The 143,603-nt window shown below is 40.7% G+C and overlaps 2 protein-coding genes across 8 annotated transcripts; one reads left to right on the forward strand and one right to left on the reverse strand.

Annotated features, from left to right (window-relative positions):
• The first annotated feature begins 623 nt into the window (after positions 1–623).
• On the forward strand, positions 624–55,320 carry PHYHIPL (phytanoyl-CoA 2-hydroxylase interacting protein like). 3 transcript variants are annotated; one of them, XM_036386022.2, is made up of 5 exons: positions 624–744; positions 44,261–44,457; positions 49,306–49,480; positions 50,385–50,502; positions 54,069–55,320. In XM_036386022.2, exons 2-5 carry the CDS (start codon positions 44,293–44,295, stop codon positions 54,601–54,603), a joined length of 993 nt encoding a protein of 330 aa, XP_036241915.1. In that variant the 5' UTR covers positions 624–744; positions 44,261–44,292; the 3' UTR covers positions 54,604–55,320. The 3 variants fall into 3 exon arrangements, with proteins under 3 accessions (XP_036241915.1, XP_054371637.1, XP_036241913.1); XM_054515662.1 differs by having other exon boundaries at positions 676–789; XM_036386020.2 differs by lacking the exon at positions 624–744 and adding an exon at positions 23,906–24,158.
• Positions 55,116–102,891, reverse strand: FAM13C (family with sequence similarity 13 member C). Of its 5 annotated transcripts, none has more exons than XM_036386016.2 (16): positions 102,761–102,891; positions 97,850–97,906; positions 96,027–96,225; positions 91,340–91,461; positions 83,558–83,621; positions 77,814–77,964; positions 77,370–77,435; positions 71,938–72,148; positions 70,834–70,972; positions 69,409–69,490; positions 67,369–67,580; positions 62,675–62,758; positions 60,309–60,404; positions 58,892–59,088; positions 57,825–57,926; positions 55,116–57,058 (listed from the first exon to the last, which is right to left on the reverse strand). In XM_036386016.2, exons 1-16 carry the CDS (start codon positions 102,820–102,822, stop codon positions 56,935–56,937), a joined length of 1,968 nt encoding a protein of 655 aa, XP_036241909.1. In that variant the 5' UTR covers positions 102,823–102,891; the 3' UTR covers positions 55,116–56,934. The 5 variants fall into 5 exon arrangements, with proteins under 5 accessions (XP_036241909.1, XP_036241908.1, XP_036241912.1 ...); XM_036386015.2 differs by having other exon boundaries at positions 58,892–59,091; XM_036386019.2 differs by lacking the exon at positions 77,370–77,435.
• Positions 102,892–143,603: the final 40,712 nt, after the last annotated feature.

A 143,603-nucleotide genomic window follows, 5' to 3' on the forward strand; every position in this document is an offset into this window, starting at 1 on the left:
AACATCATGCTGTCCTATTTCTCTCATACCAGCAAATTTCCACATTCCTACAAGAGACAGGGTATTAGGATAAGGACAGTAGCTGCTGTACAGAAAGCCCAGCTTCTCTGGCCTATTTGACACTGGGCAATCATGGATTTCCTCCAGAGCTGTTGAGAGCACTGTGGACAAGCCTGTGTTTATACTCCTGCAGTACAATGTGAGCAGTGGCACAGAAATGCTGCTGGGCTCCAGCCAAAGGGCCACACAAAGGCAGCCAGATCATCTCCCTGCAATGCAAATGGGATGACAGTGGCAGCAGGGGAAGCCTGGCTGTGCAGCCACCTCCTCCTGTCCCCTGCTCAGCCTCCCCAGCTCTGGTACCGGGAGGTTACCAGGAGCACTGGCTGCACAAGGATTTTGGTAGGAACTGTGCTTTCAGAGCTCACAGCTCATGCCCATCTGACTTTGGGACAGGAACAGTAATATCCCAGATCCTTACTGACCCTTGCCTTCAGGTGTCTGTGGAGTCTGGCAGGTGGCCAGAGTGGGCAGGACCATTCCCTCATGAGGCCCCAACACAAGTTTGAACAAAACCTCTCTTCTCTGAGTCCGAACGAGGGGACTGGCAGGAGCTGGGGGAGGAGCAGCAGCAGGGCAGTGCGGAGCCCTCGGTGACGGGAAGGGCCCAGGAGAAGTTTCCATCTCCTGCAGGAGTGACAGCAGCTCTCCCAGCCAGGATCCTACAGGCACCCTGGGCACGAGGTACAGCTCTGCTGGGGCACAGGGAGGAGAGGGACTGGGAGACAGGTGAGCAGCTGAGAAAGGTAGGGGCTAAAGAGAGCAGGGAAACTGGGATGGAGGGGCTTGGATCCACTGCCTGAAGGGAAAATAAGATTCAACAGGATGCTCAGATATGAGGAAACTAGGGAGTGGTGATGCTATGGGGAGGAGAAGGAGAATTTACTGTACAATTAAGGGCTTGATGCAATCCTGAGTATGTAGTGACTGAGGGAGTTGAGTGGGAATATCCATGTTATGAAGACAACTACAGTATGTATTTTTCTTCAGATACGTGACTTACATTTATTTTGTCTGATTCCCACTAATCTCCAGAATTTATCAACATACAATTGTATTTTCTACATTATTGATCTTGTCCCAAGCCATGAAGTCAGAAAGCTCTCTAAAACCAATTTTCAAAATCAGAAATATCTCCCTGAAATCAGCAAATAAGGGATTCACTGCATCCCAGTCCATCAGGTTTCCCATCTGTTTAAAAGAATTTGGTGGTTTCCATGAAATGAATACTTTTCAAAATTTATTTTTGGAAGAGGGAAGAACATGTATGCGATTTGGAAATAAGATGTAGGAGATGGTGCCCTTTCCTGAAGGGATGGTTAGACCTGCTCTTTGGTATTTGTACAAAGCTCAAATATGGTTTGTTTTCTTGGACTTTAATGTCTTTGGATCACAGATGCTCTAGGATAAAGATTTGCTTGTTTGTTTGTTTGTTCCTTGCTTTCTGAGTGGAATTTTATACATTCATTTATATATGTGCAAAATGCTCTACTCTACAGGATGGGATGCCAGACTGTTTATTTTGAAACCTATTTTAAGAAATAGGTGCTTTTACTCTGCAGCTGAAGTGGTTTTGCTTCAAGTTCCCTTAACATTCTAAACCCCACCAGAGCAGGGATTGACTTGAAAACAAATAGTACTTGGCTTTATAAATTTCATAAATATAACCTTCCATTTTCATGTATCTCACATGGGTCAGCATGCTTGGATTTACTGGGGTTTTTTTCCTTCATTTTAATTCTTATTGGAAAATTAGTTATGTAGAGTATTAAGTCCCAGCTGTCTTTATTTTGATACAAGATTATTTACTGTTGATTAAGAATCTTTTCCAAAGTAGCACTGTCTGTGCTGTGAGTACTGTCATGGCACAGTACTCTCCATGCAAAATGCAGTTATACAGTATTTCCCCAGTGGTATTTGTCCCAAGTCTTGTTTGGTGTTTGGAAGGCAGGCTGAGGACAGCTGGCCAGCACAGCCATGGCTGCAGCCTTATCTTGTCATTATCAAACACACAAACCACGCAGCAGCATCCACAGGACAGATCTCCACCCAGGGACTGGCTGCAAGCCAGGCCTAACTCAGCAGGTAGGATCTGCTCAAAAAGAGCTTTCTGAGCTGGAAGCAGCAGCCACAGGGATGGATCTCAGCCCCCTCTGATCAAAGTGTGAGTGCACAAATTCCTGCTCTCCTTGGGGCACTGGAACACCACAGGACACAGCAAGTATGAGATTCACCCCTCAGTTTCAGTGCTGTCCCACCAGTCTAGTGATGGCAGCATGAGGCTGCTCTTCCACCTCTTTGGTAAATACAAATGAGGCAGCAACACAATACAGCCTTGCTCTTCCACTGTAAGAGAAGTGGTGACTTTGCAGAGTGCTCAGGTTCCCCACTCCTCTGTCCTTCCTGGGGAAGATCCACACCCATTCCCCTGAGCTCCTCACTCCTGTGTGATGGGCTGACCCCATGCTGGCAGGAAAAAATTATACCCACCTCTGCCTTAGCCTTTCTTGGCCACCTGCTGCTAAAATCAGCCTGCTGATGTCTCACTTTCCAGAGCAACATTCCAGGATCTTCATTTCCATTCAGAAGGTGCTATTTTATGCTTGGGTTTTGCTGTGAGACAGTGTTGCTGTTTGATATCTTTCCACAGCTATAAATTTCAAGTTTTTAGGGTGGAAAAAGTATCTTCCCTTTTTGTGTGTTTATGCCAATAACTGTGGATGTAAATAGCTGCATTAATGAGGCTTGTTGAAAGTCTTTTATTAGGAAATGTGAAAGTCATTAGCTTTTTAGTAAGAAAGTGTAAATGACCCTTCTTATATTTGCATGTGAAACTATAAAACTTAATTTCCTATGCATAAAAGAACATTTTTGTCCATCAGAGTACCCAAAGCACTTTAGTAAGGCATTTTGTCATTTTAGTTTGAAGGAGCACTGTCATTTAATACTGTCTTTTTTCCTACACCACCTTACATTCCCAAATCCTTTCATAAAAGACAGTCTATGCTTATGCCAATGTAAAAACAAATGCATGGGTGATGTTCTGTGGGTAGAATCCTCATTTTGTTGGCTGGTTGAAAAGTGAATAAGCATCATTAAAACTGAATGGAAAATTTTCTCTACCTGTGTAGCCAGTTGATTTTACAAGTGGTTTGGTTGGACAGTTTGTTACATAGTATATATTTTGAATTTTCTACAGGTCTGTTTGTTTTACTTGCATCTATAAATCAAGATTTTTGAGGCTTCACAGACAAAAATCCTTTAAAATCTCAGTGGGTTTGACTCTTCAGAATGATGATGTCTCAGTTGTTGATGTCAAGATAAATTTTTATTATAGAGAATTTTCTTGTGAGGGAATGGGGCTGTGGGATTTATTCAGAATTAATAGTTGTGTAGGGATGACAGAAGAGTAGCAGTGGTGGACAGAGGCAGGGAAAGAAGGCTTTTGAAGAGGTGGAGAAAGGACACACTCCTCACAGAGAGAAATGTCATGGCAAAATGAAAACAAAACATGATTAGAGGACAGAACCCTAACACCAGATTTTTTTCCCCTATTAAAAGAATTTAGTGAATCATTGTGTAAGTGTTGTAGAAAATCCACAGGAGGAAACCTCATGGCAAGAAATATCTATAGAAAAATACCCCAAAAAGATCTAGTGCCATTTTTATCTACGGTATAATTTTTGCTGTTTAGCTCCAATAGTTACAAGTTCATGTGTAACAGAAACAATTTCCTTGGTCCTAAAATAATAATTTTAATTTCCTTCTTATTTCTAACAGGAAAAAAAAAAAAGAAAAAAGCTGGAAATAACTTAAGTGCCTTTGTGGATGCACAAATACATAATACAGAATCCAAGTCACTTAGTAACAAAAATAGTCACATGCACTGGACAACAGGCCTGTGTATTTTTCCTTAAGGCCTGAACCAGTTGAGAAAAAGTGCCATGTTGAGCATTACACTGTTTTTCTCCAGATAATTCAATGTATGAATTATTACATTATTATTTCACTGCTTCCCTACACGCTACATTTCAAGAAAGCAATTTTATGTGTACAATATTTGAGCACACATGAAGGCCTGCTGAGATTTGTTAGGATTACACTTAAAATCCTGCCACAGATACAGAGAATACTCAGCTTCTTCCTCCAAAAGGCTAGTCACATCTTCACATATGGGGAGATATTTATTGAGTGCAACGTTAACAGCTACCATATTGCTGTACTCCCACGTTGACACAAATGTTGGCAAAAGCTACTGTGCCAGCTGCCCACTTTACACACTCTAGTGGCACCTTTTCTCCTCCTCGAATCCATAAATTGCCATTATCATCCAATTAATGCTCAAACAGTGATATTTTTGCTGCCTCACATATTTCTTAGAATATAAAGATGGATACGCAGGAGTCTGTACACCAGAACAAACCCAGCAGCTAGGACTTGTTTGTTGCCAGAAAATACCCTGGAGTCCTCTGTGGGAATATTATTATAGAGAACCAAGGATTAGTGTAGAGATTGAGGAGATTAAAGCAAATTAAAATGAGCACTTTTACACAGAACATATAGCAGACAGCTATTGTTTTAGTTGTAGTGGAACAGGTCTTCCTGCAGCTGCCCAGCTCATCCCTCCCATCCTGCCCAAGGGGATGGGTTCCTGCAGTGGCTGCTGGAGGACACATTGTTTAGTGTTTAGGGCACTACAGAGACATGCAGCTACAGAAGGCTCCTCCAGCCATGGGGCTGCTTTGCAACAAGATAAGGTGACTTCCATAACCACCATTTGTACCTAAACTGCACACAAGGTTTTTGCCCTTCCGTTCATGGACTGTGCTGCTCCAGCGCAGGATGGTCTGTTCCCTAACAAGACTGCATGGGAACTGCATTTCCCTCCTGAGTGCACAGAACTGGAGGTGATGATCATTTCTAATATGTTTTCATCTCTAGAAGTATTTATTTCAGATCTAAGATAGTCTCTGCCTGCTTGCTTCCAAAATATGCTGCAAGGGTATATTCAAAACTTAAATTTGTGTTCCTTTTTACTCCTAAGGATGTTGACACAATTTTCTAATGGAGTTATATTTCTCACATTTAAAAACCAAATAAATCAACCCAATTTGGAGTATACCATTTCTGTGATTGCATAGTAATTTTTTCCTGTTCCTAAGGGATTTTATGTTCCTCAGACTTGTGATGAATAGGAAGCATGTAAAGATCATACTGTGGTTTACTAATCATCAAAATGTGAGGAAAAAAGCTCCAGTTTTTTATGTGCATACTTTCAGAACTTAATGGTCATTTCAAATACTTAGAAATAGAAGCAAAGAATACAAAAATACATCTAAATCATGTATCAGCATCTTTCCAAAATGCCACCAGTACCATTCTTATGTGGAGTTTATGTACAGTGTCAAGAGGGGTTCTTCAGGAGTGTCACTCTTTGAATGCTTTCAGAACTCCTGATGTTGTAATCTACAGTTATCCAGTATTTTATTACTCTCAGTAGGACATTTACTGGAGAGATGAAACCTGAGTAGGGCACAATTAATCCTTTCAGCAGCTCCCATTGGGTACTCATGGCTGCGTGGAACTATTTTCTCTTAAGTGGAGGCCTGGAGGATCTCTGTGTTGTGATGGTGTTTGCCAACATTTCCTTCTGCCCTAATCTGTGTTTTGGTGTCATATTATTTTAGGGACATTTTTTAGCTTAGAAGAAATGTATAGAAACAGACATCAACATGTGCATCTCTTAAAGCAGAAGGGCTTCTGCTGCTCAGACTCTCTCATAACTTCATTCCTTGAGTTTATTCTGGGTTTGCTGCACTAAAAGCATTCATCCAGATAATCACCAAATTATTTGTTTATAGCTTCAGGGTATATTATTTTTTAATTACTTGAGGTGGTGTCATAACAGGTATAAAGTAGTATTTGTTGTTGTTATTATTATTAGTATCATCATTATTGTTGAAATACAGTGCCATCAAATTCCAGATCTATTTGTAGAATGTTTTCCTGTGAAAATCCTTTTTTTGCTTATCCACTGAGTGTATTTGAGCTGAATCTCTCTGTTTCATCTCTTGTGTTGAACTCAGTGAACTTCCTTCGTGCTGTCACTCTGGGAAGAAAGAACATAATCTCTGTCTTAGGTGACTTCATAGGAGAATCATCTTTATGGTTTTCCTTACCCTCTGTTACTTGGAAAATATTTAGGTGTTATATATAAATAAAGAATAATTATATTGTGTATGCTATGTTGTTAGATGAATTAATTCAAAAGGCAACTTGGCAAAAGAAGGTTGAGAGGAGAAGTAGAACTATGACCTCAGTGCAAAAGGAAAAGCAAAAACTTTGCAGAACCAGAGAAAAAAAATCTTCCTTCAGAATCTTAGCAAGCACTATTAGCAACTTTTAAAATAATAGTGTATGCTGGGGTATGTACATAGGAGCACTAAGAAAGCTCAGCTATCTGGTGACCACCAAATGACACTGCTCTGCAGCCACTGCCTCCAACACAAACAGCTCAGCTCCATCTGAGGAGCCCTCCTGGAGCAATCAACCACATCCAGAACACAGCAGTTATAAATAAGGTCTGCAGTTGATATACATTCAGTGGTTTTTGCAACTAAGCTGTATTTGTGTCCAAAACAAATATTTGGATGACTGAATGTCTCCCTCCTAGGAGTGCAGGGGAAAAGAGTGCACGTTGTCAGCACAGGTCAAGAAATAAGTGAAACTCAGAGTTGTGTGCCTGGATGCATTTTGTCTTCTGAATCAAAGCATTGCCACCCTGCACAACCTTTTGAGAGCTGTTGGTGCCTTAGGCTTAAGTACCTAATGTCACAATGAATGAAGAGAGCCAGACAGCCACCTTACTGCTTAGGATGGAAAACAACACAGCAACTGGAAGGAAGAGGCGCACCAGAAGAACATTATGAAAATTACAGGGATAGTTTATAGAAAATTGTTAATAAGAAAGATAGATATGAGAAAAAAGTTAGCTTCTTGAAATTCCCCTGGCTCTGTGTTTTTGTGTGATGAGAGCAAAATAGTTTTAAAACATTGGGGGTTTTGGCTTTGGTTTTGTTTTTGCTATCATTGTCTGCCTCACAAAGAACACTTCTTTTAGAAATTCCAGATAAGCATGTTACGCTATGATTTAGTTACCAGCTCTCCAAAACTATCTTGAGGAGTCTGTTAAAGAATGATGAACTTGGATGCCAGTGTAGCACCTGTGAGAGACATGAGCAGTTTCACTTGGTGGGCACAGGCCAGCAAAGCAGACTTGCAGCACTGATGTGTGCAGTGACAGCACAGAGCAGCAGGGACAGAGCCCAGTGGGGCTCGTCCACCAGCCACAGTGCTCACAGGGCTGCTCTCATTTACTGCTCTCATTCAGTAACAACCACAGGAAACTCTCATTTTTTAAACTGAGTGGATCTAGAGATTATCAATGGGTCATTACTTTGTTTCCACCATGAAACAAGAACATGCAATAGATTTTCCCCTGGTCTGGAGTTTTTTTCTTCCTTATTCTCTCTCTTTTTGGGCTTTCTCTCTACAAGAGCCATTCTGCAGAGTATGAGAAGATGTCTGCATCTATGGTGTTTGGATTTTTTATGTCTGTGTTTTTTTATTGTGAAGTCAATGTTAGGAGCTTTAACAATTTTTTCCTAGAGTTCAGTCTTCATCTTACTGGCAAGAAAATGTAACCCAACCAAGATTTTGCATTTTAAGGAAAAAAAAACCACAAATAGGAAAGAAAAATGAAAAGTTTTTGATAAAATATGCATGCTTAGGCTGTGTTTTCCATTTGAGAGACTGATCAGGTCCAGCAGGAAAAACATTTTAATATTAAACAATTTCAGAATTACAGCTTTTAGAATAGGAGAAAAACCTCTCTGGATAAGGCCTTTTGTTTATATCGAGTGCATCAACAGGGAAGAGGTGAAATTTCATTAGTTGCCTCTGTCTTTTAGAAATCCACTCTTAACCAATGCCTTATTCCAAATCCTTCACTGAATAATCTGCATAATGATTGCACTGGATATGAGTCTCATCACCAGCATATTTGTTCATTAGAATGTATATGAAGGACAAACAGAGCTAAACTGAATTCATTAAAAAGTTTGAGCAAATGCTGGTGGAGGGTTTTTCCAGTATTTCCTCAGCTCTCTCAAGAACTCATACAACTCTCATCTAAAAGCAATGAAAAACTTCCATCTCCTCCTGATTTCTGTAAATCTGTGAGCCCTCTATCCCTCATGCTCAGAAGACAGGACAGACCCTCTCCTGATCATGACCTTTTTTCTGTAGACATGAAATTTCTCACATTATGCAAACAGCCCTGACCCGTGCCCATTGTTCATCTCTTTGGTATTTTCAGGTCTTGCGTGTGTTGGCTCTTTGCCATTGTATCTGAGCACAGTGTTCTAAAGCTTGCAGTATGACACATGATACAGCAAAGGAAGATAAAGAAAGGAACAGAGCAGACAGTAATCGATAGGAATGAAAAGGACAAAAGAGCCTCTCAGCATTTTCCACCCATTCTGCTACTTTCACTTTTTTTTCATTCTCTTTATCTTGTTTTGGTTTTTTACATTCCTCACTCTCTGCCACCAAGATTTAAAACATTTTAAGCCAGTCCCTCTGTCTTTACTACAAGCATAAATTATGAGGAATGAGCAAAAGGAGCTACAAGCAACACACAGCAGGAGCTGCTGATGCTGCACATGAGGAGACCAAATGGAATACCATGGCTTGAAACCATAGATCAGCATGCAAAAAGTCTCAAAATGTGTGTTTCACCATGAGGTAGCTGGTTAGGAAGAGCAACGTGTTTTTCTCCAACCTAAACCTAGGAACAACCCATTCACAATCTCTAAGCTCCAGTTTTTGAAACTTTTTGTTCTGTTTTTATTAATTTTTACTTAGATTAGAACTGACTTGCTTAATTACCTCCCATATTATTCACTGAACATCTGATTAGTAAGTACCACATAGTGGAGTAGCACACAAGATTCTATGGTGAGGTGCAGCTCTTATTTAAGTTTCTTATATATGTAAGAGGGTGAACTTTATTTCTACTGGCTTTTTATTAGTTTGGAATAGTCAGAAAATATTTTCAAGATGTTAAGCTCCAGATCCACTGCTGTTTTGGTGTTCAAATTCTGCACTTCACATATTTTCTTTCTCAGTCCTTACATAAGAAGATTACACAAGAGAAGACTGTAATCTCCAAAATCATTTACCATATTAAACAGCAGCTACCACCAGTGGATCTTTATCAGCAGCCTGGAGCAGAAAGGAAACACGTGGCTGTACATATGGAAACTGGTCATTTACAGCACTCATCAATGTGTGCTGCCAGTCCTGGGCAGATGTCATCAACAGTCATTACACAGCTCTGAAAATAGAACCAAACTTGACCTGGACAGGTCCTCAAATAATTGATAAACTGCCTCTGAACAATGGAAATATGTAGAATCCAGTCTCCCCACCAGCCTCTTGCTGTTCAGTGATCCTGCAGACCCAGTGCTGTGGCAGCATGGGGAGGGGACACTCAGTCAGGATGTACATGGTGAGAAGATGTCTCCTGACTCCTCAGAGTTAGAGTTTCTCTGTATGTCCCTGGTCAGGGAGAGGAGAGCAGCATCACTACCATGTCCTGGCTGGTGTCTGGAAATGGCAAGTTTTATTTGCCCATTGGGGTTTTTCCTTTTCCTTTCTTTTTCCTGAGAACCACTGGTGAACCTAGTGAGTAGGAGAAAGCACTCTGGGGAAAAAAAGGGCAGAGTGATTTTAAGAGTGGGGATAGCTCCTGTGCAGAGCCAGGAGCTGGACTTGATGATCCTTGTGAATCCCTGCCAGCTCAGCATTTTCTGTGACTCTGTGAGAGCACCTCTGCCCTGTGTTTACATCTTGTGCTGTGCCCTAGGAAGGGAAGGAACAGCATCAGGATGCAGAGGGGTTCCTGTGCCTCCACCTTGCCCACTTTCCCAGACTGTGTGAACTCTGCATGGAGAGCTGGTGCCATGGCCCTGACAGCACTCCCTCAATTGCTGTGTTGTGTGGAAAGGGACAACCTGCCATGGTCTCACATTCACACACTTTCCTAAACCTGGCTTCCTCTACAGCTCCCACAACAGGATAAAGAGCATGGGGGGAGTTCCTTCCCCTCCCTTCCCTGCCCTCAGCCAAGGCTTGAGAGGAACACTGGCTTCTGGTTTCCTTGGAGCAGGGCTGGTGAGCACAGGCTGTTACAGAGCACACACTCAGTCCTTGGCAGCACAAGTGGTCAGCTGCTCCCGTGCTCCTTTTGCTTGCTGGCATGTGGCAGAGGGCACGAGAGAGAGGAAAGCAGTGCTACACTTCTGAAATGAGCTCTAGCAAGTGCTGTGTGCCTGCAGCTCCAGCCAGCCTGCCAGGGCTTGTCTGCTTGTTAGTTAGCAGGTAGAACATTACAAGTGACTTGCACTTAGCTGCTCCCCTGTGCCAGCCCCTCTGATCTCCAGCAGGACTGGAAGACATGATTGAAGGCACTAAGAAATGTGTTGCTTAGCCTTTGTGGAAGTGCACAGCCAGTGTTTGTGTGATAATGTTATCTTTGAAACACAAAAGTGCTTTGTAAAGGCTACCAATACTGCTACGTGTAATGACAGCAAAAAATAATTTTTAAGGTGTCTCTGGCAGAATGAAAATCTGATTGTCAGAAATAGCCACCAGCCCTCCCCCAATAAAGCAGGAGGAGCATCTCTTTGCTCCTCCTTTAATCTCTAGAAGGGTGTGTGCAGAGGGGCTTTTATGTTTGTCTATGTCCCAAAACAAAGAGGACACCACAGCAATAATCTTTTGGTGACAGAAATGACTGAATCAAACTTTTTTATGAGCTATACAGCAGAACATGTTATGCTCTATCTGTGCAGGGAGTGATCTCTTTAATTAGCAGAAGTTGCAGCAACAAATTTTTCTGACTATGGGTTTTGTTTTTATGCTTTTCCAAGCGTTTTTCCTTTTGATTGTTCTTGAAGTTGTGATATGAGATCAGGAAAGCTTAAGAGCTTAAGTGACTTCTTAGAGTACCATCATTTCAAGATGAATAAGCATTCATGAAGACAGCCTGTGGGAAGTGAATTGATGTAGTATTTGAATGCCCTGACTTTATAATTCATACAAAACTCTCTCTGCAGGAGTGTGCCCAGTGCTGAAAACTTTGCCTTAGGGTTCAGCTGGATCAAGCAGTAATAAGACTCCACCAGTAGTTGAGGGGGAGGAAGAGGGGAAAACAACTTTAAAGCAGTGAAAGAAGATACCCATGATCACTGTTGTAGCAAAGCTTTTGCTCCCACAGTCTGTGGAAGCACCACATAATAGGCTGGAGAACTGACCCTGCTCTCACTGCCTGCCTTGCAGCTGCATGTGGTATTGCAGCCTTGGTTTGGGAATAGCTGGCTCAGGCAAAGGCAGCTAGCTGCTCTGCTCAGCTGGGTTTTGAGATGAGCTGTTTTCTGTTGAGGTCAGTGGGAGTTTGACAGTATAAGGAGTTCAGACCACCCTCCCTTGAGAGGGTGGAGAAATCTAAAATGAGAAAATAGGGATAAGATTTACACGTTCTCTCTAAAGCTGGTTGCATGATCTACTTCAGCCTGAAAAGTGCTTTGGGTCAGCAAGACACAGGAAGGAGATTTTACTCCAGGATGAATTCACCATTTGCATAATATTTCCATTTAGACAGTGCTGTCAGGCAGTCATTTTAATGAGTGCTCAAACCCCCAAAGTGACTGTAGTCTGACCCCACCGCTTATTCCTGTTTCTTTATTGACACTCCTCTCAACTCCCAGTATTTGCCTCCTGCAGCCAAACAGCCACATTTGGAATGAGCATCTTTGTCCAGACTGACTGTGAGTTCATAATGCTTCCTGACAGCAACTGTTCCCAAAAGGGCTGCATGGCACCATCTCAACTGCAGAAGCTCTGCACCAAAACAGAGCCAAGACCCAGAGAGCTTGGGTCTCCCCACCTTAGCCATCATGATCACTGCACACTTTTAAATCATTTCCTACAAGTGTTAATTATAAAGGCAATTTTGAACTCTCTGGGGAGAGGAGTGGGGGGGACCAACCTCTGCTTTGACATCTAGGCTTCCCAATTTTTGTCTTATTTATCACTGAGCATCCCTCATGCCTCCTAAGCATGGGAGGAGGCCCTGAAGACATTATGGAGTACTTTTCTGTCTTTTGTCTCTGAATTATTTGCTGCCACATTTTTGTCAGACATCACTGCTCCTGTGCTGGGACTGGAAAGGTATGTTTGCAGTTCAAGTAGAGGCCAGTCATGTGCATTTTCAGGGTTGTGATATCTCTGTAATTAACTCCTGAGGGCATAAGACTTAGTGGTCAGTTTATAGACAGCCTATGGATCTGATAGCTGCTAATCTCATTAATCCTTGAATTTAGCTTGATTTATACCTCATTTGTCTCCCCTAGTTTATAGTGATATATTACTCAACTTCAAGAAAGAACAATAAGAAAGTGATAATGAAGATTTTTTTCTCAGGCCTCAAACTGTCTGCAGAGAATGGAGGATTTGGCACTCATTTCTATTGCACTATTAGACAAATGAAAATAGTCATTGGTTAGTGATAAAATATTTCTATTTTCAATCTCTCCTTAGGCTAACTCTGTGTCATATCTTTCTTTTCTGAACAGCTTTGCTTCATAAATTTTATGAATGCAAACACATATGTAGTAATACGTTTCTACAGACTTTAATATACGTGAAAATTTGGCTCTCCTCCAAAAACCCATACAGGGTTCAGTACTGCCTTAATACCAGGTCTAATTCATTCCTGGCAGGAGCAGTTTGATGGTACACAGAAATTAAGGGGGAAGGCTGTTCTTAGATTTGGTGAACTGTAGCTATATCACTGTAGGGGTGTGTGTAATTAAGCTGGTGCAACCTCTAAATTAATTTGATGGAGCCATGGCATTAAAATATGTTTAAAAATATAATGACTGTTTTCAAAATGTAAGAAATTAAATTGCAGTAGTCTAGCTATTGCCCACACAAAATAGTAGGGCTAATCTAGATTGGTATTTAAGGTACAAAACTGTATAGCTCCACCTCATACCCTTACTTCTGTTGCTGTGCTCAATATGGTATTGGAAAACTTTACTGTCACTTATGTGTACAAATTAATACTTCCACAGCATGACAGGCAATATGTTATAAGATTGATAAAATCCACACAGACAACTTTCTTGTTGTCAACTGTAAGTAGCTTGCTAAGGACAAGAGACCAGAAAATTTATGTGGTGGGTTGACCCAGGCTGGGTACCAGGTGCCCACCAAAGCTGCTCTGTCACTGCCCTTCTCAGCTGGGTAAGGGAGAGAAAATATAATGAAAGGCTTGTGTGTCAAAATCAGGGCAGGGAGAGATCACTCAGCAATTACTGTTATGGGCAAAATGCACTCAGCTAGGGGAAATTAGCTTAATATATTACCAATCAAACCAGAGTAGGATAACAGGAAATAAAAACTAAATCTTAAAACACCTTCCCCCCCTCCTCTCCTTTCTTCCCCACCTTCACTCCTGATTTTCTCTATCTCCTCCCCAATCAGTGGCACAGGGGGATGGGGAATTTGGGGTTTGGTTGGTTTATCGCACATTTTCTCTGCTGCCCCTTCCTTCTCAAGGGAGAACTGCTCACACTCTTCCCTTGCTCCAGCATGGGGTCTGTCCCATGGAAGTCAGTTCCTTTAGAACTCATCCAACATGAGTCCTTCCCACTGGCTGCAGGGGAATCTCAGCTCCAGAGCTTGGAGCACCTCCTCCCCTTCCTTTTCCACTGACCTTGGTGTCTGCTGCATTGTTTCTCTCACATATTCCTCCCTTCTGATTGCTCTTGCACAGTCTTTTCCCTCTTCTTACATCTGTTATCCCAGAGGTGCTGCCCCCAATGTGGATGGGTCCACCTTGGACCTAGCTGGAATGGGCTCCATCAGACCTGGGGGAAACTTCAGCAGCTTCTCCCTGTAGCAACCAAAACTTTGCCATGCAAACCAAGTAAAATTTAATTTCATTAATTAAAATCAAATGCTTCAATGCAGAAAGCAACTTATTTTGCTACTTTTTACCTAATTTTCCCTCCTCATCCCAGAAATAACCAGGTGGATGTCATGTGACAACCCCAAAAATGTACTGTCGATGGCTAAATTGAATTTCTGTGGAGATACATTAATCAGAAGCTGGCTCTCAGACAGATGGGAGTAGGGGAGTTTAGACTGAAAATGGGTAAAATAAGAACAGAGAGAATCAAGAAGAAAAATACTGGCATTAAAAAGAAAAAATAGATAAATAACCCTAGTAAATGTGATTTTAAAAACTAATGCAAGATATTGGGTTAGCAGTTAACATGGAAGAAATAGAGGAAATTAGAGGAAAAGAATTTCCAAATGATGAGCATTTGATGTGAGTTCAGCAGGTCTCAGATAAGCAGTGATCAGACAAGTCTGAACACAGACCCACATTCCATCACACAGGAGCCACCGTTGGACTTCTGTCATCAGGCAGCAGCTGTGCCTGGATAAATGAACACTTGTTCTGCTTTGCAGGCAGCCCTGTCCCTATCAGCCTGTGGAGATTAAGCCCCCTGAACCTTGGAGAAGGAGCTGAAGAGCTTGTGTTAGCCCTGGAGAGAGAGTTTTGCCAAATTTGTCTGCTGCTCTCATTTCTCACTCCAGAATACAGTGCAGGTTATCAAAGATGGCTCTTGCAAACACACATAGGAACAATTTAGAGGGCATTCACAAAAGCTAAATTTAGCCTCAGAAGGTTTTTCTCCCCCTGTTTCCTGTAGAATCAAGAGGAAGCATTTCCTCTGGAGCAACTCTGAGCACCCACAATGAACTCCCTTTGAGACACAGAAGAGGATTTTTCTACTCTCCACTGACTGCAGAAAGATCCTAAGGCAAATAAACTCCTTAGGCTAAAGATGGCCTTTGCAGTTATCCTCCTGTGCAGCCTGGTTTAAGAAGCAGGAGCAGTGAATCAGTCACTAACAGATTTTGAGTCAGTTCTAGGATTTTCAAGGCTCACAGAAAGCCACAGCTCCTCCACTGACTTTAAACACTCCAGGGCACCGTGTATGTACAGCAACTGGAAATCTGTAAGGATTGCTACACTACCAATAAATAACATACTGCAGGGCTGACATATATTCAGAACACAAGTAACAGCAGTAGGACATAATTCAGGGCACAACATGGTTTAATTAAAATGCTTGTGGATGCTGTTAAAGAAACAGTGCTACAGACAAATGCTCATTTTATTGTTTATTTCCTTACCCTACTTTCTTTATCTAATCTGCCTGTATATTGGTGCAAAGTTGACACGCATTCCTACCAGAGCAAACCCATGGAAAATACAGCTCTTCATTGATGTTTTTAATGTGAAATTATTTCTTGTGAAATTTTGTGACATTTTAATTTTGGATCGCAATTTAAAGTGATATTTACAGTTTAATTGTGGATATTGCATTGGGTCTGTGTAGCAAGCTTCTGGTAGCCAGGAGGGGACAGGAGTGGCTTAAGAGAGCAGCTGCTGGAAGCCTCCCCCATGTTCAACAGAGCCAAAGTCAGCCAACTCCAAGTCAGACCCACTGCTGGCCAAGGCCAGGCCAACCAGAAAGTGCAGTAATGCGTCTGTGATAACATATTTAAGAAGGGAAAAAAAAGTTACTGTGCAGAAATAATTGCAGATAGAGAAGGGAGGACTGAGAATATGTGAGAGAAACACTCTGCAGACACCAAGGTCAGTGCAGGAGGAGGGGCAGGAGGCGCTGCAGGTGCCAAAGCAGATTCGCCTACAGCTCGTAGTGCAGACCATGGCAAGGCAGATTGTCCCTCAGAAGCCCAAGAAAATCCTCAGGGAAGAAGAGACCAGCCTGCAGCTCATGGAGAGCCATGCCAGAGCACAGGGATGCCCTAAAGAACACTGTGAATCCGTGGAAAGCCCATGCTGGAGCAGGTTCCTGGGAGGCACTTGCAGACCTGTGGAGAGAGGAGCCCACGCTGGAGGAGGTTTGTTGGCAGGGATTGTGACCCCATGGGGACCCAGGCCGGAGCAGACTGGTCCTGAGGGACTGCATGGGACAGTGCCCACTCTGGAGCAGTTCATGGAGATCTGTAGCCTGTGGGAAGGACTCACACTGGGGAAGTCTGTGGGTCTGTGGAGAAGTCTGTGTCTCCTGTGACAGGAACGCCATTGCTGGAGCAGGGGAAGGACTCTTCTCCCTGAGCAGCAGCAGAAGCAATCTGTGATGAACTGCCCATATCCCCATTCCTGATCTCCCTACACCACTGGTTGGGGAGGGGGTGCAGCCCAAAATTAGGGTAGGGTGGGGTGGGGGAAGGCGTTTTTAAGATTTGTTTTGCTTCTCATTATCTCACTCTGATTTTGGTTGGTAGTAAATTCAATTCCTTTCTATAAGTCAGTTCCATTTTGCCCATGACACTCACTGCTGAGTGATCTCTCCCTGCCCTTAGATCTAGCCACAAGCTTTTCTGTACATTTTCTCTCCCCTGTCCAGCTGAGGAGAGCAGTGACAGAGCAGTGTTGGTGGGCACAGGGCATCCAGGCTGGGTCAATGCAAAACATGCATATAAATAATCATGGACCTGAAAAACAGTATGAGAGCTTCTAGTAAGTGACTGAATCAAATGAAAGAAATTTAAGATTAGTCTCACTACTCATCCAGTCTCTGAGCTAAGGAGTGCGAATGCCTTGGTGTTCCTGCTCTCACTGATTTAACACAACCTTCCTGGTGTTTCCTTAGTGGTTAACTGACTGTGTTCATGGTAGCAGTGGGAGATGATGCAATGGTGTCAGTCCTGTGTTGCCACATCACCTCAGTCACAGCAGATTGTGGTGGTACAAAAGCAGTGACATCAACCTAGATCCCATCTTCTGTGCTAATGCAAAATGCTTATAGCTCTACAGTTATAGGAAAATGAGATCATGAGGTGACACTGAGGAACTAATTACTTAGACTTTCTTCATTATCTTTATTAATGTTCATTCTTCTTGGCCAGCTGAAGAGTTTTGGTTATCCAGTGAAAGGGTGTAGTATTATGAGGAAAATCTCATTCACAGGATCAGTTGAGAGAGTTCCAGAAAAGGCTTTGTGGAAAGGGGAAGGGCAGTAGGGGGAACATGAGAGGATAGTGTAATGAAAAGCCAGCAGAAATGTGTCTTGTTCCAATGAAAATGGGAAACACTGAAGAGAGAATGGGTCACTGTGGGCTATTTAAACAAGTAAAACTAAAATGTGAACTGTGCTAGAAACAGAAAACTGGAGGGTCACCAAAACAGGGTTTTACATTCCAAGTTTAGTACACAGGAGAAAAAAAGGGACAGCATGAGGATACACTGAAACAGCTGCCAAGAGGTTAAAAATAATAGGGAAAGACTGTGTTATAAGTCTTGAAGGCACAATAACACGAAATTACTTGACTAAGAAAATATTAATTGTAATTAATTTGCAATAAGAAGATAAATTTTGAGACCAGTTCTTATTCTCCCTAAGACTAATTGGACTTTTGCCATGAAGTTTATTGGGAAGGAGATTAAACTTTAAATAATGGCTTGCTTAAGAAATCATTGATGTAATTATGAACTGCTGGGAAAAAGTAACTAAGAAATACATAATGAAATATCATCACTTGAACAAATGCATCTGAGGTGTCCCTTCAGATACTTAAAGAACTGATGGAACAGCTAGTTGCTAAAAAACCCCACAGAGAATTGAGGAAATATCAGGAGACTAATAAAGTGTCAGCATGCCAGAAGTCTTTAAAAACTGAATTAAGAGTAACTATGGAAACTATTGTCCTATGGGCATGGCTCCAAATTGAAACAAATACTATAAATAGTGAAGCTGAAGGGGGCAATGTATTTACATGGAGGTGAATAGTGTAATGAGACCCTGCTATGGCCCAGGTGTACTGCAGCAAACCAAGGCAGGCCAATTAGAATATTTATCCTCCACATCTTTTACAATGAAGCCAGAAGATAAGCAGAGGACAGAACAGCATCAAGAATTTACAAAGACATTTGATGCTGTGCCACATAATGTCTTAAGGAAATTACTGAAACAAGTCAGCTGGGGCTAACATTCACTTAAAGGTATCAAAGCTGGCCACTGAACTGCAGACAGAAACTAAATCTGAATAGCAGTCAGCATGGTCAAGGATAAGCAGACAGTAGTATCCTTTAAAGGTCAAGATATGGTCCAATGTCTGGAGGATAAGGCATTAATTAAACGTGAAAGTGGTTACAAAAGTTGGAAGACTGATTTACAGCACAGAGGAGAGATGTTCAGATTGTTCTCTAAGGTTACTCTGGATCTCATAAAGGGAGGCTAAACTTAAAATGAAATTAATAAGTAATAATGCTAAGCATTAACAGCACTTTGTGCCCATTAAGGGACAAATAAATTTTATGAACTACAAATACTTTTTTTTTGCTTATGAAAGAATTTGTTTTTCTTAGATGCTTATTCAGACTGTATAATCAGAAAACTCAAATTCAGAAAGCAGCATTAATAAAATGATAATTTGCTTGATATCTTTCTTGTTCAGAGAGGAACATTCCCTTTAGATTGTTTGTATTGCTTAGATTAGGTTGAGATTTGCACACCCAGCTGGTACCATCAGAGGGCTCCATACTCTGAAGTTTTCCTCATGAATGAGGACGGTGTGGCAGTAGTAGGTGGTAAGGAATGAAGGGTTGCATAGCAGGGCAGTTCTGTGATTGTCCTGGGTCAGACCCAGGACTTAGCCAGGATACTGCAGTCCCTTTAGCAGTGGCTGAAAATGGGTATTTACAGAAGATGAAAGGCATGACAAGCACGTATTACAGTCTTCAGTAACTCTTCCCTGGACTCTATTGGTTTTCAGCTTAGGGCTCAGTCACTTGTGGTTGTAGTAACTCTAAATGATTCCTTTTGCATGAACTTTTCCAGCCTTCCCTTGAATGAACAAAAATTTCTAGCACTGGCACTGTCCTTTAGTCTTACAACCATAACATTCATTGCAGGAAGTACCACATCCTTTTGTTTGCTCTGAAGCTGCTGCTATTAACTGCAATTGACACCCTCTATCTCCTGTATTGGGAGACTTGGCAGAGTCAGACTCTGGCCATCCCATTTGTGCCACTTGTGCTTTGGTAAATTTCTATCTTATATGCCCTTGGTTGTCTTTTTCATGGACTGATTATCTTTTTCTGCAAATTGTAGACTGGTTTTGCCTACACTGAAGCCATTTTTCCAGATTCATGAGTAGGTTCCCTGGGACCAGAAGTCACAAGATTGCCTCAGCGTTGTATCTTTGATGTTTCAAAGTATGCTTTATGGCCTTGCAAGAGAAGCCTGAATGCATGAACTGAATTCAGTTGCTGCAATGAAGCCCTCTGAACAGGGAAGGAGACATGTATGAGCCACTGCATGCACCTCACTGTAGAGTTCCCAGAAGCTGTGGGGTTTCCCAGCATCTCAAACAATGCTGAAGCAGAAAACAGCAGGCAGAGACATTTCCAGGAGAGCTGGAGCCTCACTGCTGGACTTGGTGTCAGGGTGCCTGGCTGTGCTGCTACCTTTGCAGAAAGAGGGAGAGAGACTCACTCTGGAGCTAAGAACAAATGCTGCTCCTATGCCTTGGATTTTCCTGGAGTATAAAAGGGACCTCTGCCATCATCCTCCTTGTTTCAGCACTTGTGGAGGTTCTTGCTTTGTTATCTGAGAAAAAACAAAGAGGTTCCTGGTTAGATACTGTACCCAGTGCTCTAAATTGTCATACACGAATGTCTGTCTGAGCAGGATGAGGTGTCACACTGCACATTAACTCTATGGAGTCATGGCTTTCACTTAGGGTCTTCAGTTTTGGGGTGGGTGTTTTGTCTTTCTGTCACCAGTCTGTGGATTTTACTTCAGTTCTATGGTGGTTCAATAATATTTTGCACACAAAATATCCTTTTTCACGTGTGTGCCTTTGCACACTTGAAACAGTTGATATGTCTATTAAAGACAGAGAATGACTGTGAAATGGCAAAGAATTTATTTCCATGAAACTTCAGGGATTAGTTCCTAAGTTTAGCCAATGCATCTTTTAGGACTGATCCTTAATACTGATTTTCATCCTTCTTTCTATTTGTCCTTTATTATTTTGCTTTTCTTATCAAAAGTGACATATAATTAGGAGGAAAATAATCTCAAAATGCTGTCTTCAATTCCTCCCTGTTTCTTCTTTCCTGAAAACCATGTCTGTAGCCTTTTTGCCTTCTGCTTGCACAGTCCACTGAGCAATAACACAAGTCATTTTTTATTCCCAAGTGGGAAGGCAGAGCTGGAACTCTGAGTCTTGCTGAGGTCTGAGAAAGGGGGTTTCTTTTATAACTTGCAGATAAAAACCTGCTACAATGAAATACAAAAGAGTTTTCAAATAGTGAGAATGGGGTTGCCCAGCTCTGTGCTGTGCTCTGCTGCTAATGCACAGCAATTTTCCCAAAACAGAGTGCAACACAGGTGGGGCTGAACTTTGTAATTGTGTAGGGGGGGGAGGAAAGGAATACACAGGAATCCCTTTTCCCCTTGTTTTTATGGCATGAATGAGGTTGTGCCTTTTAGGAAAGAAGCCACACACCTCTCCAGCTGGCTGGCAGCCTCTCTGCCTTTCTGCTGTAGAGTGTAGCCCTGCAGCAAGATCTTGCTGACCTACCTGGGGCACTGTGAATGCCAGGCTGAGGCAGGAGAGCTGAGATTGTTGGACCTTGCCAGGCAAGAGCTGTGTGTCACAGCTCACGTTTCTGGGTGTGTGCATCACGCTAGAAAACGCTGCTTTGCTCTCCTTGTGTGAGGTTACTGTAATAACAGACAGTTGTTGTTGAGCTACAGAAGTTGGTAAGATTCTGTTTATCTAAAGGTTGGAAGTCTGAGAGGTTGCTGTTGTGGTAAATTCTTTGCAAGCTTTTGCAGTTCTAAGCACACGAACCTCTGCTGTCGCTAACGTTGTGCTGCCATTGGCAGACTTTCCATTACATAATGTTGACCCATATTTGTGATATGTGACATTTTTTGCTAAACACTGTCAGGGATAATCTGTCACAGAATAAACTTTCTGATTATATGCTGAGACTGTCATCCTTTAGCACAAACATAACTTGTGCCTCAGACAATGATATTCCTTGTTAAGGTAAGCAGAGTATAGTTCTCTCAGGTGAAAAAAACACCATGAGAGCATTGTGTGCTCTGAGACTGAAATACCTGGGACTCAATTCATTGCCAAGTGATTGCATGGAATCACATCTGGGAGGAATTTGAGCTTTAAAAAATGTTGATCCCTTGCCCAGGTGATGGGAGTGGTGATAGGCTGAAGGAAGCATGCAGCCTGAAGTGTGACTCTGCAAAATACTGTCTCAGGCAAGTCTAGCTTTAGAATAGCAGAGCTATGGGAAAGGTTTCTCTGCTCTACACTTACACTGAGGTCTGCTGCTAGTTGGAGAGTTAATCAGTCTTTTCTTAAAAAAAAATTGTAATGGTGTGGAGAAAGAAATAGATAAAGCCTAGACAGGGGTTATTGCTACAAGGTAGCTGAGAAATGAGAGGCCTCTGGGGAATGGGAACACCCCCAAAGCTGTCTGCTTTCAAAGAGCTATGCAAAATCCATCCATTCTTAAAACCCTGATTTCAGTTGCATAGAATAAGAAGTAGAGGAGAGAAAGGTGTATAAAATAGAGGCAGAGAGAATAAATTGGGAATTCTCTCAGTATTCAAGAGCAGTGTCTGTTTCAAATGGACTTTATATAATGTTATAGCAAAGTAACAAGATTGTGTGAGCTGCTGAAGTGTCTGCCACATTGTGGAAGGGAATGAATGTGGAACATAAGGCTGAGAGACTAAATACACCATCTTCAGGGAAAGAAATCTTCCAGCCTTACGTAGGAGATGCCTGTGTGCTAAGAACAGTTGCAACATCAAGGAGAAAGGTTTTGATTCAGCACAGGGAATTAATGCTTGTCAGAGACAAAATTAAAACCTGATGAATGCAGTCTCGCCCACTTTAATTTTTTCTCTTTCTGATTCTAAATTTGTCCTCATTCTGTCTGTGCATTCATTCATATATTCCTCTCCCTTCCCACCTCCCCATTGACTCACACTCTCCCTTCCTGTTATTACTTCCTTTTCATTTTCTCTTCCTTTAGGTTCCCTTCCCACTCATTCCATTTCTCCTCTGCCTGACCCCTCTGCACACATTTTACATCATGATGAAAAACATCAGAGAAATAAAGAGCAGGGAGAAAAAAAAAAAAAAGATGAACAAGAAAGAATGGAGGGTGGGGGGCTGTAAAGAGTACATGGTCCCTGAAGGGTGCTCAGCATTGCTCTTTCTCCCCAGGATGTACTACAGATTTTTGAAGGTGTTAGAGGAATCCAGGCTCCTAAAAACTATTTCTTGCTTCTAGGCTACAGCACTTGGTTTTGTGAAAGGCAACAGCAGAGTTAATTTTCTGAGATTAGTGTCCCTGGAAACCATCATAAAGAATGGAAGGATCCCGAAGTCCAGTGTTAGGGGGATGACAGACATCCAGCTGTGCATGGGTCTTGCTACTGTGCCAGATCAGTGAGGGAGGACACTGGGTGGTCTTGGGACTGCAAAAAGGGAAATGGGAGCTTTAGGGACTCTCTGGACTTGCTGTCATGCAATGCTGACCAAGAAACATCACAGCCTCAGTCTTGGTGGGAGCCTGCATGAAATGAACTGCTGTTTCTCAAAGCAACCAGTGTTGATATCTCATGATCAATGGCTAAACAGTGTCAGTTTCATTTTGGTGAAACAACAAACCAGTGCCAGGAATGCTTGTTGTAATGCGTGGTAGGAAATGGGCTCAAACCACTTTGTCTAGAAACTGGTGATCCCACCCCAGCATGCTGAGCTTGATCCCAAAGTCAGTCCATAACCTGGAGAAAGCAGTGCACTGCTGCAGCCTGGGGCCCAGAGGCTGCTCCTTTGCCCAGCCTGCAGGCCTGTGGTGGGGAGGGAGCTGAGCTGTCACACCTGATGATGGCTCAGTGCTACACAAGTTGAATTTATTATCCTATTCCTTTTTAAATTTTCTCTTTTTCTGGCCCCATTCTTGTTTGAAAGTGGAAACTGATAAATAAGTACTTTTCAAAAAGGCCTTGATAGGAATGGCACCAATACCATGTGGACTATTTCTCCTTCCCACAAAAAGGGCAGGTAGGAAGTGTGCAGGGCAGATAGCAAGAAATGGCTCATTCCCATACCCTCTCTTGTAATCAATAACCTTCTGCCAGCTTTTCTAGGTTTTAGATTGATAAACATTTCTTTCTCACATTTAGAAAGGCTAATATTTATTTCTGCAAATTCTTACATAATCAGGAAGGATCAGAGTGGACGGCAGACCCTTGCAGTTGGGTATGATTGCACAGCGCGGTCATGGTGAGCTGTGCGCTTAGGGAACGGGAAGTCGCTAACTGTGGCTTGGGGATGGTTTTGCCTTGGGGACTCTGTCGGGTTATGGAGTAACCTCGAAACAAGCCACGCCGCGGCGGTGGGCAGGTGGGCCTGCTGGAAGCCGGACCGGCCGTTCGCAGGGCCTGACCCGGAGGTGTTGGACTCGCCGGGAGCTTCCCGTGGAAGCGCGGCTGCGGTTACATAAGGAGCGGAGGGGGAAGGGACGGCTCCGAGGCGGCGGCCGCGGCCCCTTTAAACGCGGATCCCGGGGCGCGCCGGCCGCCCGCCTCGCTGCTGCCCCCTCCCCGGCTCGCTGCGGTGACAAATCCGCTCCTCGCCCGCCTCCTCCGCCGAGCGCTCGCAGCCGAGCCGGGCGGCGCCGGGAAGCGCTGCCGCGCGGCTCTGCACCGGAGCCGGCCAGCCCCAGCCCCAGCCCCCGGCCAAGCCACAGCAGGCAGCGGCGAGGGGCGCGATGGAGGCTCCGCGCCTGGCGCACACCATGAGCAGCCCCACGAGCCCCTGCGAGGAGGTGATCAAGAACCTCAGCCTGGAGGCGATTCAGCTCTGCGATAGGGACGGTAAGCCCGGGCTCGGCGCGGCTAATCCCTGCAGACGTAAGATGCTGCTGCCCTCATGGATGCTAATGCAAATTAATCCGCGCGTCGTATGGTCCTTTGTTATCCCCCATGAATTTGTAGGTGCAAGTGTTCCCCACCCCTCCCGCCGCTGCCGCCACCCTCCTGCCATTGAGAACAAAAGAAGAGGAGAAGGTTGCACCTTGCTGGAGGGAAGGGAGGGAAAACCACCGCTCCCTAAACCGTGCCTGGCGTTGCGGCGCGATTACCCCGGGCAAGCCTGATGCACAGCCCTGCCCCTGCCAGGAATGGACGCTGGGGCTTGTTCTGGGAGAGGCAGCAACGGGAGCCAGAGCCCGAGCTGCGGAGAGTCCGGAGCTAGGATGGGGTAGCGGCCCTGGAGGGGTTTTATTGCCCGGGGTCTCCAAAGTCCTTTGTATTCCAGGGCAATTCCCGTGCTTCAGGTAGACGGGCGGATATGCCGGCTGCCGTGGGCAAGCGGCCAGACTTGTTGCCGGTCCCTCGTGAGAGCCATGAGGCGGCGAGCGGACCGAGCCTGGGGCTCGCAAGATGGGGCACGGGGGGAGACCGAGCGGGAGGCGGTTCAGCACCGCGGACAGCACCACGCCGACCGGCCCGGGCGCGCCGAGCCCTGAGCCCCGAGCCTGAGCCTTGAGCCGAGCCCCGAGCCCTGAGCCCCGAGACCCGAGCCCTGAACCCCGAGACCCGAGCCCTGATCCCCGAACCCTGAACCCCGAGCCGAGCCGCGCTCCCGCCGCGCCGCGCCTGCCGCCCGCACCGCCGCGGGAGACCGCAGTGCCCTGGGGACAGCGGCTGTCAGTCCGGCCGCCCGTCTGTTCCCCGGCAGGCAGGCGAAGTTTGGTTCCACAGTAGCAGGGGCGGATGTTAAAGGTTGTCTGTGTTGAAGCAAGCAGATAAATGTCAGGTGGTGACGGGGGACAGCCAAAACAAGTGTACGTGCTCGAAGCGACGCTGACGGCTGACTAGGGGAGAAGAGAGACATGTCGTTTGTACCCAACTGTGACTGACAAAACTAAACACACTCACTGGCTGTCAAACAATGAACTATATTTTTTCGTAGAGTGGCATATCATTTTTTCTCATGTATGAGATAATTTCTATCTTGTCTTTTCACATCGAATTATTAAAAATAACTTCTCATTCTTGGATGCAAAATGTGCTTTGGGTGTGGAATTTGTTACCTAGTAAATGTACCAAGGAATGGGGATACTGTATCAGTGACTGGTAGGGCTGAATTAATGAAACTATTTCCTTGTGGTGAGCGTATTTTTGGAGGATAACTGTTAAAGCTGATGGCTATAGAGGGAGTCAGGCCAGTTTTCTCTGTTATTTTTTACAAATTGGGATTAAATACTTCACTTTTTTGACCTAGGTAGACTCTACCATTTAAGAACCTGAATATTTGTAAGCTCTTATTTTTTCTTGTAATACTGGGGGGGGGGGGGGGGGGGGAAGATAAGGCATTGAAAAGTCTCAGAGACTATTTTATCAGTATCAGTTTTTTATCAGTATTATTTTTATAGTTACATTAGAAATTCTTTGATTTTTTTCTTTTAATGTTGGAATTAAGATATGTGCACTTCCATCCATTCATGCCTTACTCACTGCCACAGGAAATTGAACTATGTTTATAGTAGTGGAGATTACACTGGGTTTTTCATTAAAACACTTTTTCACATATGTTCCTTTTAATTAATAGTAGCTATAATTAGAAATAGATAAATTATGCAATCTTTCATATCTGTGTACCCTAAGTAATTGTAGTGAAGTAGTCCTTGTTAATCATGACAAACTCTATTTGGATCAACACACAATAGAAAAGGATTGCTTGATTCCTATGGATTAATGTCATACAGACCAGCAAATGGAAAAATGTAGTAGTTTTGTTTCAGTTCTTTTTGGTTAGACTTCACTGGAAAACAACAACTTTGCTGTAGATGTGGCTTTACAAACTAACCTTCATCGAGCAAGCTGCCATCATGCAGGGCTGTTCCTCAATGCATGTCTGAATTTCCACAGGAGGTGCCTGTATTGGGGATGGCAGGGAGACAACTCAGTGCCTCAGTTGGCACAAGGCTGCTCTTGAGCATACTCCAATATTTCCTACAGGTGGCACTTATGCATCAAAAAGCTTGTTTTAATGGAAACACTAAACAAGGAAGCAAAGGTTAGAGCTTTCATCTTTGAGATTAGTGTACAAATGTACACACCATACATTTAGATCCCTGCACATGGGTACATTTGTATTGTAAATACTTTCACTTTATTTTAGAGTATCTTTGTTGAAAAGGGTGATGTTCTTAAGGTGATTGGCTTCATTGAGGTCCAACAAAGTCTTGTGATAAATAGCAATGTATTACACATAGTAAATTATAATTATGCTAGATTTTCCCATTCTGAAAATGTCCTTGGTCTTTAAGCTGTACTAACTGGAAACACAGCCAGTGAAACCATAACATTATACATCCAACTATGACAAATTCTGCAATGCACTTAGTTGGAATTGCAAGCACTGCTGCAGTAGAAACATAAGCAGTAATGGAAAATTTATGTAGCTAGCAAAATATTTTTCTTATTTTCTAAGACAAGAGGATTAATATTGAGATGTTTTATGTTCAGCAAACTGGGTTATACCTTCTGTGAAGGTTTATACAGGAGCCATGAATCTAGAAATTGGAGTAAGCAATTAATAATATCATGGCAGTTCATCTTTTTTTGGATTTTTTTCTGGGTTTCTTTCAGTGTTGTTTTTTCAGGCATTGTCATCTTTCTCAACAAATCAAAGCAATTTAAAAACTTGCAAATGTTAAATAAGAGATAAGAAATATATGCACTTAGGATGTTTTTTTAGGTAAAAACTCCTGATAAGATTTGGTTCAAAGTGAATGCAACATTATAAAGCCAGTTATGAGCTTTTATTTTCAAAGGCATCTTGCATTATTTGCTCTTGTTCTTTTACATGGGTCCAATAGCACAGCTCAGTCTGATGCACAGTCTAACCTGTAGCTCCTCAGAACTCTTGAACTCGTTCTGTGTATAGGAAAAAGTGTAGCATTTGTTATTTTTCTTTGAACATTATTTGAACATTGTAGCCATACTTCTATAATCTTAGGCTAGGAATGAATGTTTAATCAGTGCTGAACATTCTGGTGACCTTTTTATAAAATTTGTATTAGCCTTACGCGGAGATTAAACCTTGAGTAGATGAAGGGATATCTTTTGTGTCATGAGCATGCCAATGCTATAGAAATATAGCTGATGTCAGAAAGTCTTGGGGAAAAGCAAGCTTGGATGTCAGCAGCTGAATGTCCCGAAGCTCCTCTGTGGCTGTGCTCCCCCTGCAGACCATGCACCGTGCCTGTGGGTCCCACCGGGCCGACAGCGGCGACACCATCATCCACTGCCCTGCCCTTCCTTGGCACATACAGAGGGAAAGCAGGAGACACCGACCCAAATGACACCTGTCAGAATGCAGAAAGGAGAGGAGCACAGAAACAAACCTTCAAACAGAACGCTGGAACTTGGGGCACACAGATGAGGGAGTGAGGCAAGAAAACTGGCCCCAGAGGTGCTAACAGACAGCAGTGGCTGGTCAAGGGTGGAAGAACAGGAAAGACTTGCAAGATGGAGATCAGGTTAAATGGGAATTGAGCAAAATAACCCAGAATGGGAGTGGGAAGTGAGGGATGTTCACTCAGATTAATTTGGAGAATGAGGAAGTAGAAGACAGGGTTACTGGGCAGTTTGAACCACGGAGCTCAGGAGTAAAAGAATGGAACTAGGACTTGCTGAGCAGAGACACTGGGACTGAAAGGACAGCCTTAGGAATGAAGAATAAGACTTTTGAAGTGGGACTGGGAAAGAAGAAGGAAGAGGGGCAGGAAGAAGTTCAAGGGACAGGGCAGAAGAGGCCATGCTTTGGTGTGACTGCCAGAGAAAGGTCAATGTGTATCAGCACATGACATCTTCCAAAGCCACACACGACCCCAAGATGACAAATTCTCCTTGTGCATTTGCCAACAGAGAGGGATGCCATGGAGTACTCAGAGTCAATGGCTGCTGCTCACTTCTGTGAGAGTAGGACTTTAAAAAAAAGGCTTTGAAGAGAACATCAAGCATGTTAAGTAATTTTCCTGTGCCTTAGTTTTCCGTGTGTAAAATGGAAGCATACTGCTGCCTCCCCTCACAGCAATGTTTTCAAAATAAACTGATGAATGTTTGTTAATCAGACAGACGCTGTAGTAGCCTGGAAAACCCATGAGGTGCATGGAAAAACCCATGATGAAATTCATAATTTTGTCTTCAGAGAAGAATATGAATAATGTGTAGCAAATAAGTCCTGGGACTACATATTGAACAAAAGCAACTAGCTGTTACAAGAAAAATAGTTCATTATGAATGCACTATTCATTATGTATGCTGAATGAATCAGAATTTATGTGGAAAAATTAGTACATAATCATGCAGTTAAAGGCTATATCATAATCTAAACAAAGTGTCCAATGTAAGGTTATTCAAGTATGCTTTATTCTGGTAATTTCTAAGCATTGATGGCTTGAGCTATACAATCTCACTAATGTGCTTTTCACTTTGCTTTCATATATTTGAAGATAGTATTTAGGCATCAGGATCAGAGCTGGAACTGGTGTCTTGGCCAGTTTCAATCAATTTCATCACCTTCCAAACACTTGGCACCATCACAACTGTTTAGTCTACCAGGCTTGTATAAAAACATTACATCATATAAACTAAGATGTCATTTCTGGTTTATATAAACAGCTTGCATCTTTGGCTCCTCATGTTATTTGAGCATGTCTCGTGTTTTCTAATTTATTTCAGGAGTTTATTACCACGCTGGATTTATTGGAGGACTCAGAAATATTTTTCTGGAGTTCATTAATTGTGGTTTACATTGCCATATTGTGTACACATTCACCTTTCAAACAGAAGGGATAAAGTGACATCATCCAGTCTCTGGATGAAATCTTCAAATCCCCTTTTTGGCATTATGGAGCAGTGTCACTGCTATTTCTGAAATGTCATCATGTATGTCTGAGAGATGGGAAAAAATCAAATATCTAGGTAGACTCCCACGTGAGGGACAACGGAGAGATCCAGATTTCACAGTAATTCTTAGTGTCCTGAATCTTTGTTGTTGAATAGTTTTGTTGCATTTTTTTTTTACTATGACAGTTCTGAGCACAGTTCGTATGTTCTATATCCAGAATAATAGAGAAGTGCTTGTACTTGTGATGTTTTGATAGGACACAAAATTCATGGTTATGCTTATTGTTGTTTTGTTCCTCTCCTTGGCTGCAAATTTGGAGATTTAAATTCACTGATATATTTCTTCCATAAAATGACGTCTAACCTGGCTGAACTTGAACATTGTGGGTTTTTTTTTGTTTTGGTTTGTTTTTTTGTTTTTTTGGGTTTTTTTTTGGTGACAAATGATAATTCTGCTTCAGGTAGGAGTTAAAATCTAGTGTATCACTTCAAAAGCTCTCTTGCTGCAACGAAAAATGCTAATTAATGTTTTAGCTTTACATTCTTGCTAGAGACTAAGATTTCATATATTCCTCATCGTTAGAACAGAAAAATACTAAATGGAGCTGAGCAACAAGTCTCCATGAATGATCTTTAGAGTTGTGGAAGAGAAGATGACTAATGATTTGCCTATGTTTTCCACTTCAAGTATTTCACCCTGTCTTGGTTTATATCATAAGTAATGATGTCACTAAGTAGCAAGGCTTTGCTGGAAACTGGCTATTCAACATCCTGGTGTCAAGAAATGTAGTCATCCAAATTCTTCCTTTATATTCATGAATTTTGAAGGTTATTTTCCTTCCTTCTTCCTTATCTTCTTTTAGAGCTTTATGATGCCCAAACCTACATTATTGATTATGAGTTATTTTGTCTGGCAATGACCAAATTATATATATAAGCTGTTTATGTTTTGCCTGCCATTCTATTTCATCTCCTTTTCATTCAATTATTCTTTACTGCAACTCTACGAGATCCTTTATAAAGCTTCTGAAATGCTTGATGTGTAATTATGCTAGATTCACCTACAAAATCACTGTTCTTTCCTAGTGCTGATATGGCTGGGTTGAAATTCAAACATATAATATAGCTTTTGTAGTTAATTTCTAGTCAATTTTATACTTAAAGCATTTTAATCATCACTGTCTCCTGTGTATGTTCCTTCTTCTTTGTGTTTGTTTCAGATTAGAGATCCCAGATGCATTATTTTATTTACTCTGTAACAGAATCCACTGTAGCACTTCCTGCCTATGCTTGTGAGCCATCTTGTGCTTGCAGCTTCTTCTGTTTAATGTTGTCCTCAGTACAAAAATGTGATCTCTCTTTAGATCACTCACAAAAACACAAAGCCTGGAACCAGCCACAGGCTCTATGGTAGCCCAGTGGGCACATGAGCTCCTTACCTGTTTTTCCATATGTCAGTCTCACTTCTGCCAGCCCTGCTTCAGCCCTGCAGATCAGCAGCTCTCAGTGAGTACAATGGCAGGAGGAATCATTTAGGGGAGAGAAATTCTAACCCTTCAGCATCTGAGAAGCAGTCCCCTAGAAGAAGAAGCTGACCCCACCCCTCACTTAAAATTTCATATATCTTCTGCAAATCTCAAAGACTGAGCTGTTTTTATTGAGGAAGAGTTAAGCCATTACTATCTAATTCATCTCTTTCATCTTTCATCTTAAACTAGATTTTTCTATTCTACTAGCAATTTTCTTCTCAGCCTACTAATCTGGTGGCTCTACCACCTCTTGTGAGAAATGTTCTGAGCTCATGTTTCCAAATTCCTGCCATTCTGCCTGTATGATCTGGGTCAGAGTACACCCAGAAGGCCAATTCAGTCTTTCCAACAGCTTCCCAGTGAGGTTCCTGGTCCCAGAACCATGGTTTCTAGAACAGGCAGAGAATCCCTTCTGTCATGTGAGGTGTGTTGAGGAAAGACTCTATCATATTCTTATTTAGATGTCTCTACTATTTCATCATTGATTTTTGAATGAGTTCTGGTCAGGCATTGTTGTGTTCTGTTGTCTCCAAAGCCTTGCTGAAGCCTGTCTTCCTGACCTTGCTTTTTCATTCTGGGACTTCTCTGCCTGATTATTTTTCCATTTTTCCCCTAGAATCTAGAAAGATCTCCTTGTTTACCCATTCCTTGTAATTTCCTGCATCTTTTATTATTCGTGGCTTCTAAACAGCAGGTTTGAAGGCTCTGCCTTTTCTGAATAAGGTAGTTTTCAGTCCCCTTGTGCTGCTGAAGTAGTCGTGTTATCTTCCACCCTGACTGAGGAGGTAATCTTTAAAAATCCTCCCAGTCTGAGTTTTTCTTAGACCACTCAGGACAGTAGGTACATCTTCTGTTCTGCCAGCATGCACGGCCTTTCGTGCTTTTTGTGACCTGAAGGCTATATTTAATTCTGGCTGAACACAGGCTTAAACTATGTCTTCTGTTCTCTTTTGACAGAATTTTTCAGCATTTTTCTTGCAGACCACTTTCTTCAAAAATTTGTAAACATAACCGGAGAAACAATACTAACGCTTCCAGTACAGGATATGTGTATAAAATATGTCGCTGCTATAGAAAAGTACAAAGACAGTGTTTAGGCAGTTGGAACTAAAGAAAACTCTGCTCCAGGATCACTTTTTGTGATTTCTTCACTAGGGTTTGTTCCACAGCGGAGCATTCTTTATTTGACCTTGAAATGTTTTCCTTCTGCACAGAAGATTTGCTTAGAATTCATTGTAGCATTTGTAACCAAATCAGTTTTCACAGTGGTGTTTGTAGCTGAATCATTAGTCAGTTTTGTTTTATTGTTCTCAGAGTGTTCTTGTTTGATTTCTGCTTGAATGAACAAGGTGTTTTGCATGGATGTTTCCAAAAGCAATGATTAGCTGTACTGTTTTCATAACCTAACAAGTGTTCCTCTGAGTCTTGACAGGTGTAGCTGCTGCCAAGAATGGGAGGCCTTAAAATTAGTTTGGTGTTGCTCTTTCATTCCTGCAGAGTGACAGAAAGTATTATCAGGGTTGCACTCTTAGTTTCACGTGGAGTGGAGTCTGGAGTTCATTTCTTTGATATGGGACAAAGTCATTCCCAGCTGGCAGCTCTAGGAGAAGCACAGTTGAAGGAATTGCAGTATTAACCTTTGTATATCCAAGCACTCTTCTTAGGAGAATTCTTTGGTTTGCAATGATCTGAAACATCCCATAAATTTATTTCCTGAGCTATTCCGTTGGCTTCAGTAAGACTTCGTGTAAAAACCAATTTGCATTCATAATGTGGCATGATTAAGATCTTACAAGTGCTGTATTTTCCAAGTCTTTGGTGTGTGTGCTCTAGCTTATTTCATGCAGATAGGCATCTCATTTGGAGTTTGTCACTATAGGTTACAGTTTGTCTGAATTTACTCTGTCTTTTTTAATAAGATAGATTTATATACTTGTTTATATATTTAACCTGTATTTATAATCTGCATTTAACTTCTGGCTAGAAATAACATTTTTTAAAGATTATTTTGAGCATTTTTTTACAGTTCACTTCTATGTGTACTCATAGTCAAAAACATTTGGACTTCAAAATAAGCAGGATAAAAAGATGTTAAAAGGCTCTTTCAGTCTTGGCCAGCTGGAAGTTCTAGTGTACAAGTATCTGTGGAGTGACTCATGCTGTGTTGTTCTTTTTAATGCAACTTATGTAAAGGGAAATTATATGTGGGTTTATATAAAGGAAGGGATAAAATTAAAACCAGGACGTGCAGCAGATTGTATTTTCTAATGCTACTAAGGAACATCTTCCATGTGACAACATAAGGTAAATACTATGTACTTACACTTTTGTGATGAACTTTATGCTGGTAGCTTAATATAGATGTTGAGTAGAAAGCATGTGATTTTCAGAATGCTGTTTCTGATGAACTTCTAGCCTTTACACTTCCAGTGTAATTCCAAGACATATCTCTAAATATGGAATATGTTCCATATTTCACAGTAACTGAAAATCCTCTCAGGCTGCTGATTGATTCCAGTAGATCACAGGGAATTTATGTCCCTCTTGTGTGGAACATATTGGAATTTTAGGCAGTGTTACCTGTGCTGTGATGACACAGCTACCACCTTACTCCTCCTGAAAGGACAGGTTTGGGCAGTAAGATTTCTCATGGCATTTATTGTGATTGTCTCATCTCTGCCCATGTGTAGAGGTTGCTTTCTTTCCCCCATAGATGGAGTTACCTGAATCTCTGAGTACAATTCTTTGTTTGCTCTGTCTGTGAACAGCTCTGTGCCATGCTTTGGGACCCTGACACAAAGAATATGTCACTTCTGTACTTCTCTTTGTCACTGTTTAGGTACCATGGAGTTCTTAAATCATACTTGATATCCAGGGATCTGAGTAGAGCAGCCTTTCTAGAGCATGAGAGTTTAATTTCAGATTTTGTGGCACATCAGGTAGCCAGGTGGCCCAGCATGGCTTGTGTGGTAGGAACATATCTAGTACTCTGCTTTCTCATAACTGGACAAGTGCAGGGAAGACAGAACCATGATCTCCATGTATAGTGATTCTCCTTTTTCTATTTTTGTGTATTCTGTAATGCTCAGCTGGTTTCTGTGTTGCTTCCTCAAGCAGACCATCAGGGAGCCCCCCCAGGCTGCCTGGTGGGGCTGTCAGCCCCGGTGCAAGCATGCAGTGCTGGAGATGGAAGCCAGAGAGGGAAACTAAATACTTCAGTGTATCTCAGTATGCTTATTAGATTAGCTCATATAGTAGGGAGTGGGAACTGGAAAGCATTCCTTGAGATGCTTTTAAATGCTCTAAATCCAAAAGATGAAAAACTGATCTAAATATGAATTCTTTTTAAGTACTGTACCCAAGGGAACTTGTTTGGCATTGTGAATTTGTAGAAGGTTGTGCAGCTATTCCTCTATAGCTAATCAATTTTTGTATTGTCTTGATCATGATTAGTGCCATTGTTGCAGTCCAATGGCTGTTGATAGCCTGCATAATAAGACTACAGAAAAGTTTATAATGGGAACTATTGTAGGTATCCAACTGAGCTGTGCTTTTTTTAAAGAGCAATTTCAGAGTTATTGAGGACCATGGATTGGAATCTGATGTTTTTAGAATTGTTGTAGGTTTCTTTTAACTTAATTACATCAAAACTTCGCTTTGAGTTTTCTCCTCTCCATTAGACAATTTTCATTAGATAACCTACTGGAGAGTTCTGTCACAAATGCCATCAGGACAGGAAGCTGATGAGCTACAGCTGGGACTTTTAATAAATATGCACGGTCAGTATGCTATACTGTGTCTGAGTGAGGGGTGAATTCCAGTGTGGTGAAGACTCTGCTGAAAGATTTCATTTGGCTACAATATTCATAACTGTGTCATCTTCATATTCTAGTTATAGTGAAAAGCTTGACCTCATTGTAGCCTTCTTCTTGATAAGGAGTGTTTAGCAGGATCCTCTCATTTCTGCATGCTTGCCTGCCTTAAAGAAACTGGCAGCAACCTAAGTTATCTCTGAGCTCTCTGCTCTTGACAGAGGTTCAAAAGTTAGAAACAGTCAACCAGTGGCAGACCTACATCTAAATGCCTTGGCAATGTTTAGTTTCCCTAGGAAACCAGCTAAAAATGAAACAGAACAACTCCTGCCAAAAAAAAAGGACTCAAAACCCCTATATCCTTTTTTTGTTAGGGCCTGAAAGTCTGAAACAGGCATACAATTCTGAAACGTGCATACAATTTAAATGTAAAATAGAACAGTACAAGTTACAGAGTAGAATTTCCTGAACTATTGTGAATATGTAACACATTTCAAATCACAGCTAAAAAGCACAAACTAGTGGAAACCAGAGCCAAATCCCATTCCTTACAAGAGATGTGTGTGAAAAGCACCCAGCAATTGCCAGTGCACTGAAGTAAAGAAATGCTCATTCATGCTGCAGACTGCCAGGGTACCCAGAGAGTTACAAAAGCCCACTCATGCTGAGCACCCTACTTTCCCAAGGAAAATGCTTAGTAAAACTGTGTTCCCCAGCCTTGAGTTCTCTCTGCTGCCCTTCAAGTGGCAAGTTTTGCCTTTCTGTCTGGGCTTCCCTTTGGTGAAAGGAAGTGGACTTTAAATGAAAAAATCCTTTTGTGATCAAGGCACTTGCAGTTTCAGGGAAGCTGGCAGGTCACATTTAAGCTCATGTGAATACAAGGCTGCCTCATCTTGCTAGATTTGAACTCACATGACTCAACTTGAAGTAGAGAACACTTTTTTGGTTTAGATGAAGACACAGCTGCAATAAATGGCACAAGTTGTTGCCAGCCAAAGAATGAGGTAAACCAATGTGAATGAGGTTCACAGTAATAAGCTAAAATGGAACTGTTTGTCTCTCTCCTTTGTTTAGTGACATGTGGAAGCACAAATCATGAAAGGCCAGTCACTTCTCTAATACACAGTTAATATTAAAAGCAACAGAAAACTGAGGGCAGTGCTTTGCCTCAATTTCACTGTTAGCTGAAGAGCACTGGAGCAATTAGGCCAGTGACCCAGAGCAGTGTCACTTGGATCGGAATCTGGCCCCAAGCAACTTGTCTGGGGTCACACAGTCAGAGCCTTCATCTGAGATCTGTTTTCCTTTGTTGTTAGTCCTGGAGACATAGGCAGTCCCACAGTCTCAGACACAGCTGTACATTTTATTCACCAGAAGAGACAAACCTCATACCATTAAAAGCTTTGTATCCCTCCTGCTCCAAAATCTGCCCCTTTAGGAATCAACAGGGTGGGAGTATGCTGAAAAATTTTTATTCCCATTTTCAGCAGAACAGCACTGAGATAGCATCCTTACAAAAATGCACCACAAAATGGGCCTGCAGTCTGAAGTGTGGTCAGAATTTCACACTGGCTAGATAATAATAGAGATCTGAACGAAGTGCATATGATAGGATGATCTGGGAGAGATTTTGTAGTAGTTTCCGACATACTTACTTTCCAAGTCTGGAATTTTGTATGACTGATGGTATGCATTAAACTCAAATACTAGTTGTGTGTGTAAGGACTGTAAAGTTAATTTTAATTTTTAAATGGCATTTAAATTAAGTAAAATCGTGGTTTAGAGCCTTTTACATCCCTTGTTACCTTCTTTCTCTTTCAGCAACTGAGAAATGCACATTTTAATTAAAATTTGTTTTTCAAATGTATCTTGTAGCCAACACATGCTGAGAAGAGCCACTTACCACCCATGTACTGCAGGCTTGCTGTGCTGAACAAAATGGGAGTATTTAATTAGGAGGAAATACTGTGGTGGCTGAGTGTTTGTGGCCTGCAATAATGATGTCCTTTTTGGTTTCAAGAAGACAAAATTGCCCTTGCCCGGCTCTGGTGGCAGAGCCATGAAAACCAATGGTTTGCCAGTAGGAGATTTTTTTTTTTTTTTGCATACTGCAACTCTCCTTTCACAGAAGGCCATAGAGAAGTTTGTTTAGCTTTACATGACAAGGTACAGTAAAAAATGAAGCCATGTTTAGTAAAAGCAGGCTGAGAAAGTTAGAGGGAACTGGGTATAAATTGTTTTGCATACAAGAGTCACTCGGCAGCCAGGATGAGGAGCAAGGTGCTGATGGATGTTGGTGACATTTGCACTCAGTCTCAGCTTGTCTGGCCAATTCAGTTTGTTTGGTTTTGGAATTCATGGGTTATAAATGGAGATCCCAGCACTTCTCAGCTCTCCACCCAGGGATTTGGTCAGTCCTTAGAGCATGGTAGGGCCAAAGGATCTCAATAGATCTCCATATCTTGGATACAGGGGAGAGTACTCATGATAGCATGGATGGCAGTTTAATCTTCTAGCCCAAGTGGTTTTTCAGTCTTACAGATTTCCTAGTGCTTAGTGAAGAAAAATGTACCTACAGGATTATTTACAACCTTTCAGTTGCGCATTTCCATCTGAAAATTAAAGTCCTCCTTTTTTATATTTTCTCCATTTATTTTTGACACAGTGAAAACTAAATTTTGTATGAAGTTGTGTGTATTTAGCTTAGCATATTACTCCTCAACTTATTTGTAATAAAATTGGAAAAAGAAAAGAGGAAAAATTCTATAATAAAGGCCCAACCTTGTGGGACATAAAGTACTTTATAAAGGCATAGAGACCTCCAGTTTTTTTACAAATACTCTTCAAAAAATATCTAATTGGAGTAAGGGGAACTCTAAAAAAGGTAATTATATCAACAGAGACTTCATCTATTTCCATTTCAGTACTCAGTCTAGGGGTTTGGCTGCTGTCAACATTCTGAAAATGTGGTTTAGTTTTGAATGAGTCAAGTATAAATATTAAATACTTCCAAGTTGTCAAATAACTTCAGGATATCAAATAACAATTAAATTTTAGGGAAAGAATAAGGGCAGCCTTGCCAATTCAGCCATTGATCTGATTTGCAATTAGGGTTTGGGTTTGTGGAGTTTGTGTGCATCATTGCAATCATGTTTTCAGAAGTTCTTGAGTAACTCAGCTTAGATTCCATTGATTTCAATAACACTTTTGCAAATAATTTAGCTATTTCTGAAGATGTTACTAATCATTACTTAAATTTTTGGTCTAAGTAAGGATAGGTCAAAAATCAAAGGAAGAATTGTTGCTGATTTAGACCATTTGGCTGATAGCATCAGACGACAATGTATGGTGTTATATCTGAATTTTCTCTATGGTAATAGCAAGAGAGGAAACAATTATTTTGAGGAATTAGTTTAATGATGCAATTAAATGCACTATTTATTTAAAATAAATTACAGTTATTAAATAATTTGTCTATAATTGAAGTTAGCAAGCTATAAATTCATCCATATTCAAGCTTAAATGGTCCTGAGATATTTGATCCTATCAGTGCTTTCAGAAAAAAATATTGTGGGGATAAATGATGTATTTGACACAGAAATTCAGAAAAATTATTCTTGAAAAATTTATCCCTTTTAAAGTATTAGTCAAAGGATATTTCTGAGTCAGTGACACATAGATTTCTTTGCTAAGGAGTTCAGAAATTGGCTACAGTGTAAAACATATTATTTATCCCCATTATTTTTCTTTTTTCTCTGGCAGAAATCTTGCAAATTGCTGTTGCATCATGACAATCAGTCAAATTCACAAGTGTAATTTAGGAAATTATTATAAAGGGTAACTTCAACTAGTTCTTAGCTTCTGTGACCTCCCTCTCTACTCTCTGAAAAGAATTGGATTCCTCCAGGGCCAATTTAAATGAGAGCTACCTGTAGGTACTCAGATTAGCCCATCTAGGAAACTGTCTCTCTTCACTGGATGCAAAGTGAGCCTGAGGAGCCTTATGTAAAAATTCATGTATATATTTTATGTACATCATATGAAAATTGTACCTAAACATCATTGCAAGTCATAGGCATAAAATCTTTTGGAGATTTGCCTTTGCTTTTGGATTAATTGATGCATATTTTGTATCAAAGTTATTCCAGGTGTAATTCGAGATATCTATGGTCTTGTCACAGGAGTGAATATTGTTGGTTCTTTTCTTGTTACTGTTTCTGCTCTCATATTTAAGAAATATTTAGGTTTTATTATTGACTTAGAAGGAATACATATGGCCCAACAAATCCACTATTGAGAATCTAGTATCTATGCCAAAATATGTATTCCACAGAAATCTTATAATGTGACTATTTAATTTCTGCTTACTAATTATAGTAACCTTCTCAGTACAGATACTCTTAATTTCCTATTGAACATAATGTTGTATTCAGTGCCTGCTGAGAGAATGAGCTGTAAACCAAAGCCCTTCAGTTCTGATAGCATAACCACATCCCAAATCTGCCAGGGTACCTCTGCTGGCTGCTGCTAGCTGTCAGGTTTGCCACTCGTGCTTTTGTATTCCCAGTGGTGTTGGTGGAACACACAGGTTTGAGGAAATGAAGCCCCTGAAGTCCCATCTGCTTTTGTGCAGGGGCATTTTGCTCAAATGAGCACCTGGGCTGGGTGGGTGTTGGAGCACGGGGCTCACAGCCCATGGTTTCCCATGGACACACGTGGTCCCCCCGCTGCTGTGCTGCACCTCCAGCCTGCAGAGCAGGGCTGCCGGCCCCTGGTGACAGCAGGCACTGGGAAACCAGGCTTGGAGAGAGCAGGAGCTGGGAGCCTGCACATCCCTGGCTGGCAGTGGCAGGAGTGAGGGATTGGGCTGCTGCTGCTGTGAATCACGGCGCCACTTGTAGAGTGCATTCATCCTCCGTGTGAGAAGGAGGAAGAATCGAGTCCTTTGTAAGGGGCTGAGACAAAATTTTCAGCACAGAAACCAGGCACTCCAGAGATTGCTCAGTGCTTTGTTTATGTGGGCACTGTTTGGGGGGCATTCTCAGCTGAAGAAGATGCCTGTACTGAAGGCACATTTGTACTCGCAGAGTCCAGTTGTGTTCTCTTTGGTTTGTGTGTGGAATATTCCTGCTGAAGTCAATGTCCTAGATTAGCAGGAAACAGATAAATTAAGCTGTTAAAACCATGTAATAAGAATCTCAATGTATATGCACGTTTCAAAACCACTCAGTATAGATACACATATTAATTAAGTAATGCTTTATTCTTGGAACTATTTTTAAAATATTTTGGACACAGTGCACATTTCATACTAGAAAATGCACAGCAGTAGTATCAGACAATGGGGAGGAAATGAGGAGAAGGTTTAGAGGGGTTTATCTCTCTAACAGGATTTCTAGGGTCAGGCATTCTCTCTTTATCTAATTTAGGAATTAGTTTTACAAGGATACTTATTTAGAAAATATTCCTAAATATGCTTATATAAGTATAAAAATCTCTATTGGGAGGTCATTTACCAGGATTCTGGGGGAGAGAAGAGAGAGATACTTAAGAGTCTGAGACTCTTCACTCATTTTTTTTTTGTACAGGAAAAGAGGCACAACCAAAACATCAACATTACTTCTGTGGTTATGGATAAAAAATTGAGCTTTGAAATAGAGTAACTATCCTAGAGAAATGAACTTACATAGCCTAACAAATAACAGCCTTGATTTAATATTTTTTGAATGTTGTTGCATTTGTATTTCCCCTGTGTAATTTCACTGTCTCTCTTGAACAAGGTGTTGCTGTGAACATTGAAATGTTGGTATTCAGGTTAATTATTTGTTTGGTGGGGACATATTGTCCTGGCTCTGTAAAATAATTCTGTACAGCCAGCAGTTGGACTGGGAGCCATTCATTCCTCAGCACAGGAGGAAAATATGAGACTGTATTTTGCTTAGTTAAATTTAAAGTAGCAGCTAATATGTAATTTCCTGGCACATCCCTGTCATTTTGATGGTTATACAGAATGAAGTTTTCTCCCTTCTGTTGAATTTTTGAGGAAATTAAATACCTTCTCAGTAAACTGGAGAATTCACTCTCAATTACAGCACTTAAATGTTGTCAGTCTATATCAGATTTCTGTAATTACAATATTTTATCTCTATAGATCTGATATATAACCTATCAATTGAATTATCAAGACAAGAAAATGTAGAAACTTTTGTATTTCAGGAGGAATAAGGATTTCTCTGCTCATGTTATGGGAGTTCCTGTTTGTAAATGAGTTGTTCTCAGTTGTTAGCATCCACGTCTATAAGAGGATTTCTTATGTCATGGTACCTAAGACGTGTGTGCTCTTAGACATTGATCCCCTCTCATCAAACATTTCTTCTTCAAAATACTATAGTTAATATCTCTCATTGTATTGAAAATGTTACCTTGAGAAAGCCACAGTCTGATTTCCCCAGTGCATGCATTTAAAATGAGGTGAGATTTCTTTTTAAAAATGTGATTCATAATATAAAATTCTATTTCGCCTTTTATGTGTTTATTACATGTGCTGTTGGTATCTATCTATCTCTCTATCTATCTATAGATATATACATAAAAACCTAGTCTTTCAGGGTCTCAAAATTGCTTCTCATCCTCATCTACACATATTTTGATTTTCAGATATCTTCCCAGAATGCATTAAGAATCTAGTATTAGCTTTTAATTTTGTATTTTGTGAGTACAGTCTCGCTTATTCCTGGCTCATGACCCTGAGTCACATTTCCCTCATCACATTGCTGGGTTTTCATGGAGCTGAGAGCTCACAGAAGTAGCTGCAGGAGTTAATGTCTTGTGTGTATTCCCAGACACTACACCCAGCACTTGGTGCACCCTCTCCTGCATGACAGCAGCCCCAGTGAGTGAAATTACATCAGTGTAGGGGAATATTGTGGTGGCACACAGGATATTGTGGTCACCACGGTTCCACTGACTTCCCTCCCAGTCACTGCTTGTGGGGTATCACCAGGGCTTTCCTGTGCTTTTGTCTTTCCCAATTCATTCAGTGGCTTCTGGGTGTCTCACACACCATAAAAAATTGCAGCAACCTAGAAGTTGCTTTGAGGTGCTTGAGTGCAGACAGACATGGTTTGGGTGAACAGAGCAATCATCACTGAATCTGGGCTTTCTTTTTTGTAGCAAATTTTCAGTCCTGGGGAAAAGGCCAGTGTTAGAGATGGAGGTTCTTCAGGAGCTTGGCATGTTAGGTGTGCTTAGATTTCTTTATTGTCTTCCCTAAAATATGTGTGTTGTATCACCTAGGTTTTCTGTCTAAGCGCCACTCTACCCTTAACCCAGCACCATGGGATTCCAGATCTCAAAGATGTAGGAGCAGCAATGTTGGGGCCCTGCTGGAATAGCCTTGGTGTGCCTTGAACCCCAGTCTTCCTGAAACTGTAGGCTCTTCGACTCTTTCAACCCTAACCCCTACCCTAACCCTAAAAACTACCTGGAGATTTTCTGCTTGACATTTACTTACAGCTATTTATTCACTTCAAAAGCAAAGAAATTAAAAGGAATGGGAGTGCAGATATCTGAAGATGTGTGCCAGATATTAATACCAAGAACCACAAAGAAAATGATATCTATTTCCCAGGAGCACTTTTGCTGTTTGCCACTGGTGTTCTCCAAAATGTTTCTTTCTCTCTGTTACTTTTTGTCAATGGTCATTACTGCTTTGCATGTGTCCTGAGGCTGAAACCACCTTGGCTGTTTGTAACACAGCTCAGGCCCTGGGTATGGAATACAGAAACTCATTTTTAGGCTAATAATTTGCGCATTGAGCTATTGTGGATTTATGGCTTGGATTTCCTGGCTGCATGTCTGTTCAGGGTGCTACACAGTGTTCAGTGTCTCAGTCTGTCCAGCTCTCCAGCTCTGAGAACCTCAGCATCCACACTCCATCTTCTACTTAAACACAGAGCTCTGCTCTTGGAAGAGCCAATCATATGAAGCCTTTTCAGTGTACCTGGCAGAGCTTTCAGTCATCTTTCAAATACAAATTGCTTGCAAAAGAAAGCAGTGCACTTTTCTCCCTGCTGGCTTTCTGAAATGTCATGTTGGGAAAAGCACTTACCATGTCTTTCATATGAAGAGAAAGCTTTCAGTAATGACTGGTATTTCTGAGTGTGTTGCAGCCAGTGCAGCTGTTGAAAATGTCACTGTGTATGGCACAAATCAGGGGCATTTTGAGCAAAACCATGCACTAACTGATTTTGGTATTAGTTGAAAAAGAAAAAAAAATGCAATAGAATGTTTGAATAGACAACCTTTTGAATGTAAATGCATCAAATAAGACAAAAATTGAAAAATAGTTTTAATAGTTCTTGAAGTCATCAGTAAAAATACATTATTCACAATACTAGCTGGAGATCTATGAACTTTGCAGAGTCTGTGATTGAATTTCACATATCTATGAGCAGAATTTTGAACAATCAGGCCAACAGTAATATTCCTGCATTGAAGTGCTGAAATAATTCTTTGGCAGAGTATGATGAGAGACTGAAATGTTCCTAATGTTTTCCAAGTAAAGTTGTTACTTTTATTACTGCCCAAACACCTCTGAGTTCAGTTTTTTATCATTTTTTATCAGTTATGATGAAAGTATAAATACTATCTTTTTCTATAATTAGATGTTACTATGAATAATTCTGACAATGCATTGCCTCACATCCCTGCATGAGTTTCCCATCTTCATCATTTGGGAGCTTTCCTGAGTTTCTTATTGAGACACTAGCTTTGGTTCTATCTGTCCTTATCTATATTCAATTTTCATTTTTTTCTGTTCTGTTTCTTTACTTCTTCTCTTACATCATATCGATTTTTTCATTTTTTATCCAGTATTTTTTCTCATCTTACTGGGTTGGTTTTTTTTTTCATTTGTTCACTTTTGACTTGAGTGTTATGTAAGTGCAAGGACACCTAACATTTCTGGATTCTAATGTTCACAGAATGTTGAACTGTAAAATTGCCTTGGGAACTAAGGGGAGACCTAAATTTAGAATCAGTGATTCTTTTTGGGGTCAATGGTCATTTGTTCATCTCCCTTATGTACTTAGAAAAGAACTTCCCAAGAAAATTACAGGGTCTCAGCTGGGAAAATGGGAAGAATAAAGAACAGAAAATGAAGTTTGCTTGTGTGTTCCTTTTGCTGTGGCTCATCAAAGTGTTAATTGTTTCATTTCAAAGGAGTTGCTGTTTTAAATATGTGAACTCATATGTGTATATGAATCCACCATCTATAAACCTTGCAGAGATTGCCTGTGTTTTGTGCTTGGAAGGTGGCTTAAGGATGGATATGATTTCTGCTTGTGTTTAAGTGGCTGACAGATATGAATGGTGCCATTATGTTAACTGTGGGCATTGCTGGCTTCTTAACTGAACCTTGGAGCACTTGATAGCTTCAGGTGCTTTGTCCTGTCAGCCTGCAAGCACACACAGTGGTGATGCCAGCCACTCTGTGCACCGTGTTATTAGTGCTTATTCACCTGAGGAATTTCATCCCTTTCCAGTGCTTTCCATCACTGACACCCAGATTTGTGTAACTGTACCCCAGTGGCTGCTGGGGACCCCCTGTGAGCCTTTGTGAAAGGCTGTTCAGGGATGTGCTGGTACTGAATGCACACAAAACACTGATCAAATGGGTCCTTCACTGAACAAATCATGCTTATTTTCCATGCAGGGAATAAATCACAAGATAGTGGGATTGCAGAGATGGAGGAGCTTCCAGTCCCACACAACATCAAAATAAGTAACATCACGTGTGACTCCTTCAAGATTTCTTGGGACATGGATTCTAAATCCAAGGATCGCATTACTCATTACTTCATCGATCTCAACAAGAAAGAAAACAAGAATTCCAACAAATTCAAACACAAGGTAATTTTCATTTAAAAATCAAGGCACAAATGCTTGATTTTAAACAGATGAATCTCTGTGTTTTATTAACCTTTCAAAGCCATGGGAAACAGGAATTGGATATCAAACAAAGGTGGGTTTTGATTAATCTGATGGAATTTTTGTTTACTCAGAGTACCTCCTCTGTCTCCAGCCTGTGTGCATGTACACACAAATACATTTGTTTCACAGAGAACTGCACATTACCTTTTCTGTTTCATTTGAAAGCATTTTTGGTACCTCTACAATGTAATGCAAGACTGCCATTTTTATTCCTGACTGGTTCTTTATCATTATTTACAAAATGTGTGTGTATTCTCTGCCTGTTCGGTGACAGACTCCTGAGAGCAACACATATCATTTCAACAGAAGAGCCACAAATTCTAATGCACTTCAGGAAGGCTTCCAGCAATTTTAGTTTGCAGCATTCAGCACTGTGACCTGAATATTCATCTGGCCTCTTTCCTCAAGCCTCTGGTGCAGGAACATATTGAAGGCATTGCAGGATCTGCAAATGCCTTACTTACCAAATCCAGCAAAATTTGCTTTGACCTCAGAACAATTGACATACTGAGATGCCTAGAGAAACATTGAGATAGAACATTCTTCAAATTTAAAAATAATGTTGGCATTGTCTAAAAGATAAGGTTTGCCAAGGCACAAATAACTGTCCAAACAAATGTAAAGGCTGTAATTTTCTCAGCACCTAAATAACTGTTGGTTTATAAGCCAGTGAGATAAACAGAAGATATTCCCACCGATTTCTCTGAGGCTTTTTATTGTGAGAGTATTTTTCATGAGATTTCTGTTAATGGCAGGTGTATAATTTTCTTGTTTGACCTTTGTTGTTGTTGTTGTTTTTGGTTGGAAGTAACATATGCAGTAAGAGTAACGAAAAATCACTTACTATTTCTTGAAATTGAGAATTTTACATGTTTGGCCAGGTTGTTGCAGTTGCTAGGGACCAGTGTGTGAAACACTACTAAACCTAATGTTATAATAGGCACATATTATTCCCCATTTTTAATTGTAATAGCAAATAAAGTAGGGTACTTTTGCTTTTTTCTTACTAATTTTGGACTGACTGCCTTTGAATTGAAATTCTCTTTTTATACTGCAGGAATTAATATACTCTCTAAAGTGGGATGGATTCTTTCTAATTTAATTTATTTTATTATTCTATATCTTTTTTCACTCATATGCTAACTGGTGTATACTTGGAACATTTATTTTTGTGAAAAGTAGAGCCATCCTAGTAGAGCAAACACCACATACACTTCAGAATCTTTATCACAGCAATGAGACTAGACTTACAATGGAAGGGGGGAAAGGATATTGGTAGTAAAATAAAGAAAAGCTATTAGATTTATTTTGTGTTTCTCACCAATTCCCTAGTTTTTTATTGTGCAGTAGTGTTTAGTCAAAGGACAAAGGTAATTGGTTTAAGAACAGGAGACTAAAATCTATCAATTAAAATGATGAATATTTTGGATGCCTTGTCAGAATTAAGTAAAAATTGATTGCTCTTAATTTTGTTAGTGACTTGTTAAGATTTTTTGCTGTGATTTTTTTATGGTTTTGTTCCCAAGCTTGAATGACAGAGATCCAGAGAGTAGAGAGAGGGTGGACAATAGTAGAGCACTGCTTGAATAGTCCAGCTCTGTGCCAGAGCATTTGGGTGTTCTCTTTCATGCATCTTTAGTACTAAGCAATATTTAGCACAACTTCTAGAATGAACTTTGGTTGATAATTGAAGTGCTCAGATTCCAAATGTGCAAGCCAGGTGTGGTTCAAGACAAACATCCTTCCTCCCTCTAAGGTTGGCCATAGGAGTTTCCCAGCTGAAGCTCAGCCACAGGAGCTGATAGCCCAGCCCTGAATCCTCACAGCAGGGAACTGTTTTCAGTCCCCACCCATCCCCTGACTTCCTAACAAAGCTTTTGCATAAAGGAGGGGGATAGCACTGTCCTTTCTCCTAGCAGAGCTTTTTTAGAGAGAAAACAATGAGCCCTACTGCCTCGATACAAACCAGAGCATTGGGATTTACTCCTAGGAACCATCCAGCAGCCTGGCCTGTGCAAGAAGAATCCATCCTTACCTAGCTTATAGGTAGGGTAAAGCACTGCAAGTGCCCCTCTCTCTCATGGGTCTTAATGCAAGAGACCAGCTCGTTTTCTAACTTATACAGAATTAACATTAAGTATCAGTGTGCTCAGGTGGCTGTAAGTTACTTGGGATATAGACTTCACCTGATAGATCCATGCTGTACCTCAGGAAAGGGAGCTCTTTGTTTTCTTGTGTACCTGGGAATGATTCAACCTTCCAATACTGTTTTGTTGGCAAATATATAAAGCATATTCAGCATACTTAGGGTGCATATATTTTTATTATTTTTGACTATCATCATCATCTCTCTGAAGGAGAAGGTTTGTATTGGTAGTGGTGTGCAAAGACTAGAATTGCAATGAGATTTTGTCTTCTTTTCAATTAATTTTGCATACCTCCTCTCTTTTAAATATGAAAATATGATTACTCCCATGTAATAAGAAAAATACTCAAATATTTAACAAACCTGGGACCAGAATCTGGGTGTGCTGAGTTCCCACAATGTGTTCCACGAGATGACCTGGCAAAGGGAAGGGTAACATGAAATGGGAGAAAGTTGAAGACTGCAAGCTGCCTCTTTTCCGAAAAAGGAGAGTAGAGAGACTCATACACCTTGCTGCTTAGTTATTCAAAGCTCACAGGCTGTTCTTAGAAATTATTGCCATCTAGGTACCTTTGGAGCTGTCTGGTGGGTGCTGGTAGTGGAGCAGCCATCTGCCACTCTAGAATCCTGGCTCTCCTTGAGCTGGCACAGTACCTGCTTTGCCCTTCTTTGGTGGCTCAGCCAGGAATGAGAGCTGAGCAGAAGATGAAAGGGAGAAGTGGAGAATCCCCAGAGGATCCTCAATGTGAACATTTGAATATTTCTTCTCTATTGTGGCCTTTAAAAAAACGTGGTGTTTGCTTAGGAAAAAACCAGCAGATTAGAGTTGTGAGAAGCATCACATCTGCCCCTCCTCTCCAGCTGTGCAAGGTCTGTGGTGGACTGCCCCTTTCTTTTTACCCTTTTTGTTTTGGCAGTCTCTCCCTTTTTTGGTATGGTAAAAAGAGGTAGCTGATGCACAGCTGGAGGGTAAAGCTTTGACACCAGGGGCAACAAGGCTTTTAATGTTACATGAAAACTGACAAAATTGATGGGGAAAAAGCCACCACTGGGGTGTGAGCACAGAGATCTGACTCAGGTGGGAGCTCTTTTACAATAACCCAAGAAGAGGTGACAGGAAGACCAATGATGTTAACTGTGGCACCTGCTGGCTGCATTAGCAGTAGCAGACTCAGTCCAGTGGGATGCCTTTTGGGGTGGTAGCTTTAAATCTCATTTGGTGTTTGGTTTTTTTTCTTTGTAATTTTTCTCTACATATTATGAATTGTTCCATGCACAGCTCTCTCCTTTTCAGATAAAGTTTTCATCCAACTATTATTTGATTTAAATGATAATTAGCAAAAGAGAAATCATAACAACAAAATTTTACCCTGGATTATCACTCAATTACATCAGTTCTTGTAATATCCCAAGCTGCTAATTTTAGTTTCTTAATACAGAAACTGAAGATAATTTTTTGTTGATAGGAAAACAAAAGGAGAAAGATCTTTTTTCATAATAGAAGACAAGGGGGAAAAAATCCTTCAGATCTTGTTTAGTGATTATGACCAGGAAATATCCCTCTTCTATTCCTTTTTTCCTTTAAAGACTACTATGCTATAGAACTACTACAGTAGTCCATCTACCTATAGTCCTTGTATAGTACTGCTATATATAGGTAGATGATTGTGGACTAGGATTTATAGGTGGACAGTTAAGGATGCCATTTACCACATGGCAGCTGTCTTACTATTCTGTTATTACTGGTGAATATTCAATCATAAATATTTCTCATTCTATTGCAGCTCCTCAGGTATACTACAGAGAATCATTGAACTCCATTGTGAGTCCTTTCCTCCACAGTTCTTGCATAATATGTCCTGTTCTTCCATTTTTTCTGTCCTTTGGTGGTCTGTACCAAAGTCTGTGGTACTGTAGAAATCAAGTATTTCAACTACAGCAAGCAGCTATTTTTCTTGGTTGTACCCTGGGGCTGTGATATACTGGAAGAGCAAAACAGAGGCTCTGAAGGGGCAGTGGAGGGGAAAGCAGGAGGTTCAGTGGTAGGCTCAAGCTGTTTGCTTCTTCTGGGCATTGCTGTACAGAAGGGTATTTTGAAAGATGCGAACCAGCCATAGTTACTCTGCAATGTGTTTCATTTTCTCTGTTGAAATTTAGTTTGGAAGGTCGCAGCAACAGTGTAGCTGGACTGATTGACAGCAGGAGGAATTTTGTTTGATAACATTGGCCAAAGGAAAACAGTGAGAGCACAAGAATCTCTTAAATTAGGATACCTTTGTTCTCAGTAGCATGTCTTTCTTTGTTTGCATATATAAGCATAAATGACCCTAGAGAGAATTACATATTTGGGCTATATATAATAGTATTGCTCTACAGTCACTTGGAACAAATAATTAATTCATCCATGCAAGTTATCCCCATGTCTCTTAGAACAGGCCTTACACCACAATCCTCTGTCATTGCTCACCTTGCTGCACCAACAAACTGTGGGAAATAACTCGATTTTGCAGATGAGAGCCATCTCAGGGTTGGGGACTACTGCAAAAGCAGTGAAGGAAAGGGTGGCAGATTGGTTTGGTTTCACTGCTGACTGTGTGTCCTTTGGTGTTTTGTTTGTGCAGGATGTGCCCACCAAGCTGGTGGCCAAGGCCGTTCCCCTGCCCATGACGGTGCGCGGGCACTGGTTCCTGAGCCCCAGGACAGAGTACACGGTGGCGGTGCAGACGGCCTCCAAGCAGGTCGATGGCGACTACGTCGTGTCCGAGTGGAGCGAAATCATCGAGTTCTGCACCGCAGGTAACAGCTGAGGGATCCTGTTCCACAGGCTGCAGTCAATGAGTGCTGCCTCTGCTGCCACACTGGGCTGGGCACCTGCCAGTGCCAGCTGTGCTGGTGCCCTTCAATAGTCACCCCTGGAAACTGGAATTCACACTTTAGGCTTTGTATGTGCCAAGGTTTGGCCCGTTACGCAGAGGCAGCTGGACTACCCTTTGCTTGTGCCATAGCTTAGCTCTCCCAAAGTGCTGTGCCTGGCACCACTGCTTGTCCCAGGCTAGGAAAGGGCCACCTGTGTGCGTGTCACTGGCTACCAGCACCTGTGGGGTAAAGGTAGAAGGGCAGCTCCCTGACAGCTTAAGACATTCTGCTGCTCTGCCTTCTCTGAATGCTGCAAAACCTCAGCACCATCAACACCCCATCACGAGGGTCACTTTGGCCTATCTTTGATTTATAAGGTTTCCTTTGAATGTTCATGACCTGCTGTCACTGTGCATGCCTGTGTGAAAGCTGAGGATTTAAGGTGGGTCCTAAGCAAGCTTTGTTAGTACTGTCATTGGTTACTGGCTCACAACCAGGTATACTGTAGCAAATAGTTTATCAACTGATATGAGCCAGAGAGGGCAGTCCTGAGCTCCTCTGCAGTCCTGAGCTGCACTGCAGTCCCAAATACAGGGAAACCAGCTCTAACATAGGAAATCCTGAGCTGAAAGTTGCTGCCAGCTTGCAGAGTCTTCATGAGGAAGGAGTGGGGAGAATCACAAACACCTGCTCCTGCCATCTGATTTGCTTGTTGCCACTGTTGAAAACTGGGGCATGATGTGATGTATATTACCTAGTTTTCAGTCTTCATGTGTCTGTGGCTTTTGGAGAGTGTTGTGGATTTTCCTGCCCCCTGTACTAGCAGTTTGTCTTTCCTTTCCAGATTATTCAAAAGTTCACCTAACACAGCTATTGGAAAAAGCTGAAGTGATTGCAGGCCGTATGCTTAAACTGTCTGTTTTTTATCGGAATCAGCACAAAGAATACTTTGATTATATCAGGTAAGAAACTAAACATATTCAAAGTCCTTTGGCACATTAAAGGAGTAATGAAAATAAGTAAATAGAGACAGCTGTGCTGAAGCTAGAGCAGAATGCCTGAATGCTTTATAGCCCATTCAGAGGAAGGCAAAGAATAAAACACAACTTGTTTCTTTCTCCTTGCTTAACTCAGCACCTCCATTAGGCAATAAAAGTCTGTTTTGAAGCAGAAACTGAGGTACTCACACGGGCTCCAACCTCATAAAAGCATCTGTAACCATAATGGAGAGTTTAGTAGCCAAATATTTCCATTGTACTGAGAAATTAAGAGTGAGGTGACTGACAGTAGGAGTGTACAACCATATGCACAGGCGTTTGCCTGCATGTAAGAGTTCCATCTCAAATATTTGCTCTCCCATGTACAACCATCCTATTTCCATGCCCAAATGCAGTTATACAGACTCTGCAATCTGAATGTTAATTTAGATCATGTGGGGAGGGAAGGGCATTATGTTTAGACAGTGTTAAACCACCATGCTTCAGCTGGAATGACAAAACAGGAGAGCTGGATGTAGGTTCCCTGTTCTGGTGGAGACCCAGTGTGCCCTCCACACAAGGTGGGAAACATCAGGATAAGAGAAAAGCAGACTTTTTGATAGAAGGAGTCAAAGCTCGTGCTGCATGAGCAGGAACAGCCACACAGAGTAACCTTCTCCTGTTAGAAGAACATGGATGAGAGGTAAGCAGTGTGTTGGAAGGCTGCACCACTGACTGCACTTCTTTAATATTCATCAGGAGATAGGGCTCCTGCTGGGCCTCATAATTTCAGTTCTATGTGAGTGTCCCACTAGTACCTGCCTAGAATGGAATGTTTTTAAGACAACTCAAGGCAATCCAGCTTCAAAGAACAGACTCTACTATATTTGGAAACATTCCCACTTTGTAGTCTTGGGTATCTAATTTATTCCTAGAGTGTGTTGGATATTGCAGAGCATGGACTTGCTCTTCCCTTTCTGTGTTTTGGAAGGATTATTTCATTGCTCATAGGGACACAGCTGCAAAACTCAGTAGAGGTAGAGAATAAATTGAGGTTCTTCGATAACCATAACCACTGCTGCCATCCTGGGCTGGATACCACAGAAGGGAAATGCCTGTGCTGTTCTGATCCTCACATTGCTTTGTTTTCAGCTATATAATCATAGTGCATCTGCCTTTGTGTCCATTAGTGCTGAAAATTGCCACTGAGGTGCATTTATAGCTGTGGGTTTGGACTTGTTCTGCCAAACGTGACTCCAATTGATTGCACTCTATCTGTTCCTCTTCTTCCTGCTAAGTTCTTTCTTGGTTTGACACCAATAGAGATGGGTTTGTTTTCCCTCTGTTAGTGAGCTGGAGACAAAAAGCTGTTTTACCAGGCCAGTGGGAAGCCAAACTACCAGAACTGGCTGATGGTCACGTCTTGTGATCAGAAACAGACTAACATAGTCACAAGGGCTAATCCTTCCCCAGTACACCTGTCTGTATGTTATGTTAAAAGCCCTAACCACATGCTTCCTATTAGGGAAAATTCCTTGTCATTCCATGCCTGCATGGTCTCTGGTGTCATCACACAGCCTGGAAAAGCTCTGGTAGCATTGGCATACTGGCAGCTGCTCCTAGTGCTAAAGCAGCAGCCCCTAATGGAGGGGCTGAGGTGAGCTCAGAAGGGTGTTTGTGTCACTGCAGCTTGCCAGGGTTGGGAGCACCAAAAGCAGCTCAGATCCCCCAAAAAGGCAACCTATAATTAGCCTAATTGGCCACTGGATGTCAGTATCTTGCCACAGAAATGGAACCTACTTTCTCAGAATGAAGCCTGACTTTTCAGGTTGCAGAGGTTTCAGGTGGTTATTTAAGCTTATTCAGCCTTTTTTTTTTTCTCTTTTTTCCCTCCCTATTAACCTCTTCAGTCATAAAATACTAATTATACTCCCCCACTCTAATCAATGTCTTATGAAATTGGGCTTGAGACAATAAGTAGGTAGTATTTGAATGGCTCAGAAAACTTCTGAAATGTATCTTAGAGTAAAATAAAGATGTGCTGCTGAGGAGATTACAAATAATGAAAAACTAATCACATCTGGAGCTATTACTGAGTTGATTCAGAGCTGATTTGTAATGTATACACTGAGTTTGTTTGCTTTGACTGCTACCTCCCACTTTAACCAAGCAAAACCTTCTCCCACACAGCACCATTTTACACAGACCTCTTGCAAGTTAGAAGCAGAGAGAGAACAGTCTTTCTTGGCTATTTTTCCCTTTCCTGAAAGAAGGAAAGAAGGGAAGAAGAAACCAAAAAAAGTAAAAGTAAAGCAAGAGGGGAATATAAAAATCATAAGAATCTCCAGCCCCTCATGCATTTTTAGTCTGTCATGTCAGTGAGTATAAAGACATTGTTCTAAGGGTACCTGTACCTAGCAGATATGGTGTTTTTCAGGACTTCCTTAGGGGGATGGTTCCCTTTCAGGTATTATGTGGTTGCAGGTGCAGAGGGAGCCAAAGCTGCCACTGGAGCACGTCCAGAGTTGGGTGGGACACAAATACTGGGAATGCCCTGCTATACCTAAAGTCTCAGGTGCTAAGGAGGGTTAGAGGGGGTGTTTTGGAGTATTCTCCTAAATTTTGCAGCCTAATGCTGCTGAATGCAATTTGGGACTTGGGATTTTAAAAATTCACTTGTGCATTCTATATTTCTTTTCACTGGATAAAATTGAGCTAAGTTAAAAAAAAAAAAAAAAAGTTAGTCTTTTTTTCCCCTTAGGACTAGTGACTGCAGAAGCTGGATACCAACCAAAATGGAAACGAACCAAATTGCCTAATTCTCTGTGCCCAGCTCTGCACTGATTGAAGTCAGCAGTAGACCAATTAGACTTGAAATTATCATCTGGGGACAAAAAATACTGGCAGACAGTACATTCTTTCCTATAACCTCTCTAAAAAGCATCCTTCAGAAATAACTTTCACTGGCAGTGTTCTACATGAACTATATACTGCCTATGCTAAAAATACATATTAACAAACAGTATATTCAGCATATGGAGACTGACTTGCAATAGTCAACATGTGTTTATTGTTAGAAATGTAGTGTAAGTCTGAACAAATCAGCTAATTAAAGATACTTGTGACTGGGGGCTTTTTTGTTTGTGCTTTTTTTTGCCCGCTTTTGATACACAGACCGCTGACAGAGAAAGCAGGCTGGAAAAGCAGATTTTCCCCTTAAACAGGAATTATTCTAGCTCTTCCCAAGTCTGATGGCAATTGATTTTCTTGGTCCTAAGACCCTGACACTAAATCTTCCAAATCATGCCATTACATATTAGATAAATGCAAACATGGTTGGTACATAATAGGCTTTATAAAATCAAAATCTTCTTACCAAGATAAAAAACAGTTTATACTATGTGGTCAACACAAAAAAGACCCTGTCTTCCAGTTTAATGGTTTTCCTTTGTGTCCCTTCAGTCCTGTTTCTAAACAGCATGATGTCCTAACTTTCCACTTTTTCTTTACTATGTGTTACAAAATAAACAATACCAGTGCTTCATTTGTAGAGAGCATCATGGGAATGCTATGCAGCCCTCTGTTAAGGATAACAGTGGCAGCCATGGCTCTCCGATCAGTGGGAAGCTGGAAGGCATCTTCTTTAGCTGCAACACTGAGTTTAACACTGGCAAGCCACCCCAAGATTCACCCTATGGAAGATACAGGTATGAGATTGCAGCTGAAAAACTCTTCAACCCAAATACTAACTTGTACTTTGGAGACTTCTACTGCATGTACACAGCCTACCACTACGTCATCCTCGTGATCGCCCCGGTGGGGTCACCGGGAGATGAGTTCTGTAAGCAGCGCCTTCCCCAGCTGAACATCAAAGATAACAAATTTCTGACCTGCGACGAAGAAGACGGGGTCATGGTTTACCATCATGCCCAGGATGTTATTTTGGAAGTAATTTACACTGATCCTGTGGATCTCTCCCTTGGCACAGTTGCTGAAATTACTGGTCACCAACTAATGAGCTTGTCTACTGCAAATGCAAAGAAAGATCCCAGCTGCAAGACCTGCAATATCAGTGTTGGACGTTAAAACTGCCCTCGTTCCTTAGGAGCCTTCAAACCTCTGTTGCCCATTTCCATAGTCAGACAGTTCTGTCGGAAGCATGCACATGCCGCTGTCACCAAAAGCAACTACCGGTCTTCAAAACCTCCAATAGCCTTCTTAGGATCTCTTCTCTCCCTCTTTCCCTTCTGTTCTCCCGATGCTTTAAATGATTAGAAGTCCTGGATTTCTTTCTGGCAACCATTTATACCTAGATGCTGCAAAAATTGTTTCTGTTTCTTGCCAAACATAACAAAATCCTATATAAACTGCTTTAGCAAAATAAAAATAACGGCTTATAAATGGTGTTTAAATATGCATTCATTTTAACTACTGAACAAGTACTGGGATAACTGAACAGCATGAAAGGTTGTAATTGCAGCATGATTTGAATTTCAGAGCCTAGAAATGTCAGCACTTCCAACGTGTTGTTTGACAGTGTTATTTATGTTATTTATATTAGCTAACTGAAAACAGAAACTGTGTCTCGACATAATAAATATAATAGAAAAATATTTTATTTGTACTGTTGTATAAAATATTATACAATCATATAGAATATATAGATTACATTTTAATATCAATTGTATACATGTCATTAAATCATTTTCCCTTATCAAAGATGTAGTTTGTAAACTTCAAATAGCTCTGTATCTGTTCCTGTTGCTCTAGATGACTTTAATTAAAACAGATTTATGAAGACCATTTCTGATTCATAAAAGTTAAGTTATAAATTATTAAATCAGTACACTGAAACAACAAACGGCTGAAAAATAAAAAATTCCTTTTTTTAGTGTTCATATTTTTTCCTCCCTAGTACTTGAAGATGTGTACATCTTCCAAATCATGCCATTACATACTAGATAAATACAAACATGGTTGGTACATAATAGGCTTTATAAAATCAAAATCTTCTTCTTCTTACCAAGATAAAAAAACAGGTTGCTTATACTATGTGGTCAATACGAAATGACAGGTAAAGCAAAACACTAAACATGATTCAACTGGTTCCAGTCCCTTATTTTTTCTTTAAGTAATTCTTTCCTCCTTTCTGTCTGGGGTAGGAATTTCCCAGACTCCCTGCTTTTCATTGCTAGTACAAAACCTGCTGATAATCTTTCTCTTACTAGTCCCACTTTTCACACCAATGGCCTACCATAAACGGTGACAATTCTCCTTAGTATTACAAAGTGTGGTGCTCTGAAAGTTAAGAAAGATGCATAACTCCAATGGAAAAATAACATTTTCTAACCTTATTTTCAGTAAACAAGAAGTCTAGCAGTCCTCATCAGATAACTGTGACACTCACTTATATACCATGTACTTTATCTATCCAAAATATCTTAGCATAATGCAGTAATCTAGTCCTGTTTTATATATATATATGTGGCAATTTATAACACAAGAAGTACTTCAACATTTTACAAAGTGCATGCGTTTAAACGAGCTTTGGTAGTTAGAGAAGCAAATGTTATAGTGTCAGGCAAACCAAAGTGCAAAGGTTAATAGAGAAATCAAAATTAGCATGTAGCTGATCTATTTACTGACTTCTAAATTCTGTGAGCCATGTCCTGTGAACTAGTGAAAAGGACAGCAGCCAGTACATTTGTTCCATCTTCTCTCAGCAACTTGCAGCTGTTTCATTTTGCCAAGCACTTTCTCTTATTCCTGTAACACCACTAGTTCTGTCTGGCAGTCTCGTTCTGGCCTTTTGCTGCATAAGCAGCATCACTGCTCTGCTCCCATCCCTGGCACTGCTTCTTCCTATGCACCTTTCTTTGAAGCCACTGGAATTGAATGGCAGCTCTTTCTTGACAGCTAGAGTATGTTCTAAGTGTTTCCTTCACTCACTCAAATTCATTTCTTTCAATGTAGTGAATCAGCACCCTAATAGCCAACGTTACTAATTAATTATAACACATGTTAATTCTGGAAACAAACGTGTGGCACTTTAGCATGTACTAAGATGTACTAAAAACCTCCAGAACATTTCCTCACACTTTTAGAGCAGGTCAAACTGAGAATCTACATTACTTCAGCATCCTTTTAATTTCTTAACATTCTCACAGTGCACTTCAAGGCTTTTTCAAAAGGAAAAATATATACTATATTCCACTCACCCGTGCTTAATATTCTTGCATATTGCTGTCCTCTCTCATCACAGCTATTATAATTGGTAAAGTGCATCAAAAATCTCAGTGTGTCAAATAATCGTGCAGCAGACCAAGACCTGTAAAATTACTTTCTCTTTTTCATTACTTGTTTGTTTGCTTGGATATTTTTTTCCCTAGAGAACGGTACCACAGCATTGCATTCACTTCAAATTGTTTTGGAAATATCATGCTTACTGATGAGAACCTCCAGGAGCCTGATTTTGGCTTTTGTGTGCTTGTATTCAGAGTATTCCTCAGCCATTGGTACCCGATCTTCTTTCTGAGGACTCCTATGAAAAACAAATAAAAGCACCATCACTTTTTATGAGTAAGAAGAGAACAATCTTAAAAATTAATTCCGCAACAACTAATGAGGATTGGGTTTTTTTACTGACTGTAAATGACTGAGATAATTTGACAGGACCAAAAAGCTCTAATATACAGAAATAAAGAATTCTTTAAAACACTGAATTTTCATATAATAGGCAACTTTCTTGACAGCTGTGGAAGCATAATTACTTAATTCTCAAATATGTGGAGAAGTCATAATAATGCTTTGAAATGGTTACCAGTTACCACTGTTAACAGTGCCCATATATGAAACCAACATGGTTTTCAACAAAAATGTTTGCTAAAAGAAGAGGAGGAAAAACAGAGTGAAAAATATCCAGTATTCTGGGTAAAAAAACAGTGGCTTCTGGCTTTAAAATCTGGATGTTTAAAAATGGCCCAACTGCCAAGTCTATTCCCTGCAGACTGACATCCTCAGAAAGAGACTTTTAGCAGCCTCCCTTTCAGCTCAGGGAATATCCTGCTGAGGTATAAACCCATTGCAGGCATGTCCTGGAAGATCCCCAAATCCTGGCTTTTCTCATGGATGACCACATTTTGAAGGAGCTAAGCAGAGAGACAGATGGACATCTCCAGAGACCAGACATCTCCAGGTTTTTTGCTGCCCGTAGGTGCAGCCCCTTTGGCCTGCTCACCCCAGAGTGTCCACCCTCACAGAGACAAACAGGAGCCAAAGGGGACAAGGAGAGGGCTCTGCTGAGTTACCTTCCTGTCTGTTTGTAGAACTGCTCCTCAAACTCTCGGAGAGCCTTGCGAAGTCTCTTCTTATCAGCTCTTGTTTCTCTGAGATGTTCGAGCAGAACTGGCCTGTGGAACAGAGACAGGAACATGAACCCCCCTTGTGCTTGGGAGGGTTGTAAAGCCCTGGATTTGACCTTCTGCTCTGGGCCCTTGGCAGGCACTGACCAGAGCCCCAAGACATTCCATCACACTCCATACTCAGTTCTCCTTCCCCTTTACTGGTGTTCCAGCTAATAAAGGAAGGCAGAGACTCTGGTCGATGGAAGAGGGGAAGCATTCAGGACTGAGCCTTGCCACTGGCCTAAATTCCCTGTGGAATTCATGGAGTTGACAGGGCTCAGTATCTCACAGGAGGAAATGCTGCAACTGAATTACAGTCAACATGCAAGCCCTGCTCCTATTTGCAGCTGCTCCCAATCATTACTGTGATGCACTTGAAATGCTAGTGGTACCCAGAGGCATAATTTTTGGAGGCCATGTTTTAGCTAGTGTTCAGAGAATAAGGGTTTAATCAGAGAGAGAATTCTGTTATGACATTTGCTCCTGGTAATTTTTTAGTTTTTTTTTTTTTTTTTTTTGCATAGTGACAAAATACACAGAAATATCTTCCCAGCATTTATGAGCAAACTATTGAGGACATAATTGAGTTACATAGAAATCTAAGTAATTTTTGATTTCTATAGTGTTAGAGTCTAGTTAGTTTCATTTATGCATCTAAGACCTTTCAATCAAAGGTAAGATACCATCCCCTAAGGTATGAGAACATATCTGTTCCTGGAAGACACAAGTTACCTTTCTCTTCAAAAAGTTGTTTGAATAAACAACTCAAACCACCAGTGTACTGCCCAAACAATGAATCTCCTCTGCCTCCTCTCTCCCATGACAAAGCACTAGATCATTCCTTTGTATAGAATGTACCTTTGCAACAAGTATGGCTCATATTTCTTTAAAGGCTCATATTTCACTTACAAAGTCTACAAGAAATGTTTTAAAACATGTCGGGGGGCGGGGGGGGGGAAGAGAGAACTTACATTGTTGCCTCATGTAAATTGGACATTGACAAGGCTGTTTGCCTGTAAACTTTCTTTTCATCCAGAGGTGAAATATGTGCAGGCTCACTCTCCTCCTGTGAGTAACACAGGTGCTCTTCAACAGGGAAGCAAGACATTGGGCCAGATGATAACTCATGGCTGCTTTGAGAATGGTCTTCATCTGAGTCTTCTTCCTCCTGCTTGGGAAATGCAAAACATTATCCAATTAATTGTTTACATTACAATACTTCCAGTAATAGGCTGACAGTGTAAAGAATTAGGATCTGACTTCCTGGATGTATTAAAAACAGAACACACATATTGAAAGGTTTACCAGGTCTGCCTGAGGTTGTTCATGAAAGCACTCATGGGGTCACTGGGTGGCATTGCCTACCAGGAGTGCAAAGGACAGAAGCTGGCCCTGCTCCTAAGTATCTCTAGCCAGCAATTTATTTCTGTCTGCCCAAAAGCCTTTACATGTAGCAAAGATTTAACTAACATTCTGTATTTATGTAAACAATGCAGTCTGGCTGGAACTTCTACTCCTCTTATATTCACATCTCCTGTGTGTATATTATATCCAGATGCTTTGCCTGTAGAAAGAGTTGGAGGAAGAGATTCCACAGTTTTATAGCCACTAGTGTTAACTACTGGAGTAGACTGATATTGGTGTCTTGCTCACATTCCTCCACCCTCAGAAAAAAATGCTGAGCTATTGAAACTAGGGCTTAAACATAAAAACTCCATAGGGCAAAGGTCCTAACAAGTACCACTTAGGGGGAATTTCAGTGAAATTTTTCAATGAAATACCCATGTGCAAGCATGCCAAGCTTTGCACTGTGGTTTTTCAAAGAAATGTAAAGTTACACTGTCATCTAACAAGACAATAATAATTTTTTTAATTGACCTAGCCCCAATTAGTATTAGACTAGTATTTTTGGTAGACATGCTTATTAACTTCCACTGTCTTCACTCACTATGAGACCAGTACTGTTCCATTGCTCCAATATAATATTAAAGTACTACAAATTTCATATATGTGCTACATGATTGATAAAAGCATTGTTGATAAGATATAAAAGTAAGATATAGTGACAGCAGGGTCATTCATGGAAAGAGAGTGGTTTCCTTCTGTGTTGCAGATGCTTTCCACAATGGAAAACTAATGCCAGCCTTCAATGTCTTACCCAGCCCACTGAAGCTCTTGCCTCAGAAACTGCTGCTGTACATTGGAATCTCTAGCATGCATAGAAGTTGAATTTTACAGAGCATTTTGAAGTATCAACACCCTGTATTAACCAATGAGCAGGATTTTTGGTATCAGTAGTTCTATGGTTGCTAAATGGACATACAGGTAGAAATCAAACCCAGCATTTAGTATGTTTCCTTGACATTGGATGAATTCTTTCCAACTTACAATTGTCGTGATCAAAGATGGAGCAGCCAGAAGTTTCTTGATAATTCTGTATCTGTCGTAAAGAGGTTTCATGAGACTCTTTTCTTGCTTAGTGACCTAAGGAGAAATCATAACAAAACATAGCCCTCAAAAATTAAAATAAAAAGGTACATTTAAAAGATTCTCATTTTCTCCTGTAAAGCTGAGAAAGGTATTAGAAGAGTATGAGCAGATATGTATTTTGCTTCAATAGATATTCCATGGGAAGTGTAATTTAATCAATGCAATTTCTGAAAAGGAAAATGACAATCTATTCTCTAATGGAGAATACCCAGTATAGTTTCTCACTTTCTTGAGCCACACTGCCCAGGCAGAGGGTAAATTATTCTCTCTCTGAGGCTGCTGCTAGAGCAAGAGGAGTTCAGGTGTGCTGCTGCTGTGCCTTGCATTGCCAGCTCACCTCCTGAGCTGTGATGACAGTGGCAGGAATGGCACAGCCTGCCTGGGACAAGGCTCTGCAGGCTGCACATGGAGCTGCCTCTATGCAGGATTGCTGTCTGCATTCCTCACCTGAGCTGCCTTCCACAATGGGCATTTACCATCTGTTCATTTACTTTGTTCTTGGCCTTTCATGAGCACTTGGAGCATTGATTTGGAAGGGAATATGATTTTAAATCAGGTGCTAAGTGCCTGATCCAGCCACAAATGTTCACAAATACAAAAATATGCCTTAAGGAAGCTAGCTGTGCACTTGATTGACTTACTGCACTAAGAAGAAAAAAAAAAGCAGCAAGTAAATTCCACAAGGGGGAAGAAAACCCAAAAACAAGACAAATCACCTCCCCCCCCCGCCAGCCAACTAACCACACCATGCCACCACACCCCTACACCCCCAAAATAACAATTTTCTCAGTGGTAAAGTGTCCAAACAGGGTCATTTGCTCCCTAGTCCACCATCAGCCTCTGCCCATCAGCTCCCACACCTATGAGCACCCCCTGGGTGTAATTTCACTGATTTTTGGCACTACAGAGAGGCCCAGGTGCACCCAGCTCTGATGAGTGAACACATGGCAGGTCTGAAGAGACACAGAGTGGCTGATGGCACAGACAGTAGTCCAGAGCTGCTCAGACAGACAAATGCCTGGTCAGCAGGAGCAAGGGGGACAGTAGACAATCACAGGCTGGGGACTCTGCACACATCTGGCTGATGGAGTGCTTGGGGACTGCTTCTAGAGCCACCCTTCACTGTGCAATGTCAGGGCTTGTTTATCCCACTTCTCTTCCCCAGGCATCATGTTCCATTTATCTACAACGCGTAAGAGCTCCAGGGAATGCCAAACAAGCCAGAAGAGGTAATTTGTTTTGCTTTAAACCTGCTCAGTGGTCTCTGTGTCTGACCTTGTCAGGTAATTCTGGATAAAGATGCTGCTGAGCCATACCAGGTGTCACAGGGCAAACATCAGCCCCAGCACACTGCACTGTGTTTCAAGGCTGCTGTAACAGAGCTGCTTCAGTCCTCAGAACACACTCTCTGAACCCTCTGCTGCAAAGGCACCCTGTTATTCTCTTTCCTATTTCTGAATCAAGTCTCTTTTATCTCTACATGGCACTAATAATTTATTTTTTCTGTTTTCCTTCTTAGGAAATATAATTTCTTCATACCCTTCTTGCATACTCACTCCATCCCTCAGCTCTCATTCCAAGCCCAAAGAAGATAAGCAAAAAGGAGGTCAGAAACAGATCATAATTTTAACAGCTGGCATAATTTTCAACAAACAGTGGTGCAAGTTCCATTTTCCTCTACCACAACAACTACTAGCCAGAAACAGACATTCACAAGAATACAGACATTGATATCAAAAAGAAATTCCTCAGCTGTGGAATTCTCAAATCATCATCTCACCAATTTTGGCATTTTTTTCTTTGCACCTACATTCAGCAATGAAGTCCCTTGAAGAGATTTTAAGAAATAGTTTAAGTCCTACTGTGTAGTAAAGGCAAACATATACAACAGGTCATGTAATTTTGTAGGTCATATCTCAGATGGTGCCCTGTATAAAACCTTCCTCAGCTGATAAGCATTTTAATCATACATGATAACAGAGCCAAATCTCCTGTGAATATATAATCTTCCAATTAAATCCTCAAACCTTGCATTTTCCAATCATGGAGAGATACAGAGCCACTTTTTATTTTATTTTAATTTCTAACATATAAACCAAATTCATCAGTATCAGGAAACAACACTTCTACCAGAAAATTAGTTTCAAATAACTAAAATTATGTTAATTGTGTAAAATTCATCTAAATATATTTAATATACCAAAAATATTGGTGAGAGAAGTTAGATAATTTTTAATTTATCTGTCTTTCCATGGCATACTTACAGGTTGTCCATGAATACTCTCAAAATATAGTAGACATTTCTGAAGATTGATTTTTTCCAAAGCCATTTGCTTTTTTGTCATATCCTATTTAAAAAAGTTATTTATAAGGTTATGAGTCAGGATTTCATGACAAGGGTACAGGTACATATCTGTTTAATAATCTCTTCTTCCCAAATAAACATTAATAATGAATTCTATTTCTGTCTGCACTGAGGTCAATGGGGACTTGGCATTAACTTAGCAAGAACAGAGTCCAAAATTACATGACATATATATTAAGTATGTTTTGTTGTAAAAATGAGAACAACCACCATTCTAGACAAAATACTCAGAAAGCTGAAAAAATTCATAGAGAGCATTCCTCAAATTTTTAATTATTCATCAAGAAAGAGAAATAGATTTGCCTTGGCTGGTAGGAGATGTAGAACATAAAGATCTAATAATGCAAACCCAACCTGTAATGGCAAACAGCTTATTTCTCTTCAAAGATTGCAGTGTGAATCACTGGTACCAAAAGAACACTGATTTCTCAGTGCTGGTGAATATCAGTATCTGTCCAGGTGTGTGCTGTGGGGAGCACACAGTGTAACAGGTATTTGTCTCCTCCTTTCCCCAGCTAGACCTGCTCCTGACAGTTGCTTATTTTCACCTGGGCCAGAACACCAAGGCACACAGGAAGAGAATGGCACTTCCCAGAGTCTCTGCCAGGTCACAACAGAGCCACATGAGCTAGGGCCAGGTGTTCCCAGGTTTGGGGGAGATGAAGTCATGTGAAGAACCATGGACTTGGGGCACACACACAGGGGGCCTTTCTGCAGAGAGCTGATGACAAGGGGGCTTGTAGTGACAACTAAAAAGTGACTACCAATTAGATCCTACCTTTAAAAATAAATCAGCCTTGAAGTGACACTCTTCTAATATCAGAGCACCTTGCTATTAACTTCAACAGGAGCAAAACCTTTTTTCTTTGATGCTCAAATGCAAAAACAGCACAGAGCCATTAATCAGAACTACTAATCACATTTTCCTAAAAGGTCTGCATGAGTTAATCACTCTAAAATCGTCTGTCATTCATGTTAAGAAATGAGCTGCTAACTAGAATGCAGGAATATTATAAATCAGCCAATTTGTTTATTTATAGCTAGTTCTGCAATTAATACAAGGTTAATTCTTTCAAAAACTATTAAGCCTGGAGCAGCTGAGTGGTTGGGAAGAAATGGGGTGATCATTAATATTGATTTTACACAAGAGAAAGAATCTCAAGAGGGCTTAGCATTTGAGCCTATTTCAAAAGCTCATTTTATTAGCAATCTCAAGACAGGTTGGTATTCAGCTAAGTTGGAAATAGTTGATAATTTCAAAATGAGAGAAGGCAGCTGGAGTCACAAACTACAGAATTGTCTGAGACATCTTAGGACTGTAGGCTACATACAGCAGCAGGAGATTCAATGCTAATTAAATAGAAACACTGCTTCATAGCCAAGGAGAATATGAACTGAAGTGGGTCAATGATGAGAAGACAGATACATAGAGGAGCCAGTCTGAGAAAAGCCTTGGGGGACAGGCTGCAAACATTCATACAGCAGGCAAAAGTTACTTGTGATATATAAAGAAAGAAAAGGAGGACTTCTCCTAAAGATAAGATAGTAGTTTGGTTTTCATAACTTGGAACAGAGGCACACAAAATGCTGTGTACAGTTATCTTCCTTACTAGTCTGTTCTGTTCCCTGCATGCTTATGCCTTGAAGCTCACTATTGTTTTTCCAGACAGAAAATACAAACTGGGGACAGAAGGACAGACAGTCCAGTGAGAGCTGGGCCTTCCCAGAGCCTGTCAAAGGCAGTGCTTTGTTTCCATGCAAGCACAGAGTCAGGTTCCCAGGGCCTTGGTCTGCCACTTAGGGATGTGTGGTGCTCATTACAAAGCAGCATTTAACACAAACTTAGAAACAAAAAGTATAAAGAAAGGCAACGAGTGACATGACACCTCCATAGAGCAGTGCCAGCTCCCATCAGGCCAGCTCCAGCCCTGCTCCTCTGGGAAAGGCTGTGAGCCAGAGCTGAGCAGCACAGAGCTGCTGCTGCCCCGGGGCACTGAGGCACAGTCACAGCCACCCAACACTCACACTGGATTCCAAGCTGGGAGCTGGGTCTTGGATTTGTTTTTTGGGGGATTTGGTGCAGTATTACTTTATTACTATTTAATATTATTTATTTTTGGGGGATTTTCAGCAGTATTACTAAAGTTGTGTTTTTTGCCTTTTATCTCTTGAACTCTTACATTTGTACTCTTAACCTATTTTTTTTTTCCTAAAGCCTTGTAGCTAAACCCAAGATGAGCTATTACATAAAATACCATCTCCCAGTAATATACTGGGAGGTGGTAATTTATGTGATACAAACAATAACAGGTGGCCACCCCTTTGTGGGGTACTGAGCCACGCACAGGCCAACCCAAATTTTCTCTTCGCCTTCTCATTCAATGACTTTACTCACAGGCTTTTTGCAGGAGGGGTGTTTGGTTCTGGAAACCATATTCTGCTGTTTCCTATTCAGGTCTTGTGCTCTGTACTCTTTAGATATACTGGGATCTTACTCTGCACTTTTCTAAGGACACACGTGCTCCCACTTGTATTTCAGCTGGGTTTTAGAGGTTTTCCACAGGGAACTTCAGGGGAGAACTTGGCAGGCTTTCATGGAAATGCTATCTTTGGCCAAAATAACTAAATATCAAAAAAAAAAAAAAGTTTAGCTGCTGCTTAGTTTACTATTAATCTAGCTCAGATTCTAGTGCAGGATCTAAATGTTATATAGAAAACAAAATCTTGCACATAAAATACATCTACAGTAACACCAAAGTTGTTTGTAGCTGAAATGAAGCCTTTGATCTTTGCTGTTACCACAGACATCCTTGATTCATTTCACATCATTGGTGCCACAAACCTCATTCTCCCCCAAAAGTCCAGGATGACTCATAATCAAAATCCAATCTTTTTTGATGTTATGCTTAGGGAGCTACTAAAATATATCATTTTGGAATAGATCAATTTGATTTCATGTTATTCCTGCTCAAGCCTCTGTTCCCCAGCAGTTTTGATAACTATTACCAAGCACCTTTGCTAACAGATAGTTTTTAAAACACAAGTTCTCTCCATAAGAAAACAAAAAGAAAATAAGATTTGTTCTAAAAAAATGAAAATATTGTAATGTGCAAACATCTAATTTATATTGCTTCCTTGTTTGTGAGAATATTCCAAGCCTGTATTGCCATTTCTTAAATTTAGAAGGTTCTCTTGGAAAATTCGGGGAAGTTCAAAAAAATTGAAAAATGAGTGGGACAGATACCCACTTATTTTTATAAGAAAGTTTTTTGAACTGGATTTTGTCAGAGACATTTGTTTTGGTGTCATCTGATCTCACCCCATTAATAAAAAAAATTAATGACTGAAAATATTATCCTACAGTCTGTGCTGTTAGGATGTTAGAGCTATCTACAGAATCGCATGGTTTTGTTGCTTTTTTGTTTGTTTTCTGGTTATGAAACACATTTTCCATTTCATTTCTCTTTCTAAAGAATTAGCACAGAAAAAGAAACAATTAAAAAATCAGTCATGTATGCAGTGCCCAAGATCTGAGAAGCATGGCATTGTTATGCATAGTCCTGGTTTTATATAGCAATTACTTGTTTGAGAACCAAGAATAGAAACAAAACAAAAATTAAAAATTATCTCTGCTGGGTACTCTCTGCTACTGAAATCCACCCAGAATAATTTCTTAGTTCTCACATAGTTTAGCATTTAGTTCTTCACCCTCTCACCCCTTCACCTTTCTAATTCACCAGTCAAAGTCTAAATGTTACTGTCAACACTTAGACTTTAGGTACCTTTGAGGGCAGAATTTATTGTCCTGCTTGGTGGTAATAGCATCAGAACAGCAACATCCTCTGCAGCAAAAACAGCCCCCAGAAGAGTGGGGGTTTGGGTGGTACCTATTGTTTTAGAGAACCCCATATTGTGCCAGGAATGTGAAGGCACAGCAAAAATTTAATGTATGTTCTGGTTTTAAAACAAAAAAAACTGATTTCCCAGCCAAGCAATCATGTTCCATGGAATATTGCTCCTTCATTCAGAAGAGTAATTGAGAACATGGGAAGGAAGTCAGGATCAGCACAAATGCACAAGGTCAGGAGAGCAAAGCTGTCTGAGCAGTTGTGCTGTCCCTGTCACCTCAGTGCACGCTACTGACTCTGCAGAGGCCTTCAGCATTTCTCAGCTGAGAGGGGATCTTTATCATCAAATACCTTCAGGAATGTTTTTAGCCACACAGTTTCTGTGGACTCAAGGTGCTTGTGCTGCCACCACTTTCAGAACACCAGATATGCAGTTCTGGGCACACAGCCTCAAGTCAGCAGGTTCCTGCAGTGCCTGGCAAACAGTTTCACATGAGCAGAAACATGCTCAGTTTTTTGAGCAGAAAATGCTTAGCACTGCTTGAAAAAGCCTTCTGCACCTCAGCAATTCTTCTCAGAAGAGTCACTTCTGGAAACTGCACTAGAGTTGCCACCTCACTAGAGAGAAAATGCACTGCAGTGCCAGCAGACAGAGGATGTGCGCTCCCTGGCACACCCTGAGCCAGCCACACTAACATCTGCCTCAGGGGAGAATTCTGAGGGAACAGCCATGCTCCTTAAATACCTTAATAGTCTCAGGAAGGTTGAAGTGTTGTCTTTTCTCCTTTAGTCGTCTCAACACACTGTCCATGGTTTCTTCCACAGAGGGAGCTGGTTCCATGCTGGTGGCCTCCTGTGTGCCAGCCTCTTTAGAGGTGCCACTGCCTTCACACTGCTCATTTCTTTGGGACACTGTGGACGTACAGTTTTGCTCTTCTGACATTCTGAGTTTCAGCTCTGAAAGGCAAATTGCATGGCAAGTAAATAGATGAGAAGTATTTGCAAAGGAGTTTTCTGTGACACTACTAGGGAAAAAAACCTGAAACTTCCCTACTCCTTGCTAACAATTATTATCGTACCACAGGCATGTAGGAAAGTAATTATACTTCACTTTAATGTGTAACATCTTTTGCTTCCTAGAGCAATTTAAACTGTCCCTCTGCCTTCCAGAGGTCACCCTGCCATGCCAACCCAGATGCTCAAGTGGTCCTCACAAGGAGAAGCCACCCCTTTCTTAAATGACTTCCCTTGGCAGAAGAGCACCTGAGCACCCCAGCTGAAGACAGAAGCTTCCCAGTCAGCAGCCTGCCTGGATGTGATAAAGCATGTGTGACTCTATTAACTTGACACCAAGCCAAAGCCCCTGGAGCTCCAGGGACCTGCACAGAGCAACAAGGAAATTGAATTAAAATCTGAATTAGCTCCCATAAAACCAGATTATGTTCCAAGCAAATGCCTGTCTGGTGAAGGACCTTGGGCAAGGCAGGAGATTGATGTCTCCAACTGTGTTAAATTTGTTGAAATCCATGCAGAAACAGTAGCATAATTTTTTATTTGTGACAGTCTGAGGATATAGGTCAGATTTGTGGGGAAAACCAGTAATTTTTAGTAAACCCATAGAGTTAGAAAGGATAGACAAGCCTTGCAAATTTAAAGAAGGATCTACAAACATTTGAGTGTTTTCCATTTCAGTTGTACTTGGCATGTGAACCTCATGAATCTGGCTTCATTTAAAAGCAGTACCATTATCCAGGATAATAACAATCAAGGGTTGTCACAGGATTGAGGCATTTGGGGTGTGAAGGTGAGGCTGATCTATGAAACCTAGACCCACTGGACAGGAGATTGAGTGGTTGAATCAGAGATACAATCTTCAGAAAAGTAACCATGCAGATTGGCCATTTCTTTGCATTTGCCCTTCCTGTATTTGCAACACAGAGTTCAGGGGAAATAATAATAGTAATCATCATCATCATCATCTAGTATTCATACAGGATGGTACTCAAGGGGGAATTTCCAGAAGAAATTTACTGAAAGACGAGTTTCTACTTCTTCATTTACCACAATCACATCCTCTATATCTACATTATTAACTACATCCAGAACAGAGATGAAAGATAATACTACAATTTATTTAGTAGTGAGAATCCATTTATAACAGGGCAAAAAAAAAAAAAAAAAAGATTTAGTGAATTATAAATAGCCTTCAAAAAAAAAAAATCAATCAGTCTTCTTGGCTACAGACTCTCCAAGGGAAAGCATCTGATACACCCACAGACATTAATGGAGTGGTATGCAGACAGTCAAGGACAAAACCTGACCCTCAAGGCCAAATTTATTATCAAGGAAAGATCTGTTTTTATGATCAAAATAAATTGAATCCTTAGTGATGTGTGTCCTCTGTCATAAAGAAACAGTTGCACCTACATTTGTGCTATTACAAGGAAACTTTTAACTTCTGTGTTTTAGACCCTCATGAAAGTGCTCAGAACAACACTGCCTTCTGCATGAATGTTTTTAGTGATGAGGGAGAGATGATGGCTTTTCCCCCTTCCCCTTTCCAGCCTTGGTACGGAGGCTGAACTGGCTCACTTTAATCCCTGCTTTCAGGAATCAAGACAAGGCATATCACATAATATCTTTCTTGCCATTGGGAGACTTACTGCCACACATTGTGAAAAATAAGCAGAGCAGTGAGGTTAGAAAACTGACTTGAAAAGGTTCCAGGTACACTCCCCTTTCCAAAAGGCTCAGCAGCAAAGGGACAGAACACTCTATTACGTACCTTTGAGCTGCTTCCGACCTTTGGCCAGAGCATTCATCCACTTCAGAACCTCAGGATTGGAAGTCTTGTCACCATGAGAAGGCTGAATGCAAAGGAAAATGTAAAGAATGTAAAGAAAGAGAAGGAACTGACAGTTAAAGGATCAAACAGATAAAACCCTCCCCACCCCCAGTGTGCTACAAAATGTCTGTACTTCTGACTGCACTCTATCAGAGCCATGCAGAGCATCTGGCTTGATCATGGCATTAATTTGTCATGGCTTATCTCTCCCCATTGTGACACAGTGCCACAAGGATCTGAGTGTTATGTCTCTGATCCCAAAAAGGACAGCACTGAATGTTTCAGTCTCTGACTAATTGGATAAATAACCTCGGTGACTTCAAAAGGATTGATCAAATACCTAATTTTAGTCAAGTTCCTAAGTGATTTCCAGGATGGTAACTGAAGCTCTCTGTCCTTTGCAGGAATAAACTCTTACTATAAGACTAGGATGCTCTTGGGAAGCAGCATTTTCAGAACTTCAACTGATCTGCTTAATTAATCAAATGAAAAATACTGTGCAAGAGTGATTTCAAAAGAAACAAACAACAAAGGCTTTGTAGATCAGGGGTTATTTTGCATTTAGAAATTGCCTGCAAATTAAAGAGAATTTACACTGAATCTTCAAAACTCAGGTATATAAAATTGCAAAACAGTTTCACAAAATCCACCTTCTGAAATAATTCCTTTTCTGACCATATTGTGAGAGTTGTTTAGGTATGAAATTGTCCTCCTAGGAGCTTATGATGCCCACAGAGCCAAACAGTGCACAAGTTTAAGGTTTTGGCCATTAACAGGATTAAAAGGTAATATATAATTTGCTTAATTTTACAGTCAGAAAATGTCACAAACTTCCCTGATTTGTGTTGTACACCTCCTTAGCATCAGGTATGTTTTAATATTCTTATACTGCACAATTCCCAGCACAGCACTCACCACTGACCTCAAACAACCCCCACAAGTTTTATTTCTCTGATTTTTACCATCAGCTTGTACAGAGCCCCAGGCTTTGGAGGTTCATAGGAGCCTGCCTGAATGAAGGGATCTGCACAGCAGAACAAGTTTCCAGGCAAATGACTCCTACAAAGCAAATAAGTAGCTTTCCACCTTTTGCACCATTTTGTTTCACAAGCCTGTCAGCGGTGTTTCACCGATTCACACTTCTCAAAGATGGATATTTTGCAATAAAGGTAATCCAAAGAAAATTAAAAGTCTCAGAACTACTGCATACACTGAAAGATGCTGAAAAGCTATTCATTGAAGTTTTTCCTATTTCATTTTACCAGAAATACCCTATCTCACATTGCTTTGAATAAATAATTGTTTAAATACACTGGGATTCTTGCCTCCATCTTGGAGTACTTACCTTTTCAGTTATTGTCTTACCAGGTATTTTTTTTCTTGCTCAAACTTTTCTTCATACTTCCTAATTTTTCTCTTGAGGCTCTGAAGATGCTTGGTAAGTTGTGTTACTGTCTGTGGTTCTTTGCAGTCTTCACAGCTACACCTGGAAGAACTTCTTGGCCTGCAAAAGCCAAAAGCAGATTTGTGGGATCCAAGAGCTGGCTATAATGGACCCTGCCTTGTTTTCAGGCACACTTCACACTTAGCATTCCAGAATTCATGGCTATTCTACTCTTTCACTGGATAGAGACTACTTAGTTTTATAAAGTAAGCATAAAATAATTGCTTTTGCTTGAAGGTACCCCTAGAGTATTCTAATGGGTTCACCATCTGTCTTTCATTCTCTCTTTTTTTTTTTTTAATTAATCGTGGGATTTCTGAATATATTTCAAAAAATTAATCTAGTAGGCAAAAGCTTGATCCAGTATTTACATTTAACACCCACACCTTTATTCACAAATCTTTCAAGTATAACACGAGATTATGGTGACATGATTTGTAAAAGTAAGCTCAGGGAGTTTTTCATTACTGGAAATGAACATTATCATTTGGAAGACAGTTTAGTTTCTGATTATTTACAGTTACAAGTCAATAGAGCTGATTCTTATCCATATGCAGCTGAAGCTAAAGCTCTGCATATCAGCTTTTAAGAAAGTTAATTTATCTCTGAAACTCACAGCTTGGTTTCAGGAAATCCCATAGAAGGACTGTTCATATGCTTTATGCACTGTCACCTCTCATCAGTGACTCAAGCTACAGCTCAATTACAGCTGAATTTTTTAGTATTATACCTAGAGAGCCCTCTCTATCTTGTGCTCACTCGTCATTCTAATTACTAACATTTAAAACTGTCCTTGCTAACTGTAATTAACAAAGACTTCAAAAAAATATTGTACACTGTTATGACTGAGGAAACACTAGTTCCTATTTCTGGTGTTGCAAATCATCCACTTCAAAATACACCACAATAAAAACATTTCCTTTTTATTACATAGCAACAACGGAAAAAAACCCACGAAGAGTCAAAGGTTGTGAATTGCAGAAAAAGTCTTAAAAATGCATAAGGATTAAAATAGATTTTCTTACATCATGAAAGGTTGAGCACTTGGTGGAGAAGGGGCAGACTCTGTGTCTAGATTAAATCTCTGGCTTTGGCTAAAGATAGAGCAGCGTGGTGACAAGAGAGGATTGTCTCCATCTGTGATGTGATACAGCAGCCGGCTGGTCCCTAGGGAGTGATGCTCCTGTGGGCTGCTCTCCATGTCATTCTGCCAGTCCCTGTGGGCTGGCACAGGCTCTAGAAAGAGAGTAGAAATCACTGTGGACTGAGGGGCACTCACATGGGGTACAGCTACCTAGGTCAATAAAAATTTGTCTTTACAGAAGTATTCCAAGCATAAGTATTCAAAGTGAGCAGCAAACAGATCAGCAAAGTGTTGCATGCAGGGTGGACACAGCACTGAGGATGAGAAAATAGAAGTACTGCCACTGGCTTCACATAAATCCCTTCTGAGTTCCACAGGAGGAGGTGGATGGGTGTATTTATAAACTATGAAGTAAAGATGGAGAGTTTCCCAGAATAGAAGCATTACTTGTATTTTCATAGATCTGTTTGCTTTTGAAAGCCACTTTCCTGAAGAAGATGATGACTGCCCACAATAAGTTTTATTTTGTGCTTTTTCATTTAGTCCCTTGGTGAAGAGAAAGAAAGGTCAAAAATATAATATGTCCTGGTGATAAGAACCTCCAGGGCTGCTTGCAGCATCCTGCAGGATTTTGTTGGATAACAATAACATATCCTTGGCTGAAAGAACACAAGCATATGAAAATAACAACCACAACCAAGAACATTCAATTTATTTACTCAAGGTCATGGGCAGTGGCTGCTTCTTGGAGGAGTTTTGCTTGTGGTACATGTGTTAACAATGTCTTGGACTTTAAATGCAAACCTCAACACAGATGCCTTAAAAGGTAAAATTTGTTTTCTAGTGATGGTCAAGCTAGAAAAAGTAGGAATTGATGAACCTCATCACACAGGTTCTGCTTATGGGTAGTATGAGAAATAATGGCACATTACAGGGCCTACCTAGGGAACATCAGGGGTTCATCTTCCTGTACTCTAACTGAGTCCATTGAAGGGAATATTCAATATTCAATACTGAATCTTCTTCCTCACCCTCAGTAGGTGAAATGCATGATGATGATCAAACTTAATCAATATTTTTGCTATCAGATTATTGGGATTTAATGCAGATTATACTTTCTAGGGAAAAACTCCACAATCTCATAAAAGTTCTTGCTCAAATTTTTTTCTCTCTTGCTTTGCTAAAGCAAAGTTTGTGCCCTGACTCAGGTTCTCCTACAGCAGTTTCCACAGTACATTATATTTTGCACCAGCTACATTATTTTCTTTTTTTTCTAAGCACATTCATATATACAGCTTTTTAATTAATATCTATTATTTTGCATTTCCAGGCAGCATGTGTCAATTCTAATCAGTAATATATTTGCCATATATCATGCATTCTAATACATTTCACAGAATCTTTTTATTCAATGGAAGTCTAAAATTGCCCTGAGAAACAACTGTACATGAGTTTACTCACAGAAGAACTGGTAGGTGTAGGTAAATTCTTTTACCTTCACTTTTGATTTTCTGCTTTGCACATGGGACATCACATTCCCACGCTGAGTGAGTATTTTTTCCAGGATTTGAATGAACCTCTGTAGTACATTTTATTTGCCCTCTTTCCAACAAATACCAAAACTGCAAATCCCTATTGCTACACTGTGACAGTGGTGAAAAACCAGGTCTGAATGACACCCTTCAAAAAAAAAAAGCCACAAAAAAACCCCCTATATTTCTCTGAAAAATAGAAAATACAATGGCTTAAATATAATTTTATTGGACACTATCAAACTGCTCTTGCTTTACAAACAACAAAATTCCTATTGTATATTGTATAATCACAGTTTAGTCTGTCAAGCAAAAGATACACGACTCTTGTATTTACAAGCTCATCTATTCTTACCAGCATCATCAATTATAATTATGTTAAGCATTTTCAGATTGAGACAATGTAATTGATTGTTAATTCTAACCTTGCATCCTTCCTCTAAGTACTTCACACTCTGTAGGTCAAATTCAGCTCTCCAAGATACCAGAGCAACACCCAGATCTCCCAAACCTTGTATGAGATTCAAATCCTCCCACAGAGAGACCCCAGGAAGGCACCTGGGAGAGGCAGGGGTGGAGCACTGAGGTGTCCTGGGCAATCATGACACTGACAACAGGCAGTGACAATGGCTGGAATAATTGCTGTCCTGCAACAAAAGTGTTCCCTCTTTCCTCATCCTGTAAAATTTTAAAAATTAATACCTTTGGGTTTTGATCTGTTGTTGCTGCTGGGTTGTTTTTTTCTGAAGAACAGTATTGTCAGTGAGAAGAACCTGACTTCCCTTGCTTTAATTTCACCATCTTTTAACTCCAAGAAACACATAATCACTGGGAAATTGGTTGACTAAGAACAATTGCACAGTTTTTCATGTTCTGTTATTACAAGGAATAAGTATTAAGTATTAAGTATTAAGTAGCAGTGCCCTCATTGTGAAAGGAAAATGATGTGATAAAAAGATCAGCTAGTGACGTGATAAAAAGATCAGCCAGTCTGTGTTTGATAAGTGAAGGAAATAACTTTCCAACATTTGAACTCTGACTTCCTATGGACCTAAAAATGTCCTTCATGCAGGAGACAGCCTGTACCACTGCTAAACCATATGGTGACAGACATTGCTGCTCCTCACATCTACAGCCAGACCATTTCATAGGCCCAGCCCAGGATCAGAAATGGAAGAAATGCACACATTCAGGACTTAGCACTCCTGGAAGATTAATACACAGGAAAGGGAGGGGCTGATGCAGCTCCAGTGTAAAACCCACACATAAAGTTCAAGGAGGTTCTTTTATTCTGCTAGCAAACAAAAGAGAGACAACCCACCTGTTTATAATTTGGGAATATTTCCCAAAAGCCAAGGCACTTTCATTTCCTTGGCCTTCTGACAGCAGAGTCCACAAGGCTTGAATACTCATGTAACTTTGCTATGGCCCAAGAAAGGGTTTAGTTCCAACTCTACTAGAGGTATTAGTAGTATTAGAAGTATTAATTAGCATTAAATTACTACCAAATAGTCAGAAGTAGTCAGCAAATAATTCAGACTGATTAATTTCAGTGGCACAAGTACTAAAACATTAGGACATCTCAGAGTGATAACAAGTTCTAACCAACTCCATTTTAAATTAACACTTAAGGCCATCATCCTGATTCCAGTTCTGTGTGGAACCTAAACAAGACACTAAATATTATCCTAAGGGTAGCCCATTAACTGACCAAACTTCTACCTGTCTTCATGTATCTTGTCTAATTTTAGCCTCTATTTTTGCCAAAACTGGGAATCAAAGCCACCTCTACCCAGGCAAGTGACTTGCCCCTTAGCATCTCTTCCATCCCATCTACTCCATGCAGCTTAGCACTGACAGGAGAACACCACAGGAATTAAAGCCAAATTCTAGTGTCTGATAGTCTGCAGCATGGTTCAGCAGGTGGACTTCATATGACAAGTGCTATGGTACAAGCCTGTATTTATGCCTGTGATATTCTTCAAGTGAAGCAATAACACACAGAAATCTCTTGTATAGAAAAAATAATACTCAGATGTAATGTGTTCAGTCCTAAACACATTACACCTGTGAGTGCCTCTATCAGAATTTTTAATTTAAAAGTCATTTAGAAGTCATTTCCTGTAGTTAGGTTCAGCTGCTCATTGCTGCAGGCACTTATGTGATGCAATCTCATATCCAAAAGTTACAGAAATTGCACCCTACTTTTCTATAATTACCCCTTTAAAAAGCTAATTTAGGTACCCATCTCAACTCTTTACAGTCTCGCTTTGGCAACTCAAATTCAGCATCACATATTCAAGAGTAAACTGGAAATTGCTGACTTTGCTCAGAGATAAGTTACTGTTCATCCCCTTAAAACTGACATCCTGAAGCACCCTGTCATCTTACTAGACTGTTGTACCTTCATTCTCCATACATATGATGTATACTTTTCTAAAATTTGTTGACTGGGATGCAAATGGAAGGATTGTGTTAATTTTCCCACATCCACTAAGGAAAGGCTGATAACTAAAGATGGAACACATATGGCACATCCTCTAGAAACTCCCTTCTCAGCCTGGTACAAATCCCTGGACTTCCAGCCAAGGTGGAGCTCAAATAGCCAAGTGTGACAGCTCAATGCATCAGAAGATTTCAGCAGTAATTTAACAGACAGAATTAGGACCAGCTCTGTCTGTGCAAAATGGCAAGTTACTAAAATGCCACAAACCACAAAGCAGATGTTAACAGGAATGAGGGCACATTAAAACCCATTAAATAGATAAGCTTTAACTAAAGCACGAGTTTGAACTGCTGGAGTGGCAGAGCATGCTCTGAAACTGAGCAAGAGAAATGCTACATCATGCAACATTTCCCCATGTGGCTGCAGAGGGGAAATAGGAGTAGAGAGGGGATTGGAAGCTGCAGTCACCACCAGCATAAATAAAAAGAAAATCCAATCAAAACAGCAAAAAATTATTGAGGGGAAACAATTAAGAACCATCCTAGCAATGAACTATGAAACCACCAGAGCAAAATAATGCAGCAAACTACAAGGTCCTGTCCACCCTGACACAAAGGAAAGGAGTCAGTGCAGATTTTGGGTGAGCTGCAGAAGGTCTTTTCCTGTGCAGCACACAAATGCTGACCTGCAGACCTGTTTCTGCTTCAGATCCCTATCAAGGTTAGCCCCACTCCAGGCTCCATAGCCGTGTTCAAGAGCTATTAAAGTATTTGCCTGGCTGGACTAACACATCCTCTTTTTAAAAAGAAAACAAAACCAGGACATTTAGCATTTTTAGATTCCTTCATCTTCATAATAATTTGATTTTTACATGCATCATTCCTTGATTTTTCCAGTGCCAACCTCAAACTTTGAAATTTTTTAAGTGGAACACTATCATTTGTGTAACGCTATAATATTTTTTTGTAAATAACTAAATGTTATTTCTTGCTGAAAATGCTGAGCAAGCAGCTCCTAAAATTATTTCTTCTTAACCCAGATTTTTTTTTTATATGAAACAACAATTGCAAAGGGATTACTGACCTACCTGCCTTAATTTGAACCGTACATGGTGCACGACTTAGGTATTTGTGTATTCATGTCACTTGTCTGTGAGATGTATTAGTCATACTGCCTTTGACCTATTTTTCACGAGCAGTGACTCCTCTTCTATTGAGCATCACGACTCTGCCAGCCCTGTGACTACAAGCCATGAATTGACAAAAACAGTGCTGAGCCTTAGGGCTATTTATTTCTCTATTGAGGAAAGAGGGAGAGATAACACACCACAGTTTGCCCAGCTGGGTAATAATACAGGATCATGAATGATTAAAATCCACATGCTGTAAAACTCACCTTCGCTATCTCTCTGCTGATGCATTAAATTAAAATCAATAATAGGAGAAATGAAGTGATATTGCTCTGACAAAAAGAATGACAAAAATAGAATTACATGATATGGCAGGTGATCTCACACAATACAGACATAGGAAGTAAAGAGAGTAAATTTACTTGGGGAAAAACAACAGATTAAAACTAAAAAATAAAATAATTGGGATTCTTAAAACCTCTCTGAAAAGGAAAATTCCCTCTCAGAAAACTGGAGAGTTACAGCTGTTAATTTCCATTCTTTTACCAGGTATCACCCCTTTTTACGTTACACAGCCTTTGCAGGAGGAAATGGTGCTTTGCATTAGCTCTGCACTGTTTCCCAGAGGGCTGCAAGCCTGATTTTAAAGTGCAAGTCACAAGGCTTTCTTATAATTGCAAATGAGAGCACATCATGGCACGCTGGCTTACCTCCACAACTGGCCCCATCAGCTTGCACACTGCTGTGGGCTGGAGAAGGGGCTGTGTCCTTGGGTGCCGGCAGCTGGGGAGTTTCCTCCTGGGCTGGCAGAAACGCAGAGCACAGATCAGTTTCCAGGGCTTGCAGCTTCAACAAAGAATTCTGCAGACAAAAGCAGAACATTGGGCTGGGTAGAGAACAACGGGGATCAGCAATGCTCTTCAACTCCCGGAGCCCATCGGCAGCGCCTGCAAAGGGGTGTTCCACTGCCAGCTCCGGGAGGACGTGGGGAGAGCAAACGTGCACTATTCCATGAGTTTCTTGACTCCTGGTTATTTAAGTCCCAATTTACATGGATTATTCATGGCACGTGGGAAAGATGACTTTGTCAGCAAGAGGCGATTTATTCCAGGCAGCCAAGCTGAGATGGTGTCCCTCCTCTTGGGCTTGAAGCAATACATTAAGGAAGTATTTCATTCATTGGGCTGACATCACGATCTGATGACATTATGTCCCTCCCCATCTACCATTCATAAAAAATCAAATCTCCCTCTCCAGCCTGTGAGTGCAGTGCACAGCAGTGAACAAAGAGTTACTGACAACACGATCACTCAAGGGATTCTTGGGAGAGAGATTTTTTTTAATTGGCTGTTTTAGAGGTACTTCATTATGTAGACAGGGCTTTTATGAGGACTGCTGCCAGTTCTACAGGGCAGCAGATCATTTGTGATCCGCTGCAAAGGTAAAATCAACACATCATTGTCACTGGCTGCAGGCAAATCAATGACAGGGACAGTTATCTGCCACCTCACTTCCAGCCTCTGTGCCATGCGTGGTCCAGCTCTGATCTGAATTTCTAATGCTGCATGCAGCACTGAGCTGCACGATCTGACACAAGCAGCTCGCTGTGATGGAAATGCTGTGAAAGCCCTAATCACCATCTGACTGGGCAAAATGAGTCACTCCCCACACCCCACGCATCCAGCTCCCCCATCTCAAGGGAAATACAGCTCAAAACATAAAACAAAACCACACAAGGCTGTCCTAATAAGCACACAGCTGGCACACACAGAATGTACGTATAACATTAAGTCACTCAAGTGATACATATTTATGAAGGACATTTTCTGAAGAAAATAATCTGAGATGCAAAAAAAAAAAATCCTCAAATTCATACCCTGAAAAGTCTTTTCCTCACTCTGTCAAACACCTGAACCAATTTATTGATTCATTTAATGAAAAATGAATTAATTTATTGGCCTGATTTCCTCTGTGTGAGAATACATCACCTATGTGACAAGTAGTTTTATACATCTTTGCATAATTTTTGTTGTAAGGCACTCCTTTTGTAAAAGTAAAGAGGTTTTGGTTGATCTTTTGGTTAAAAAAAAAATCAGCTTGGTTGTCTGAGAAGATCAGGGATGACTTTCTGCCTTTATCCTTTCATTCCTTTTATAAAATTCAGGAAAATTATGGAAACCCTCTTGCCCCTAAAAGCTTTCAGGGGGCAGTGCATTTCCTTGTCAAGGGAAGAGTGCTAACTTGCATCATACATATGGCACTGTTTTGGGAAGTCCTCATTTCCTATTGTCTGTCATCCCAACTAAACCCAAACAAAGTGGCTGTGGAATTATCACAGACAGGCAGAATTTTACAGTCATTAATGTCATCTAGCAAAAGATGACACTTTGTACCAGTTACAAACCAGTGAGGACTCTGATGTCAGCATGGTCCTTACCAGGAGAACAGCTGATGAAAATTAGAGAGAACACAGATGATAACCCATAGGAATGTGTCAGTAAGGAAAATGTAAGTGAATAAAAGGACTTAACCTTCATTGACTGTTTCTTCAAGCATTTGACAAGTAAAATTCCATTTCAAGAAGATACATTCACTTTGCATCACTATTCCTTATGACACATTGATATTTATGGGAAATTCAGTGTAAAAGCATTCTCACAGACTACATTGTTAAACACTGTATTTCAGCAATGCTTATGCTGTTATTCACCAGCTGGTTTATATTTGGTTGCTCTGAATTATATTTTTCACCCATCTGGGGAAGGTGGGTGGATGGCAAATTTCCAGCCACTGCCAAAACACGAAAAGAAAATCATATAATAATGATAATAGAAATACCTTATCTATTTTCATGAGTGTGCCCTTGACAGGGATTTGAGAAAAACACTAAATAGCTTTGATTGTCTTGATGTTACCAGGGAGATAATGAATCTGGAATGTACCACCAATCCCATCTTATCCTCAACCACAGCAGAGTGTTACAGCCCTGCCACACTGCACTGTCCAGGAAAGTCACCCCAAATTACCAGGAAACGTGGCAGGGGACACAGCTGAGAGCAAAGGGCAGCACATCTGCTCTGGGGGAGAAGCAGCCTGTGCTCATGCTGTGAGCAGCTCTGCCACGGCCAGACCTGTCCCTAGGGCCTGCCTGGGCCACCTCTGCTCAGGGCTGGTCAAAGGAAGTTGCTAAACATGTTAGAAGCCAGTGTAAACAGCTGAAACCCACAGAGGGAAAAGTCAGGCCATGGTGGGCATCATCATCAATTTGAGAATGCCCCCACATGGAAATCCAGTAAAATTGAAATCATTTAAGCTATGGTGTCCTATATCAGCTAAGATCTCAGTTCACATACATCAGATATGGTGTTAATTCCAGGTTCATTATGGTGCCTAACATGAGGATTTCTGATGCAGTAATTCCTGATCCATGCTAATGCAAATGAAAGGACATATTACTATCTCAAATGGATCCATAAATTGCCTTGGAAAAATAACCGTATTGTTTTCTCTTAAGAAGAGTATCCTAAAAGTTTGAAAAAGAAGCAATTATAATTGTCTTGGACAAAGGTTTCTTATCTCTTCTTATGTCCTCTTAAAGCAACTGACAATTCAAAGATCTTAAACTAAGCCAATTCTCCTAAAGGATACATTATTACAAATAATGGTAAAACGAAGAAATTTTTAGGAAGTCAGAGAAAGACAGGAAGAGAAACAGTGTAGTCCTTCTCAGCCTTTGTTATTTTTGATAATACTTTAAGAAAACACAGTCACTGAAGTGCCATAGCCTTGTCTGCTGGAGAAAGCACAGTACAAAAGGACTGCCACTGCCAGAGGAAGCTCAGCATGTAGTAGAGACACCTTCTCTACAAACAACTAAGCCTGGACCCACTGATCATCACTCCTTCCAACCAGCGGTTGCTGAAAATGAAGAGGGGAGGCCTTAGGGCAAGGAATCACTGAGATAACAGATAATCTCTCACACCTAGATGAATGCCACACACTGTTATGTCCCTCTGGAGAGTGGGACACTGAAAGAACAAATTCTCCCAGTTCCTCACCAAAATGCTGTGGCACTGAGAGGCAGTACCCTGGCATGGCACAGGACCATGCCCAGCAGGATCAGCACTGTGGGATGTGCTGGTCAGCATGTCCAGGATGCCATAGCCTGACAGGAGACAGTGTGACAAATGAGAAAAAAATTGCCCTTAGAAAGAATTTATTTCCCAGATGAAGGATTAGCATTATCAACATCCTTTGTCTCATTCTTGTGGACATCCAAAGGTTTGATAAATTTAAGAACTGAGGGAAAAGGAAAGGACCCAGGTGTGCCCCAGCCATGAGCTCTGCTCAGACTCAGCCAGGAGGGTGAGAGGGTGAGGAGCAAAGCCCAGGCTTGGTGCTTCCTGCATAAAATGATATTACCCTGACCTCCACACGGTGTTCCTGAATGAAAGGATGCCTGCAGCCTGCCCCTGGGCCTGCTCCTGCTCCTCCCAGACAGGAAGGCAGCTATTCTATTATATCCAGTTTATTGATGGATTTACTGGATTTATGAAATCAGCTAGGGCAGAGAAGGAGAGTAATCCAAGCTTTCAGCATTTAATAACCTTTGAAGTGATTCATATTGGAAAGAAACTAAGCAAAATTCAACCTGTTCCATTTTTTCACTCTAAGGAAATTAATGCTTTTATATGTCACACTGGAACAGCTTTTTAATCTGAGAGTTCAGGTTAAAATAAGATAGGCACATTTTATGTGAACATAAATAAATCTCTGCAGTATCCGTTAAGGCAATATTTGTGCCTTGAGGCATATGACATTTTCAATTCAGAACTTCCTTTATGGGGAACAAACAAGCAACAATAAGATAGAACAAGATATGCCCTGGGTCTGCATAATGCCACGGGTGAGCAGTGAAGAGAGACACCATTTTCTCTACTCCAAAAGGAGAATTTTTCTTATGGCACAGGTTTGCAATAGACCTGAGACACAAAAAATTCTAAGATTTTGCAAAAGAAAGCACCAGGTTGTAACCCTTGCTCATTCCTCATTGGTTATTAACAATTTATTTTAATTTCTAAGCTAATCATTGGGTTTGTTATTTTACCCTGATTTATTACAATATTTTTTTTAGCCTTTAAGGAATCCTTTGCAAGGATTTTAAATGGAAGCTTTCAAGCGGAAGCTTCAGTGAATATTTGCATTTGGGCTTCTCAAAAGAAACAATATCTTAATGATTTCTCCCAGGGCCTGAGGTGGCTCTAGAGAGGCTGAGTGTACTCTCTTGTATTGTCACTGAATGTGCCCTGCTTGTCAGCATTGAGATTTTCTACAGTGAGCTGCACAACAATGACACAAAATGCAGAGGAAACAATTCACTGCAAGGAGAAGATTAGGTCTGAATTCCTTTAAAAGGACACATTGTAGTCTCCCCCAAATGAAAGTCAGGCATCTATTAATAGACATAGATGCTCTCTGGCTCATTATGGAAACAAAGCCTTCTTTCCCAGAGTTTTTCAGGAATGGGCTTCTCTTCACCCAGTTCTTTTCTTTGTTGTGTTGCCTTAGCCTACACTAAAAAACCCAGCTGCTCCCTGTGTAAGTCCCATGTCCCCCCTGTCCTTGCAGTGGGAGTGGACTCTGTGCTGGGGTGCAGGGTCCCCATGTGTGGGGAAATGCTTTCTAGGGTTTCCCACTTTGCATAACCACAAAGCTTGGCTTTACCCCCTGCCCCTCCCAGCGTATTGCTGACTGTGAGGACCTCGCCCAGGCTCATCCACGTTTCAATGGCATCACACCAACAGCTTCTTGTGCTTCACCCACACTGTGCTCCTGGCACAATCCCTGTGAAAGCAGCTTGTTCCAAGTGTCACTGGTGTTATTTGGCTTTCCTTGCTTCCCCTCTTCAGCTCTCCCCTCCTTCCATCTTAGAACCAGAGCACCTTTTAGACTCCATTGTACTGCTCCTAGCTTACTTATGCAGGATGCAGCAACCTTGAGAACTCCTTATTTTTAAACAAAACATATTTATATGACATATAACATATAAATACATAAAAGCATATAATATAAACATATGATATATAACATAAAACCAGTTCACATTTAACAGATGAACTGTTTTGAGCTGTAATAGGAGAAAAAAATCAAACGTTCTTGAAAGCTGTCCCTTCACTCAGTCAGTATTGAGTGATTCTTTTCTGAGCATAAACAAAAAGCAATCTCAAATTGGCTTAAAAAAATTTAAAATCTCTTGCCTCTAGCTTTCAAACTATTTTAGCAGTCTCATATCACATTTTTAAGCTTTTCTTCAAAAACATTTTTAATCTTTCATTAAAAAGCTAATCTAAGATTATTAAGCAATTACATTATTCTAAGACCTTGAAATTAACAAAAAACCAAAACATCTATTCAAAATTTATAACATCATATTTCAACTTTTGGTTACACTTACCTCATTTAAGCTGTTAAATTGATCAGTTGCTTCTTTTGGTGAAATGTTTGTGCTCTGATCTATTCTACAAAACAAAATTTAAAAAATCATTCAATAGGTTGCCTATCTGTGCTGCAAATATCTCGAGCTTTTCATCATGTGTGTATGTAATTTATAAATTACAGGATTAATCTGTTTTATTTAAGAAACAGCATTTCTATGAAAGTAACATCTCTATTTTTTAACCCATTCAAAACAACAGTGGTTTTATTGGAATCCTAAATAATACATTTAAACTGTTAATGAAGCCCTGGAAACTATGACATTAATATCTGGGCTCACTCTGTCGTGTCAAAAAGTTCTACAGATGTATGATCTGTGACTTGTTGAGCTAACAGGGTTAACGCCAAGAAAATGCTCAGACACATGCTTAAATCTAAGCACAATTTGTCCCACATGCTTTAAATCAGGAACAAGAGTTTTCCCATATCACAGCCATAAAGAATAAATCTTTCCATATTTAAATTTGAAGGCATTTCAGGCTCCCAATCTTCAGCTTTCTGCTTTTGCTAATTTCAGAAAGGCCCCAGGTGCCTGGAAATCCTGTAAGAGAGATGTCCTCATTTTCTAGTGAGTGTCACTTGGCTGCCATCAGAGATGTCCACACCTTTGGTTTTCTCAGTGTTGCTGCTTCTCCACATGGGAAGAGGAAAGGCAGGCCCTGGACTAGTGAGGGGCAAATCTCTTCCCCCTGGCTGTGGCCACTGAGGAGCTGTGCCCCAACCAGCCAGACATGGCCCACCCAGCTCCCAGCCTCAGGGTTAGCTACTAATTCACTACACCAAGGAATGAAACTCAAGCCTGGAAACAGCTTCCCACAGACTGAGCAGCCTCAGTAGCCTCCCACCACCCCTCTGTCCATCCCCAGAACAAGCTGAGGCTTCCCACACCTGATCTCAGAGCCTGACATGGGTGTACCACAAGCTGACTCGACTCAGGAGAAGCAAGAAAACTGCAGCTGTCTCAGAGAATGAGATTTGTCAGGGCTGAAAAGGTGCTGATGTCTGCTGGACCCTGGAGACTCACTCAGAGATGTGACCAAACCCAACACAAAACCCAGATCTCTTTGCATAAAATAATTCGTATTTTTCTGGGCATAGAGTCATCCCAGCAAAAAGAAATAGCTGTAAAATCCTCTATAGACCTCCAAATCAGAACAGAGAAATGCAGAGGTGTTTGTTGTAGTTCTTCCTGGATTTGTGAGGCATTTAATGACTGAAATGATGGCTATGCCACTTCTCTTACCAAAGCAGACACATTAGATAGCTACACCAGGGTGAAAAACCACTTGGCTCCAAACAGGATCCAAGATGTGCAATTCCCATAGGAACAGAAATGAGTCATGAGAACAGCAAAAGGACTAATTTAATAGGAAAGAGTGAAATATTTATAGTTTGGTTTAATAACACGTAAGGAGGCAGCTGCAAGGCTACAAACAGCTGAAGAACTAATTCACTAATGAAGAAAAAATATTTAAGGTGATTTATTGCATTGAACTAGAGCTAGACATGAGGGAAAGGATGAAAACAACATGTGTCAGACCTGCACACTTCTGGTATTCATTTGGATAATTCCTTTCAGGGTGGATAACAGAGCCAGTGGGAACTCCCCTTAATAATATAAAAACAAACCAATTTTTTTTTAAGGACAAAAACAAACAGTAAACGCTAGCAGGAAATTCTGTAAGGAACTGTGCAAAGTTCTACATCATTCACAGCTGTATCGCTCCCGAGTCTTGCACTCTGGAGAGTAAAAGGTTTACAGCAGCCATGAGGTACCACATCTCATTCAGGCTGATGTTCTTGCCAGCTGTTTTAGGATGCCTTCAATCTTTCATTTTACTTTTCCCTTTTACACTAGAAATACTGAAGTAAGATGCTCTTATTTATGCATTATTTGGATTCTGGAGATACTGAAATCATTAAAATGAGTAACCATTTCTGGGTGATGTGCATTTACATTTTCAGTCTCCTGTGTGCTGAGCTCATCTTACTCTACACAGAAAGTTTTGGGGTGTGCTTTTTGATTTTCTCCAAGATTAATTGCTCTGCTAGGCAAATGCAGGTTTTCTGATTGTCACCAGGCAACACAGGGCTTACAATTTAATAACTATGGTTTGGATTCTACTCTCATTAAAAGTCAATCACAAAACATCCATTAACTTCAAAAGCAGCAGGAACAAGCCCTCATTTTCCATCTGTGCTGAGTACATTAAAATTATTTCAGGCCTTAGCTGAAATTTTGAATAATTGCAGGCACCCTTATTTTGTATAATTTACATCCTGTGAAATAATGAAAATTAAATTCTCTCTGTGGCTACTACTCAAATATATGTCTCTCACCCTGCTTTATAGACTGGCTTTGGCAGAATTATCCTTTTCTCCATGAAAGAGATGGCAGAGATGCAATAAGTGACATGTACATTTGAGGCTTGTGGATATAAGAAAAAAAAAGAAAGAAAAAACCCACCTAAATTCTAATTATCATAACAGAGCTCTACTAGACTTCAAGGGGGAAATAAATTTGCATGAGCACTGTGCTGTTTAAAATACAGACCAGGACATGTGAATCTTTGAATTATGCACAACATCACTTTTAAACTTGCATAAAATTCAAATAAAACCACATAATTTTAAAAGCTGGGGAAGATGTACCTAAGGAAATCCCCACCACATTTCCTCTGTGAAACCCAGAAAGGAGCATTACATTTTGTAACTTGCAAATGTCACTCCAGCCCAGCTCTGGTCACACAAACCCCATCCCCAGGCTGTTTATTTGTTTATGCACCACAACTCCACACATGTGTGGTGCCTTGGCATTGGTAATGCCAGAGTGAGTCCTGCCCCTCAGCCTCACGGTACTGTGTGGGATGAAACTCCTTTTCCAGTCACCTGCAGCCTATCCTGGCCCAACTCTCCTCCCCGGTGTCCAGTCCAGGAGCCAGGGAGGGTGACCTGGGTGGCTGACAGCTCATCAGTGTCAGCCTCAGCTCCCTGGCAGGGCACTGATTCAGCCTGTCCAGAGTCACAGCAGAGCACACCACCAGCACATCTCAGCACCCAGAAAACAGGAGGCTCCTTTCTGAGACTTCCCAAATGGCAAAAAGCATTATGAAATCCAAACTGCTGCAGGTGGATGCTTCAAAAGCACACCTATGACTCCTTAAAAAGCAACGCAGAACTGCAACAAGCTTTGGAGTGAACATAAAGTGCACACCTGCAACGAAAGAAAAATCCACCTGGAAGGGCCCAAGGGCAGTCCCTGAGTGCTGGAATGGGAGGACAGACAGACAGCCAGTGTAGCAGTGCCTGTCTCATGAGTCCCTGTCCTTGTGTAAGGACCCACCCAGCCCTTGTTATTCTTACCACAAGCAGCTCTCATAGTCAGCAGGTGTGGTCCTTACTGGGGCTGCAGCAAGAGCTGCTCTTATCTTCTTCCTCCTCTATCCTCTCCTCATCCCCCCTTTTGCTTTTTTTTTCCTTAATTGCACTGCAACACAAAATCTTGCTCAGAGACTTCTCCCTGCCTTGGTACAAGAAGTATCGCTGGAACCATAAACACCAGTATATCAATACCACCATCTCTGATGAAACTGTTCTTAGGAACCAATCAATCATTTCCCAGCTTTCTCCCTGCTCACCTGGCTGCTTGTGCAGGTGAGGAAATGCAACCTCTCAGGCTCTGCCTCACCCATGCAGGTCTGCCTGGGGACATCAGGACTTCTGCAGCTTCCCTGCTGCCTCCCAAACATCTCTGAGTTGTAGCTGTCCAGCAGAAAGCCTGGAAACCTCAAGAGTTCCCAACTGAGCTACAGCCTCAAAATATACTCACCTTGCAAACTTAAACACTGAAAGCCTTGCTAAAGCTTGGCCTCCCCTCAGGGAAGCACAGAAACCTCAAGAGGCTCTGGCTGAGCCCAAGATCCAGGGCAGCCCTGGGCTAACAGCATTTCCACTTCTACTGCAGAACGATCACAGGTCTGACAGCCACAGCCACCCTACAGCCTCTGTCAAAAATAGAGTTACAGAATCATGGAATAGGGACCAGCCCTGGGACCAGATAAGTCCTGATAAATGAAACCACTTCATTCCCAGTTTATCTGGGGAATGGTGAAGAGGGGGAACTTTCAGGAATTTTTCTTTGGCAGAAAACTTCACCCCAAACTGTAGTTCTGAATTCCACACTGACTTGACATGCAGCCTTTGCTGAAGCATTGACTTTCCCACTGCCCAGGGGTGCTTGGTTTCAGCCTCCTCTCTCGGTAGCAGGCGTCTGAGGAAAGCACCAGGCTCTGCTCAGGTACCTGCACACAGCCTGCAGCCCACTCCAGTTTTGCTGATTGCCTTTGAGAAGGCAGCTGGCAGAGCAGCTGTTGTAATCATGTGTATTGTTCCACACTGGCTTTTCTAGTCTCTGTTAAAAAAAGGCAACTCCTTTATTTGTTCCCAGGACCTGTTTATAACTTTTATCTGCCTTCTATCAAGGTGCAAATTATATTGCACTCATATCCAATCCCAGCTACACACAATGACCAGAGCAGTATTCAGTGTAATCACTGGCAATAGTATTAGAAATTCATGTTCTGGAAAAAGGGTGTAAAGGTTCCCTTCCATGCTGATGGCATTTCATCTACTAAATTGATGCTGATTTTCATAAATCATACATGATAAACACGTTTTGAGGTTGAAACCCTTACTTCACAGGTCAGGTACAGCTTAGCCAAAAACAAGACACTATTCCCTTATTCTTCGGGCTGCAAATCTCTTCAAGTCTACTCTTCCATTTCCCTCAAATCCCACAAAACTCTCCTTTATTGTTTCAGTGATTACCATAAAATGAAATTACCCCCTCAAAGAAACAATACACACTTCTAAATCATAATTCTGTGGATTGTTGCTCTTACATGGCCTGGTTTGTTTTTCTCTGTCACACATCTGTTTATGAGAATCCCTTGTTAGAATATCCTAAACTTAGATTATTCTGCTTAACAGGAACTGTACTGAAAAGTTGTTCATATTTCAGCAGTCTTTAATCCATATTTAGACAGGTTAAAATGATCTGGTTTTTAGCTGCCTCACAGATTTCTTATAAACCTCTGTAGAATTCAGAGGTATTTAGACCTTTAATCCCCAATGAGACTAAAGGCAGAGCTGTAACCCCCTGCAGCAATTCCATTAAAGCAGAAGTAACAGCAGGATGCACTAGAAACAATCAACCTTGACCCTTTATTTGAGACAGAAATAAATCCTTCTTCTCCTATCCTCCCCCTACACATCTGATATATGAAGAGAGGTGTACAGGGACACTCCTGCAGCAGTGTCTCCCTCTCCTCTCCCCTCAAACACCAGAGAGCTTTTAGTCTGACTTAGGGACACTAGGCAGGTGTTGTGTCCCAAAGCACTGCTAATGTTACCAGCAGCCCAGCAAAACCAGTGGAACACAGTGAAACTTGGGGTTTGTGGTGCTGGCAGATGTGTTCTGCCCAAATCTAGCTATGATTGCTGCCTGCTGCCAGCACTGAATGCTTAACCTTTGCATGTCCCACAGCAGAGAAGGCAGAAAACAAGGCAGGACATCATGCCCTGGCAGCAGTGTCCCAGCCTGTGCTGGAGTCAGTGCTGTGAGCCTGGTGCAGCCACCAGGGAGCCCTGTGAGCTGACACGTGGACTGTCAGCTGCTGTGGCCCTGCCAAGGCAGCACAGGGAGGGGGCAGCTGCTGGTGACCCTCAGGAGGGGTCACCAGACACAGCAATCCTCAAACTGGAGCTGGCAACTTCAGCATAGGTGAGTGGAAGTGCCCTGGGTGGTGGGAGTGTTGGGTCAAGGTCAGTTAAAACAAACAGTGCATTGTGTGAGTGAGGCCAGAGACCACATGTCAATGCTTGTTTATGTCTGAAGTTCCTTATTTGAGAGTAAAGTCACATACTTTCTTTTTTCTTTTTCATAATGTAATCAAATTGAAACATGGCCAGAATTGAGATTTGATAACTGTGCTTGCACAGCACTTAGAATGGTAAATCCAGGCATCTTTCTTTTACAGATTTAGCCCTTTTGGATAGCAGGCTTTCTAAGGAGCTAGCATGGTGTTAAACAAGAATAAATAGCATAGTGAAAAATGGTTTAATGCCAGGCAGACTAAAAAGGCCAAACAGTTGAAGTAGGCAGGGGAACTTTGCTGTGGTTGCTGTTTTATTCATGCACACTCCACTCTGGTTCCTGTCTTTAAAGTCCGTGTGTCTTCCATCATGTTCCTTTCGAAATGAACCAGTATTTATACTACCATACACAAACATCCCACTAGCAGAGCCACTGGTAGGTCTGATACCTCAGAAGCTCTCAGAATGAACAGTTATTTATTACCTACCCATACACAAACATCCCACTAGCAGAGCCACTGGGTAGGTCTGATACCTCAGAAGCTCCTTTCGAAATGAACCAGTTATTTATTACCTACCCATACACAAACATCCCACTAGCAGAGCCACTGGGTAGGTCTGATATCACACTCAGGAAGCTCCTCTTTACTAGTCCATGGGATTGTTTCCTCTCATAAGGAATGTCAGAAGAAGAGAAGGCAGGCTTCCTAATTAAAAATTCTTCCTGAGATGCAGTGTTTCAATTGCACATACAGGCATTGGAGGGCAAAAGCACTTTGTTGTCCAAGCTAATGAAATGCTTTTTCATTCTGCTAAACCTTCCTTTGAGTGCACAAATTAAGATCATTTACAACATTGCCTCCTAAAAGCTTTGGAGAAAGCAAGCAGTTGATGTCACATAAAGCACCAAAGTGCCATTGGATGGCAGCTGTCACTGCTGTCCCACTCCTGACTGCAAACAAACCTTGATCCACTGAGCTCTAGCTGTCAGCCAGCTGTGCCCTGAGCCACTGAGCATCCCTGGGATGGGCTGCTGCTGCTGCTGCTGCTTCAGACCCTCCAAAGGGAGCCAGAAACTCTGCCACAGGGCACCAAGGCTGTCATGCACATCAAGGCAAAGAGCAGAGACCTGGCTCACCTGACAAACACTCTGTGCACAGAAAAGCACAGCAAAACCAGCACTTCAACATGAGAAATTTGTGCCCCAGATTTAGTAAGGACTAAATCTTATCCTTAGGACACACCTTCACTGGTGAGTTGGGTGAGTTGAAACCCCATTTGTAGCCATTTGCAAGGCCATGATGGATGAAAGTAGAAGCTGTGACTTCCAGTACTTACCAGAGCTGAGTTACTTCATTACCAGCTGAGTTACCTGCCATCAGGACATGGTTAATGCCAGACCTGAGCACACAGTGCCCTTCCAGCACCAGAAAAAACACAGTTGCCCAGTTGCCACAACACCCAGAGCCTAAACTGTACATAAATGGATATCCTTGCTATAATCAGGTGTGGAAGTTCCCATTCCCATTGCTCAGAGAATGCAGCTCTGAGAAAGAGAGGCAATTCAGCACCGGGGAGAAAAGGAAAGAAGTGGAGAAGTATTTTTGAAACTTGGCACAGAGGAACTGAAGTTTCTAAACTAAGGATGTTCTTTCTGCTTCGGCTGTAAGGGGTTTAAAGAATAATGAAATTTGCATTCTTATCTTTATCCCTTTCACTTTCTCCAAACATTCCTAGATGTATAAATATAGAATACGCTGCCAACAAGAGCCAGGAGTCTGAATATTTTATGCAGTAGGCAGCAGATGAATTAGCCTTTCCTACAGCTCATCAGAAGTGAAACGTGCTGTGTTATCCCAAGTCTTACCTTGGCTGGAATCTCACCACTGCTTCCTGGCATTTCAAAGCCACGTTCTGTGCATAGTTATTAGCTGAGCATCCAGCCTTCCCCTGCCACTCTGAGAGGCCTGGCAATGCACACTCCAGCTCCTGCACAGGAGAAACAAAAAGAAAAGCTGCATGTATCCTGTCAGTACCAATCCAAGCTCGGCTAAGTATTTCGCTTCAGGAAAAAATGCTCCATGAGACCAGGTGCTGGTTGAGGATCTTAGTTATTTTTTGGTAATAATCTTGAAACAGCTGGAGAACATAGAAGAGTCTAAACAAAGTACTATGTTATTTCACTGGAAAACAGTTTCTGAAACCAAAGCAGACTGTAACTTTTCTCTTTATTACTTAAATAACAGATTTCAGCCTCAGAGCTGAGGTCCTATACAAAGAATTAATTTGAAATTATTTACTCACATGTCAGTAAGATTTTATTACTTGGGTATCACAGATTTCAGCTTCAGAGCTGAGGTTCTATAAAAAGAATTAATTTGAAATTATTTACTCACATATCAGTAAGACTTTATTACTTGGGAATGATTAAAAAATCTGGCTGACAAAGGTGAGTGCAGTTAAATATCACTTAAATAAAATATGTAAAATTTAACCATTTGTCTCTTTCCCTTCCCTAACATATGTGTAGCTTACGAATAGAGTATTACTCTGTGAGGAGGGAAAGGCAGTGAGGGGAAAAAAAGCCACATCACCCAATCTGAGGCACAGAAAATAAAAAAGCCAATTTAGTCCAAAAAACTGAGTCATAGAATAGGAATGAGAAAAGTATCCATTCAACTCCAAGCTTTTGAAAACCAGTTGCAGGGCTGTGAAAAGATGTGTTCGGTACTTCTTCATTTCCTTACCTATGAAATGAGTTGCAGTATTTCCTTTCACTGCAATGAAACAAGTTAATTAAGATCTTTGAAAATGTGATAATCAAAGTGGGACTTTTTTCCACCTCTTTATTAGCTTTTGCAATCAAATATTTTAGTCTAATAGTGTAAAAAATTAAAATACAATTTGCTCTGCAAAACAACAGAGCTCCCTTCCCTGCTAAAGCAATGTACCTGACTTTGCTCCAGTGTCAAAGCTTGGCTGGATGCATGGAAGTCAAAAGTTTGGGTAGGACTCTTCAGATGGGAACTTGCAGGGCAGAGATAACACAGCAATTCCAGGTGCTTTCTGCTGGGTGAAGGGGAAAGCTGAGGACAAGAGCACTGGCAATAAGCCCTTGCTTGCAGGCTTTATGTTAGAGGACTTGGGTGACTTTGGGTTGTTTCTGTATTTTTTTTTCTCTTTTATGTCTTTGTTGCTGCTCAAAAATCATGTCATTAGGGTGTTAACAAGTTACAGTAGGGGAACACCCCTGATGGAATCTCTGTTTTTAAAGAGCAGTGAAATCCTGATGTGTCACAGGCACCTACAGCAGAGCCCCATCTTCTACTGCATTTTTGTTTCTTTTCACTAAAGAGGGTGACTTCTACAGTGAAATTGCATCATAAATATAAACAGAGTATACCCAGAAACCAAAGCAAAACTTCCAGACTGCCTGATGTGTTCATGTGTTTTTGCAGCTGATGTGCCAATATCAGCTCTGGCTTTTTGATTACTGTGCACTTAGAATCATAATTTTAATGTCAAATTATTGGAAGTTCTTTGACATACAAGCAATTTGATCACTTCATTTATACTCAAAATACAAAACTTTACTCAGCAGTTTTCAGCATTGTCATCTTTAGGCACTGATTGTCAGGCCACCATTTTTATAGCTATTTACCTTGATAATAAGAGTTTAAAACTGAACTTTTATTTCTGCTATTAGCTTTTGTTTCTGCCTATTAGCTAGGAAGTTTGGTGTTCTTTTGTAAATATGTCCCAGTATCAATAGGGAGTTTGAGGATGACTCATTCAAGAATCCATACTCGTGACTGTGCACCAAAGGTGAGTGACAGGAGAAAGGATTGGGCAAGGAAAGCAGACTTTCTATTCCTCACCATCTGTTCCCAACAGTGACTCCCTGGAGTATGTTCTGGGCATATGCTTCCTCACCTCTTGAAGTCAAATAAATCCTAATTAATTTGATTTCCTATAGGTGAGTGCTGCAGCATTGCTAAGGAAGCTGATGGAACCATGGAAAAGATGAAACCAAATATCTGGAGTACAGTGGTGGAGTCACATTCCAGCAGCCTCCTCTCCTCCCATGTTCTGTTTGGAAAGGTTACAGCAGCCTCCAGAGCCAGCTCCTGCCCCCAAGGAAATAACTGCAGGCAACATGCAAAGTACAGCTTTACCCTGGTGACATTTTGCTATCTGATAAGTGGTCAAGTGAAGTCACCTGGTGCTGTTCTTTTATTACACTTGGGTTTTTTAATCATCAGTGTAAATCTAATAACCTTTTCTTCATGAAGACCAAAGGCACGAGACCACAGGGCTACAATTGTGCCAAAAATATCAGAGGCACAGGAATCACACTTCAGCTGAAAGTCTTGTGAAGCTCAAAATCCCATCTTCCCTCTACTTGATCACAGCTGTCTGTTCCCTCTCAGTGACCTTTCTACAGTGGAAACCCCTAGGATTCTCACAACTAGAAAGGCACACAAAAATTGTTCCCATCCAAACAGACTTTAATCCTTCCAATACATGCAGCAAACTTATCTCCCAACAGCCTCTTCTAATTTTAAGGGGACAATTCTCTTTAAAAGAAACTTATGGGCTTATAACACATAAGAGGGAATAGCAAAGAGTTCCTTGGCTTATCAGAGCAACACCTTTAACAGAGATTCTGTCACTGCTCTGGTGTCACTCTTTCTGATGCTGCAGAGAAGTCAGCTGGGGAAGTGAGGAGACTGCTGAAAAAGCACTCTGCCAATAATCCCAGGAAAGCAAGGATGAACAGTTCAATCATGATGTGCAGTGCATCCTGCTTTTCTTTCATAAATGCATGTGCTCAGAAAGTGCTGTTTATCAGCTGCTTGGGAGTACATCATTTACCCCATCCAGAGGCTTGGTGGCAAGGGGTTTCACCAAGGAAGGTTGATGCAGTTACAGTGTTTCACCACTTCTGTCTCTCCTAATTCCAACCCTTGAGCCATGTGAAAATTATCTGCCTGGCACAGTTTTTCCTTCCAGAGGCTGCATACTTAAGTCATGCTGGTGTTTTATGGCAGCCTAATTATATACTCAAAAAGTTTCCCATGAAAGAATTTCACCATTTCCAGTTAACCCCTCTGGGCCATGTAAAATGCCACAGAGCAGCAAATCTGTGCTGTGCTGGCTTTCACTGGGTGAGAGGTACAGGCAGGACACACACAGGGGGCTGAAAAAGCAACAGATGACCTCTGAGACAGACCTTGCCCCATTTATGGCTTCTTCATGACTCTTCTCCTGATCTGTTTCCACTTGCACTTCACAGGGCAAAATTCCCATCATTTTTTCTGTTCAGCTGATAAACATGCACACCTCATCTCCCTGCAGGTTAAATAATATTTCCTAGGAATGCAGTGCAGTGGCAAAAAAACTCTCAGTTATTGCTTTATTTCTGGATCTGCTCCAGAAGAACAGACAGGAATTTTAGGGCAAGAGTTTGACATTGATATTCCAAAAGAGACTGTAATAATACCATTTGCCATTTGGTTTTCATTTTCCTTCAGGGATTCAAAAAGGACCTTCAAAAAGGAACTTCAAAAAGTTCTCACTTAGAAGGTAAGACATTCTGTATGAAATGATGAAATCCCATTCTAACTTGGTCCAAAATAATTCCTAGTCTCTGACAGGCTTGAAGTACTTCAGAAAGAGCTCTGCAAATTTCTATCCACAAGCAAGAAGAGAGGAGAGACAAAAAGTAGCCAAATATGCTATACAGCCAAGATATGGAAATACAGACATCTGTATTTGTGTATGCACAATTTTATGTAAATACAGACATCTGTATCTGCAGATGTCAGGCCTTGTGCCTACTGCAGACCAACAAATCTACCAACATTAATATTAACTATCTTGGATATGAGAATATATCCAGCTGAGGGGTTAAATCTGCACCAGAGCTCAACCCCTATGCACTGCACATCCAACACAACTTGGGAAGCACCAGAGGCATTTTCAGCAGCTGCTGAGAGGTGGAATTCTAGAGTCAACAGAGCAAATGTACCACCATAGACAGCAGCAGAAGTTTCCTCATGTCTAGTCTTCCTTAGCACCTTTTACAAAATTTACAGTTCTGCTCCCCCCAGCTCCACCTAGGAAGATGGTGGGGGATAGCACTGCTACCAGTGTGCTACTCCACTGCTATGGTCTTACTATTTAAATACAAGAAAAACAGAAATTAAGATGAAGGAAAAACAGTGAAATCCCTCTATTTGCAGCCAAAATACAGTAAAGGAAATCATTGATCAAATAAACAAAACAGAAACTGTCTAAATAAATATTTGCATATCTTCAGCTATACTCTCCACTCGCTTCTGAAAACAGTTGTGGCACAACCCTCTCTGCAATTCCCTAGCAGAAAGAAACTGTTATTACAGGAGGGTTGCAGACTGCAGGTCCTTGGAAATCAAGGTGGATTAGTGGGGTCTCAAATCCCACCATGAATTACCAGGGAGTCCCTCTTTGCATTTCAAAACTTGCTTAGACATTGTGCCGCAAGCCTCCCCCTGCTAAGTTTAATTTTTTACCTGACTTTCCTCATGGCTTTTTCCATTTTCTAGCTTTGCAATGGGCTTCGGTTTCCTCAGCTTTAAGTTGCCCATTTCAGGCCTTAGAGCACAGTCAGTTAAAACCTGCTGCTTGTGCTGCTGGGTGTCTTGCAAAGGCAGCTGCCTTTCCTCTAAGACAGCAGAGTTGTCCGGGTAATTTTCTTTGTTATCATCGTCTCTGTAAGAAAATAAAATTGAAATGCATCAGGCAGGATTTCAGACATCTGTCAAAACATTATGAGGGAAGAAGAGCAACAAGTTCTTAGCTATTTATAGCATATAGCTTTTACTAAATTTAGTGGTCTACACATCAGTTATGGATCTAAGTTAGCATTATTACACACTCAACTGGGAAGCTACTTAAACGATAGCTTTAGAGGCACTCTTGGGCTTCAGACCTACAGTTCCCATTTCCCAGATAAAATCTGAAACTCTCTTTTTCATGCAGAAGACTTCCCCCACCCAATGATTCACAGTATCATCACAGACAATAATTCCTCTCAACAGCACACTTCCCTTCTGTTGGTCTCTAGCTTTGAGGGCCATTGCACAGAGGGAAGGAGGAAGCCACTCAAAACAAGGTCTGAACAGCCAGGGATGTGTTTGGAGAAAACATCCTCCTGTGTAAAACACCTGGTGGCTTATCATACACTGTTACTCATGGATGCTTAATCTGGGACCAGGGAGAGACATTTTCAATCCCCACCCAGACTACAATGTGCAAGTTCTGTCCAAGGAGACCATGCTAGTGTCACCCACAGCCGGTCCCTCCAGCCTCAGCCTGCTCCCATGCCTTCCACGGGGAGCACCTCGGTGGCACCACGAGGTTACCACAGTGCAGGAGGCAGGGCTGCCTCAGGAGCTGGCAGTGGCATTGCTGCTCCCAAACCCCTGGCTGGAGCTGGTGTTCAGGTGGGATTTCAGGTGTTAGCTCCAGCTGGCAGCATCCTAATGGTCAGCTGGGAGATGACCTCTCTCCTGGTGTGAAACTTCCACAGCTGAGGGAGTCAAGGGCTATTTGAATTAAATCCCCCTGAGATTCATTTATTTTTTTCCAGAAAGCATAACTTGTTAGTTCAATGTTTTCTCCTAAGGATTTTGAGCTGCCAAACTCACTTTCCATCTGTGGCCCATCAGCATCCAGATGGATGCTTACAGGGTGCCTGTGGAGTTGAACACCATTGCTGCCCATGCCTTCTGCAAGTGTGCTCCAAGGCAGTTGTTATAAGTACAGCTTTATAGTCCACAGGCACCCCAACAGTGTGCACCAGTGCTGCTAATTTTAAGGTATCCTCTGATTTTAATATCTTCCTGAAAGGTTAAGTTGCATACGCTAGCAATCAATAGGTACTAGCAGCCATGAGAGAGGCACGCCTCAAGAACACTTCAGTTAAATTACAATTTAAAGGATTTCTTTACCCAGACACACTCAGCAATGAGCATATCCTTGCACAGTTGTAAAACTCTGCTTACTACTGCTTTGCACCAGCTGCTGTACAGTAAAATTCAGTCTATAAGCACCACAGCTGCCTCTGAATGACAGGAGTATGATGTGAAGTTAAGAATACAGACCATAACATATTTACATATATAATAGCAACAGTAAATAATCTTCATATTCATCACCCAAAAGTGCATGAGATAAATACATATTTCCCAGAAATACTAACAGCTTTTGCAGGTAATACCCCAGAAATTCTGCATTCCCTTGAGAATGAGGGCTTTTTTCTAATGGTGTAACAGAAGCAGTCACAGTTTCACTTGCTCCCAATGGATTTCAAACAAAGTTTACAGGAGAGTACCTGGGACTGGAGCTGCCTGCTTGATCTTCATGCACAGAGTCTGAATACCCGTCACACCTTGAAAATGAACACAAGATAATTATTGGTTTTCTGCCAGCTGCAGAAACTTAGCTTTTAATAACATTACAGTGCAGCTCAAACTATAAACACATTTCTTCTTCTCCTCACGCTTTAGACAGGGTCATTTAATGCCATAACTGCTCCATGATAGTCCAAATCTCAGAGGAAGAGGATTTGAGATGTTAAGTGTGCACAATTTGGTATATAATTTTCCGACAAATGGAAATAATTACAAGGAATTCAGATGTTACCATAAAAATCACAGGAAAATTACAAGAAATTCTGTATTCTAATTGCTTATAGTATACTTCACATTAACCTCAGAATAATTAGACACAATTAAGGAGGTTTTTTTCTCACAAACTCACAAAAATATTAACTGTGATAGACCGGTCATCCTTTATGCAGCAGGAAAAAGAATCCCCTGATTCTTTGATTATTATGAAGTGAGAGTTAGTCTTAAAAAGTGAACTAGCAGTATTTTTTAAGATGCCTGAACAGTCATAATCAATTGCTTCCTTTAAGTTACAAACAAAAGAATTGTCCCAAGGCTGCCTAATCAGAAGAGAAGTCTGGATAAATATGCTAAACCACAACCACTGAGAGCTGGACATGACACTGTGGCTGCATGGCTGAACTTTGCAGGATGATTTAACCTGCAAAGCCCATGAGCAGCCTTTCTTCAGATAAACACGCATCCATAAGCATGCACTCCCAAAATATACAAACACAGAGCCTGGTATTGCTGGGGTAAAGTCAGGCCCCTCTCCTCACCCTCAGTTCATACTCACAGGGCACAGACACTAAGGAGGCCTGGATCCCTTGAAGTTTTCTGGCAGAGGAATCTCTTCATTATGGGGGAAGCAGCCTGTACTTCTGCTGACTTGTTTAATTTTGAGAAGAACTGCCCCACTTAGAAGAGAGTACATTAAGTGGCACATTCATAGCTCTGCATTGCAATTTGAAGGGTTTAATATATTCCTCTTCCCCACCAGTCTTCTGCTAGTGTCTATATCAAAAGTCAGACTGCAGCAGAAAATATTTAAAGGGCCACTCAAGTGTTTACACTTCCTGAATACATCAGCATATGCATGAAAGCATCTGCTGCTCACAACTGGAGCAGAGAACTACAGTGGCAGATCACCCTAGTCACACAATATTCCTGCAATGAGTGCAGCTTTCCCCACATGGCAAAGTGGGATGATGGATGGAAGACCAGGCTTGATGTGCAAAATGGAAAGAAAATTCACTGTAGAAATCTGGTTGCCTCTGGGTGCCAGTGACACCTTCCCCTCTGGCCAATACCTGACTGCTTCACAGGAAGCAACAAGGGGTGGCACAGGACACACTGGGGGTTTGAATAAGGAAGCCCAATGTGAAAGGTACCAGGAACCTGGCTGTAGAACTAGAAGGAATATTTCAGAGGGATGAAACAACAGAAAGAAAATGCATTATGAGGAGAGAGTGCCAAGGTCAGAGCTGGATGGACAGAGCTCCCAGCACAGACACAGGAGAAGGAGAAGATGCCACCAGGTGGGGTGTGCACCACGGGCCAAGCCATGGCCAGCAAAGTCCAGGAATCCCCTAAAGGAACACATTCTCCCTCCTGGCTGCGCCTCAGAGAGAGGAGGTGGGAGGAAGAAGCTCTGCCACCAGTTTTGCTCCCTCTTCTCTCACCAGAAACCTCACTTGGCAGCCTCCTGAAAGACCACCTTGGCAATGGTGAACACTCTCTGGAGGGACAATGGATGGCTGAGAGCAAGTCCAGTGGCCAAGCCAAGTCCAGTTAAGGAGCACTTTCCTGAACTGGGGGAGCTGGGCTGGCCCTAAGAAGGTGATCTCAAGAGGAAGAGCTCCTAACTCAGCACCCAGCAGCTGACAGAAGTCATAAGATAAGACACAACTTATAAACATAAGTGAGTGTAGCAAAATGTATTCGAGTAATTGGATGGCAGCAGATAGGAAAGAGAAGCAATAATGAGTCAGAGAATGCAATGACCTTCATGAAATTTAAAAGATCCTGAGGAGGTTCAGAAACAACACACTCTAAAATTTCCAACAGAAATTTTTGTCTGTGCAAGAATAAATAATAGCCAGGAGGCTGAGAGCTCACTCACACAGGACAGTGTTTGAGGCTAGGACCATAGCAGGACCTTTAAAAAGATGAATTTGTCATATAATGCAAATACCCAGCATTGAAGCATGGAGTGTTTTTACCATGATTTCTTAAAGAAATGTGTCTTCTGTGTTCATGCCACCTGCCTGCACATACCAAAACAAACACGCACGCCTTCCTTTCCTCTTATCAGTAGCTTGTAAATCTTGTTGCTTATCTTTCCCTGTATTTAATAGGTAGGGTAATATTCAGGAGTTTGGTATATTTTTTGATAGTTTGTGGCTGTGCAGCAGAGAGACAGAGAGACTTTCACCAACAAAAAACTGCAGCAGCATCTTCCTCACTCCTAAACCAACAGAGAATGTTCCACAGCAGCTTCAGGTCAGAAATCCAAATGGGTTGAGGCTTACATTGGGTAAGAGCTGTCTTTTAACAAAAACAGTGATGTGAATCCTCTCCCTTCAGTGCCCAATCCAGCTACTGACTGATGGATATCACTTATAAGTAAGTACATCCATTATTGATGTTATGGCACAGGCCAGAGTCAGGTCAGAGATGGGATCCCAGCCTGGAGGGAGTGCTGCTCTGACTCTGGCTAGTCTGTCTCTGTGTTCCTTCCAGGGTCTCTGGGTTAATGGGACCAGCTTCTTTAACTTTCTACCATTTTCACCTTCCCACAGGAGCCATTTCAGACCAGAGTGAGCACTGCTGCCTTCTGCTGACTTGACCTTTCAGGAGCTCACGTGAGCAGCTCCCAAACCAGGCTGCATGCATGGCTTGCTGCGAGCTTGGCACCCCCAGGCACTCTCCTTGTCTGGAGAAATGTTCCTGAAGGTGTTTTACCACTGCCTTGATTTTATTCAGGAAGCCCTGGCTTTGCCTTTGGCACAAATAAAGACAGAAATTGTTAAATGAGGATGTCTAGATGTGCATGGCAAGCTCCCTCTTTCATCTGCTAAATAAAAGTCAATCTATTTTCATCTGCTTTCACAGATGGTCAACACAAGCAATAAGTGCTGAAATCAGTAAGAATTGTGTATCCTCAGCAGCTCTCAAAAGCAGGTGTTGGGGGACATCTCCAAATGAGATTTAGGGAAGAATGAGACTTACGGAACCAAGTTTGTTCAATGGGACAATGCTTTTCAGATATCATTGTTCACTCCCTTTGCTTTCTAAAAGCACGTTTCTACCCCTTTGTTTGGAAATATAAGATGAAACATGAAATCTCACAAACCAGAACCAACAGCAGCTGAAATGAGGGAGATCCGACCCCTCTCCATCTCCCCAAGGGCAGGGCTGGCACCACACTCCCAGATTTTATACCCTCCTGGTTTAACATGAAGCCCAACAGAGAAAAGCCATCACCTCTGGGTCCCAGAAACCTCAGGGGGGAAGCAGGCTTAGGGACTGCTCCAGGGGAATCTCTACAGGAAACAGTGGATGTACTTAGGGACAGAGGAAAGGGAAAAAAACATGAAAAATATATTATCTGTAATCTGGCTATCTTTCTGTGAAGGGGGAGCAACCCATAATTTTACTGACCAAAATTCATCACATAACTAACAGGAACACAGGAAATGAAAACAAACAAGCATGCAAGCAAACAAAAATCCCTCCATGATTTATTAACTTCAGTTTAATCTTTCCATATCTGCCCCAGTCACACGAAAAGTCTGACTAAATTTAAATATTAAGTAAAGCAAGGAAATATAAGCAAATAAAGCAAAGCAATATAAGAGAGGGAAATTCTTTAGATCCCTTTGAAATATTACTTCTCCTGTAGAGGTTATGATAGCACTTAGAGATGGCTCAGATGATTATAACTTGGCCTGCTTTCAGAGTGTCCCCTGTCCCCACAGCACTCAGCAAACAGTTCACTGTCCAGCTGAGGTGTTTTAGATTATGAGCATTTTAACAGTGTAAAGCTCACCTAATATACAAACAAATCCATACATCATTTTCCTTCTGAAAAACAGCTTGGCTCCTTACTGCTGCAGAATCTTCCCCAAAAGCTTTTGAAACAATCAAAAGCATGCAAATTAAAAATGCACAGAACTCCAATATTGAAGTAGTTTAGACTAAAATAAGACAAAGACCGTTTCATTTGCAATAGCTCCTAGAGGGTTTGCCTTCCTAACTTTCTAATGTCCTCCCTTGTTCTGCTGTCTCTGTAAAACAGCAAGAAAAATCAACATATACATCCTTATGATTATGATATATACAAAAGGCCATCTAAGGAGTTTATGGAATTGATAACAAAGAAATGACGTTTTTTGGTACTTGGCCTGTCTAAATAATGTATAGGGATTTTTCAAAATATTTCCTAATGATTTTTTTTTTCCTAACAATGCTTGTGGTAAATACAGACCATGTGTCCTTAGAAAACAGACATGCTTGTGTTTGACAGGATCATCAGTATCAGAAATGAGCAATATTTTGACAGGAGGTTCATCCGACACTGCAAATCATGCACTTAAACGTGTGTGATGTGCACCCAGCATATATTCTCCCAAAAAAGGGATTTCACTGCTAAATAGTCACAGAGCATTTAAAGGCAGCTGCTTTATGCAATCCTTCCCATACAGGCAATAATATGTTTAGATTACAGAAAACCCAATCTAAATATATGACAGATAGCTTGGGACTTCTGGCATACCACTTACAATTATTCTGTACGGTAACTAAACTCATCATTCCTGTTTAAAAATAAGGACATCTTTAAAGTGTTCACTTACTCTGCTAAAGCTGTCGTGTTGAAGGACTTATCCTGAATGCTGAAACAGAAACAAGAAAACATCAGATAAATCAGCAAGGCAGGCAGGCTCCCTGTATCCTCCTCAGTTGTAGGAACACATGCACAAACATGGCATTGCAAGGCACGTCTGTGTGCTCGCTCTGCATGCACGGCTCTACCTTGGGCTGCTCTGCACATGCTCATAATCAAGAAACCACAGGGATTAGTCCTACAACACTCACAAAGCCCAGCCAGCAGCACCCAGGATTCAGGCAGGGGTACAGGTAGACTGTGAGGCTCAGATCATTATCTTTTATAGCTGTAGCTGTGCTGTTAATAAAGGCTTAGGTTTGCAAACAAGTATTTGGCATTCTGTCCTTTTAATATTTGCTGTGTAATTGGCCTCATCAAATGCAGGGTTTTTTTACTTAAATAGCTAGGGTTGCCCAGCTAGCTGTCTGGAGGTTTTCTTGTTTAGTGGTCTCTTACATGCTCAGTTCGTGGCCAAAACACAAGGGATTCTATGAAAAAAAAAATCTGGCAGAATGGACAGTTCAAGTAGGAAGAGGTTATTAAGCTAACAGCAAGAAGTAGATGAAACCATCCCTGTGAAAGGAATAGGCTGCTGTGCTCCCGCAACAAAATGTTTCTGACCTGATGTAATACATTCAGCAGGGTCAGCTCAGGATATTCCAAACTGCTGGGTTTGAGGCAGCAGTGGAATTCCCCCTCCAACAACACCCCTCAAATCCAGTGAACAACATTCTTGGATCATCCTGAAATCTTACAGCAGCAAAAAAGGGGAAAAAAAATCCAACCAGCAAACAATCTCAAATCTCACTGCTACACAGCAGAGATGGGATTTTGTTGTTGTTGTTGTTTGGGCTGGGGGAGAGAAAGCAAAGCAGACAACGCCTTGTGAGCACTCCTGTTTGTGACAAAGGCATCTCTGAGACGCCAGCATCAAGCCGAGCAGGGATAAAGAGAGGCACCTCCTCCTCCTCCTCCTCCCCCAGCAGCAGCTTGTGCCTCTGCGTGGTGTTGACACACATTTCCCAGGCAGCAGTGGCAGCCAGGAATCACAGCCTGACAATGGCTTTCCTTTACCAGCAGCGCTGACAATGCATCACATCTTCCCCCTTCCCAGCCTCCCTGCCTCTCACACACACTGCCTGCTCTGTTCCTTCTTATATTTGTACATATATGCCAGTGTGGATAATGGCATGTTACCTGGGGATCAGAACATCACAGCCAGCCTGCAGGGACCTCTGCCCTTCAGAGAGGACATTTTGTGAGAGAAGGATGAGCAAAAAACCTAAACTAAATGGTTAGTAATTAAATCCTGCCTTAAAACTGAAATGTTCTTTCTCCTCCTGTTTCCAGTTCTATTGCTCTGACCATACAAATACAAAGTTCTTTATTGCTGTTCTATTTGCAGGACAGCAACTGAACAAAGGTATTCTTCTAGATGATGTGGGAAGCAAAAGCTTAATTTACATGCTCAATAAGTAGAGTGCCATTAAAAATAAGTGATTTTTTTAAAGGAATATATTCCAGAATGCCCAAGTGAACACTTGACTCTTATTTGGAATTGTTAAGCTGGGTTCACAACCAGCACTTCAAGTGTGTCATGGAGGAATCACTACATTTTATCACAAAATCCCACTGATAAGCATCACAGCTTGGCTAGAGTAGAGTTTAAGGGACTGGGTACCTACACACACCCCACAAGAAAGGGAGCTCTTACAAACATGACTTCTCCATCTGTGGGTGCCCAAGTCAAGGTCTAATTCTCTGTGAATTCATTCCCTGTGCAAATGCACTGCGGCGCTTTGATGTTGTTCCTGGGAAGATAACAGGACTGAAGATCAGTTTATAAGGCAGGGATGCTTTGGACTGAGGCCAAGTTTAAAGCATCATCACTTTCCTGTCGCTTGTCTGGACTTTGGTGCTGAACAGCAATTGCTACATCTCCTTTAGGGAAGCATTTACATTGCAGCTCACTCCTAAAGTTGCACTAGTTTTAAAGATAGCACTGATCAGTGTAAGTGCAGAGTCTCTTCCTGTAAGGTGGTGAAACCATTCAACAAAATGAAATTTCATGTAAAACAGGCATAGCAATAACAAATGTACATAAGTAAAGGCCAGGCAAACTCAGGAGCCCATTTCAGAGCAATGCCCCAGTCAGATAAATGGAGCCACTCTTCTCCTGGGGAACACAAGAGAGGAACTAGAGTAGACTCACAGTAACTTTTCTTCTTTTACCAGATGGAAGTAGTTTGTCTTTAGGGGCAAACATACATTTCAACAACAATGTTGGCTTGGGCCCTCTTGGCTGACCCCAGCTCCTTCCACGTGCTTCCCATCCATGTGAATGGATGGGAAGTGAGGGGTGTGACCAGAGCAGGCAAAGAGTCTCTGGTCCCTCTCACAAGGGAGAGCCAAAGATGCTTGAACCTGCATCTCTGCTTCCTTCTAAGTTCCAGGCACAGAGAAAACCTAAAACTGCTATTACCTCCTTATTTTCAATAGTGACATGCAAGCCAGTTAGGTCCATAATGCTATAGAACATCACTCTTTAGCACACTGAAATTCTCAGTGTCAGATGTATTGGATCACCACATTCAGATGTCATGCCAGGCTTCTCATGTCCTGAAGTCCCAATGAAAATAAAGCTACACCTATGTGTGAAGTAAGCTTTCAACTTCCCCACTGAATAACAGGTAAACTTCTAAGGACTTTTTGTCTTGAATTCATCAGAACATGTATTTCTGAAATTCTGAAAAGAAAGGCTTTTAAATCAGTTTTTCCTTTTTTCTTCAGAACAGCTTCAGTGATTCATATTTTTGCAAATCCTATGTCTAGGAAAAGACACTTTCTCTGCAGAAAAGCTGGCCATTTTATACTCAGTTTTGTTCTTACCCTCTTTTGCCAAGTGCAGCTCTAACCAACATAAACATCACATGACAGCCCTTAGCTGATGACAAAAATGCCAGAGATCCCCAAAGCAAACATCTACATACATTTTGGAGATACCAAGACTCAGAAATATGTTGCTATTCACTTCTGGAAGTTTGACTAATATATTGCCTATTTATGGCTGACAAATAGATTAGCATAGAAATTCCATTCTTTATTTGGTTTGTTCCATCAGGAGAATTATTGCTGTGTCAGGAAGGAGAATGAAGCAGGAATCACAGCATCCAGCTTGGTTTTGCACATAAAAGAGACACATATTCAAAATAAATCATATGTTCATAAGCTCAGCATTAGCTGGCAGTGAGTGCCTTACAAAGGCAATGTAAGTCTGCAAAAGGAGAGAGGCAAAAGTGGGCAGAAATAGTTCTGGCTTCAGCAGAACAGGAGGGAACAGCAATCAAAATGCCATAAAAAAGAAGGAGGAGCAGTGAAGGTCTCCAAGCTGCAGCTGTCTAAAAAGTCACACACCCCCCACACCCACATCCCTGCAGGCCTTGTGGATCTTTGGGTTCACCTGCAGAGCAGAACCTTTGCCTCAATTTCCTGAATTTGCTCATCTCACTAAATGACTGTTTTGCCTTCGGGGCATTTCTGACTCAGAAATGATGAGGCCTTTCAACCCTAACTACAGAATAATGAAGAATTTGCACTGAGAAATAAACTGTATTTTAAAGGGAAAATTACACATTTACAAAGAACTCTAAGCTCTCTAAGTTCTGGGAAAGTTACTATTTTGCATGTAATATCTACTACCTAATGAGAAACTCAGTGCAAGCCTATAGGGTGTGATCAGCATTTGTTGCCAGACTATTTTCTTCATTATTATTTGTTATTCCACAGAGTCCAAAGTGCCTGTGCTGGGATTGCTGCATCATATTTTGCAGTGCAGTCAGGCCATACAAGGGAGCTGCCCTGGGCCCCATGGAAGGATGTGAGAGGCACAGTGTGACACTCACACTGCAGGATGAGGAGCCCAGGGCAGCACCCTCCAGCTCGGGGAAGGAATTACTCATGTTCCACTACCCAAATAAAGGGAAACTTGGAATGATCTCCCCACTACTGTCTCTCTGGATGAAGTCAAATCATCCCTGCCAGACCTGGCTGAGCTCAGAGACTCATAAAAATACTGAGCAAATTTGTTTTTCTTGGAGCATGTGTGTTCCTGCCAAGAAACAATACCCTGAAGGGCTCCAGCCATCCTTCACCTCCCTCAGGAGCTGTACCCACAAGGAGGTGCACTGAGTCCCACCTGTTTGCGTGCACAGAGTTTGCTGCCATGAACAGAGCACCTTCAGCTCCCCTGCTCTGAGGAACAGCTAAATATGCTTCCTTGGCAGGTCACGCTGCTACTTCTGAGGCCACACTTGTGACTTTTCTTTAGGTAGTGAAGCAGTAACTCATTTCTGACTTTAGCAAGTCTGTTGTCTTCCCACACACAGGATTTTCTTGAGGGGTAAAGGCAGGAATCATTCTGCAGCAAAATGTTAACACTGGGGATGGCTCCAGTGCTTTGCCCTTTCTCCAAAAGTGATCCTTCAGGATACTTCTGCTGTTTTCCAATCTGTAAGGCATAAACCAAGGAGCTGCCATGTGAGAGAGGAGTCACATGCTCTCTCTTGTAGTGATAAATACTGAGTGCTACATGCTGCAGCTCAAAATATTCATGTGTTCACCGACTTGCTTTCTTGATGAGCAGCCTGCCTTTTTATGGGCAAGATTCTCCAAGACATCAGCAAACATCTCAGGAGAAATTAAACTAAAATACTGCAGTTGCATGTAGGAACTGACTGGTGAGCACTCAGTCCAGCTTCTACATCTTTGTCTTTCTCTGTGACCTAATTAGGACATCATCTGAGAAGGGAACCTGGGGGAAACAGCTCTCAGCTGATCTTGCTGTGTGTCTCAAAATGAACTGACAGACTCATGCAGGAAGATATTCCAGCTGAGCATAGGTGCAGACACAGTTATCATAATCCAGTCCAGGGAAATTCCATAAGGTGCCTTTCTGTTGGGTTGGGTAAAACTTGGTGCACCTGCACAGACCTTCAGGGCATGAATATATATATTTTCTCAAGATATTTCAGTGTGCAATCAAACTGCACATAATTCCTGGCTCAAGCCTTATAAACAGGAGGCCCATGAACCCCATTCACACTCCCATAGTAGACTCAAGTTTGCACTGAGGGGGGCACATCTACTCTGTAACTCAAAAGGCACAGATCCTTGCTCTTTTAAAGGGAAAAATATCATGGAGCTACACAATTTTGTGCAGATTGTGGACCACTACAGTCCCATAGCTTGATCACATTTCTGCAGCCCAGGTACACATGCCTGAGCTGCCACCAGCACAGGGAATTGCTGGAGCAGAGAGCACACACCAAGCTCTGCTGGAAGGCTACAGCACTCTTGGTGTCCTGCTCAAACATCATCAGATAATTTCATACAGGTCTCTGGTCTGAGGAAGAGTGCTAAGCTGGAAATACAGAACCATGCCTCTAATTTTGTTATTAAAGAACAAGTTGTTTCATGGAGACCCATCAGCTCTGCTGAAAATCTCTGTAGAGATGCCCCAGAGTCATCATCCAGCACTCACAGGGCTGCATGATGAGCCCAGCTGTACCAGCCCAAGTGGTGCTACTGACTGAGCTCCTACTCAGCTGCAGTGATCCCCTGCAGATAATTTCATACCATCACAGATGACAAAACTGTTTCCAGCAGGCTTACACCATAGTCAGGCTAGGTTCAACACAGCACTAATTCATAACCAGTTTTTTCTCTCAATAGTACAAGAAGAGGAAAACTACACACATATCTTTAATTTCCAAACATCTATTCACAGAATCATATACCTGAAAGGCTTCAGTACTTGGCTTTTTTCACCTCTGCCTGCAGCAGTGCACTTATCTATGAGGTACTTTGCAGATCTTGCTCCCTCCCTCCAGGTAACTCTCAGACCAGTTCATACTGCCTTTCATCACCTGTAGCTTTATCTTCCCAGCAGCAGAGAAGCCAGAATGATATAAAACAAAATCAATACCAATCTAGAGGACATGTATCAAAACCTACCTAAAGCAGTTGCTGTCTAATTTCAGAGCTCATTCTCAGTGACATACAGAAGCACCTCTTTAATTAGCATTGTCCAAGAGTTCCATTACCAGCAATTATGTGTTTTCAGAGGACACCTTGTCTTCCCCCCAAGCATCACTGTGCACAACGTGACACTCACTGATTAGTCCTACTGGTATCTGAGGACAGGCCAGGTAACATCAAAACCAGACTTGCCATGAATCCTCTCATGCCTTTTTCTGTGATTGGGTATTTCTACCCTCTGACCACCAGCAGAAAACACCCACAGGCTGCTCTCAGAGGGGTGAGCAGCTGTACCAGGGGGCCCTGCAAAGCTTTACTAATTACACCGCCCAAGCATGCTGCCACAGTATTTATAGCCCAGTAGACTGATCCCTATGACCACACGTGCCTGAATTCTGGGTATGAAGACAGACTCTCCAAGCCCCTGAATATTTTCTTTCTCAAGAGCTTACTTCCTATTTTCTATTTTTTCTTGCACTGCAGGAAAATCTGATACAGACAGATTATGAACTATTAATGTATAAACTAACCCAGGACACGAAATTTAAAATTACACCATTACGTGAAGCTTATGCCACTTAACAACAACTTTATGCATTTAGACCACATCAGAGAACTCTGAATAATCACTACTGTTTGTGTGACTGAAGTTGAGAAAGAGAATAGCAATAAATGCAGTTACAAAAGTATAACCTGTAACTTAAGTCTCCTGTGTCATAATAAATAACCAGAACTGCTTTTCTTTTGGAAACAAAAGGAAATACAGACAGTAACACATTATGCTTAGCAGTGGATTTAGATTTACTCTGCATTACTCTGAACACTTGAAATGTGTGAAAACCTGAAGATAATATTCCTTTCTACCTTAAAAACAGGGAAAAGCAAAGAGTCTCCATTTGCCCACATCAGATACAAGTGTGCAAGACACAGGATCCCACAGAGAGCTTTTTAACCCCATTCACTGCAGTCAGTTTCTATACATATAAATCTTGTTACTCTTCTGCCAAAGGCTTATTAATTTCAGGGGCTAGTATGGTCAGAGAAGAAGCTGATGTCATTTAGTCAAAATTGATGTAATGTGTTTATGTTCTTTTCTGAACTTAAATCAATAAATATAAACCCAAGACAGATCCAGCTTCTCACAGGCCCCTCTCAAGCCCGTTCTGAGCCATGGAAAAAAATCCTACAAAGAACTCCATGTAGTCAACTTATTCCTGGCTGCCAATTCAGACATAATATTTCTTCCCAGCCATCTTAATCTCATGGAAAGGAAAAGCTGCCACATGTCAGAAAAGAAAAGAATGTGGTGGACAAAAGAAAGAAAGCTTACATTGGGGAATATAATAGGAAGGCACAAGCAAAATCCAGAATCAAACAGTCCCAATGTAAAACACAGTTATGATGGGCAGCTGAGGGAGGCCTTCTGGGCATTAACTCATCCATTTTTGTGGGGGTTTACAAAGCTCCAGTTGCTCATTCTCATTTCTGCCATGAAAAGTCCATGGTAACAAATCCTACATTTTTTTTCAAGATATTTTCTGAATTACTTTTCACTAAATATGTAGTCAATGACATTTGAAACCCACTGATTCAGGCCATCAGCTTTTCTAATATCATGATCAATTGACATCAGAAACATCTCATCAGTTATACCATATTGCCCTACACTTGTATTTCACCAAAATGCTGTGAATAAGCCGTCAAATATTAGCAGCCACAGTCACTGGTCAATTCCTGCTCAGCTCCCCCTTGCTGTTTTAATTTCTTCTGCTAGAAAAGTCCTCCTCTGTTTGGCTTCTATTTCTGTGCAGGATCATGATCTGTGCTTGTGTCCCACCATGCACTATTTTAATTTACCATCACAATCCACAGCTCCTCAGCACAGACATAAGTTTGTTCTCCCAAACTCTGAGAATATTTTTAACTTTCAATATATTTTGGGTTGCTTTGGTTTTGTTGGATTTGGTTTTGGGGTTTTTTTCCCAGTATTTTTTTCTTTTATATTGAGGGGAAGACAGAGGAAACTGTATTTCACCCAAATGTCCATTCTCAGCACAATGTCTTGCAACACAGTAAAACAGCCAGGACTGGTCACAACACTCTATAGAAACTAAATAATACAATTCTGTTACATAATATTCAACTTTGTGGCATCGAGTCAGAATCCTATAGAAAATATAAGAGAATGGCACGTCATAAAGCACAAATGTCTGATACACATATTCAAATTTATTTTCTCATTAGAAGAGAAGACTTAGAAGGATTTTATTTTGCAGAGTGGTACTTTGGGGAGGAGAACAACCTGTGGCAGTCACTGGAACAAGGACCAAATTTCTTTACAAAGCTGAGGAAATATCCACATAACCACACACCATCTGTGCTCTTGCCTTTTTATTCTCCTGCTGCACTCCTCCTGCTTAATGTGTGTGTTTATCTGGTGGGCTGGCTTGGCTGCCTGGCTCAGGGGTGTCCTGAGGTAGCACCAAGCCCAAGCCTGGCTGCAGACGTGTCCCATGCCAGGGCCACCAGGACATCTCCTCTCCTTAGGGGAGGGAATGGAGTCTCCTGCCCCAGACACCAGGATCTGAGCCCTGGCACAGCCAGGCCACAGGGGATTTACCATCCATGGCACCACAGAGAGGTTCTAACAGCAGCCAACTATCTTCATGGGAATAAATTTAGTACTTGTTTGCAACTCCTATGAGGACATGCTCTTCCAAGGACCAGGACAAACCTCACTGCACAAGACTTTGCAGAAGAGCTTTCTTCTCCTGGCTCAGAGCATCTCACAGGGGTCTCCACAATCAGCTCTGAAGTGCTGCAGCACACAGAGGGCAGCACTCAGCCCTTCAGTTTTCTCCTTTTCAGTACATTATTTCTTTGAATGTGTTCTCATGCCGTGTTTATGACAGATTTTAAGGTTCAAAAAGAATCTGAAAGGAGAAATTTTCTCTGGGAAGACCTTGTGCCACTTTACAACAGCTGCTGACACTGACCTCCTTCACATAAATTTGGTCCCAATGCAAACTATTTGTGGCTTGGATATTTCCTGTATGGATCTGCTGAAAGGGAGCAGGACCATGGGGAAAAGAAATTGATGCAGAAAGAAGCTTTACCACCTTGCTATCTATTGCAGAAGGGCAGTGTACATAACTTCTCCCTTTTGAAGCATTTAAATCCTTTTGTTGCAAAGCACATCAAGTGTTCTTAATGACATGATCACATTTTCTATCTCAAATTGGAAGTCCCCTGACCCATTGATAAACTAGACAAAACTGGTTTTGGTTTTACACTACTCAGAGAGTTGTAAATATAGGAAAGACATTTTCATTCTAATTTTAATGATATTTTCCGTCTAGCAGTTCTGCAGCATCAATCAGAAAGATACCAATCACAGAAAAATGTTCTATTTCTAGGTGAGCTATCCATTTTTAGAGAGAATTAGAGTCTTCATAAAATTTTTCAGAAGCAGAGCCAGTGAAAAACAATAACTAATCCTTTAAAACCTGACTGTAATATTTTCTCTTTTTTTTAAGATTACGGGGAAAGGACATCCTGCCTTTATATTAACAAAAATGCTGACAGTAATTATTAAAAAAGAGCAATGAATACTGTAGTCTAAATGTAGGCATATTCAGGAATATTCAGAGCTACAGTATCTTCCCTCTCTTTGCTGAAGCTTGAAGAACTGCAGCCTACTCTTTCTAACCCAAATCCAGGCTCTCAAACCCACATTTAAGCACCTACACAGTTTCAGACTAATTTTAGGTAGCCACCAAGCTGAAAGCCCTTGGCCAGTACACACACTGTTAATTCATGTCTGAGATGATGGTTGTAAAGGCTCTGGGATTATGCCTAACACTACAGCTGTGTTGATGCATGCTCTCTACAAATATAGAAAAAAAATCCTCCAACACACCCAAACTCAGCTCCGACAGTTATTAAGGCACCAACCCAGTTACCATCTCAGGGCACATTTGTTCTCCTCTCCCACCCCCTCATTTTTCCTGCTCCTCACAGATCTTGTCAGCTCTGATTAACTACCCAAGTTCCTGCCTCAGCCCCTGGGGGTGCACAGGGGATAATGCCAGCCAGGATAACTCTGGCTATTTCCTGCCAGCCCCACAGAGGTGCTGCCAGTCATGGGTTGGTAGTGAGGGCCCTTGTTCTCTTTTCTCTCCCCCCAACACAACACTTGGCAGATTTCACATCACTTGTATCATGCAACCAGCCACTGGACTGTTTTGAGAGAATGGGCTGAAAATGACTTTATAAGCTGCCCAATGGGTAAATGTGTTCAGGCAGAGCAGGGAAAAGCCATTCTCCAAAGCAGTACAGTTCTTACCACAGCATTACTCATAGCTGCGTGGAGAAACAGGAAAACCTGATCCTCTATAGCCACCAAAAAGTGAGCATGACTCAATTGGGGTGACTCACAGTTCTGACTAACCTGTTTAACAGCTCTTTTTAAAAAGAACCACTTTTGAAATAATTCCTGTGTGTTCATCTTCAATTGCCTTCCACTGCACAGTTTTAAAGTGATTGCCAAAGCACAATCACAGTGCAGATCTAAGCAAACCACAACGAGGCATAAATGCATCTTAAAGCCTTAAATAAAACATCAAGTTAATAAGTGTTAGGCAGATGTATTTGTCTAGAACCTAGCAGATTATTTCTTAGTCAAACACAAGGCAAATCCAGCTGAATGCCAGGCTGGGAGGATGGAGGGTTGAGTCATGCTCTGCCAAGTGGCTGTATCCAGCCTGCAGGTGCACTGCACTCCTCACATTCCTGCTCTGTGCAGTGAATTTCCAGCAGAATAAAAAAGTTGCCGAGTCTTCTCCCAGAAGAAAATGCAGCTGGAGTAGGAACAGCAATGGAGAGAATTTGAGGAACAGTCACCTCCCAGCATAAAGCAGTTTGCATTTTTAAATCAATAGGGATATTGTAATAGAGATGGAAGTTTAGAGTTCATTCCTTTTTAGCCCACTCCTCAATAGAGGGTAAATATTCCTCCTTATGCACCATTAAAATGAATCCTCACTATCAAAATGTTCATAAAACCATAACTACTCTTTGCAACTGTAATGCAGAGTAGGCAAACTAATTTATTAATAGTGCATTCTTATAAATAGTCATATGTCAAACAGCAAACAGGCAGGAGAAAAATAACCAAATGAAACCCATTCTCCAAGGCATCATCAAAGACAGAGGCTTTCTAATTCTAAATTCTCCAGTTACCACAAAGTGTCCTGTTGTCCTGTCAGCCTCTGCAGCAAATGAGGCTCATATCCACTCAAAGGAGCCAGAACTAACCGAAAAGTCTGGGAAATCAGCTGAAGAGACATGCAGAAATTGTCCCATATATGGTGCTGTAATTCAGCTGGTATTCTACTCTATCTCTTGGAGAGTCTGCAGAGGTCCCACATTTCAAAATTACACTTAACATCTAAAACTACACATGCAATAAAACATCCATGTAACAATCCTCAAGAGTCACTAAGCAGCTTTATCTGACATTGCCACTAATTGAAAAGAGGATTAATGGGCTTTGCTATTATTTATTACCCTCCCCTTGGCTGTAGAAAATCCAGTTGTTTTCCCCAAGTTGCTGCTGAATGCCTTGACCCAAATCCCTACTTACAGCCTTAGGTAACAACAAACAGAAATGTTGTCATTTCAAGGGTTAGGCATTAACCAAGGAGAGATTAAATTTAATCCATACTGAAAATACAATTTGATTGATGCATAGATTGATTGACAAGTGCTGAGGACCAGTCAAGCATCTCTTTCTGCTGTCTGGAAGAAAGTCTCCATGTCATTTTTTTCAGTAAATATTTACTTATGTGTGCTGATGAACTCCTGGTTTTCCACTGTCCTCAGCATCCTCACTCCCTTGCTTATGCAGTGTATACTTTTAAACAGATCTGGAACTGCTCCACACTCAAAAGTAAGATTAAGTGATTACAAGTAATGCAGCAGTCATTGTAATAAACCATTTAATCTACCTTTAGGAGTTTCATCTGATGCATCAAAGCTGCAGAGCCTCTGTATATAACAAATATGCCAATGCACAAATATTCAAATACCTTTTGATTCACGGCAATATAAGACTATAAAGCATTTCCCCCAGTTTATTTTTAAGAGGTGGCCATTTCATTTCCTTGGAAAAATTGCACTATGCAAAAACTGTATGATGCAACCCTGCATTCATTAATATTCCATTTGTTGGCAGAAGCCAGCTCCAATTTTCAAAATCCATTATGAATGTAGGGAATGATGCCCATGAAAGAGTGAGTCACAACACTGCTGCCACTTGAAATAAGTCATCATCATCAACATTTTTCATAATGTCCTCTGATCTGTGCAAAAAATAACTTTCCACTTAAATAGGAAAAGTTTGACAAAACTGGAAGCATATGTTTCAGATATAATCTCAAAAATAGTGACCTTTTCTGATATTTTTAAAAGTAGTCTTAACAAAATGAAATATTTATTATCAGCAGCAATCTGCTTTCACAAAGTGCACTACCAAAATAACACCAGGACAAGCTCACTCCCATGGCAGTGAAATTACACACAGAATTATGCACCCACATACAAAAGAATTACTACAAATTTCAGAGAGATAACGAGGAATTCCTGAAGACCTCAGCCAGCTACCCAGACAGGCTTTTATTACCTGGCTACATTGCAACAGTCTGCAAAAGCTGCAAAGGAAAGGTCCCAGCAGCTACCCTTGCAGTTAACTCTTGATCTCTGTCATACAGAGAGTCACAGAGGAATTCACCACCAGCAGTGCAGCTCCCCTGCTCCCAAAGCTCAGGCATGAGAATATCCAGCAGCACTCAGCCCCAGCCCTCACCCAGGCATTTCCCTGGAAAGCCATTTGTGTTTTAGATGGGGGACTCCTCCCCTTGGAGCCCCCAGGAGAGGCAGAGCTGGATTAACCTTCTGCAGCAGAAAGATCTGCTGGGCTGCACAGACACCCCACATCTGCCTTGCTGTCTCCTACACTGTCATGTTTTCTTCACCTGCCTCATCTGCCACCTGCAAAGCTGCTGGTCTCCTCAGGCTCTCAGGAGCACAAATCTTAGAAGTTGTTACTTAAGGTGTCCCCTCTGCAATTAAAGGTTTTAAGGAAATAGCCTCAAAACTTCTCATCTTTAAGCAGACTGCCTCATTCTTCCACCAGTCAAAAGGAGATGAGCAACATGTCTGCTTCCAACCCAGGCTCATTGCCATCATTTTAAATTGTCTCTGTAACATTGATGTAGACAGCACAACCATTTCTTGGTACAGAACAGCCATCTATACCATGAAACACCCTAGGAATCTGAAAAATCACATAATTCCCATAAGTCAAGCCACCATCCAGACATCTATGTTTCTGTATGAGGTTCCACAGTGTGCAGTTTTCAGAATATAATTTTTGCTGCTGCTTTGGTCAACAAGACCTCAGAATTCACCCAGTTGAAAGATTAGAAACAATGACACAACTATGAGTATCTGAAAACCTGTCATTAATCTACTAAACCATCCATGTAAATCCATTTCAGATACCAGCACCTGCATAATAAAGTGCCTTCCTTCTATTACTCACACAAAGATAAATTAAAAACATATCAGCACCATTTGAATCCAACTTCATACAGAGCCATTTTGAACTGTTTCTAGCATGACTTTGCTAAATCCCTAGACATTGAATATGAGCTTGAATATTCTTTTACAATTGCTATTCAAAGTAAGATCAAAACTGGAAATGAGTGGAGTCATAAATGAAGGGATGAAAAAAGTGGTGTTGCTTTTATAAAAATCAGTCTAAGAAAACTGAAGGGGACAGAAGAAAGGATTGCCTGGCAGGGACCTGCTGATGCTCTCTGGTTTGCTGACACCAGGTCAGTAACCTGCTAAAACCTTCCTTGTTCCACTCACCATGCATGTTAACAAGCCTTTTGACTTGTGGAATCAGAGCTAGGCTAAGCACAAGATAAAAAAAAGGAGAAGCAGCACTGCTCTTCCATCTGACAAAAAAATTAGAAGTTAATGAATTTTTGAGCATGAGCAGAAATTAAACCCATTAAAATATCACAAAGAGCACAAGTACCTCAGGTCATGGTTGGCAAGAAGGCTGACAGAAACTGAATTGGTCAAGTGAGCTGGGAAGAGGCACTGAAAGAAAACAGAGAAGAGGGGAATCAGTCTGGTGTTGAGCTTGAAAAAGAAAAGACAGAGAAGTGAAAAGATGGAATCTTGATAAGTTTCCCGAAAGCACAGAATGAATTAATTATGATAACAGAAATATTAGACAAGAATAAAAAGTACTGATAAGAGCCAAAGTAATTTATCTTTCCGGTATTTATAGAGAAACAGAAATCCATTTTTTCCCTCCAAAAGCTGTAATAAAGTCCTGCAAACCAAACTGTTTAGATGAAACTTCTTGTGAGTGACCCATTCATACTGTGAAGTGAAAAGACATTGCCATGCTTGACATCTTTTCCAGCTATAGCTAAAAATAGTCTGTCAGAGCTCTGAAAATTTGCAAACCTAATTATTCCAAGTTTGGACTGGTAAATATGCCTGATTTGTTTTGCATTCCATTCAAAAAAATCAGGGATGTTACACCATCTTTTTCATTGAATTGATGCTCAAACACAAAAAAGCCATCTGGAAATTCCAGCTATGGAGCCAAGCCCAGGGACTGCTCTTTAACCTCAGCACCCCAGAGAGTGAGGACTCAAAGCCCAGGAAATAGATACACAGACAGCAACATATGCAAACAGGAAAACACAATCTGCATTTCTCCTTTGTTTGCATATTCATCAAACTGCATTTCTGTATCTGCAAATGATCAGTTGATTGTGTAATTATTAATTCCCTTCGTATATGCATCAAATCATGATAAAACTAATGCCAATCATAGGGAAAACTGACTTTTTTTTGTGTGTATCAGTTTTGATCTTCTGGTAGTTTGCTGATACTCTAGGGTTGAAAATATTCTATGGAGTACAGCTTAGAACAACCTCTGTGAGTCTGAAACAATTAGAAATAGTCACAACACTTATTGCTAAGAATTCAAATTCAAATTAGAATTACCATAAAATTAAAAACTTTTTTTGTACCCATTTTCCTTTCTGGATGTGATCAAAGCCAGTCTGACTTCAAAAAAGAAGTAATTTATTAACAGAACTGTATGAAGACTTTTTCATGTGCAACTACCTCAGATGGGTATAAGATGCATACTGTGATTTACATCAGCCACAGAGAGATTTTCATTCCAATTCATTCTCTCCTATTGCCAGCTCTAATTTGCAGATGTTGTAGGCTTTCAGCCTAAAACAGAAGCAGAAATTCTGGCATGTTCAATGTTTGGAAAAAATTCATATCTGCAATGATAGAGGCTAAACAGATAGGACAGATGGGCAGATGAAACCAAGGGACAGAAATAAATTATGTTTTCATGTTACCTGCTGAAGAGAAAACCTTGCATGGGTTTCTAGAGCTAAACCAAAACCACACTTTTCAGAACTCCATCACTTAGTCATCAGTGACAAACTGATGAAAAAAGAAGTGAAAAGTACCAACACGGTACCTATTTTTATCCAAAATAAAACATTTCCATTTGCAGATTTTTTTTTAAAGAGAAAAAATTCTAAATAGTCCATGCAGGGATTTACAAGGAAAAAGTAAGAAAAGAGATACTTACCATCTCCCTCTATTTTCAGCCCCTCAACATCCTACCATTCCCATAATTCATGCACAAATCATACCAGGAGCCACAGCTCGAAGTGTCTGTCCTGGAGTGTGAATATGAACTTCAGCTGTTCAATCCAAAGAGTCTGCCCCAAACTCTGGGCTACAGACATCTAACCACTCTCCTGTTAAACTGCTCCAGTTTGTACCATAATTCAACACAAGAGAGGATTAGGCCTCTGCATGCATCTCTTGGTTTAGTGACACCCAATTGTCCTCATGAATCCCCATTCCCCAAACCTAAACACTACAGAAATGCTTCCATATCTTAGAAAATAAAATTACCTGGGGAGTTAGGGACTGATCTTTTCACCAAATGCAATCTGCATAAAGCTGCACTTTTCAGACAGTCTCTCATTCTTTTTACCAGGCACTGTCAAGCTCAAAGACACACATTGCTGAACAGAAACACAGCCAAGTCATCCTCTGGCTGGAGATGCCCCAGAACTGAGAGAGTTGTTCAGGAGCTCTGGTGCTGTTCTGCTTCCTGAAGGCATCCTGACATACAAGTGTGTTCAATAAATGTGTTCATCACTCATGGTGGGGAGAGTCATGCCCTGAGCTCCTGTCCTAGTCTTACCACACCATTGAATAAAGTAAATACTCCTCTGGAGGATGAGGGAAAGGCATGCCAACCTTTTTCCACAGAACTTCATAAAACAAAATGAAATCCCAGTACCATTCAACAGAGGTAACTCAAAGCAGCCAGTGTCCTCCCTTTGTTTATAAAGTGTTTTGCACAGAAATCATAGATTATGATTTTCACTTGAGAGAAGTTCTTTATTTAGGGCAGTGACATAGAAAGTAGTAATAAGTCCAGGTTACCAGTGGAACTGTATTGCTTCTAGTCTGTTCATTGTGTAGGCTGACAAGAGGATGCCACAAAAATAGCTATGAATATAGATGCATCCAGTTTTCCTAATATTCACCATTAAAAGCACCAAAGATTTAAAACTGGCACCAGAACTCAGTGGCACTAAGTTTAATATTGTGATTGCTTGCAATAACTTTCAGGAGCAACATCATTTTACAGGTAATTTTACAGTATTCATTAGAATTGTAATGGAACTCAGTAGCACTGAATAATAAGTGTGCATAAAGATGCTTTAAGGTCAAATCCAGCATACATCAATTAATAGAAAGGTCATAAAGTGAGAACCAGCTCAGATGGAAGCTTAGTTTTGACTGACATAAGTCTGAAGTTTTGGTGAATGGTTTATTCCCAGGGAGTTAAACAAATGAGATGTTCTTCCTACCTGGTGTACCATATGCATTTTCACTCAATATTTCACATGGGACAGATGAATCACATGTGTCTTGATCTTCCCTCATGGAAAACCTTGACTCATCTTCCCAGTTCCTACTAAAAACCTTAGCACAACACTCCTGGAAGCAACAAGCACTGAGGAACACAAAACTGACTGGCTTATTAAGAGATACAAATATTTTCAAGGCAATATTTGTTTAAAATAATGAAGCCACAAGCAGCATGGCCTGAGAACACTCAAGTTACAGCAAGCTGTGCCCAGCACACCTGCAGAGGGCTGTGGCAGGGCAGGTGATGCAGCTCTGTGCTTTAGGAGCTGCATCCCACATGCAATGTGTGCATCACATCTCACAGAAGCAGAGCAGGGTGCTGCCAGGCCCCTCAGCCCCAGCACCCTCCAGGCTGCCAGGTGCTGCAATGCAGACTTGTTCTGCCTGTCTAGATGATCTGTGGGAAACTGATCCTGCTTATTTATGACCACTACACCATCAGAGCATCAGGAGCTGCTTTCTCAAGTCCTAGTGATGGGCTCCATTAATTTTATTGAAACATAAATTTCACATTAGAGTTTTGATCTCTCATTTTGACAAAGACTTTAATTCTCAGACAGAAAATTTTCATGAAGCCCACATTATTTCCTGCTAGGATACTGTATATATTCTCTATTTCAAATTACAGAGAGCCTCTATACATTCTAATGATATCTAATGATATATTATGCCCTGTAATACCTTTATGTATAGTATGCGGTCCCAGAGTCCCTAAATTATTCATCATGATGTGCTTCAGAAGCAGAATTTGTTCATATCTCTTTAGGTAGTTGGAAGCACAGTAACCCTATTTAACCCATTCCACACACTAGCAGAGCTCATTTGGTTAATTTTAAGCAAAACAAATAAGTCTTTTCTTTTGGTGCTCACATTCACATCTTAAATTAATCTAAGAGGTCCAAACCACCCTATTTTACTCTCAGTTCAAGCCTTACAAATATGGACATCACAAAATCTGAGGAGCTGTGACATGACAAAAGGCAATGTGAAGCTGAAGATCAAAGAGAGAGAAATTAGCTGAGTGCTGGAGTAAATCCTTCAGGGATGTTACTCACTCTGCATCCCTGGTGGGGAGATCAGGTTGGACAAATGTCTGTAAGGAATGGTTTAAGTGGAGTTCACCTTTCCTCCAGGCAGAATTATGGATTAGATGACCTCCTGAGGCTTCCTTCAGATCAGTGGGATAAAATGTTTACAAACACAGCAGCATTAATCACTGTCTTTGCAGTGCCTTCCTGGCCCTGGAATCTCTCAGGATGATGCTCAGGAGCTGCAGCTCCTGCAGCAGCACCGCAGAGCTGCTTCACCTCCTCCTGCAGGGCAAAGCACTGGCAACCAGAACACTTCTGACACTTGCTATAACTTGTGCATCTCCTCCTTCAGCTGCTGTGTCTTACCCAGTAAGACAAAGTGTTCTAAAGCATTTCAAGCTACAGGCTCTCTAGCTGGCTGGCAAAACCTTTTTACCTCATCTGGTGAGAAGGAAAAAGCAATGTGCTTTCAGGGTTCAAAAAGTTGTGAGTTTGAGAGCTGCTTGAAGGGAATGAGGACTAAGGGAAGGCCTCCTGCACCTGAGGTTCCTGGCACTGCCCCAAGACCATCTGTGCAAAAACCTGTGGGAAGGAGAGATTTATATATTCAGTGTATTAAATCTTTTTTTTTCCTGCTTCAGGGCACTTACACTTCTTCTCAAAATCCTGTCACCACACAAGCTAAAATAATGTTTTCTATTTTGAAGTTCCTTTAGTAGAAGCTAAAGGATGGTAACAGCTCCATGAAAGCCAGGCATTCACTTTCATCACCTCCTCACTGCCCAGTATCTCCAGGTCAGAAACACGTTTTCAATTTCCCTTTTGGCACCCACAGCAGACCTGCGACAGAAGCACATAGTTCTGTGCAAGCAAAAAGTCCTGAGACACAGGCAGTGTCTTTGTGGAGCAAGCAGACAGAAACTGATAGCAAAACCCTTGTGCACTTTGGGGGAAAATGGGAAAGTTTTAAAGGAATTTCTTATCCTGAAGCTATTCATTCAATTATACCTAAAATATGGCTTGAAACGTAATGGGAAAACCAGAGGAGAAAGCATTTCCAAAGTTATTTTTTTCCTTTTTTACCATACACCTCAAATAAATGACAGTTGATAAAACAGAAAAATACCCTAACATATCTGGAGAAGTAAACAGGGAGCAATTCAGAGAGAACAAGACTGCACTTGCATTTTATTCCTTTGGCTTTCAAGTGAGCCTTGCCTGGAACATTATGAAATATCAAAACAGAGTTACAGTGTACATTTCCTTTTTGTTAGGAGAGTCTCATTCCTGTTTGTAAGAGCTGATTAGCCCCAAATGTTGGGGGAAGAAGACAACAGCACATCCTACACTAAGGGAAGTGCTGCCATCCTTCAAGACTTAGGTCAATTCATTCCCAAGAATTTCAAAGCTTCATAAAAGCTCTTTGAAAAAAATTAGGGTTTTTTGGCATAGATTTGTTTCCAAAATCTGTGACCAGTATAACATCAGGACAATCACTATTACTATAAATGCAATAAAAGGCAAAAATCGGCTTGGAGCAATTTTTTTCAGCATTACTTAAGATGCCACTCATCTGAGGAAATATATAAAAAGTAGAAAATTACTTTTGAAAAAGAACATAGATGGTATTCTAGCAGAAAGTAATATAAAGCAATTCTTTCAATATCATGAAATAAAATACCTAAAAGCATTATGCCAAATGAAAACAGAATGCAAATTCCTAAGACTGCAATAAAATGACCAAAATTATTTCACTATTCTGGAAATTCGTCACAGTATCTTTGGTACCAGATTAAAAAAAAGAAAAAAAAAAAACCACAAAAAAACTCCAAACCAAAAAAAACAAAAAAAAAAAAAAAAAAAAACCAAAAAAACCAAAAAAAAAACTCCATAAAATCCCTCTAAGCTTCTTTTATTTATATGTACAGACATACACAGAGATACAGTTATGTTTCTTACAGGTATTCTCCTTGCCTTCGGATGTTCTTATTTTTAACCCCACTGATAATGTCTGAGTTCCACTCCACTTACTTATTACCTAATTTTTCATTAAAAGCTACCATGACCACCAGTAAAGGACCTGTGCTACATCACTGAAGTGGAATAAAATGTATTTCTCATTGATTTTTGCTCCACTGAAGCACATAAATGAATTCAGGATATAAAATTATTCAGGTGATGAGTACCTTTAGGACCAAAGAGCTTCACAGCACATGATATAAAATTCAGTAGCTCATAAGTGAGCTAAATTTTCAGATCTGTTGATCTGTCTCTAAGACTTTGGATTCTAAATACCTGTGTATGTAACATGTTACAGTAGCACTTTGGAAATGTTGAGAGACACACACCTTGCATTGTGTGTCACTGTGCTCACCAGAGTCCGAACTCATCCTGGGAGCAAACATCCACAGGGAAGTGGGGGTCATCAATGGTAGGGTCATCTCTCTGCCACATCAATATTCGTGAGGAATGGCAAAATAATCTGAGATTTTCTAAACAATAGGGACACATACCAAGGGCATCCTGTTGTCACCTCACTCAGATGTTAGGGTTTATGCCAAACTTAAAAACAAAGCAAAATAATGGAACTTCTAAAGTATTTCAGTTGTCTAAATCTACATGAGAATTATGCAGATATTTATTTTGCACATTTTCAAGTATTACCACAATGCCTCTCCTTAAAAATAGACAAAGAAATGCATTTGAACTGCAGCAGTACTCTCTTTAGTGGTTTAGTGTTGGGCTTTTTCCTCTCTCATTGTTTAAAAAAAGAATAAGTATTGACATCTTGAGACCTTTGCAGTTGTCCTGGAGTCATTAATCTCTGGCTGACCTAATAAAATCAGACTTTACTTATATTTCACTGATACCTTGTGATAGTCTTGCATGCACCCCTCAGCTTGTTAGTTATTATATTTGTACCAGAGAACATGAAATATGACACTATAAATAAATCACTTTCTTTTGTGGAGAAGAAAAACCACTGCTGCATTTAAAATGTGAAACCCTTCAAAAAGTGCCTCATTCTCTATTAGCAGTACCATGAAGAAAGTAAATTTTTTATCCATCAAGTGGAAGCCAGAATGGTGACTGTCATACAATTACAGCCTCACCAATTCTACCATGAGACAAAACAATAAAATCTCTTTAAAACAACTCCCTCTGCCAAGCAAAATGAACCTTCCTAAACTATTTGAGAAATTTCTTCTTCTTTGCAGTTTCTAAAAACTGACATTTTCTGAATTTGACCTTTACATATTCACATTCTGGCCCTTAATCAATTTCATTTCTGTGTAAATACAGGAGTGCAATTGTATGCACAAAATGTTTACAATAACTAGAGAAGCATTTGTTGCTACCAGGTTGGTTTTTATGTATTTGTTGTGCAAAAGTACCACTACAAATACAATTCCTACAGAAGTTGTGCCTTTCTGTTTCCAGGGAAAAGACTCTCCCATGCCATCACTACCAGTCTTGATTTTTCCATTAGTCCTCTGCACAGGCTGCTCCTCTATGTGAGAAATGCACCTGGCAAGACACTGGAGTGTTCAGGAATCAATAGGAAAGGAGCATAAAATGACAAAAGAAACTACCCCAATGTGAATTATTTGTTGTTCAGTTCCAGCCTTGTATTTCTCAGTAAAAAGCACAGGCCTTGATGGTATTTTAGTTTTACCAAAACCAGAAATCATGCATTGTTTGAGGACAAGTCAAGACAACATGTGTGCAGGTATACATTTTTCCTTATGTTTATTATAGATCAATTTGGGGCTTCATTGCATCCCAAATATTAAATAAACATTTTATAGACTGTTAATTTTTCAGCTCATGAATTATGATTCAGCCAACTTACATCCACCTAATCTCATGAAAAAATGAGATTTACAGTGAAGTTAGCAGATAAAAAAACCTACCACTAACCCAAGGCAGTACTGAAAAATGGGTCAAGGAAATGAGAAGAGTTCTTATGTCAAGAACTCCTAATTCAATTTGCCTCATGTTCGAATCAAGAAAAGAATCAAAGATTAGCAGCCACTCAGAAAAAGTAACATACAGCTAAAATACAGGTACGTGTAACAGACTTTTGGCAATTCTAGCTTTGACAGAATTCAAGTCTGTAAGTTTGGGTGGTTTTATTTATTTATTTTGCCTACAGTTTTTAATTTATTTTAGGTATTAATTTAATTATTTAATTTATTCTTAGGTATTAATCTTCTTACTAAATCCCACACACCATACTGAAATATACTACAATATTTCAATGCTCTTTGATTTTTGTTTTTTGCAGAGTACACATAGTTGCCTTCTCAGTCTTGTTTCTTTAGAAAATCCTTGTAGTTGTTGCCATATTCAATATTATAGAAAAAAAAGTTATATGGCAATGTTGAACCCAGTGATCTTTAAAGAAAATCACCCCACAAATGTTTCCTTTTTTTTTTTCCTGTGGAATATCTCATGATAAATACCCCAAAAATGTATCTGAGGCACCTCAGTCTTCCAGCAAAGCAGCCCAGAACTAACCTTGGGTTTAGGGATCCCTCTTTCCTCACCTGAAGGTGCTGACACCCTCTGTGTCTTCAGCCTCCTGTTTCCTACTTATTTATTGATAGGCTGGAATATCATTTTCATTTCTTGTCTTGGGCAATTCATGGGCTAAATTAAGTTTGCCTCTGTATTTCTTTTTTAAGTGAGACAGAAATACAATAATTGATAGTACGTAGTAAATATTCCTTGAAATTGCATTGGCAGGAAGTCAGAGAATGATGTGCATGGGTAAATCACTGCCACTCAGCAGCCTGGCCCAGTCAGGGGCATTTCTTTTCTGAGTGTGTGGCCTGAGGATACTGAAATGATTCTCATTAATTCAGTGACTGTGGGCCCCTTTTGGCATCAAGTGTGATTTAACAGCCTCCAACTGACAGACACCTACATCAGACATTCCTGCCCCACTGTGTTATTAAATGTCTGGGTTTTTAATGAGAATCTGCTTTATTGCCTTAGTTTTAGATGCCATTTTAGAAACTTTCAGAAGGTTGAACTCCTTGAGCTTGGAACAGTACAGTAAAAGTCCTTGCTGGGGGCAACCATGCCTTGGAGAGATTATTTTTAGCTCTTAAGAAAACCAGACAAAATATTGCCTCAATCAGGATAGGAAACTGCCTAAAAATAGGCATATCAGAAATCTTTCCTTTTGTCCAGTCTGTTACTCATATGAATGAGAAACATATCATATCTCTCATGTCTTCCAGCAGAAGCACTCACCAACCAGAGCTCAGACTCTGAGAAGCAGAAAACATAACCCCTCAAACATTGTCTCTAAAAATTTCATTTCCTGCATTTTCCAACTGGTTCAAAAGCCAGCCAGCAGCAGAAGTAACCCAGCCTTCCTCCCCCACCACTGCCTTTGCCCTCTCTGAAAGGCAGTGGCCAAGCAGAGTCAGACACTGAGCCCAGCAGTAAAACATGCACAGTTTGCCCCTCAGCACTGCTTAGGTGGGCCATGAGAAATAATAAATAATAGCACCTATTTATCTGTTTGCACAGAACAATTGTCCACCCAAGGGTCCCCTGGTGCACTGGTTTCTGAACTCCCTGAAGATAATGCAGAGGAAAGAGGAGATTGCCCAGCTTTGGCCACCTGGATCACACTTGCAGTGTGAATTGATGCATTGATCCTGTGAAAGGTTGAAGCAATGCCTGAGGGGTGGATTTGCTGTTGTTATTAATGGAATTTGTACTTCAGTCAACCACAACAATGTTAACAGCATTAGAAAAGATGCTACAGTAAAACATGGCTTCAACATTTAAACAATTTTTTTAAGGCTTCACTAAAAGTTGAAATATTATATCCATCTTAATATACACAAAGCTGTAAATAAACTGAAGGTATTGACATATGTTTAAATGTCAGTGTTTAAAATCAGAAACAATAGTATAACAAATACCAGAACTGATCAGTGCTCAGAAATGTCAATGTCATCTCTCAAATTAGGCAAAAAAGACAAAGAAACCCTCTCCTTCCCTAATAAAACTGTTCCTTCCTAGTCAGTAGGAACATGAGAAAGAATCTCTGACAGAAAACCTATTTTTGTCCTGACCAGCAAGATATAACAACATTAAGAACACCCAAAACAAGAAGTCCAAGACAGACATAGATGGATAAATCTATCCTTGTGATCTATGTCAGGATGTGAAAGGGAGACTTCAGGAAGATTCCAGAGCTCCTGTGCAGTTGAAAAGAAAGATTAAATAGAATTTTGAAATATCTGGCTATTAAGCAACAAAAATGCCATCTCCTCACAAGAAGTTTAAATTCTCCTGAACATTCTTATTTGATGGACAGAGGGAGAAAAGCAACAGTCAGTGACCAGCTCAGGTGCCTGTGCTGACCAGGCAGGTCAGATGGACACTTGGAGTATTCCAGTAGCATTTCAGATGACAAAGAACAGCCTAAGCATCAAATGTCTCAAATGCCCACCCTAAAATAAAGCAAAAAATGGCAACCTTGTCATAAAAAGATGTTGATAATATGAGTACTCACTTTCAGATAAACATGAATGTCTCAGTCTGATGTCCAGGCTATAACAAGCTGATATATTTTGGCCAACTTAAAACTGAACTGGGAGAGACTGCTGCTAATAAAATAAACAACATATAGGTAATTAGCTTTCTCAGAAAAAGCTTACCACCCTCTGAAGTGTTGTCAGAGTGCTGCTTTCACATGAGCATTGTGAGGCAGAGGAAATGATGCTACTGGTGCATGTTTGACTTTTCACTCAATTAATATGAAAATATTTGTAGTCTGACACAAGAAGCCAATTTTTACAGAAAAACACAAAAAATAAACATAGGGGTTTATAATTTGGCTATTTCCAAGGATTTCTAGCAGACCTCTCCTGGAAACTTGCAACCACATCTGCTGTGGTCACTGCTGCAACTCCAATACAGTGGGTAGGTAAAGTTAATTTTAAACTGGTTAACACAACCACAGGCACTTCTTACTTTGCTGTAGTGAGGCCAGACCTCAGCATGGGCTCCTTTTTTCAGTGTTTAATCGGCTCCTAACTTGATTTTTATAACTTATGTGGGTCTCTACATCTGCACTAATCCTAAACTGCCCTTTTCCTTACATTTCACAGCAGTTCCAGTTACCAGACTGCAGTAGACAAATAGACACATAGAACAGAAACATTTACAACAAAAATTTCCTCAAATTTAAATCAGGTCATGAACACACTCTATAAATATATAATAAGAAAAATGCCTTGCTGCTTTAAGGTGTATTTTAAAATCTTGTTTTGTCATCAATGGAAAAAGACTGAAATGGACAGATGAATCTAATTCAAAGAGGGAGAATGAAGTACTAAGAAGCTCATATTTCCTTGGTGATCACTTAATATTTTCATTAGCCTGCATCACACCTTTCAGCTTCACTGAAGGGAGACTGAACAAGTTGTCCATCACATGCTGAATTGCAGGACAAGGTACCTCTGTACCTCCTCCCATCCTGGAGCCTGTGTGCTTAGAGAACCCAGAAGTTTGATGCACCTCTGGCTCCTGCAACCCTTCCTTGACCTCATCTCAGCCCTGGCAGGAGCAAGGTGCAACCTTAGCCCTTACCTGTCAGCCCAAAGTTATCTCCAGTATCACTGGAATGCCAGCCTGAGTGTTCCCCAGAGCTCTGTACACCTGGGGCTGTGTGCTTTGGGTGGATGTTATCCAGGAGCCCACCCACTGTGTTCCTGCACCATCTGCTTTCCCAGCACAGCCACTTTACACTTTTACAAGCTGATAAAATCTTCTGTGGTCTCCCCAGGTGCTCAGATGTGACCAGACTGAGGGCTTAAAATACTCTCAAATGACATTGCAGCAAATTTTCTTATTTACCATTTTAATTATATACAGCTTCTTTAAAAATCTGTTACCACCTTTCAGGGCAGTTTTTTCTTATATGAACAAATCCTTTAAAATTAAACCCACAAGAAAAACTAGAAACCATGACACAGACCATTCCCGCAGGGGCTATGGACTTTGAAGGGATGCAGTTTTTGGAGCAGCTAAGAAAAATTGAAGCACTTTTTATACAAAATTGTAATTTCAAAAAAAAAGTAGTAAACTTTCTGCATCAAAAAATTAAGAGGAAATGCAATATACAGAATTCAAAACATGACTGGGAGAGAGAAAGACATTCTGGCTACTCTTCTGAAAGCCTCTATCAATTTAATTATCTTCAGAACAGGTGGTGAAGGAGTCATCGATTTGATTTTTTAAAGGAGGAACATTTTAAAAAAAACCAGTATTTTGGAACATTGAGGATTTTACTGGAAAGACTTATCCGTGAGAAAACATCTGCAGCACACACTTCTAATAAGGTTCTGTGTCACTAAATTATATTTTTAACCTACAAATGGTAAAGGTTGAAAGCTGACAATTGTAAGGGCTTAACAAAAACTTTTTCTCAGATTTTATTTTGTAAAGAAGGAATATATAGTCATAACTGAGCAAAAATAAACCTATGGTCTGAATTTCAGTGAGGATATTGTCTTTCCTGTGACTACCTCAGTATTGTCTCCAGAACAACCAAGTGAGAAGCATAAATAGCAAACTTTTCAGAACTTTCTCTGAAGACACCTTAGGATTTTCCACACTGAATCTGAACCCCAACAAGATTGCAATAGTGTATTTTCTGCTTCATAGAACTGCCAAGATAAAAAATACAAAATGTATTTGTTCATTTGTGCTCACAAAAGAATAAATTATCCACTTATCAGTCTTCTCAGAGATGAAATATTTCTCAAAATCATCAAACAAGTTATATTTCACCATTGGTTTTACACATCTTATCAGCATGATTGGAAGTTTGCCTGCATTCAATGTAACCATTGTCTTTTCCTTTTAATATTTAAAGTCTCCCATTTTCAGCCTACTAGATTAAGTGCTTTGCAGAGAAAGAGTCAAAAGCAGTAGAAATAATAGAATAGAAAATGGAAATCACAACTAAGAGCCATTTTTTGCCAGCCAACACAAACATCAGAGATGACATGCAAAGTTAGCCAATGTGAAATAGCCCAGCATGAATTTTCCAATAACCCATGCTATTTGCCTGAAAAACTACTGTGCTTCAAATCTAGGAAGAAAAATGCCCCTGCTGACATATCCATTTCAACATATTACAATAAAGTCAAAACATAAATTCAGAAAGTTTTTTACAGCAGTTACAGTGTGAAGTAGTAGCAGTGTGAAGTTTTGGGTTTTTTTAAAAAGTTTTTCCTGATGAACCCTTTTTATAGGAAATGGAAAGTAAATAATCATTAGTTTTGAGAGATAGTCTTATTTTTTTTATATTGGTGTGTTACTTGGAAGAAAAATATATGCAACATATATGATGCAAAAATGCCACATCTTTTGGAAGCCCTGAATGAAAATGGAACATTCCTTGGGAAATGTGGTAAATGAGTGTCAGTGCTTCACACAGCAATCATCAGAATATCAGGGAAAATAACAAGCATTCCTGGAGAAAAACAATAGCCTTGAGTACAAAATTGCAGATGGAGCCAGATCCATGACCCACCCTCCACACACCCAGCAGCCTGAGGCAGATGAGTGCCTTGGTGCCCCTCATGCCCTGGCCATGAGGTCCGAGCCCCTTCCAGCCTCAGGGCCCTGGGCACACCCTGCACACACCCAGACCCTCCTCAGCCTCAGCTGCACTGCCAGGGCTGTCTCTGCCCTGCCCACCTGAGCTCCAGGTGCCACTCTGGAGCCTGCAGCCCACCTTTCCTTCCTCAGGGGCAATGAAACTCAAGGAAAGACCACTGAGCATTGACATTTTCAGAATCCAAGCAGTGCACAAAATTGCCCTTCTAAACCAAATTCAAATCTTCTTCCTGTTGCCAACAAACTGGAAAGGGTATTTTTGTGCATACTTGTCCACCCTTAGAGGTCCATGCTGGTGTGACTTCACATGACAACAAGCTCCAATTGGAGTGGCACAGGCAGGACTCAGATTTTGGATGGTATTTAAGGGCACAGTTTCTAATTAATTTATGCTACTGGCCATATGTTAGAAAAATTTCACAGCTGTTTCTCAAAATTATAGACTACACAAAATGCAAAACACATTTAACTATAAATATTAAAACACTTAAAATATTCCATGCACAAGTCAAATTGAAAGAATTCCTTCTTCTTCACTAGGAATCTGGGCTTTTACTAATGTTTTCCCTTATTCCATCCAGGCATAAGCCTGTCGCTTGTGAGGAGAAGTTATTGAGACATTTACTTAGTAACAAAAATTTTCTGAGCCTTCTCTGCAGAATAAAAACTTTGCCTTCAAACACTGGAGTAGTAAAAGCAAAATGTTGCTCTGCTAATTAGAAAGGGCCTCCACAGCAATCCCCACTAGTCATTACAGAAGCTTTTAGACTCCATCCTTTTAATTACCCTCAGAAACATTTTATCACAAATGTTCAGTACTGTAACACACAGTGAAAATCCATGCCAAATATTATGTTTGTTAGCCACCAAAATTATTTCATTACTTCATAAAGAGCCAAAAACTTAATTGAATTACTTCATTGAAGTTAACCATAATTGAATCTTCAGATCACAAGAAAGCCAAAGCAAAACAGACAGCATTTCAACCCAATACACTGGGGATTCAAGGAAGCTGAAATATTAGAGTAAATGATTAATTATTTCAGAAAATATAAGGCAAAATCAGAGGCTTTGTATATTTGTACAGCTAATGGTGTAAAATTGCCTTCAATTCTGGGTTGAGAGAATTTCAGGGAACTCGGTAATTAATTTATTGGCCTAACAATCCCCTCTTCACCAACCTGATAGAAATAACAGAAACACCTTTCTGGCCATGTTCATCCTCTCTGGAAATGTTTTGAAATTTGTTGCAGTAAATAACCGGTATTCTTATCCTCCTGCGCAGAGAGGTTTTTGTGCCATTACTCCCAATTACTAAATTACTCCAAAAGAATTAAATGGCATTAAACAGATAGATGGCTTGTGGTATCAAAGAAATCATCAGGAAGGATCAGGGAACTTCTTTCCCATCCCACTGAATTTCTATTCTCAGTAATAAAGCAAGATCTAATCCAGAGTTACATCACAGACCAGCAGTCATGGAAAATAACATTACCACTGTTTTCATGATGATTCATATCTCTAATTTTCGAATTCTCTTGACAGTCCTCCTGTGCCACAAACAGCATTAATGTCACACTAGAAGAAAACCACAGATCTTAAGTGCCATTTCTGAGAAAGGAGTTTGTAAAATTCATTATCTGTTATTTCCCAGGCTAGGCCATTTTAAAAGATGTATCTGCAGGAGAGCAACAAAGTCAATGGACAACACAACTCTTCAATATTGCTCAGAATAACAATCACACAAAGAGCAAAATAAAAACATATTGGACCATAAGAACAAAACCTAAAATATTCCATATTGACAGCTCTCATTTTAGGAAAAAATCTTTGCCTACCATCTTTCCCAGGCAGTCTGAGTCACAAAAAATGCAAAATGCTAAAGTTACAGTAGAAAGCTAAAATGAATTCAAGTAGTTGAAGAGTTCTGCCCTCTAACTTTGTTTTAGCAGCAAACAAAATCAGCTTTGAGACTCTTTCTTTCATCCCCTCCCCATGTGAAGAACGATTTGCTCATTAACTCCCTCTGATGCTGAGGAGCAGCTCCAAGAGCAGAGCCCAGCTCCCGCAGCTGCCTGGGCTGGCAGAATGTGCTGCCATTAACATCAGAACGACCCCGTTCCCTGGAGCCAAGGGCTGCTCCACACACTGCCTGGAGCAATGGCACATGCAGAAAGAGCTGGCTATTTATATATTTTGCATCTACTTTAATTACCCTATCACTACAGCACACAACAGCAACATAATTTATAAAGCAATGACAAATTTTATGGTAATTGAAAAGCCCAATTAGCAATTCTCACACCATGGGCAGATTTTGTTTGATTCAGCAACAGTAAAAGAAAGAAAAATTTAGAAGGAAAAAAGTCTCAAAGGTATGTGAAGTTTCAGAGGAATCCAAGTCTCTAATGTAAAGTATATTTAACACATGTTTGAAATCTATTCTCCTCAACAAGGGCTCTGACTTGGGAATGTGCCTCTTGAACTCATTCTCTGGAATTTTTTCCCTCATTAACATAACTGGTTTCTCTGGAAGAGAATTTTATCCCATAGGAACCATCAAGAGCTAAGACAATATGCAACTTTATCATAGCAAGTTGCATGCCATTATAAAATGTTTCTGAATAGAAATACAGTCAGAGGCTACACTTGGCAGATGTAACACTCAAATGAGAGTTACCAGTTAACTCCAGTTAAGAAAACCCCTGGGTTTACATTGATGTCACATATGGTATTAAAAAATCCACAAAAAGTTCACAGGGACTGTGAGCTAGTCTTGAAACCATGAGAACAAGGTGCCAGAGCAACAGAGCAATGATGAGCCCCCAGGAACAGAGAACTGGAAATCCTTATTTCATTGACAATTATTTGTTCAAATAGATTCAAGCCAAAACTATAATAGAGTATAAGTTTAAGTAATAACTTCCCAGCAGCAGATAGGCTGAAAATAGGATCTCAAGTTAGCTTAGACAATTATAAAGCTAAAAATTACACTCCTAGGGAAGTTTGTGTATGGAAATGATAGCATAATGAACAGGACTCAGACCAGCACACATGCATTGTGAATTTTGTTATATAAGTGTGAGCAACCAAATCACCTGTTTCTGTATCATTCTTTGTTACCTTTTTGTATAAAAGGCTGTACTTGCCTTTATCCTGAAATGAGTGATGCCTGGCACCCCATTCTGCAGAATGACAGCAACACCAAATATCTCAGCTCACTGTGTTGATTGATTCTTGCACACTGGGTGAAAGAACCCTGATTGAGGGACAGCCACACCACACAATGCTTCCCTGTGGTGCTTTATACACCTTCCACTCCTAAAGTATCTACTACCCAAGGTGATTCTACTCAGCTCCCAATCAAGATATATCACCAGCTGGATCAGAGATGCAGTCCTGTCATTACAGAGGGGTTTAGGCAGATGCACAGCTATGCCAGTGATGAAACCTTGCTCTTTGAGACTCCAAGTGCGAAGCAAAGCAAGCACAACCTCAACCTTCAGAGGAATTATACATGCTCTAGCTCAAAATAGTGTAAACAGGACTGACTTCACTTTTTACATACACTACCTAAAGCTCTTAAGTTACATAATTTCTATTTTCAGAAGAAATCAACAGGACAGCAGTTTCTGTAATCATGCTTCTTCAGCTTCAGCCTGATATGACTGACTCATGATCCTCAAAGCAGCTCCAGCTCTCAGGGATATATATTAGTGCCTGCCTCATTCAATTTACCATGGCACTGCTCTGCTGAGATACAGACACCTGCTTTACAGCTGTGAGACAAACAAACTGCTTGACAGCAATTAAGGTAGAACTTTGCTTTGGCACAAAGTCTAGAAAACTGCTATTTCCTCAGTCTGTCATGCTCTCTGAAGAAAGGGTGAGATGTTAGCAAGTTTTAATGACTGCTGTTAAGGGAAAATGAGGGATATTCAGAGAATTATACTTGCAAATTAAAATCTTGTGACCTAAAACTTCAGTGGAGTTTTACCCTCAAAGTCTCAAAGCTGGAAAAAAATCCACTGAGCTACAATTTATGATGATTGCCAGCAACACTTTCCAAGGATTTTGCACATGTCACTTGTTACTGGAATTCATTTTACTAGACTGGATGAAAACTATCCTCTTTTGCCCGGAAAATACTCAAAAGTTCTTTCCTTTGTAGTTCATTTTTTTCTAATTTCTATTCTTTCTAACAGTTAAAGTTAGAAATGAAAGCTTGACCTTTGGCACAATGCCTGCTTAAAAGTGTAGTTCCATAATTTCTGTCTGCATCCCCGTTGAAACCACTTGAAAAATTTCCTGTGGCATCCCCTGTGTCAGTATCCAGCAGAGCTGAGTTGGCTCTGGACAGTGGATTGCATTCCCCATAATCATTCATCTATCAGAGAAGATGTGGCTGTGTCTGCTTAGCCTGGATCTATCCATCCCTCCATGCCCACAGGCACTGCCCAAAATGACTGTGCTTGCTTTCTCTTGACCAGCCTGATTGCATAAACAGAAAGAAATCCTGTTACAGATATTACTGTGGGAAAAACAAAACCACCACACAACAAAAACAAACAAACCAAGCCCCAAAACTTCAAAAGGTCAGTGCAAGCAGTGGGGTAGCAGTAAGAGTGATGAAAACAGGTCATTCTAGAGGGATGTGAGGGAGCCACACGGTGCTGTCACACCACATCACACATCACCCTGCAGTAAGGCTGTGTGGACACACTGTGGGGAGCTAATATTAACCTGATATACTCAATCTAGAGCAAAATAATATGGATGTATTGCCCTTTAACCAGGTTTAGTGGGTTAAATTCATATCAAGCAGCAAAAAAAGCCTCTTAAAACCAAAGGAAAGGAAGCTTCATGTAGAATTTTACATTGCTTCAGCTAACACCAAGGCAATCCCATGTGCATAAGTATGCATGTGGACAAACATACAAAACAGTGAATTTCTCTAACATTCCCACCTAGGAAATGTAAAAAGTACTTTTGGGAGACTAATGCAAAGCCAAGAGCTTTTACTGATTAATTAGTCTTCATCATTGACCTCATTACCAAGGAAATCTAAAAAGCAGATTGTTAATTTTCTATATTTAGTATGTGAGATGACAAAAAAACAGAAAAAACAAAATAAAAAAAACAAAACTCTAAAAGTAGCCCCATTTTCTGCAACAGGCATGAGTATCTCAAGTTTACTGTGTAACCACAGATTTCCAAACCTTGGTGAATCTTACTAATTCAAAGACAGAAAATCCCCCAAAAAACAAACAGCAGTTTAAAGTGTGTACAGACAATCAGATCAGAAGAAAAAATAGCATGAAAAGCTTTATCACACACCTGCCATTGCTTGTTATTTTTTGCATCTTTGGTCTTCACTACAAATTGCCATCACCTTTGCATATTTTATGAAAAGAGTATCTGGTGAGCAGAGGAGGGAAGAGAAACATCAACCTTGTGATCCCTTCCTTCAAAATACACTTCATCCATTTCAGACTTGTCTAGGTGGACCTGCTAGTTTGTTAATCCCTAAGGAGTTTCTGACAAAGCATCCTTGATAGCTGTGACAAGGTATGTCAGCTTTGCTTCACTAATATCTTGTACTCCAAGGGCTCCAGTTACTCTGCACATCTCTTTCCAAAAGGCAACATGATCATTCTGGCATTGGAATAGGCAGGACAAAAGACCAGTTTCCCATAACAACAGCATTGCTATTTGAGCCTGCTTGATTCAGCAGTGTCTAGCAGTGTGCACAGCCAGCCTGGTGACGCTGCCCTGGGGACAGTGACATCTCCATATACCCTCACATTTAGCCAGCAGAGCAGGTAAATCTAATTCAATTTAATAATTAGCTTTTACATTTAAACAGTAACAAAAACTAAAGCCCAATAGGATGGATCTGCCTTGATTTTTTTTCCAAAAGAAAAACATCCTGCAGCATTTCAAGATTCCTGGAGATGCTAATAATCACTCCTCCAAGACACACAGTTTTATTTGCCCTTAGTAACTAACTTAATAGAGGGCTTAAAACTGCCTGCTAAGCATTCTGTAGACATCTATCAAATGCATTTGTGTATATCTGATTCCTAAGCTGAGAGATAGGTATATGCCCTGAACTTAAGCCTTTACGAAACATAACAGAAAATCAGTTGGCAGGGATCTTGCGGCATCACAGGGGTTTACTTTAACAGGGTGTAACAGTAAACGAAAGACAGCACTTGGTACACAAAATCAAAGTCACAGAAGTCTGTAACTTGCTCACCTACAGTGAGTTGTCCTAACTTTTCCACAATAAAAGGAATTTGATGAATGTTAAATTACTGGGACAAGTTTCAGTTGTAGAATATAAGAGCACATAATTGAAGTAACTGAAAAAGGGAAGCACCATCCTGTTTTTCCTGAAACTCTTTTGTTATAAAAGCAGCAGGACAAAGGCATTCCAGACAACAAAGCACATATTCCATGTCAGGGATGTGAAAGAAGGTGTGTGGTAACTAGCCTTGCTCTCAGTTCAGAATTGGCCATCGATTTGGGAAAGCTAAAGTAGACTTTCTGTCCTTTCCCAATCAAGAACACTTGAGAGCATCATTCTTTACTGAAATATTTACTGAGAAACTGGGCAGCAATTCCTTGGTGCTTAGATTTAAAGAAAAGGTGATTTTTATGGCAACCAAATACTAACATTTTGGTTCAGAATCAGGAGGCTTCACAATACTCCCAGCAGGCTTCTTGATTGCAATATTTTAATCATCACAGCAGACTAAGGATACAGCTCTCTGTACTACATACTGATTTCATGGGTTTTGGTCTTTGTGCATATTTTGGGGAGCAGACTGTCACATCTAAAAGCTGTTTTCAGAAGTGACCTTGGCATTGGATAATTGTTTTAGACCAACAGTAGAGCTCCATGTAAATAATGCCCCTGCTTGCTGGAGGGCAGCTCACTTCACTCAAGTGCTCCAGTCCTTGCTCAGACAAGACGCTACCTGAAACTAAATGGCCAAGCAATTTGTTCATCTCTTTTGCTAGAAACAAATTACTGTGCATTTTCACTTCAGCAAAGTGGCAGTAACAGACAGGTGGGGTTACAGCTTTATTGACTGGCCTAAGGGCTTGCAGAGTGACTATTTACCAACAGCATTTACTTAGTTTTGTTGAAATTAATACAAACAAGTGAGGAAATTCACATCATCAACTAGACCACTTGACAATACGTCTGGAACAAATAATAAAGAATTGCTTTCAAGAATGGCATATTCAAAGGAGTTCCTGCGGAAAAAAAGCTTTTTTCTTTTGCTGACCATCATCAGACCTTGGTTGTAGAAGAATGCACACCTATGAACTTAAGTTGTCTGAGAAATATGAATCTAGATGTCGCAAGGATACAGAATTTAGGGTTCTGCAGAAATTTCAGTTAGGGAGACAAAATCATAGCACAAGAATTTTCCAAAAATATTTGAGAATTAAACAATTTTTTAAATTCAAAACGTATGGCACAAACACAAGACAGAAAAATTGGCTTTAATTCCACTCTTTATATGAAGAGATTTGACCTTAAAACCCTGAGAAGAGTGCCCTAGCTCCAGCAGAATTCAAGCTGAGCAGTCACAGCCTGATGATACACTCCAGCATTTATAAAATGCATTTACACACACTTTTTTTCCCCATTTTTATTTCTCCTCTCATTGCAGCTACTGAAATTCTATTGTTTTATAACCCAGATGGACATCCAAACCATTACTTGTCAATAGGAAGAACTTAAATTCAGCACGACCAGAATAAAACAATTGCCAGTTTTTTGACTATGATCAAAAAGTAGAAATTAAATCCCCAGAATTTCTGCCTGAGATCCAGAACTGAGTGAGGAGCAGGTGCAGGTCCCCCACCAGACCTAAGCAATCACTGTGATTTAGAAGCTGCCCCCTCACAAAATAGATGATTATTTCAACAGGACTTGGTAATTTCTATAGTGATAGAGCCTTGACATTGGGATGTACTGTCTGCTGGCAAATGGAAGCAGAGTTTTTTAAAGTATCTTTTAAAATCTTCTCCCTTGACTTTTGACTTCCAAATGATGTGTTACACTCCATCATTGCTCTGCTAGTATTTGATTAGCTTTTGGGAAATGCCAGCCTGTTTCTGCTTCAATGGCTTTGTTTAAAACCTTGAATTATCTTTCCGAGTTCTCTCAAAAAGCTATTTCCTACCTAATGTGGTTTATTAATCTGCTGCATTACTGGCAAAGCAAACAGAATATTAAGTGGGATACTTCAGCAGCATCTGGCAGTACAAAATATCTGGGAAATACTTGAAATTGTTCTGAACCATGACATCTTTTCCTCAGCTGTTTTACTGGAGAATTCAAAAAACTTGGTCCTGAAAAAAACCTCACTGTATCTTAAAGACTGGAATGTGTACCATCATTTTCCAGTAGCTTGGCCATTAGCTTAGTCCATGTATTTTACTCCAAAATGCAAATGGGGTGGAAGACATTACTGTGGTTCTAAGTTTTATGGGTAAAATATTCCTTTAAGAATATTTTTGCTAAGTTATGTCCCTGTGGTCAGACAAGTCTGCTGGAGAAATGATGCAAGGAAATCTAGTCTTGGGGCATAACAATGCTGTTTGCTTAGAGAAATGCCAGTCTCATAAAAGCCAAGTCTTTCTAACAGAAACAGAGCAAAGGGCTTCAGTTATTGATAGATTTACTGATTGTATCTCTGCCAACTGGTGCAACTCCACACCAGTGCAAATTCATTAAATGTTTCCTGACACTAGGCAGCTCCTCCTGCCCATTCAGGTCACACCAATATATGAGCCATGATTATAGAGGTTTATAAACAAAATAAAACATTAGAGGAATACTGAGAAAAAAACTCCACACAAACAACCCACTCAGGAATCAACAATACATTTTTCTGGGAGTCAGCTGGTGACAGTGGCCTGCATTTGTCTGTCTACAGATAATACATATCAGCATTAATACTTTAAGAAGTTTCACTCTTTAGGTTGCTCCTCCAGCAAATCTCTAACAAACCAACTGTAATTACATTAGAGTAGTATAGTATAAAAATTTCTTGTGAGATATCAAAAGTTTCCTTGAAGCAGTTAAAACAAAAGATTTTTTCATCCTACCTTAGCAATTTGAGTTCGTCCCCTCCTGCATCTTCTATGTTGCTTGCCTGTGTAGAGAGGAGAAACAGAATGTACAAAGCTGGATTTCAATTCCAGACCAGTTTGGTCACTGCTCACTTGTTCTTTCTTAGCTATTTTTGGGAGGATAAACAGCACTTCTGGCTCTTCTAAGCATTTGCAATGTTCTTATAGTCAAGACCTCAGCCCTGGCGAAGGAGCTGGACATGCTGACAGAAATCTAATAGAAAACGTACTAGAGGTCATTCAGGAGTCAAAGGTCATCCCCAAAGTTCTGATGTCATCCTGGGTCACAGGTCACTTGCAGAATCAAAGGTTACTGAAAGGTCAGAATGGGCTCAAAATGTTGCCAAAAGGTCAGAGGTCATCCAGAGGTCAAGGTCATCCATGTGGTCAAAGGTAACAGAAAAGGTCAAGGGGTCACTTACAGGCATCCAAAGGGTCATAGAGCATCAAAACTTTCGTGCATTTCATGTATTAAATTCCCTTCTGCTCAGGGTACCCACAATTTTACACAATATAAGAGCTATGATAGTAAATATTATGACAAATGGAAGATACAAATGTAAAACAGCAAGACCTCATAGGTGAATACAGGAGACATCTATAAGAAACACCAAAGTAACCAAATAGGAATGGTTTTAAAAGTCTCTCCCCAAACCAACTGGAGATTTTGTCATTTAAGGTTAAGCTACATTTTCCCTTTGAAGGACCTCAGTGGTGCTATTTTTAATTTTAGAGATAACAGAGTTTTGAATCAGATCCTGTGTTATCTGAACCCCAGACAGTAAACCATGTAAATGGAAATTGGAAAATCTGTTCTAGTTTCGATACCCTTTTCACTTTTTATCCCTTTGTTCTTTGTGATTTTTCCTGACTCTGCTAGAAAAGTAGAAAATTCCAAATATTCACCAGCTTGCAGTATAGACACAAAAGTGCTATTGCAATTATATCTGCCATGTGGTTATTACATAGCAGGGAAAAAGCCTTACCCAATCAGAGCTGCTCAGGAGGAACTTGTCATGCACAAGAAGTGATCAAGTAACCTTGATCAAGCCTCAAGTAACCCTAGAATAATTATCATGGAAATGCAAAACTTCTGGTTTAGTCCCAAGCCAGGGAAACAGTGCCTAAGAATTAGACAAGTGCCTAATTCCAAGAGCTTCAATATACTAAGCAGGCTGGCAAGCCCTGAACTGCCTTGTCAAATAAAGCAAGACCCAAATCTTACACACACACAAAGCACTTAGTGCCTGCCAAGAGGAATTTCATGCATAGTGCTGAACTACAGAATTTCCCTTCACTTACAATCCTAATGCTGATTATGCTCAGCTGAAAAGGAAGATAATGAGCTCAAGAGCTCTCAGATCAATGGCTGGCACATGAGAATGCCCACCTAGAACACACCAAGTCTCTTCATCTTTTTTCTTTGCTTTCCTACCCTAATACATGCACATACATCCCAGTTTCACTATATGTTTCCTGACTGTAAATAAGAGATTGCAATTTTTTTATCCTGTCACCCAAAAGTACAACTTCTCCCTTTCCAGCATCACAGTGTGCTGGATTTACCAGCCAATACAACTGTCTGAGCACTGCAGACACTCTGGGGCAAGGAAAACTCCTCCTCAGGAATTCCCAAGGGCTCTTCTGTCTTGGGCTGTTCTAAAATCCTAAACGCAGGAATGGCCCCTGCAAACTCCCGTGAGTGCATTTCATTCCACCCCACCCAGCTGCCTTCTTTTATTCTGGACTTGCTCCAACATTTTGTTAAACATCTGGGGATTTATGCTAAGGATTTATGATCCCCTTTCCCCTGCAGTGGCTGCAGTTCCCCTAGGTTAGAGAGTCAGCATTATTTTTGTTCAAATTCCCTCTAGAAAGATCAGCTTTTAATTAGTGCATGGTCTTCACTGGAACCTTTTTGACAAGAGGCACTGTTTTCCTCCTGAACTTTACAACAGTAACAAAGAAAATAAACTTTCTGTGGAAGTGGCACCACTATGAACACACAGTACTCACAGCATCACTGCACCCTAAACACATATCACTGCTTTTAAATCTCACATGGATTTCTGCAGAAGAACTGAGATTTCTCCAGGGATCTTTGCAGTTAGTTAGTGTAAAAAATGCTGTAATTAACAATTCACTCTAAATTTAAAATTACATCCCTTACAGCCAAGGAATATGGAGTCACAGAAAAGAACACATCTGCAAAATAAACATTTTGTGTCTGATAAGGACACAAAAACACAAAATGATTATTTTTCCTTTCCATTTTAAAGTTAGGCTTTGAGTCTAAATTTTTACTTCTTTCACTAATGGCTAATCCACTGCAGGATGGTTCGCAAAGCTTCTTGCAAATCGCATTTAACCAAACATCTCTTTGAATGGAGGGTAAAACACACTGAAAAAAGCTATTTGTTTAATAGTACTGTTCTAAGTGAAAAACTGCAATGCAAAAAGATAATTCCAATCAGCACAGTGCAATGAGGGCACCTTTTTTTACAGAATCTACTTATACAAAAACACCAGCCTGGAGCCCCAAAACCATCCTCTTCAGTGGCAAGAGTATTTAAAGATGAACTAGTACTTTTTAAAAACGCACACCCTTATAACCTGAAATTTTCCCCATGGTGTTTTGGACATAACACCTTAAGTTCATTCTGCTAAACTGTGCTATGGCAAATGTTTTTCTGGGTTCCTATTAAAAGAAAATAATTATAAAAACACTATTGAGAGAGAAGATATAACACCAAGTCTCAAAGAAAAGCTGCACACATTTCTGAATATAGTATCTCAAAACTCATAGCAATATGAACCACTGTGAGCACACCTATGTGGTAATTTACTAAACAACTTTTGAGAGTTCACATACTGCAGACAGAAAACAATGGGCTTCTTACAGGTATAGCAAATCTGATATTTCTTTTCAATATCTGATATTTCTTTTTCATCTGCTCTGCAGCTATCTTGGCACTTCCTAGAACCAGGAGCTGGAATTTTCCTTCCAAAGTGGAACAGAGCTCAACAATACATGCATTAATTTTATTAATGCATCTTCTCTGAGTATGTAACACACAAGAATTCTTAAAAACTTCAATTTCACTTTTTTACGTTGAGATTATGTTGCAGTACCCAGTAGCACTGTTACAGATCTTGAGTTTTATTATGCTCTTTGAAGGCTATTATTATGTCTGATAGACATTTAATAATCTGAGGTCATGTAACATTAAGAAGGTATTAAATAAATTTACAATGGTAATAAATATCTTGCTAGTGAACCGGAAAAAAGTTTTGAGCTGAATTGTTTTATCATGAAAGAAAGTGAGGTGTACCTTACAAACATAACTTATACCTCTACTACTCAACTGAAACATTTTATCTCTGTTTTAAGCAGGATGAAAAATTAGTTTCTATTTGCTGTTGAGAGCTCACCTCTTAAACAGAACCTAGGAGATTTGGAGCAGAGATATTCATTTTATCCTTAAGAAATATATGTAATGCTGAAAAATGTAATTTTACTGAAGAAAAACCCTATGATAGAAACAGATTAGTACAATCATACCTTGAAATGAAAGATATTTAAGTATTCACTATGACAATTCCTTAAGCCTTTAATGTCAATATGTATTAATGGATGTTTTGTACAGAATATTAAAAATCAGTAGAGGCAGAAACATTAGGTTTTGACTGGGCCTTCTCCCTCGTTCTATGGCCAGAACATATTAGTCCAGCTTCTCTAGAAATTATCAGCAGCCTGAGGTTACCTCAGATGACAAAAATTTAATGACATATTGTTATTTTTAATTTTGTGGACAGTTTTTACAAACTCCCATATGCCTAAATGTTTAAATGTTTATTCTT

The sequence above is a fragment of the Molothrus ater genome, chromosome 8, assembly GCF_012460135.2.
Source record: "Molothrus ater isolate BHLD 08-10-18 breed brown headed cowbird chromosome 8, BPBGC_Mater_1.1, whole genome shotgun sequence".
Classification (NCBI taxonomy): Eukaryota; Metazoa; Chordata; class Aves; order Passeriformes; family Icteridae; genus Molothrus; species Molothrus ater.

What these genes read in the sequence shown, in the direction of transcription:
- PHYHIPL (XM_036386020.2), top strand. Translation starts at nt 24,053, where the DNA reads ATGGAGGCTCCGCGCCTGGCGCACACCATGAGCAGCCCCACGAGCCCC. An exon ending in CATCGAGTTCTGCACCGCAG is followed by an intron (nt 49,481 to 50,384) that starts GTAACAGCTGAG and finishes TTTCCTTTCCAG; the next exon opens with ATTATTCAAAAGTTCACCTA. An exon ending in GAATACTTTGATTATATCAG is followed by an intron (nt 50,503 to 54,068) that starts GTAAGAAACTAA and finishes CTTCATTTGTAG; the next exon opens with AGAGCATCATGGGAATGCTA.
- FAM13C (XM_036386015.2), bottom strand. Translation starts at nt 102,822, where the DNA reads ATGTTTTCTTGTTTCTGTTTCAGCATTCAGGATAAGTCCTTCAACACG. An exon ending in GTGGTGAGATTCCAGCCAAG is followed by an intron (nt 83,622 to 91,339) that starts GTAAGACTTGGG and finishes TTTGTTTTGTAG; the next exon opens with AATAGATCAGAGCACAAACA. An exon ending in AGCAAGAAAAAAAATACCTG is followed by an intron (nt 69,491 to 70,833) that starts GTAAGACAATAA and finishes CTTTGCATTCAG; the next exon opens with CCTTCTCATGGTGACAAGAC.